The sequence below is a fragment of the Molothrus ater genome, chromosome 8 (assembly GCF_012460135.2).
Source record: "Molothrus ater isolate BHLD 08-10-18 breed brown headed cowbird chromosome 8, BPBGC_Mater_1.1, whole genome shotgun sequence".
NCBI classification, from domain to species: domain Eukaryota; kingdom Metazoa; phylum Chordata; class Aves; order Passeriformes; family Icteridae; genus Molothrus; species Molothrus ater.
Window position 1 is genome coordinate 32,671,879 of NC_050485.2, and position 144,179 is coordinate 32,816,057.

General features: G+C 45.3%; 2 protein-coding genes across 2 annotated transcripts; one reads left to right on the plus strand and one right to left on the minus strand.

Moving 5' to 3' along the window:
• The first annotated feature begins 714 nt into the window (after nucleotides 1-714).
• Nucleotides 715-42,238, plus strand: ZRANB1 (zinc finger RANBP2-type containing 1). The gene is made up of 11 exons (XM_036385203.2): nucleotides 715-938; nucleotides 12,659-12,756; nucleotides 13,459-14,309; nucleotides 24,749-24,936; nucleotides 26,446-26,599; nucleotides 28,972-29,043; nucleotides 30,281-30,479; nucleotides 34,567-34,687; nucleotides 35,524-35,653; nucleotides 39,366-39,595; nucleotides 40,724-42,238. The coding sequence occupies exons 3-11, from the start codon at nucleotides 13,496-13,498 to the stop codon at nucleotides 40,940-40,942; spliced, it is 2,127 nt and encodes a 708-aa protein (XP_036241096.1). The 5' UTR covers nucleotides 715-938; nucleotides 12,659-12,756; nucleotides 13,459-13,495; the 3' UTR covers nucleotides 40,943-42,238.
• Nucleotides 42,239-45,192: 2,954 nt separating this feature from the next.
• On the minus strand, nucleotides 45,193-85,074 carry CTBP2 (C-terminal binding protein 2). Its single transcript, XM_036385202.2, is given in 10 exon segments — nucleotides 45,193-46,728; nucleotides 48,242-48,359; nucleotides 48,950-49,077; nucleotides 49,937-50,067; nucleotides 50,464-50,678; nucleotides 51,239-51,445; nucleotides 54,140-54,284; nucleotides 55,893-56,047; nucleotides 83,390-84,761; nucleotides 84,763-85,074. Coding segments are annotated over 10 exon segments (2,964 nt in total). The 3' UTR covers nucleotides 45,193-46,547.
• Between the last annotated feature and the right edge of the window lie 59,105 nt (nucleotides 85,075-144,179).

The window sequence follows — 144,179 nt, forward strand, 5'->3', positions numbered from 1 at the left end:
ATAAGAAACAGAGGGCAGGGCCTTAAGCTGCAGCCAGGGGAGGTTCAGGTTGGACATTAGGAGGAATTTCTTCACAGAAGGGGTGGTTAGACGTTGAAGGGGCTGCCCAGGGAGGTTTGGAGTGCCCATCCCTGGAGGTGTGCAAGGAAGGGCTGGATGTGGCACTCAGGGCTCTGCGCTGGGGACAAGGCTGGACTGGATGTTCTGAGAGGGCTTTTCCAACCTCAGTGACTCAGTGATCCACAAACCGCTTCTGCCTGGCCATGTGCCATCACAAGGAGGTTTTTTTGAGGGATTACTCCCTCAGGAACCTGCGATGTCCACACACCCCGTACCACGGCGGAGAATACTCTCGTCTCCACAACGCTCTGCGCGTCACCTCCGGCAATCCAGGCGCATGTTTGGCTCGGGGAAGGTGGCGGGGTGCCGGGGGGGCCGGGAGCCGGGCAGGGACAGCCCGGAATAGCCGGGAACAGCCCGGAACAGCCCCGAGGGTCCCGAGGGTCCCGCCCTGAGGGGCCGGCACGGGAGGCGCCCCCTGGCGTCCGCCCTGCGCGCGGCACCCCGCGGCACCGATGACATCACCGCTCTGCGCAAAGAGCCGCCCGCCGATTGGCGGAAGGCAGGAGCGGGCCCAGCCAATGGGCGACGCGCTGGGCGGCAGGCCGCGCTGACGTGCTGCTCGGCCGTGCGGGGGTTTATTTTGCTTTGGGCCGCTCCGGCCGCCGCCATTAGAGGAGCGCGGGCAGAGCCTCCCCCCCCCCCCGCCGCGCCGAGTGGGAGCGCCCGCGGCCGCGGCAGCCCCGGCGCCTCGGGAGAGACCATGTCGTGAGCGGGGGGGGAGCGCGGGAGGGGGGGGGGGGCGGCGCGGGGCGCAGGCGGCTCCCAGTGCTCCGAGCGTGTTCCTGAGGGACTGAGGGACGGATCCCGGCGGAGAGGTAAAGCCCCTGTGCTCTCACTGCCCTCCTCGGGCAGCGCTGCAGGACGGGGGGGCGCGGGGGGAACGGGGGCGAGCTGAGCCGGAGCCGAGCGGGGACCCGCTGCGGGGTCGGGGGGGCTGTGAGGAGGCGCCTCTGGCGCGGCCCCGGATCCCGCTGCGGTCGGTGTCCCGCGTGGAACGGCTTGCTGAGGGCAGGCAGGCTGGCACAGCCTCCGTACAAAGGCAGGAAACTCGGATTTTTTTCTCCCGTGGCTGCTGCTCCGGACCCCGGGCTGTGGTGCCTTAGTGTGCCTGGTGAGATCATGCCTATGCTGCCTCCCTCTCACTTCTTCCCACCCTCCTGCTTTGATTCTGTTGGTGGTCGGATGTGCCTGTGTGGATCTGCACGCGGTGCTGGAGTAGGTGATGGGAGTGATGGGTCGTGTCTGCGGATTTTGGGTAGCAGAACTTCCATGGTATTGCCTATCCCATCCTTGGAAGTGTCCCAAGACCAGGCTGGACAGGGCTTGGAGCACCCTGGGATAGTGGAAGGTGTCCCTGCCCATGGCAGGGGGTTGGAACAAGATGATCTTTAAGGGTCCCTTCCAGCCCAAACCACTCCGTGATTCATTCTGTGATCACCTATTGTCGATGCTTTATCAGAAGTAAAGTACAGCGAGAGAAGTATTTCAGAATCGAGCTCGTTCTTTGGGAACCGAAGTCCAAACAAAAATTAGGAAAGTTGGATAAAGGAGTGAGGCAGACCTTGGTAATATCCACGCTGCCAGCGCCTCCCTGTCTGCCTTCACCGTCCCAGACTGCAGCAGCTTCCTGGCAGGATAAGATAAACTTGTCTGCGGAGGTCATGGATGTGTCTGTGAGTCCTTCGGATGTGTCTGTGAGTCCTTCCTTGGGAGTGACGGGATCAGCCTGTCCCCACGGCAGTCTCCGCTCCCTCGGGAGCAGCGGGTGGCAGAAATGATGGGGAAGATGGATCCGGGTGTCCTGCACGGCTGGCACAGCCCGGCTGCTGAGAACTTTCTGCTGCCACGGTGACTTTCAGCCATGGCAATAATGACAACTTTTTCTGGAATTCTTGGGGGTTGGTGTAGTAAACAAACGTTGTTTGACGGGCTTTGTGCTGTGCTTGAACAGTCTCTGCTCACCAGCTGCCTGCGGTGTCACAAGTGGTGGAGCTGGCATGTGAGTTTAGTGCTTTGATGCGTTTGTTGGGGAAAAAATTGAAAGGTGAGATGTCTTCTGTGTAGTAACTCCCTCTTTCTCTTCTTAGAGCTCGCTCTGTTGTGAGCAGAACCTTTTAACAGTAGTTCAGGAGAGATCTGTTGTAATCAGTTTTGTTTTTCCATCTGCTTATCGGTCTCACAGAAGAGGTTTGTGAGGCTTATTTATTTTTCCCCCCCTTTTTCAGTTGTTACTCAGGCAGGGGGAGACAGGTGAGGTGTTCAGGAGGTGAACAGCTCAGCAGGAGGTGTTCTGGAGCTCTTTTGCTGGCCTCCCTCCGAAGGCCAGGCTGAGTTGGTGTTTCAGCATGTGGAGGCTGGCATGTCATATGTGAAGGATCACCTCTGGTTTAAGTCTGTCACGGCGTTCAAAGAGAATAAAGCCTTGGGATGCGTTGCATTTCGTGGGCTTTGTGAAACTCTAATTATGTGCTGTAGTTCTTTTGAAGGAAAAAGAAATTGCTACCTTTACTTTCCTTCTGCAGCTTAAGCAAGGGCAGGCAGGTGGGGGTGACACTGTCATCTGTTCCTCAGGAGCTGTGTCTATTAGCATTCTCTCAGAAGTATAATTACAAATATTAATGTAATTGGAATGCTGAGTGGCACAAAAGCATCAACGGGGTTCATCACAGGAGCGTGACTTTAATTGGGGACTAATTCCAGCTCAGAATGGGTCAAGGGGACATTTTTACCTTTGTGTGTGGCCGTTCTCATTGTATGTTGTTTGACCTGTAAATTCCTCGGGGACAGGAGTTCCCACCCATCTTTGCTGCCCTTTGCAAGAAGGATCTGTAAATAAGCCAGAAGTGTAAGTAGGAAATACTTTACTGATTGAATGGGAGGTTATTTTTAATACAGTCAATCAAATAATCAAATGTTCTCTCAGGCTCTTTAAAGTGAGATTTACTGGCTCCTTCATGTGGCCTTAACTTGGGTGTTGATGTTTCTCTTTCCAGCTTCTCTTTGCCATATCAGTTCTAGCACAGATCAATACATACCTTGTCGTGATGTGCTCTGCTAATCACAGCAAAGCATTTAAACTGCTACTGCCAGTTCTCTTCATAATCTCATGCCCTTTCCTCCCCCCAAAATTTGAAGACTGGGTTATTTTGGGCTGTTCAAAATTGATGTCAACAAGTAATCCTCAGTTTAACTAGATGAATTATGATCCACAGTCTCCTGGTACTAAAATGGAACTAAACTTTAGTTTGGCAGCTGAAAATGGCTGGCTTAGCTGTAAGAGAGTTCTTAATTTTTTTTTAAAAATAGTACTGTGTGTGAGGAGGGAAACAAGGCAGAGTTGAAAAGATAATTTTTTTCAACACAGCTGATGGAGAGTTTGCCATTTCCCTTGTCAGATGGAATAGCTTGGTAAAATCAGTTTAGTAACATAGATAATTGTAACTTTGTCATGTCAGTTGAATGGAATTTATTACACCTTAAAACTTTTGTCTTCAAATTAAGATTTCAAGCATTTGGGATCCAGACACTTTGCTGGTACTTTTCATAGCATTTCTTGCATAGCTGTCATTGCTTCATCTTGCATGGGATTGTGACTGTGCTAATTTTTACATCATTGGTGGCTGGAGCACAGCTGCTCTGTGTAATTAATTTTTTTTGGAGCTTTCTTGATGTGCAAGATTAATAATTACCACTTTGGGGTCTACCAGTCAACATGCTTTAAAAGAACAACTGTCATACTAAGAGTGTGTTAATCTATAATAATATTTAGGATTTTGTATTTCCTTCTTTCGTGGCATAGGCAGGTGCTCAGGAGCTCTGTACTCAAACTGGAGTTGTGTCCACCTGGCATTTTTCAAAACAACTTTCTTTCCTCTGCTGATGTCCCATTGATGCAGGAACTCACTTTGGTGTAGACCAGGGAGAGGGGAGGTATGGAGCAGGGAATGAGGGCAGTGAAGTCTGAGGAGGGAACTGTCTTCAAGAGGGGCTGATATGGAGTCCCTGGTTCAAGAAAGCAGAAGGAAGAGTAGATTTTTTTACAAGGAACATGGGCAGGTAATACAGTGGAAGCATTGGTGGTGACTGCTATGTGCAGAGCATCTTGCCTAGGAAGCAGCCACATTTGCAGCCCTTTTGCATTTTCTACTGTACAGGAGATGTACTGAAGTTGGCATTTTTCCCTTTGGTTATTTGGGTTTGTCTTGATGTAATCTGTTCTGCTTGTTCTTAAGACAAGGATACTACTGCGTGGTTTGTTGTTGTTTTTTGTTTGTTTATTTTTTATTATGGTCTACTAAGTTGGATTTTTTTTTTCTGAGAATGGCTTGCAAATTTTAAATTAAGGACTGTTTTTACTACTAAGAAAAATACTGGAGATGACCCAGGATTTAAGATCTTTTCAGTTCAGAACTGAGCTGAAAATACCTGAAGTGCTGAGAACAAGGCGCAAAGCGAAAATGGACGTGTAACCTGCTGTGCAGGGAAAGTGGGGCTGGAAGGATGGACTTGTGTCTGCTTTGGCACGTGGAAACGGGGCTGTGTAAGTAGGACTTGTGTCTGGAGCTGGGACTGGTGAGCAAGGAGGCTGCAGCCTCCTCTTGGCCTCCCTCCTGCCGTGCCAGGAGCCAAGGCACGGTGCTGTTTTATTTGGGTTCTGTTTGCCCTGACTTTTAAGGTTTCAAAATCCTCCATGTGGTTCTTTGACTTCGGTTTGATTTAGCATCCGGTCCTGAGAAGCTGTTTTTAATAAAACACAGAAAGTTGGGGTTACTGAGGAGTTTGTGGGCATTAAGAAACTTTGGTAAGGTACGCTTGTTTTCTTGGGAACTTCTACATATTCAGGAGTTGGGGTTCCCGAGCTAAAGAAAACTGTTAGAGCCATGATTTCTGTGACTCTGGAAGGAAAAAGAAACTTGAGTGCTGTTTTTTGTTTGTTTGGGGTTTTTTTTTTGTGTGTGTGTGTGTAGGTTGTTTTCTGTTTTTCAGTGTATTAGAACTGTTTTGATCAGTAATCTTTTTGTGACTTTGAATTTACACACACTTTTATAGGTCCTCTCATTTAAAAACTCTGTGGTTCTTGGTGCAGTCAGTTGATTATCTGGAAAGAAAAATGTCTGCCATAAATCTCATAAATGTGTATAATTCCAGCAAAAATAGGAAGTTTGTTTGGTGATGGTTGGTTTATGAGAGGTTCTTTTTTTGTGGTTGTTGGGACTATAAGTGCACTGTGAGAGCTTGACTTGTGGCTAATGGGCTTGAAAGTATTCCTTGAGTCTCCAATCATCTTCCCAGTATCTGAGCAGGGATCTGTAGAGACAGCTGGCATGTTTATTCCTTGCTGTTATTTCAGTACTCCCCTGGAACAGCCTCAGTCTGCAGGTCCTGGGTTCAAGAAGTGTTGATGATCTACTTTTGGTTTTCCTGGTTCTCAGTGCCCTGGTAAGTCAGGAGTGTTCTGTCCTGGGCTTTGCTTGTCACTGACACCATCTGACAGATGGGCCAGTGGCTTCAGGTTTTACCTGCAGAGGCTTCCCCTTCCTGGGTGCCTGCTGAGCTCATTTTTGTCTTGCTGAAGGGCTCAGATGGGCTGCTGGACGAGGTACTTTTTTATTTTTGACCTCCCCATTACTGTTTAGCTGTGCAGGGATAGAAAGAAATGTCACCTCATGGCTTTTAAAAGGCTTATTTAAAGAAGGTTGTTCAGTGTTGCCTTTAGTAGAAACTTACTCCCACTCCAGAACCTGTTATTACTGTTTTAGAACTGCTACTCTGTGAAACTTTCAAGGAGTGCAGAGTACCCTGCAGTAATTAACTCAGAGATGTAAAACAGATTACTAATGTAATGTAATGTAAAACAGATTACTAATCATATGGTTAAAAAAAGGTGATTAAAAAAAACCAAACAGCTGATAATCAGTGTCTTTAGAAGGAGTTTGGGTTTGTTTTCCCTGTGGTTTTTAACACTAGTTCTTTGCATTGTGTTAAGCAGCAGCATCCACACCAGTGGACTTTGTGTGCTGTGATAATACCATTTTTGCTACTATTTTTTTCTTTTTCCCTCTTTCTGATACTTTGCTGCCTCGCCAGCATCTTAGGAAGAGCTGGATAAAATGAGTGTAGTTTGTTTGGCTCACTGGAGCTGGGACTTGCCTGAAGTGTATTCCAATAGCAAATGCTTTTAGCAAAGACAGTCCTTGGCTGTGTCTGCATGTGGCTGCCATTAATTAGGAGCCAAGTGCCCCTCGGTGGGTGCTGAGCGTGTGTTTCCATGTTTCCTTTGGAGGCAGGTGGTTTTCCTCCTCCCAATGCTGACTGCCTGTGTAGCCCTGCTGTAATTTATGGTCAGCCAGTAACGAGGAGGTCCAGGGGATAATTACAAGAAAATGTACAAGTCTTGGTGTAGTGTTCCTGCCGTTGGACAGGTTTATGTGTTTCAGGGTTTTGATGTCTGACTGCACAGTGTGTTTTCAGTCAGAGCGTGACATCTGCTTTTCCTTCTTGTGTGTGAGGATGGCTGAGAGCTAAACAAAAATGGGTCTGGTGTTTGAGGCACAGTCTAAACACAGATAAACTGTTTTTGTGTTTGACCTCACTTTTTATAAAGAAACATCTTGTTCAACTTCTGTACTTTGTCCAAGGCTAATGTCTTTTTAAAAAGAAATTTTAACGGTTCTGTTGTTTTGTTGTGTATGTTTGTGTGTTTTTTACTGTGGATCTTAAGTCAGTATTCATCTGTTGCTGTTCGTGGTCAAATTCATTAAACGCTGCTAGCTGTATTTATGCAAATCTTCTATCACAGCTCATTATTTTAAGTAATTTTGCTTGGGTTTTGATTAGTATTGTGTGGGAGATGCTGTGCATTATGTAACTGTTAAACTGCTTACCCTTGTTTGCCCAAATGGTGTTGGTTTCTAAGCAGTCGTATTTAGTCCATCCTAATGTGTAGTAACATCTCATCTGGACAGTCATTCACTTTTAATTGAGCTTAAAACAAAACAAAAGAACAACCCTGACAAAGAAAGAGAACTGAACTGCAAGCTGCTGCTACTGGATTTTTATAGGTTGTTTTCAGCAGCTAAGGCTTTCCTGGCTTTTAGTCACCAATGTAATAGAGCTAGATGGAGTTTGACCCATTTGAGATGAGTAATGACTAAAATACAAACTTGCACCATGCAAATTACACAAGAGGGTTAACTGTAGTGGCTAAGAGCACAGAAATGCTTCAAGAGATAAACATTAAAATAAAAATAAAGACAGCAGAAAGAGAAAATGTTTACTATTCTCAAATATCTGTTAATTCTGTAATGAGTTTCCAGCTTTTGCAGACATGTCCGTTTACATTAAGTTGTAGACCTAAAGTTCATTGTCAGTCTTGTATTTCAGATGTCTCCAAAGATCAGAAACTTCCCAGATGTTTTCATTCTTGGTGCATGGAGCATTAGCAAAATTGGACATCCTTTTGCATTAAAGCTGCATATAAATTCTTCTGCTTATGAAAAGTCAGCAGTTGGGTTGGAAGTGTGAATAGAATATTGAAAAGAAAGCTGAAGCAAAATCAGCGTAATTTTTCTGAATACCATAAATACCTAATAAAGTAGATTTAAGAAGCTTTGAAATGAGATATGAATCCATAAAGCAGAATGAAAACAATTTTTTATTAATTTTATGTAAATGAAACCCATCTGAATTCAGCCAATGAACAGACTTCTGAATGTGTTCAGAAGTTAATTCTTACTTTCTTGCTTTTTTTGGTTATGAGAACTGTGTTTCGTGCACTTTGTTTCTTTGTGAGTGCTGAAGTCTCCTGGATTTTAACTCATTCCTCACTTATAAAAGTTTTAGGTAGTGAGGCAGGTCATACCTAAAAATCTGCAGTAAAGGAGTATTTTTGGTGATCTGGACTATCAAAACTGAAGAAAATGTTAGAAGTCACTTAACATGCTAGATTGAAAATATTTTCATTGGAACCGTATGACTATTTACAGTTTTTTTTTCTCTCATGCACCATTACTGCTGTAGTTTATAAATTGAGTTGTGATGTGATTGGGTGTTCAATGGAATTCAGATTTGTGCCAGTCTGAGCTGGATGATGCTTCTCTTGAGACAGCAGCCTCACCCCTGCTGCTGCTGCTGCTGGGGTGAGCAGAGGGGATCCAGGTGTGTTTGGAGCAGCCCTGAGGACGGGAGGATGATGCAGGCAGAGCCTCCCTACCCTGCTTGTGTCTGTTTGATGAGAAGGGTTCTGGGTTTCTGCACTCTGGGTCCAGTTCCTGTTGTCGGCCCTGCACAGCCAGCTGCTGTTCTGTAAGGAAATCAACATTTCCTATGTAAAACCCCACCTCGTAGAGCAGCTTGCAGAAAATTATTCCAGTGCTCTTTTGCTGAGATGAGAGTGTGTTTTCTCCTTTTTGCTGCTCCCTTTGGGACTGAATCGTTGCCTTTTTAAAGAACTGTCCTAACAACCAAAGCAAACTGTGCTTGTTTGTTAAATTCCTTGCTTCAGTGTGTTTGGGCTAATGCAGAAAATGCTTCTGTGTTTGTGGCTTCACAATAATCTTTCCATTCTTTGTTATAATACATAGATACTACTGCAAAGCTTCCAGATTAAGTGCTGATCTGATCTGTTTGTTCCATTGACAGGGTCAGGGTTCTTAATTTTATTAAAATTAATTTGAGGAGATGACAATGGAGCTTATTGTTAGTTCCCATCAAACTACAGAAGCCCAGGTTCAAGCTTTCTGCTTTTAATATACTGATCTGTGGAGGGCTATACTGAGTTATTGAAAAGAAGAGCAAATAGGCTGAAGGTAGAGTAAGTTTGGGAAGGTAGGAGAAGAAAGTCAATAAATGTCCACCTTGGAACATAAGGCCAGGATTTGTGAAAGGTTTTACTTCTATACTCCTGAAGTGCTGAATAAATAGATTTAGCGATCCCTTTCTTTCAGAAAAAGGTTCTTCTGCTTATTGTATTCATCTGAAAAGTTGCTTTAGTGTTTTTAAAATAAAGAAACCAGCCTGCCTTTCTTTTTGGAGCAGCCTGTGAGAGGCAGCTGCAGGGGGGGAAGGAGGGTGGTTCTTGATTCGCCTTGCAAGTCTTGCTGAAGGCTGAAGCTGGCACCTTTGGGCTCCCTTTTTCCCTGGAAACACAAAGCAGTTTTATTTGAAAATCCATAGACATGAACCAAATGAGTTGGAGGTGGAAGCACTGATTTGATGGGTGTAATTATGTAAGGTTTCAGCCAGCACAGATGCCAGCACCATCCCAGCAAAAATCTGTGGTGTGGACTGGTCTAAATCAGCATCTGGCCTGTTTGCAGGGAGGGCTTGATGGTTTCATGAAGTGGAGCTCCATGATGTTCCTTGTTTGAGCCAAAGGAAAAACAACTTCTGGACACAGTGAATAATTAAATTGAGGGAGCATAATGTATCCTGTCATAAAAATGGTATTTGAGAACTTTGTTTCTTCTCAATTTGTGTGAGCTGTTTGGTGTTTTCCTGTGCACTCATAAAGAAGAATGTTCTTAAAAATTGAAGCAAAGCAAAAAAAAAAAAATCTGGTTATTCTAGGTCACCTTTTACAACTGACTTCATGTAGTAAAAGGGTGATCTGATAAGGTTTTGATTTGTTTTTCTGTTCTTTATACAGAACTTAATGTATTTTTCTCTTCAGTGTAGTGAGTTACTCTACAAGTATGTCCAGAAGATACTCAGCACACTGTCTAAACTGATCAACTGGAATTTATTTGAAGTTTTGTGGGTTTTAATTTCTTGTCTGCTCGTGCTTTTTGGACGTAAAGGCATGCACCTGCACTTCACAGTCACTGTGTTGCTATTTCTCTGTCAGAGGAGGCGCTCTGTGATTCAGCTTCTCCTCTGTGAGGAATCTAAAATAACAAGTTGACTTGAAAACAGAGTCAAAGAAGTAATTGGGGAAAAATGTAATAAGCTTCAAACTGCTGATGCTGTATCATCAGTAAATCACAGAGTGGTCTGAGTTGGATGGGACCTTAAAGCTCATCTTGTTCCAATCCCCTGCCATGGCTAGGGACACCTCCCACTATCCCTGTTGCTCCAATCCCCTTGGCCACTTTCAGGGATCCAGGGGCAGCCTGGATTCCACAGATTGCCAGGGCCTCCCCACCCTCACAGGGAACAAGTTATTCTTAATACCTAATCTAAACCTGCTCCCTTTCAACGTGGAGCCATTTCCCCTTGTCCTGTCACTGCAGTTCCTGATGTGAACAAATTGGATGGGTCTGGTGTCTGTGACCTCCAGCTCTGCTCCCACCAGACCCATCTATGGGAGCTACTGTGGTGGGTAGAATTGGAGGTCAGATCAAGTAAAAAGCAATAAAAAACCCCCAATGATGAATTTCCTCCCTGTACTTGGTGTTGGCAGAGCTGTCAAGGAGGAGAAATTGTGTTGCTCTATTGAGCCTTTTTATATTCTTTACTTCATAATAACCTGAGGCCTTGTGTTCAGAGGTGGTGAGCTCATATCTCAGAGGCTTTCAAAGCTGCACATACTCATCCTCTGGAAGAATTATGTCTGAGAGCACCTGCTTTTTAAGTGGCACAGAAGATAATTGCAGCTAAAAAGCTGATCTTGTGATATGTATGAAAGCTTTCCTGTAAGGTGGGATGTCCTGAGCTATTTTGTTTCCTGAGTAGTATCTCAGTACTTGTTTAGATTGTTTTTGCAGCCAGCTGCTTTCCAACTTGAGCTGCAATCTCCTTTCCCAGTCCCAATATCACTAAAACAGATGATGTCTTGTTTTCATGCCCCATCCCAAATGTGGGTTGAGATTTGTCTGCAGTGGGAGCTGCTTTGTTAAAGGCCTTACAAACCAGGGCAGGGAAAGAAACCATGCCCAGTTACACATACCCATCACAGACTGTTTATGGATTTGATGGGAAGCATCACCTACTCCAACCAAACCAACTTCTGCCCCAGTAGGAATTATTCTCAAGCACTGGAGTATTGGGACAGCCACTTTTGGTGGTCCTTGGTGGCACAGCCTGTTGGTGGCAGTGGGCAGGTGCCTGGGCAGTGTGCTCCTGCCTTCTCTGTTCTGAAAACCCTGTTCAACTCTCCTATGTTTCTAACTACAAAACATTAATTCCTAAAAAACCTCTACTGTTTCTAGAGAGAAGAAGCTTATTAAGAAAGTAATTAAAAACCTTATTTTGGGAATTGGGGGAAAAGCTTTCACCAAATGGAATAGATAAATCTAGTGTCTAGTGTACTCATATAGGAGGTGCTTTGGCAAAGTAGAGAAACTTTTTTTTTCCTTAAAATTCCCAAAAAGTCTTCCTTGCAAAGTCACCTTTAGTAAAATCAAATTAACTTTGTATTCTCCTGTATATATGCATTTTTCACTTCTTTGTCACAGATATGAGGCACCTGGTATGATCCAACTCCTTTTTTCCCCATTATAAATGGGCATGGACATCTGTCAGGAATGGTGGAGGGGAAGCAGCAGGAAATGTGATTGCCTTTTCAGCACATTCCTCAGTGTGACACAGTTTTATAATGTAGAGGTGGGAGTGAAGTGCTCTGCAGGCTGTTCAGTACTGTGGAACCCGAGCTTTGAGAGAGCTTTCTGTGTTCCTGATTGCTCCTGAGCTTCCATGCAGCATAAATATGGATTGCTCTGGAGAAGGATCGTGCTGCCCTCTCCTCTGTGCCAGCCATGCGATAGCCCCTCATTCATGCAGCCACCTGATCTGCTGAATAGATCACTTGAGCTCTTGGAAAAAAACCATGTTCAGTGCTGGAGTCCTCAGGAGCAGATAGTAGGAGGAAGGCTGGCAAATTTAAGTAGAAGTTTCAGCTATGCCTTGATAGAGCAAGGTGTGTCTGAAGGTATTCTAGTGGAGAATGTACTAACTCATAAAACACTGGCTAATTGGGGAACAGGTATTAACTAATTTTTGGGTTGATGTGTCTAGTTTTGAATTTAATCCTGTTGTGTAGCTTGTGAGTTTTAGTTTCCTGGGCTCTGAGTGGTTTTGTTAGCTGAGAGAGTAGCAATATGATAAATAAGAAGTGTCAGTCAAGTGATGTGACAAGTTTGTATTTATTCAGTTTTGCCTTGTTAAAAGCAGCACTTTGGTGAGTTTTACACACTGGGTAACTATTCTGGGGTAAGGGAGGAAATGCTGTGTACGTTTGTCTGTTTGTCCTTTATCTACCTGCCTCACCCTTTCCCTCTATTATGCTTTCTACACAAAGCTTTTTCTGCCTTCCCCATCCAAAGTTTCAGATTGCAGTGAGAGTGTTCATGGATGTTTTGGTGTGGACTTGTTGCTTGGATCTACTTCTTTTACTTCAGCAGATTGACCACTAGTGTGGCCACTGTTTTTTTATAAATATTGGTTTATTTTTACCAGTCTCTCGTGGCCTCAACAGGTCATGACTGGGTTTAACTGAGTAAATTGGGATTAGAATAGGTGTGGCATTTAATAATTAACTTTCTGGTTACTCAGGTCCAGTAGGAAACCTGTAATGAGTCTGTTTTCATTTTGTTTACAGGAATAGTTATCTGCTTAGTCTCATCCTTCAAATTCGGCAATCTGAAGAAAAGGTCTGAGCCAGCATGAAGACAGAATCCCCTCTTCATTAGAGAAAAAGTGAGTTGGAATGGGTTTGAAATCTGAATTTGTAGCATGAAAGTACGGTCTTAGCCTGCCAACACACACAGCTTGTGCTTGCTTTCAAGTGACATTTTCACCATGTAACCCTATTGATACGGGTGATGTCCAGTCAAGACCTAGTCTTGGTTAAGCACATTTCTAAACTTTTCACATTGAAAGTATTTTATGTAAATTCCACCACCCTCCTTTTCTGAGAGAACTGCTTACCCACTGTGTAACTGCCCACCTGATACACTCTGTCCTTCTGTGAGGTCTGTTACAGGACCTAGACTTTGTGTTCCTTTTCTTGTACTGCTGGATTCATACTGAGTTTTATTTTAATAATTTAATATTTATTACTTGCTTCTGTAGCTGTACTGGTCATTTCTCCAGTATTCTCAGTGCTTAATGGCTATTCTGAATTTGCTGGGAATTGCAAATTTGAAGAGTTTCAGAAATGTAGGACTCATTTTTGCACTAGTAAATTGTGAACTCTGCACGTAAAATGCCGGTAGGTCAAGTCTTACCCTTTTCATAGTGATTTTACTCCCCTTAGATGTTGTAATAATATCAAATAAAAAAGACTGCCTGTTAGGCCAGCCTGATTTTTACATCCACGGGGTTAAATCTCATTCATTTGTTGTTTTGAACAGCTCTTTTACTGGCTCTGTGTACTGATGGTGTGTTCTGACCCCTCAGCTTTCTGCTCGCCGCAGTTCATTTCAAGGAGTGCACGATGACAGAGCGTGGAATTAAATGGGCCTGTGAGTATTGTACATATGAGAATTGGCCTTCTGCAATCAAGTGCACCATGTGTCGTGCCCAGAGACCCAGTGGAACAATTATCACAGAAGATCCTTTCAAAAGTGGCTCCAGTGATATCGGGAGGGACTGGGATCCTACGAGCACTGAAGGAGGGAGCAGTCCTTTGATCTGCCCGGATTCCAGCGCAAGACCAAGGGTTAAATCGTCCTACAGTATGGAAAGTGCAAATAAATGGTCGTGCCACATGTGCACGTACTTGAACTGGCCAAGAGCTATAAGGTGCACCCAGTGCTTGTCTCAGCGCAGGACCAGGAGCCCCACGGAGTCCCCTCAGTCCTCGGGCTCCGGGTCCAGGCCGGTCCCTTTTTCCGTGGATCCGTGTGAGGAATACAATGACAGAAATAAACTGAACACAAGGGCTCAGCACTGGACTTGTTCTGTTTGTACATATGAAAACTGGGCCAAGGCCAGAAAATGTGTTGTGTGTGACCACCCCAGACCCAACAACATTGAAGCAATAGAACTGGCAGACACAGAAGAGGCTTCTTCCATCATAAACGAGCAAGACAGGGCTCGGTGGAGAGGCAGCTCCAGTAGTGGTAATAGCCAAAGAAGATCTCCACCAACAACCAAACGTGAATCTGATGTGAAAATGGACTTCCAAAGAATTGAATTGGCTGGAGCTGTTGGCAGCAAGGAGGAGCTTGAAGTTGACTTCAAAAAACTAAAGCAAATAAAAAATAGAATGAAAAAGACTGACTGGCTGTTCCTAAATGCTTGTGTGGGTAAGTTGTTTACTGCTACCTTCTGCTCTTGTGCTGGCGGTTAAATATTTTGGGAGAATGAAGAATTAAAACAGAAACTTGGCATTTGATTTCAAACCAGCTTTTTTTATCTCTGCATTTCCATTTTAAAAAGTAAGCCAAATGTAGAGGTTCCTGAAATAGCACCTGCTGAGAGAGGCTGTGAAGTTCATCCATAATCTGAACAGGGTTAGATGTGTCTCAAGTGTACTTGGACTTTTTTGACCTTTTGTAGAAATGGATATTCTTGTAACCAAATCCTGTTGTTCCATGTAATTGTCAAAAGGTGGAAAAATCATAAAGCCAATCTACAGAACACGAGTGCATATAGTACTGTAAAAAATGCCATTAATGGATAATTAAAATGACTTTTCTTTTTGCTATGGCAAGACATGCTCTGTAGAGTCAGCAGCTGCAGCTTGGGAGTATTTGTAAACAGTGTAGAGCTTGCAACAGTACAAGATGCTCTGTCAGATGTTAAAAATAACACCAAAATATGTAGCTCCAAGAAACTGCATGTGTAATACTGACCTTGAAAGTAATAATGTTGTATTAATACACATACTGTGTTGTAAATGTTTACAGGCTTTCTGAAAGTATTTTTGAAGTCAGCTGCTTCGAAAAACATTCAAATACCAATTTTGTTTTGTATTTTAGTGCTTTCCTAAGGAAATGCTGGATAATTCTCGCGGTGCTGTTAAAGAACAGAGCCATGTGAGAGCAGGGTTTTCTTCAGTTATTGACCTTGTGAGTTAACTCCTGTGCTGTAGCTTCCCAGAAGCAGATATCGCGTGCCCCAGCATACGAGCAGGTTCAACACTTGAAATATGCAACTATTTTTAGAGTAAAACACTTCATTTGAAACTCTGGCTCCACTAGTATGTCTCATGCTGTTCCTTAATGTTTCACAAAGTCACTTCATGGTTGTTGTAATCAAAAAGCTAATTAGTGGAGCTGCTTTGTTTAACATATTTGATCAGGTGTAAATGTTTTTGTGGGTATGCCGTGTTTGGTTTCTCTGAGCTAATAAATATTCTAGTTTATTTTTGTGTTGTGTGAGTAGTTAGACATGCACACTTCCTTTTGGAAGAGATGCCTCAGTATTTCCTGATACCTCCAGTTCCTTACGACCTTTTTTCCTTCTGAAATGAAGCAGCTGAAATTCTGCATGGTATTTTTTACGTTATTGAGTACCACAGGTCAATTGTTGGAGGTTGTTCCTGTGCCTTACAAGGGTATTTATCTTGGATCCTGATAACTATTGTATTAAATATTTGGCTATTTTTCCCTTTGGTTTTTCAAAAGTGATTTTTTTTTTGAGTATTCTAATGTTACTTGGAATATTTCACACCTTCTGATTTAACCTGTGTGGGAAGGGTTGTATTTATATTTAAGAACGTGGGTTTACAAGTATTTAATGTTGTTTGTGACTGTATAGTTGTACATAAAACCCAAAACCATGTTCATGGAAGTTTTGTAATGCAATAATGATTTGGTCTGAAGGGATCTTGGTGAGAAAAGCAGAATGCAGGTGGAGTTGTGTGCTGATTGTTACTGCTGCCTGCTGAAAGCTTTCATGGATTTCTCTCTCTAACTTAAACACCTCCTGTACTCCTGGGGGAGAGGGATGAGGGGGGCACAGGAACCAGCAAACAAAGCTGGTAATTATCTGTCCTTTAGCTCAGAATTTCATTTTATATATTGCAGATATAATTTATTTCCCCAAATACTCCATGTAATAGGAATAACCTTAGGAAGATTGATGAAAGTTGCATGGATTCTTTTGTGCTTGTCTCTGGTTGTTGTGTAGTGTATCTGTGCTACAAAAGTGCACCAGTTCAGCCAGTAATCATTAAAGCAATAAGCTGAATTTCTGCTTGTGATCTTCGTGTGGCATACTTAAACCAGTTTAACTGTCAATTGAATAATTTTGCCTAAAGCATCTGTTTTTACCATTGCAATCAAGTGGGTCACTGTTACTAAGTGAGTTCTGTTTGTTTGCCAGCTGGAACTCTTGGGAAGTTTTAGCTGAGCTGAACATTTGTCAGTCCTTAGCCAAGCAAAATTATAAAATAGGACAAGTTCATGTTAAATACCAAGTAAATTTGTGAACATTGATGACCAAGAATTTGTGTGTTAACCTGCTCCATCTGACAGATGGTGCCTAACAAGGTTTGGGGGCTTCAGACTGAAACCTCCAAGTTTAAGATCAGTCAGTTGTGGAGGGTCCATTTGCTTTGAATCCATCTTTTGTAGGAGAGATGTTAAAATGTTAACTTTTAAAGTTAGCCCTGAAGTTAAAAATAACGATTAAAGGAGTAGGAGGAATTCTTGGCAGAATGGTTATTTTCTTTTCTCTTAGAAGATATTATCTGTCAGAAGGTACCAAGGAAAATGTCTGATACTTCAGGACAGCTGTTTGGTTGAACTCCCTCTTCACATCTCTACTCCAGTACAAAATTCTTTTTACTAGATTTTAAATTTAATGTCAAATTTCATTAAAAAACACGTATCAGACTACTCTTTTCCACATCTGTTCTTTTTAGCTAAAACATGGAAAGATGTGTATAAAGCAGATTTAAGAAGAGGTGTGTGTTAGTATTTTTTTGTTTTGTTTTGTTGGAGGCATCCATTAATGCTTTTCCCACCTCAGTAAGTAAATGTGTCATCAAGGCTTCTGTTCCTTGCAAATCCAGGCTGGACAAAATGTGATGAGTGCAGCTCTTGCCTTTCAGCATGAATAGTTTCCTTGATGGAGGGTATTCCTTCCAAATCACAAGGATTAGTGGTATTCCCCCATTCAAACTCTGCCAGCAAATGTACTGAATGTTGCCTTTTTTTATTGACTTGTTTTTTTCAGAGTGAGTGTATCTGTTGGGTGATTCTCTCTCAGAAAAATGAGATTTTAAACTGATTCATGTGGTTGAAATGGATTAAAATCCTAGCAGAAACTGGAGTAAGTGTGTCTTGCTGGCTTCCTCCAAATGCCAATTTAAATTACAAATGGTTTCTGCAATGACACCAATGTTTGCTACCACAGTGGCCTAGAACAAGATTAATGTTGAGTCCAAGGTGACTCATTTCTTAGGGGAGGGAACTGATGTGCACTTAAATTAAACTTTATTACCTTTTCTATAACTTATGGTACCTGTGGCAGAGGTTGTCAGGCAGTCCTGGTGGCCTGTGGGAATGACAGAATGTGATGTACAGCCATCAGGAGTTCCTGTGGGGCCTGCTGAAGCTGCTTCCAGCTGGCTGTGGATTCAAGGAGTACAAATGGATGAGGATGGCTGTGCCTGTAAAGCCTCTCTGGCATCCAGAGTTTGCTTGGGTGTTACCCTGGAGCTTCCCATCTCCTGGCACTTCAGGGCTGGGTTGGACAGTGGTGCTGGCAGAGTGTGTTTGCTGCAGGGCACTGCTGGGGATTCTTGAGTTGTGAGTACACTCCTTAGCGTGAGCTGCTAGATTTAAAAGTAAACTGCATTTCTTCCCCTTTTCCTTTCTCCTCCCCTGCTTGTCACCTGCTGCAAGAGTGTGTTCTTCTCTTGGGTCAGGTCAGTAAGGTGGGTATTGCTGTCAGAGCTCCCTGTGGGGATGGTGCACACATTCTTCTCAGCTCTGTGAAAGAAACCACTAAGAGTGTGTTTCTTAAACAAATCCAAAGTATTTAGAGCAATCTGTGATGAATCTTGTTTTGCAGTACATCCTTAAAAGGACTGTAACTTCATTCCTAGTATTCCTATTTATGTCTGCTTAGTTTTTCCTTTGTCAACTGTTTTATCTCTCCATTAGATTTTTGAATTAGTGCCAGATATGTTACCCAGGCCTTCAGAAACCCTGTGGGCAAGGAGAGTCTCCCTGGCCAGACATTGGTATGGAGTTGGCTGGGCTGTGTCCCACGCTGCCCTGCAGCTCTGGGAGACACAGGGGCACCTCCTGCTCTGTGTCCTGCACAGCCTCTGGCTCTTCTCTGAGTGTTCTAAAGGCAGCCTGAAGGAGCTGACATGAACAAGGTGCTTTCAGCTGGCACTGCCCCCCAGAGTCATCCCAGGTGCCCCTTGCTGTCCTCCTGGCTATTTGAAAAGAAGCTGGATATAAGGGATGTTTTTGTGGGAGGTGTGGGGGTTTTGTTTCTCTTTGCTGGTGTAGTGAGTTCAGACTGACTTCCTCATCACATCCAGGGTACAGCTGAACCTTGATGCTTCTGTTCATGCTGTGCAGTGGGAGTGGGGAGTGCCTGGGTGGGAACAGGCTGGGCACCTGTCCTTGCTGCTGTCAGTCTGGGCTGGAACTGTTCAGGGAGGTGCAGCATGGATCACTCACTGCCAGGGTGTGCCTGGGGACTCAGCCAGTCCCTGGTGGGAGTGGTACAGCCCAGCCTCCTTCCCTGTTCCCCCAGGACAGGGGCAAGCATGACTTTGCTGCTGGGCCAGTGATGTAAGATCACAACTCTCACTGGGCTGGGAGAGCTCTGTGTAATGTCATCTGTGCCTTGGACAGCTGTCCTGTCACAAATGCTTTACATTTGTGTGTGTACATCTTTGAGACTGAGGAGAACTCTGCCTGCCTTACTCCCTGGCAGAAAATCATAACTCCTTTTACTTTGGTCTCTTGACTACTTGTCTTAAACACTGTGATATTTTATGCTACAAATAATTGAATAAATGATCAAGTTAAAACCACTTATTTCAATTTCCCTTAGAAGCACTGATGGTTAACTTTAATAATTAACTTTAATGATTTTCCACTGTCCAGCCTCCCTTTGGAGTACAACCCTGCAAGTAACAAGGGGTGTGGATGCCTCTGACAGATTGGAGAGGGATAAGGACATCTTTAAACAGTTGTTCTTACATCTGTGCTGCTTTGTCTTGTAATGATACATTCAAAATGTACTACATGGATTGTGAGTAGGGAGAAGAGCTGTTTGCCTGGAACAAAGAGTAACCAATATTCATGCTCTTCTGCATTGAATGGCTTCAGGATTTAGGTACATGTCTTCTTGGAACTATTTACTTCTTTTTTTAGCTAATGCAAGGTGCTGAGCTTGAAGAATCAAAAAAACCTTAATATACAGAAGTCTCTGTGTCATTACCTAGAGAGTGACCTGCTGTTGGTTGTGTACTCATACTGACAGGGGAGGCTCTGGAAATCCAAAAAGAGAAGGAACAGAAGGGTGTGTAAAAGGCCCATAAAGGTTTTTCAGACAACCCTTCTTTTTTATAAATTGATGTGTCACATTTGCTTACAAAGCAATCTGTCCTTCAGGACAAATTCTTCCTTGGATGAAATTGTGAGTCACTTACTATCAATAAAACTTCATTTATGGCCACCTGATGTGCCCCTGGTGGAGCTGGAAGAGCCTGAGGGCTGACTCAGCTCCAGAAAATGCCACAGGTCCTCAGCAGTCTGTGTTAGAGGAGAAGAGATTCTTAAGAGGTGTCAGAATTAGGTTTTAGTGGGTCAGTTGATCAGCCTCTCACTTGCTGGCACTTAAACCAATCTTAGGATTAGTCCTTAGATGAGTAAATGAGAGAGAGCATATATGTGACAGACCACTTGCAGTTGTATCTGTGGCAGAAGAGAAGCAGCACAGGGCTCTGTCTCTGATCTGTTTTATCTTACAGCAGGAGCTGTGTCCACTTCTGACTTCTAAAATGTAGAACTTGGTTGTTTGAGCAATTTGCCTTCTCTTGCCAGGCAGTTGAAGGCATTGTCCCACACGGGAGGCCCAGTGACCTCTTTAAGATGAAATGTTTCCTTTTGCAGTCTGCTCAGATGGAAGATGGTTATTGGAGGCATTGCTGCCTTCTTGAACCCCAGAAATCCCTAATCCCAGGTTGTTCTTTGGATACTCACAACTGCAGCAGTCTGCTGAAAGAATTTCATTACTGCATTTGCAGCTTGTGCCAGCCAGTGCCCCACAGCTATCAGAAAGGTACTGAAGTAAATAAAGGCTGTGCTGTGGTATTTTCCTTGGGGATTTTTCTATCTGGCTGTTCTGAAGCCACTGGAAAAGTGCTGTAAGGGAAAAGAGGACTTGGTTTTCTAGAAATGCTTGTAAGCCTATCTTGCATATTTTCCAAGTTTCTATAACTGCACTAAACCCAATAAATATTTACATGTTCTAAAGAACAAACTTAATAGCACCTTAAGCTGAAATAGTTTGGTTTTAGCAGCTAATTCTTATTTAATATGAGGATAATATTGACATCTAATAAAGAAGAGGTTGTAAAAGTTGTAGGAGGATCAAGATGATAAGAGTTATAATTGGGTGATTAATATATATTTAAATTTAGTCTTTTGAAATACCCTTCTTAATTTCTATCATCTAATATATACTAAGATTGCAAATGTCTGATCTGTGCTGTTTTTAAGAGGCAGAGCTTTGCTAGAAGAAGAAAAAAACCTTGGCTCCTGATGCTGTGCAAGTCTTCCAATAAGAGGAAATGCCTGAATTGCAAAACGGGAGCACAGTTCAATCTGTAAATGCAGAATTCTGACTTGCACTTGTATTTTCTCATGGCATTCTGTCTTCTCCCTTAGGATGTCAGACCATAGTCAGACATTTACATTGGGCCAAGCAGAATTTCAGGGGTACACACAAAGAGTGGTGCACTCAGGGGCAACAGCAAAGGGACATTTCTGGAGTCCCCTTTAAAGGAAAGCTGTGGTTGTGTGGATCAGGAGCAGGCACTGAGTCACTGGGATGTGTTTGCATTTGTGCTGCTCTTGAAGCCAATCAGGGCTGTGCCCTCACAAGGGTTTGAGCTCCTGGAGGCTCCTGGCTGTTCTGGGAACCATCTTAAGGCAAATGCCACTCTTCCTTTTGACATTTTACCAGTCTGGGGAATGCAGTGGGTGTCAGTGGGGAATAATCCAACTGGCACAGGACACAATTCAGGCTGCTTGTGTAAGTAATGAGGCACTTCTGTGTTGTGAAATGCTGGGAATTATAACATCAGTAAATATTTCTGTAGTATTTCTCATAAACAGTGGGGGTTTTGAGCTCTATTTAAATAGACTTAATGAATTGGAGGCTCTGGCTCATCCCACAGAAATCAAAGCCTTTGTAGGAATGTGCCTCCTATTGTCAATACAAGCATATTCAGGTCTCATTTTAGTATGGTGATACTGAATTTCAGAATTGCAGGCGTGGTACATGTAGACAAATTCACCTTATAGTTTTGGGGCAAGATTTGTGTTTTCTGGTTCATGTTTCTAACAGTCAGCCTATTATCAGTCACTGTTACATTTTGTGTTCACTGCTGCCTTGGGTTGTATGGACTGGCACTGTAAGCAGGGTGCCGTGTGATTTTGGTGCTGTCAGGAATTTTCCCCGTTCTTCTGAAGTGGCTACATGGAGTAGATATTTGGTAGAACAGGTAAAGAGAAATGTTAACTTCTTGCTGTGGCTCAGAGGGGCCAAGGAGGCTTGTAATGCCCAAGGAGTATCAGCCCTGTGAGTTGGACTAGACAAACAGAAACTTCCTGATGCTTCCCCCTGCTATAAAGAATAATTTAAACCTGTTTGGATTAAAAAACAGAGGATGACCAGATAGTATCCATGCCCACAGTCACATTGCCATCTCTCCATGAGCTGTAGCTGTGCTGGTTTGTATCATAAAGCACACCAATCCTATCCCTAAATACTACTAAAAATACATATCTTTATTTTTTTTTAATAAGGCCTAGAAAGCATACTCAGTTTGCCTGGTTTGGATGTATTACTTGATCTTGAGCTTAAGCTTCATCAGCAAAGTTTAGAAATGTACTTTTTAACTGACAGCTTATATAACAATTTTAGTAATTCTAGGACATGGGGCTTTGAGGAACGTCAAGCATTGCAAGACGTGGGAATAAACTTCCAGAACTGGCAGTGCTGCATGGAGCACATGTCACTGATCTGGATCCTTATTGCAGCTTGTAGTAGTTGGTGCTTGAAAAAGGCATTGCCAAACCTCATGTGACCACCCCAGCATCAGCCTTGGATCTCAGTTGTTGCTGAGGTTTGATGAAGAGTGGGATGATAATAAGCAGCTGAGGGTGGGGGACTGGAAGAACAATTAAAATGATGAATTTCCCAGTAGTAGGCTGTAGTAAAATGTACTGCTTTACTGCTTGACAGACTGGCTGGAATGTGATTTGGGTCTGATCATCTGTCACCAAAAGATCATTTTAGGGATATTTGTGTGAATTTTGAAATCAGTTGTGGGTATTTGGATTCTCAGAGTGGCCACCTGCCAGTCTTGGGTGGTCTTTGGTGTGTTTGTCTTGGGGAATGTGGTGGGAGGGCAGATGTGGTACCAGGAGTCTCCCCTGTGTAGTAGGAGTAGTTAAAATTCAAAAAGGGCTGATGTGCCTATTGGCCTTTAACAAGGTGCTTCTCCTAAATTAATGTAACAATAAAAAAATAAGGATATCATAAGATAGCAGAGAACTCGCTGTTCTATCAAGTTTCTTCTTTCCTCTGATTCTTGGGTTTGCCAGAGCTGTGGTATAACTTGTTTTAAGAGGGCAGGTCATGAGAAATTTGATTTGTTATCTGGATACACATACACATCTACACACACACACAAAATACCAGTTTGGAGTAGTTGCTTGGAATGATCATTGCAACAGCCATGAGGAATTGCCTTATCAGTGGCAGAAATGTTGCTTGCATGGAAATAAAGTTCTACACTTGGCACTTCTGACTCCTACAGAGCAAGAACTAAAATGGGACAGACAAAACTCATCTGGGGAGAACACACAGGCAGGCACTGAATGAGAGAGTAGTGCTGGGGAGGAACAGGAATGTCTTCTTTACAGGAGACAGACACATGCAGCACAAAACTAAAAAATACTGTCTGTGTGGTTTTCCTTCTGCCCTGGCCTGTTAGGACTTTGGAATGAGCGGGTAGATACTGTATGACTAAAATTTGCAGTTGAATTGTTGTTCTGGAACTTCTCTGCTTCAGACCACTGTTGAATAATCAAACTGTTATCTGTGGAAGCTTACACAGCTCAGCTGATAACTTTGTAGAGAAATGTCTTGCGCTGATAATCCATTTTCCTCGTGTTTCTTCTTCTTTATAATCTCAGCATTCAAAATGATAGTTTTTGGCTGAGCTAAGAATGCTTTTCTAAATCCTGGATTAACCAGCAAGCCAGTGGTTAGTGTGCTTCTCTGCTAGCAGCCATTTCAATTTGTTGTGTTGGAGTTTTTTTAATTTTGGTAGGGGATTTTTACTTGTTTGGGATGAGGGGGTGGGAAGTGTTGTGGTTTTTTCCTTTTTTTATTTTAATTTCATGTCCTGAGTGGGAGTGATTGTCCTGACTGGGTTTGATGACCTTTCCTGTTCATCAGCTTTTCTGTCTTGGTGAGCAAATGAAGTGAAGGATGGAGTTGGGTCTCAGTCTCCAGCCTCCACTCAGCTGCTGACTCTCAGGAGCTGGGAAGGAGGTTTAGCTGCAGAAAACAGGGCCAGGGTTTTCTCATTTGTCACCTGTGCTCTTCTCTGCTTGAGCTGCTGCAACAAGGGCTGCTTCTCAGGAGTGAGATTCTGTTTACTGCTCCAGTAAAGATGGCTTTAGGGACACTGTTCTGTTTCCTCAGTTCAGCACTGCACTGTTCTCTTGTGGACCACGTACCTAAAATAGAATATATTTGAAGGAATTTCTAAATTTAGGAAGTCTTATATTGGAACAGATCCTGTTAGCAGCTCCACATCTTACTGATGGTGTATTCTGATAATTGCAGCTAAAGAATACATTCAGCATCATTGGTCTTGATAGGAAGCATGGTACATAAATCAAGATTTCCAGGGACTTTAGAAGATGTTGGGTCATTTATTGTTCCTCTCATCTTGCTCTAGAAGGTACACACAGTGTATTTAATTTTTCTTTAATTCAGTTTTAATAGAGTATCCTGAGTGAAACTCTCAGGCTCCATTAGTAGCAGAGATGATGAGCTGAAGAGAAAAAATTATGCTTTGTACCGTTTGTACTGTTTGGAAAAAATAAAACTTTCAGTCCAAAAACCTTTTAATAGATCCTATTTCTATGATCTGGTAATTGGTGATAAAATAATCAAACTAATCTCTTCACTATGAAAAATTACTTTCTCTCTGGTCAAATGAAATGCTCATGTCTGTTACTGCTGGTGTTTCATCATGGATCCACTTCTGAGCTGCCTTTTGATCTCTTACATTTTGTACCTAGTGTGGGTAGTAGAAATGGTCTGAGAGATGAGGTAAGTGTAAATATTTTGTAGCCTTCTGCCTAAAATAATAAAAATTTGGCAAGTTTCTTGCTATGCAGCTGATGATCGTCTGTTTGGCCTATAACAGCACAGCTACAGGTGAGCTGTGAGATGAGGTGGCTTGTTCCAGAATGGCTCCCTGGTGTCTGAAATGGGCTGTGTGTTGTTTCTCTGCCCTCAGGAGTTGTGGAAGGTGATTTGGCTGCTGTGGAAGCCTACAAGTCATCCGGAGGGGACATTGCCCGGCAGCTGACGGCGGACGAGGTGCGGCTGCTGAACCGCCCGTCCGCCTTCGACGTGGGCTACACCCTCGTGCACCTGGCCATCCGCTTCCAGAGGCAGGACATGCTGGCCATCCTCCTCACTGAGGTGAGCTCCCCTGGCCCTGGCAGCCATGGAGCAGCACTGCAGGGAACTGCACCCCAGTGTGCAGCCAGTGGCACGCAGCTCTGCTTTGTGCTGGGGGTGGAATTCACGTGAATTGCCGCCTTGTGCCTTGGATTTCTCCTCAAGGAGTGAGTTTGCTTTAAGAGACTCCCTTGTGATGGTCCTGAGGATGTTCAGTTTTCTCATTAATGAACAGTCTTGGCACGTGTTGGGACTTTACTGGCAGTGGAAGTGAGCTATTGTGAGGCTTCCTGTGCTCTGGGTGAGGGAGAGGAAATGCTCTCAAAGCAAAGCTGCTGACATCAATGACAGTGCAGTTTAGTCTGAGTTTGTTAATGAGTAAGTCTACCTGGGCTGGCTTTCCTGGCTTTTGTGGCAGCTTCTCTTCCAGAGAGGCAAATTTCTTGCTTTGCAAAATTGCTGCATTTTTTTCTATTCCTTTCCCATTTCCAACCAGACTGACTAGTTCCTCTGTTTTGCTCTTCCATGTTCCATTGTGTCACCTCACTTCTGGTGACCTCTGCTGTTCTCCATCTTTGCCCTGTAAATAATTCTGTTACTTCTTTTGTCTGTTTCCCTAAACTCAGACTTTTGGTTCCTCACCTGATTAAGGCCAGATTTTTATTCTGCCTCCTTCCCTGATGCTTAGTGCAATTCTGAAAGCTGCTGTTTGCCTACAAAGCACATAAAGATGATGGAATGCTCAATGTTGAATAATTAAAAAGAGTAGATGAAGCAAGACAAATGTAGCCTAAGCCTTGAGTATATATTTATATATGACTAATATCAGCAGCTTTGTGCTGCTTACATAACTCTGTGTGGATGGAGTTACATGTTTTAAAACAAGTTAATTTACTGAAATACTGTCTTAGAGATTTTTGTGTTTGGTTTTGTTTCAGTGCCTAGGAATACTGACTCATCTTGTAATTTCTGGAAATGCTTAGTAGTGTTTGAGCCCCAGTGATAATTTCTAGGATATGAATGAGTGAAAATGCAGGTCTTAAAGGTGCTTTTTTTTATATGCATCTGGTGTCATCCCTGTGCCACTTATCCTTCATCATTGATTTGATTTCTGCTGCCAGTGATGACTAGAACTGGAGAAATTTAACTGTCTTAGCTTCATAGTTTTTGGGAATATTGTAGGAAACTGTCTTGTGCAGTGCTAATAAAGTTTTGTTGAATCTAGACTTGACTCATGCATGAGATTCGAGATTGTTATTATGAGCTCTTACCTATTGTTTTCCTCTTTTTCAGCTGGGAGTAGTCACCTTTTAATTCACTTCTTCAATTTAAAGATGTTTTTAACCAGATCCATGTTATCATTTCCATGACAAATGAGACATTTCATTAAGAGTCACTAAACTTCAGATTTTCCAGGGTGCCAGCTCTCTTGCATTCCTTGCTAACCATATACTCTCCTGGTGGTCATCCCTCCCAAATCTTCATATTGAATGGGATGATCCTGAGTGCAGAAACTATGTTGTTTTACAGGTGTCCCAGCATGCAGCCAAGTGCATTCCTGCCATGGTGTGTCCAGAGGTCACGGAGCAGATCCGCCGTGAAATTGCTGCATCTCTGCATCAGCGCAAGGGAGACTTTGCTTGCTATTTTCTGACTGACCTTGTGACGTTTACCTTGCCTGCAGGTAGCTACAAAACCCTTCTTCCTGCTGGAAGATTTTATTGCTTGGCCACTAGTTGAAAGTTAGGTATCTTGACTTTTTGGAGGTGATGTGTGTGTAGGTTTTATTCATTGAGAGCCTTATTAATTTATTTATTAAGAGTTTTATTTATTAAGACCTATTTTATTAGGTCAGATTTAGCAGTTGAATTTGGTTACTCAGTATTTGCACACTTCAGTCCATACATTGTTCCTGTGAACTGAGCATCTGTTGTCCTACTTAAGACATGAAGAAATAGAAGAAAAGTGGTGTGTTCTAAGAAAAAGCTGTGTTTAAAGTGAAGATTGGAGCCCAGACATTTCTGGTCCATGATGTGACTTTTCACATGGCTATTTTAGCTTCCAGTCCTTGCTGTTGAGGCCCAGAGCTATTCTTTTTACCTAGTTGTAGCAATAGCACTTTTTGAATACTTTTGAGGTGCTCTGAGATCAAGAGAATGTTTACCTATTAACAAGGAGCTATTAGAAGACTTTTAATCTTCAAAAGCTCTTTCCTTTAATAGAGGTGCTACCACTAGTCAGAAAACGTGCAGCTGCAAACTGTGCCAATCAGCAGGTCTGTTTGTCTTTTTTATAAAACATTGCAAGAATTCTATTTGGAACCCCTTTGCTTGGGTGTTACCTCATCTCCTCTACAAAATTCTGGATAATATTTACCGCTTGTGCACCTGACTGAGGTGCTGTATTCAGTTGCACTCTGTGGGTTGTGTGTGAGAGGCACATGAGGTGTCTGGGAGAGTAAAATTTCATTGATTTTTAGGGGAGAGAGGGGAAAGAGGCAACAAGGATTTCTTAACATGTGAGAAATGTTCTCTCCAGAGCTGAAGAATTTGTTTAGTATTTTCAAGAGAGACATCTTAAAGCACTGTGCAGATTTTTGACTCATGTAATAGCTGGTTAGTAATTAAAAAATAAAGCCGTTCAAAAGCTTTTATGCATCAAGATTTTCCACTTTCCTCACACTTTGCCAACTGCACATCTTTTGCAGTTTGGCTCCAGAGAGCATTTCCAAGCATAGAAATATAAATCACACAATCCTGCTCAGATATTACCTCAACAAGGTAGTTTAGGAATCAGTTTCCACTCGACCTTTTTTAGATAAACAGACTGGATCCTCCTGAAAAGCAAATGCTTGGATATTAGAGAGCCAAGCTTTTACATTGATTACTGGTCACTGCAAGCAGTTTTAGCTTAAAAAGCCCTAATCAATCATACAAAAAAAAAAAAAAAAAGACCACCCCACATCACCCTGCCTGCACCAGGCATTAATGTGCTTCAGTAGCAACTCATGTGCCTAAATGTGGGCTTAAAAGCCCTGGGGTTTGGACATCTGAGCAGGACTGGCAGCTCCCACACTGCAATTAAAAGAGATCTTTGTGTCCTTGAAATACCACTTGGGCCCCGGTCCTTATCCCCTAAAGCGCCTAAAGGGATGCTGGATGTTCCTGTTCCTATTTTATTACTCCCTTAACTTTCACGTGTTGAAGTTTCATGATTGTGCTGAAACCAGCGAAGTTTCTCTGGTTGCTGCTCTGCCTGGCAACCCTTTCCTGCTTATCCTCTGTTGGAATGCAGGCCAGGAGCAAATATTTACTGTGTGGCACATGCTGAGTTTTAGAATGTGTGACAGTGTTTGTTGCTTCAAATGATACAGCGGTCACAAAACAGTTCTGCCCATGGTACAGTTTTCCACCTTTTTTTTCCCCTTCTTCTTTTTTATGAGGCAGTTGCAAATTCTGTCTGTAATGCTCTTGGAGCAGTTGTCAGTACTGGCATTTTCTATGGCATAGCTCAATAGTTTTCCCATTTCTTGTTTTTTAACTTGCTGCAGACTGTTGGGGTTCTCAGAACTGTTTCATTGAAGCCTGAATGAGATCACAAAGGAGGGGAATGTTCTGGAGAAGAACACATCCCTTGGCAAACTGTACCTGTCCATTGGGATAGACTGCAGAGGAGAAGCCATTCCAGATGGGTGCAAAAGCATTGCTTAGGGTTGAAGCTGTGCTAACATATAATAGGGTTGAAAGTAAAAACACTATTTTGTTAAATTTCTCACCTCAAAGTAGTTCTCCTCTTTCTCCTTCAGAGAAATCCAGTCTTACCCTATGCCTGCTGTGATGATCCTTTCTGCATCAGAGGTGTGACAGTGAGGCTGAGATGCAAACCTGCCTCAGCAGCTCTGCAAAGCCTTGGGTCACACATGACAACAGCTTTCCAGAGGAGGTGTTAGTGCTGATAGGGCTAAAGCTGTTCTGTGAGCTCTCCTGAGCAGCAGCTGCTGATGCCTCTTTTACAGTAACATTTAGTGACTCTTGTATTTGCATTCTATTTTTTCAGATATTGAAGATTTACCGCCCACAGTCCAGGAAAAATTATTTGATGAAGTACTTGACAGAGATGTTCAGAAAGGTAAATGCTCTGAGAACAGCTGGGATCACTCCTGGCTTTTCATTAGAGAATGTGTGTCTTACTAAAAATAGACTACATATGTCTGTATATACGTGGCTCTGTCCATGAACATGTTTTAAATAGAGATTGGATGTTTTCAACTGGATCTGCACCCTGGAATTCATAAAGTCACAGAATGGTTTGGGCTGGAAGGGACCTTGAAGACCTTCTAGACCAGGTTGCTCCAAACCAGCAACTTCCAGAATGGGGCAGCCACAGCTTCTCTGGGCAGCCTGTGCCAGGGCTCACCACTCTCACAGGGAGCAATTTCTTCCCAACATCCCATGTAACCCTGCTCTGTGGTAGTGGGATGCCATCCCCCTTGTCCTGTTACTACATGCCCATGTAAAATTATTTTAATTTTAACATTTCCAGTCTATTTATGAGGCAGAGGGAGAATGGAGTCTGTAGAAATCATGTTTGTAGAGCTTTTAAAAAATCTTTAAAAGTCAGTTTTGAGTCACAAGCTTTTTAAGGAAAACTGAAAAAAATCTTTTCATTTCAGTAACAATTCTCAAACAAATGATGTGGGACCTGTGGTTTGGTTTTGGTTTATTTTATTGACAGTAGAAGAAATTTCCACAGCCAGTGCAGTTGACCTGTTCATGTTGATGCCTTGTGAAGGCTGCCCTAGAGCAGAGGCTGGACAGAATTCCAGAATAAAGCAGGGATTTATTCAAAGCATCTCCTCCATGGATCCACCTTGGGCAGCACCAGAGCCCAGCCAGGGCTGCACCCAAGATGAACCAAAATGGCCCCAAAATGCACGGCCGGGCACGGGCTCTGTCCCTGGGATCAGTTCTGCTCCATTTGCACCTTGCAGTTCATTGTCCCATTCCAGCTTTAGCCCCTGCAGGTCCCACCCTGCTTGTTTTTCTCTCTCCAGCCCACGGGGTTTGTGCTCCTGGGCTGAGATTTGTCCTTGGTGCCCAGCTGGAGCAGGAATTGTTTTGTCTCCCTGCTCTGGGCACAAAGCTCACCATCTCGTAATAGGAGGCTCAGAAGCACACTGAAGCAGCACAGAACCTGAAACATAGAAAAGCTAAACCTGAGGCATCAATTGTAGTATGAAGACAGAGTGTAAAACAGAGTTTTATTCATGCAAAGGGGGAGATCATTGAGACTATGCCATTATTGTGCTGTCTGAATTCCCTGAGATAAATAAGAGCTTGTTTAAGAGCTGGCTGTGCCGTTGCAGAGCTGGAGGAGGAGTCTCCCATCATCAACTGGTCCCTGGAGCTGGGGACACGCCTGGACAGCAGGCTGTACGCACTTTGGAACCGCACGGCCGGGGACTGCCTGCTGGACTCTGTGCTCCAGGCCACCTGGGGCATCTACGACAAGGACTCCGTGCTGCGCAAGGCTCTGCACGACAGTTTACACGACTGCTCCCACTGGTGAGTCTGGGCAGCTTCTGCACGTGCTGCAGCAGCACAACCCCACTGCCACCCCTAAACCAGCCTTGGTTTGAAGAGACAGGTGTCTGCTGAGGAAGGAAGGAGCCTCCCCTGAAATGGAAAATGCAAACCCCCTCCCTCTGAATTATTTTAATTTTGAAATTAAGGGGCTCTCAGGCAAAGATATTGGAATAGGAATAACAGTTCTTTATTAGGAAAATTAAAAATACAAATGCAAGAGTACAAAAAAAACCAACAAACCACCGAGAGAGTCAGACCATGCCCTGTCCCCCTGTGTGTCAGGGGGTGGCACAGCCCCATCCCATGGGGGCTCAGCCCTCCTGCAGTGCCAGCTGTGGCTCTGCTGGAGCAGGGATCCTGCACAAGGGGGGAGTTTTCCTCTGCAGCTCCAGGGCTGCTGGAGATGGGCCTGGGCTCCCTCTGGCCATGCAGGGCAGCAGAAGCTGCTCCTCTGGGAATGCACTGGGCAAAGGCTGCTGGGCTGTCCCAAACCTCAGATTGTACCCAGGCAGGAATGCTTGGCTCCTCCCCTGGGTGGAGCATCTCCCCATGGGATGATGGATTGGATCAGCCAGGCAGGGACACTCATGGATGGGACACTCACTGGCCATGGACAGAAGAGGGAGGATTGGTTGTGGAAGAGACAAAGAAAACTGCCCAATGAACAGAGATAACTGCCCCACCTCTAACAGATGGCAATAGAATACACACCCCCAGCCACATACTGCATTGCAGCCCAAGACACCTGTGGGTTGTGCTCCTCAAAGCTGTCCAGTCCCCATGGTCCCAGCTGGGATCTTCATCTCATGTTTTAAATAGGAGCACTGGAAATTTGGATGCTGTGAACTCAGGGATGGTGTGTGATGCTCAGCAAATGGCATTTCAAACACTAAAATGCTTTATACTTGTCAGGCATGCACTAACCACAGATACTGCAGCTGCAGTTTGTGTCCTGGCACTGTAAATCATGCACATGCCATGCCTTGCTGCTTGGTGGGAGCTGTGCAGAAGATTGTTAGTAGGAGATAGCCTTTTATTCTTTATAAACTTTTCAGTGTTTTCATTCCATCTGCTCAGTTACACCTTTACTCAGGATTGCACTTTTTATCCCTCTTCTGTCTTCTAAATAATGCCAGTAAAGCAGAGAGTGTTGACATTTAACTGGTTCTGTCATTTGGCCATAAAATTGATTTATCATTCTGTAAAACAACTTCTCTTGCTTTGCACTGACCTTCTTTAGTTGGATACTGTGGTTGTTTCCTTCTGCTAGAGGGACAATCTTAGTTGTTCTCCCAGTGATGTCCAGCAGCTCTCCAGGGTATCCTGGACTAAGGGATGAGCTGATAAAGACTCATAATCCAGTCACAGATGATCATTTCTTTGATGTTCTTGTAGTCAAGGACAGGAGAAACACTGTCAGCACATACTGCAGAAAGAGCCTGTCCGTGTCCTCTTGCTGTACAGGAGGTCAACAACAAGATGAATTTAGGGGTACCTGTAAGTAAATTCTGTGCTGTTGAGGGAGAACTCCCCAAATTAGCATCCAGAGCTGGGTTCCAGAAAGTTGTGCTCCAGAAGCAATTCTCCTAAGAACCAGTGTCTGAGAGGATCTGTCACTGCTTTGGAGTTGTTCAGCACGGAGTGTGCATCTCAACCATGCAGGAATGTCCCTGGCATCACAGGCAGCTCCCATGAGGCCAGAACAGAAATTTAGGATAGGCCAGGTTTTGTTCTTTATGGTAACAAAACTAAACATGGTATCTGAAAACATGCTGCAAAACTACTGAGATTTGGGCCAAATTTCCTAAAATGTTGGTGTTAATTGTGGTTGACTTACTGCTCTATCTAACATAACTCTCACTTAGAGGCTACTCAATCTTGTTAAGCTTTTTAGTTTATGTCTAGACAGAATTTTCATTTTACTCTGAATTTGTGTAATCCTTATCCTTATTAGAAGTACAATTTTTAACTGATTGATGTGCTTCTTCAAGGGAACAGGTCTTCAGACTAGAAAGAACAAGTCTTCAAGGAACAAGTCATGTTCTTGTTAGGAACAAGTCTTTAGAATAAGTCTTTTAGCCAGATTTTGTTGTGAATTGATCATTCTGTACATCCTATAAGTGCTGTATAGATTCCTTTTGAGAAGATACATTTATTTTTGTGGGCTAGGACATGTGGCTGATAGGAAGTGATGTCGTCACTGGAACAGGCTCTTAAATGCAATCCCTGCTTAAACTTTTATCTAGTGGAATTATTTTTCAAAGCCTCCACAAAGACACTTAAAAATGGGTATTTTTATAGTCAGACAGAAAACACTCATGTAACTCATTTGACCTCATTTTGTTGTGTTTGTTTAGATGCTGAACAATGAAAAATCTATTTACCAGAGACAGTCTTGTGTCTGGTACTCAGAAAAAGCTCCACAGTGAAGTTCCCAGAGGCTCTGGCCTGTGGAGTCTTTTCCACTCACCTTTCAATAACTCCACTTTTTTAGTTTACACAAAAGTGTGTTTTGAAGTGCTTGTTTTTGTATTCCACCATTAGCTTTTGCTAGAGAATAGGCACATGCCCTAAGTTGACTTTCAGAATTTTATTCTTTAATGGATGCATTCAGTTCTCTTGTGTTAACCTGAAAAGTTTGCTTTAAATGAGATCAAAATCTTGTCTGATCAACTCAGGGAAGAAACTTCTTTAGGAGAACACTTTCACAATCCAGCTTTTAGGGAGTAGTTTGGTGTTCTCCTTTTTTTCTTTTTTCCCTTGAATTTTCTGGGCTTTCTCTCTGATTCTGGTGGTGTGGGAGTTTTTGTTGTTCTTTGTTTTTTCTTCTCTTTCCCCCAGAATTGGATTAAATTTCTTTCAGGAGACCTGGGAATGAATTAATTTAATACAAAGTACTGTTAGAAATTTATGAGAGAAAACAGGCAAAATGTTTATCAGGTTCAAAGGTGGAATTGTTGATGTGTTTGGATAAAAAGTGGAATACAGATCCAGAAGATTCCCTGTAGATATTACTGTCAATTAGCTCAGACCTATCCAAATATCTTAATAATAGGAATTTAAACCATGCAAAGATTTTAGCTGGACTCAGGAAACCCAGCCAGGCTGGTGGCTGCTGTCCTACACATCAAGATTTTAGGGTGATTCCACCTTCACTGAAAGCATAGGAAAGATCTTATCCACACACACTCACTGCCTGCTGATATTCTCATGTTTTAATTAAATGAGTTCATTTCAGTGACATTTTTAATAAGCTGAAACTTCAGAATGGTTTCTTTGTCTTCACAGTAAAGGCCATTGTTTAAAAATTGGGCTTAGCACTGTTCCCTAAATCCTGGTTCCTAATACGAAGTTATGGCTTTCCCATAGTGTGGTGAGTTGGACAGAGTTAAAAATTTTAAAAAGCAAACACCTTCCTTTTAATGTGTCCTTTTTCTTGGTAAATGGTTAAATAAAATATCATGACTAAACTAAATCCCACTTTGCACATTTGATTCTTATCCACACTGCTTTACAACTCCATATAATGTAGAATTACCACCCCTTTGCTCCAAAATCTGGTATAAAACAGATTCTGCCTCTTAACCATGGGCTGTTGGAAATTGATATGCAAGCACTTTGAAGTTAATTGACTCATGATGTGGTTAAAAATAGAAAATACCTATTTTCTTTTTTTGTGTGAGAAGAATGAGAACTCCTCCTGTATGAAATGGAATGTCTTACTTATGCTCCCTGTATATCAACACTTAAATAAGCCTAAATAAGACTTAAAAAAAAACCACAAACCTGTTGCAAGAAGTATCAAACTAGGCAGGAGCCTGGTAGGAACTTGACTCATGTTTGCTGTAGGCATTGCCTTTTATTTTTAAGTGGTTCTTAAATGAAGATTGATAAATGGAGTCTCCTGAAGATAAAAAAAAACAAAACAAAATCCAGTTTTCCTGCTACTTTCTCTCTTTCTTCCCCCTTCTTGGGATGAAGGTTAAGTACTACTGTCAGGATTATGCTGGTTGAGTAAATATTTTTGCCTTTACCACTGTTTTTCTCTCTCTCTCTAACATTTTAGGTTCTACACACGCTGGAAAGAGTGGGAATCGTGGTATTCCCAAAGCTTCGGTTTACATTTCTCCTTGCGAGAGGAACAGTGGCAGGAAGATTGGGCATTCATTCTCTCTCTTGCAAGCCAGGTAACAAAACTCCTTTGTCAGAGGGCTTTTGGAAAAGATAGTTTGATATCTGGAAAGAAGTTGCAGAACTAGAAGAGTTTTTTGGGAATAAGAATATTCCTGTATGAAGGAAGAATATTCCTCTTAAGCCAATGATCTTAAAATCTTACTGGGTAAGCTCTGCTGCTGGTATGGAAAGGTTAATTTGAAATGATAATTTTTGAGCTTCCTGCTAAGCAGTGCAACACAAAAAAAGAATTGTGGTATTAGAGTGAAGTCTGTAGAACAAACTCATAGGCAATCATATGTTTAATATCCAGCTTCTGCTGCACTTTGACCTCCCAAACACACCTCCAAATCTGTCAGCTTACACTGCTCCAACTCCAGCAAGCTGAGATTTTATAACTCCCCTCCAAAATGAGATTTACATTCCTATAAGCTTCCAGCTATGGCAGTATTTTTAGCTCACTTTTAAAGTATAAACATGATTTTGGTGCTATTTTTTCAAGATTTGTTTTGTATGTGCCCTTTTCCTATCATCAAAAGGTATTTGCCTTAAAGTGCCCTCAGATGAAGGAATTATTTTTAGACCTAACATTATGTAGAGTTTCACTTCTAAGTGGGGAATGAAATCCATTACATTGAATCTGGGCAATAGGACAGAGAATTATTACTGACAGCTGACAGCTGAAATGTTTTTCCTTATTTCCAATAATTTTCCAGTCTTTTGTTTTTCCTGTCAAAGCTTTATCACTCTTAAAAGCATTTTCTCTCTCAATTTGAAAACTTTTTCAAATTTTAAAGTAGAGGATGGTAAGTTCTGTTTCAAGTGATGTTTTTCTTTGTGTTTGGTTCAGCCTGGAGCGAGTTTGGAGCAGACACACATTTTTGTACTTGCACATATTCTTAGAAGACCAATTATAGTTTATGGAGTAAAATATTACAAGAGTTTTCGGGGAGAAACATTAGGATATACCCGCTTCCAAGGTAAGCCTTTCATTTTTTAAATTCACTTTTCAACAGGGGTGGGCTGTAAATCACTAGGGACATGAAGTGACTGTCTGGAAAAGGAGGGAATTCTATTGTAGATAAATTTTCATTTGCTATTAAAAAGAACAAAATAATCCTCTCCAAACCTGAAGTTTTTCATTTTATAGTGTGCATGGTGCCTGTAAAAGTGAATTGCATGATACTTTAAATGGGAATTTAAAAAATTTATCTGTGTTTTAGTGATTCACACTTTACAGCAAGTGTGAATACTGACTAATTTCTCATGAATACTACAATTTTGCATAGGTTGATCAGGTTCTTTCTGAATTTTTTTTTCCTCCTTGGCTTCAGAACAGCCTGACTGTCCTTAAGATAAATATGAAGATGATTCAGTCTAGTTTTGCTTAGACTTAACATCTGTAGATTTCTAAAGATGCATTTTCTGCTTTGCAAGCCAAATCTGTGTTTGGGCAACTTTCCCCTCTGTGACATGCCAATACTTTATTATTCAAATAATAAAACATGAGAGGGAATTGGGAGCATCTGCACAAACTGAGCTGTAAACAGAACCATGGGAAGGAGCTGTGTGTGTTCCAGGGGGTTGGGACATTTGTTTTGCCCACAGTTCATGTTCCTGGCTTCAAGTACATCTGCTTGGTGATGACCTACTCCTTATTTATAGCTTAGCTGAGGACTTCCCAAAACATCTTTGTGTTTTGACAGAAAAAAATGTGGTGACTTTGGAAGGAGGCAAGGCCATGATCTGTATAAAACACTAAGGCCATGATGTGTAGAAAACACTAAATAATTTATAACTATTTAGAGTCTTGGCTTCTAAGTTTGGGGCAATAACAAAACTTCATGTAGGAAAATTGATTACCTTTTTGAAGAGTCTAAAAGTTTAGTAGTCATTGTAGTTAGATGTTAACTTTTGTTTTGTTTATGAAAGACTGGGAAGGAACAGTTACTTGTGTCACTTAAATCTGACACTCCAGCTTTCTGTTGCTTTTAACTCCCAAGGCTTAAGATTTGCAAAGGTTTTATTTCCTAGATTGGGCATCAAGGCAGACAAGTGTTACATGGCCTAAATGTACTGAAATTTTCTTGTTCTGTGAACCAGAAGGAAACTGGTTGCCTGGAACTCTCTTTTACTGCACACAGGTTGTCAGGAATTCAGGCAGCCAAGTAGTTACAGCTTGAGATTTGCTTGCCACAAGCCCCATCCATGCATGCATGGAAACAGCCCTGGGAACAGGTGAACTTGGAGTCCTGTGTCCCAGCAGCTGCAATTGCTCCTCTCCCTGGCCAGCCACATTTTTGTGGTCAATGTGTGCTCATCCAGTGCCATTGGCACAGCTGAGACCCAGCTGATGGCCTGGCATGGGGTGGGCTGCCAGGAGGAGTCTCCTGCCCTGGGCCTGGGTGTGGGCTCTGCTCAGCACCTGGAGCTCTGGGGAGTGCTGGGGTGTCCCTGCCTCTATTTAACATCACATCCACCAGAAAAGTCCCTGGAAGTGTCCAAGGCCAGGTTGGACCGGGCTTGGAACCACCTGGGAAGGTGAAGGTTGGGCAGGGGGTGGAACTGGATGGGCTTTAAGGTCCCTTCCAACCCAAACCACTCTGTAATGGAAATGGGGAATTGAATTTTTTTAATGCTTGTTCAACACGATGGTTCAGTTTGTAGCACCCTCTTAGCCACCCCTAAAATACTCTCCCTGACAGGAATTTTTTTTTCCCAGGGATTCTTTGTTCCAGCTTGTCATCTTTGCTGTAGCTGCTGTGAATCCCATAATTGCCAGCCTCCTTGTTCCCCAGATTCCAGCTGACTGTTAATTCTTTAAATCTTAAAGCTTCAGTGGTGGAAGATCTGTTTTCTCAAGCCCTAGCTATGACCCTCCTGGTCTAGCCACGTGTATTTAGTGGTACAAATGTACAGCTTTTAAAATTGAACAGGAAAAGCAATGATTGACTGAAGTGATCATCAGGTCAGGCTGCAGAAACTAAATCCTGTCTGGGTGGCTTCAGGATAGGTGTCAGCCCATACTCTTTATTTTCTGTGGCTTGTGTTCATGTCAACTGTTGTTACATGACCTTCTGGCTTTATATCAGAGTGACTTTTATAACTCTGAAGAGCACTAGATAGTCTCCCTGGCAATGTTTGAAATTCTTTTCTTGTGGAGCTCATCACGGTGTTGAGGAGGAATGGAAAGTGCAGTGCAGCCTTCTGTCTTGGGGAAATGATTAGTGTGGAATTTTCACCAGGATGAAACAATGGTGAAAGAAGATTTCCAAACACTTGCTGAATTTCAGTGTAGAGATGGAGGCAAACAGATGAGTTTCAGTCCTGAAAGGTGACAAAGCTGTGCTCCCAGGAATTGAGGGACTGTCTTCCTTACATTTGACTGGATGTCATTTCAGTGTAAATTTTAATTTTGAGTGGATGTTTGGTTCTTTCCCTTAATGCAGAGGTTTGAAACTTTCTGGTGAACACTTATCCTGTGTTCTTCACTTTTTGTGTTTAACATTGCTTTAGAGTGAGACTTAATAATGGGGGACAAGAGGGAGGGCTAAGAAGGTATTGAAAGGATCTGTCTTTAAATTGAGATGTTGTAAAAACTTGTATGACTCTTAACTTTAAACAAATGGCAAGACTTTCAGGTAGCTCTTGATTGCTAATTCAAAAACAAGGAGGGGAGAAAAAAAGGCACAATAATTTACTGGTAGCCCCCATTAATTTTTACTGCAGTACAAAAAGATGAGCTCAACACTTCAGCAGAGCCTCCAAAGCCAGCCCTGCCTCAGATTCCCATTTTAGCGTTGCCCTTCCCTCTCCATGGCTGTGGAAGAGCTGTTTACAGCAGCAGCTGTACTAGGAGGGGTTGCTATGCTACATGTGCACTTGAGTTTATGTGGGGCTATTTTTAACCTGTCACAAGGTGAGCTGTGCTTTTGCTTAAGTTGTCTTGCAGCAGTACACACCAAGAATTATGTTCCTGGAAGAAAGGAGTTCCAGTTTTATTTTGAGACCTCGAGCAAATTGCTGTCTTTATTGCTAAAAATGGTGATGAGAAAAAGTGCAGTTCTTCTCAGAATCTGTGACATCAGGTGTTAGTTGTAGCTGAGCAAAGTAGTATCAGCTTTTTGGTGCTTTTTCCTTTTTTTTTTTTTTTTAATTGATGTGTGTTAATTTAATCTGTGAGTACTGTATATGAGCAGTCCCATTCTCTGGGATGGATTACATCAGTGCTGAGTAACATTTTGTGCAGTGAGTTCTTTTAATGATAAGTTTTGTGAGCAGATGGTGGAATTTTTGCTCTGGTAAAAATAGACATCTGACTGTAACCTTTATTTCTGTCATGCAGAATCTTTTTTTTCTTCAGTTTTAAGAAGAATTATCAAACATGAAAGGCAGCTTTTCTAATCTTGTTTTTTGTTCATCACTGCACTATAGACCATAAATTTTAGGGCTGTGGTAATGTAGTGGTTGACTGTAATCTCCTATGTTTAAACTTGTATTGCAAAGATTGACTTGTGTTAATTAACAACAATTAGCTCTACTGCACAGTGTGGCCCGTGTCAGTGCAGACCAAACCATGCATGTTTTAAATGTGATGTGCTTCTCTTTGGCCCAAACCACAAGGTTTGTATCAAAATCCTTCCTTGTTGAGCAGCGGTTCTGAGCCTTCCCCTGTGCTTTCCTTGCCCACAGGTGTGTATTTGCCTTTGTTATGGGAACAGAGTTTTTGTTGGAAAAGTCCCATAGCTCTGGGCTACACGAGGGGCCATTTCTCCGCCCTGGTTGCCATGGAGAATGACGGCTATGGCAATCGAGGCGCTGGTGCTAATTTGAACACTGACGATGATGTTACTGTTACTTTTCTACCCTTGGTGGACAGCGAGAGGAAATTATTGCACATTCACTTCCTTTCTGCTCAAGAGGTAAGAAAGAAACACCTGGTGTGTGCTGGGGACTTTGTCACAGCTGCTCCCTGAAGCTCAGCAATATTTGTAGCCTCCTGAATTTTTAGTGTCCAAAGAATTCCTGGGACTGTGCTGTTCTGGTTAATTATTGCTGCTCCCTTCCCCATCATTGCAGGTGATTTTGGAAGGTATTTTCCCACAAATTTGATGCTTATTTACAGCTCAGTGGTCAATCAGCTGTAAATAACTGATTGACCATTGACAATGTAACTTCATTGACCATGTAAATCACAGAATCATAGAATCACAGGATGTCCTGAGCTGGAAGGGACCCACAAGGATCATTCAGTCCAACTCCTGGTGCTGCACAGGACACCCCAACAATCCCACCCTGTGCCTGAGACCACTGAATATCAGCATGCCTAGAAAAGGACACAAAAATAAGGGTTCTGTCACTAAGGCAAGACTGAAATCTGCCTTTTGGGGTTTTTTTTCCTAGAAGATGAAACACAAATATTGGCCTACAGTTGCAGCATTTTCCACCTTCTATTCTAATGAAACTCAACTCATTTTTGCTTTAATAACTATGATAAAAATGTGGAATTACTTCCCTGAAGGGTGTGCATGGGTGAGGGGAGGGCTGGAAAACTGAAGTAATTGCAGAAAGTGGGCATTCTGTAAATAAAAGGAGAAAAATACGAGCTTCATGTCTAGAAAGTGATGTTTCCTTAGCAAGCCATGATATTTGTTATATTTTACAAGAGAAAATATTTCATGTTGAGAACTTATAAAAATGTGTTTGTAAAGCCAGAAAGCTCTGTTAGGACTTCCCTCTTTATATATGGTGCCTACTGTAGATAAATAGCTGCTTAAAAATAACTGAAGGCCGTACTGGAAATAAACATGTGAAAAATGGAGAAAGAAAGAAAAATGGAGGAGAAGAGTTGGAGAGTACTTCCAGAGCCTTTGGTTAAAAATGCAGTGGGCATCAGTTTTCCTTTTGTGGGTGTGATGCTTTGGAGTGAGTGCCTAGAAGAGAGGCGAGATGGGGAGAATCCTAGACGAGATGAGAGGATGCAGTGGGGCGCGAGGGCCGGCGCTGGGCGTTCGGGAAGCCTCACTGCTGGTGTTTTGTGTGCCCCAAAGATAGGCAACGAGGAGCAGCAGGAGAAGCTGCTGCGGGAGTGGCTGGACTGCTGCGTGACCGAGGGAGGGGTCCTGGTGGCCATGCAGAAGAGCTCCCGCCGGCGCAACCACCCGCTGGTCACCCAGATGGTGGAGAAGTGGCTGGACCGCTACCGCCAGATCCGGCCCTGCACGTCCCTGTCCGACGGCGAGGAGGACGAGGATGACGACGATGAGTGAGGGGGAATAAAGTGCAAATGAGCAGCGCAGAGTGTGCGCCCCCGAGTGAGCGTTGTGCTGTAGCAGTTGGGTGTGGAGCGACCCAGGTCTAGGGGATACATGCTGGGAAGGATTCTCCGACGGCACGGGGAGAGGATGGAACGCTCATCCTGCTGCCCGCAGAGAGCCGAGTGGGCTGGACTGCAGTTTGTATAAAAACACGAAAAAGAAACAAAAAACAGCTAATTTTATTATCAAGATGGTAAAAAAAAAAACAAAACCAAACCAAACCGACCCCATTTTTCTTTCTGACTGTAAATCTGTCTATAAATGTACCGCATGTGGTTGTGTAAGAGGTTGTGTAATAGGAAACGTATACCAGCATCTTAATTATTGCAGAGAAATTCTTCAACTAAGGGCACTTCTGAAAGCACATGTGAGCTGGATGGATATCTCCTCCCTCTGAGATTCTTTTACAGTAAAACCTGGTCTTCTCCATCACCTTTTAGATACTCTGACACATTTCCCTGAAAGGCCTTTTCCTGTGAAATCTCACTAGTGCCCAGGTCAGATTGCGAGAGGTTTTTTTTGTTTGCACAGATATCCACAGCAAGTCATAAGCAAAAATGCGTTCATTATTTTACTAATATTTTAGTTATTGCTGTGCCCACATAATAAAGTCTAAACTCTACGGAACAAACTGGAAGAGAAGCTAAATTTACATTGAGTGAAATGATTTGTTTCCTGAAAAAGCTTTTTTGGGGTTTTTTTTGCCTTTTATTTTTTCTTCTAATAGTTAATAGATTCCTTTCAGTATACATAAGGATATTTATTCAGAGAAGTGACCTAAAAGATTTTATTCCTGTGAGCATACACTAAACAAAATTGTGTGAAATCTGAGAACTTGAACACAATTGAGAATTTAATCTTGTCAAAACTCAGTCTTGCTGTGTTACAAATTACATCATTTTTATCATTTATTCTTTGATCACTCAAACTTTGCTGCAAATGAAAAAACACCTTTTTAAAGGTTACTCCTCGGTCACTGAATCTAGTGAGAATCCACTTGGCAGTTCTAATTAAAAAGAAAGAATCTATGCTCAAGTTGTTTAAAAGCACTGTTATGTATTTCTCAGTATGTAAACCTGGGAATTTCTTGCATGTTGATTGATGTGGCCATACTTAAACTTATGTAAGTTCCTAAGACTGTAAGTTCAGAGTATATTCTCCAGTAGAAATTTTTATTATATTTGATAACTTTAGCCATGTAACCTGTAATGGATAAAGTTTATCTAAAAATCTCACTGAAACACTAAAGGTTAATGCCAGTTTTTACATATACAGTGCAATTCAGGTTGTCTTGAAAAGCACTTTTGTTGGTGTGGTGGTTAAATAAGAAATTTTGCAGTAGATGAAATTGTTTTAATTAGAATTTGGAAAGAAGCCCCATAGCACCTATTTTTATGTAGTTCAGAGCTATGGAAACCCTGAGGAAGTTGCTGCTTTTTCTTCCAAATGCTGCTTAGATGGTGTTGAAACGTGCACAACTCCTACAGAAACTTGGTGATGACACCAAAAGTAAAGAAATAATGAAGTACTGTATTAATTTTGCAATTCTCCCGTCCCAGATTCCACTGAGGTTTATTATGTCTTCACCTTTTTTGGCCATTAGATTTCCTCTGCTTGGTGCATGCCCAGATTTCCAGGTGAAGGATGAATGCTGCTCTGCCATGTGTGAGTGACCCAAATTCACCACCCAACCCCAGATACTACAGGGGTTCTTCATGAGCACACGGTCCTGCTTCAAGTTCCCTTTCTAAATTGGGTTTTTTTTTAACCTTACCTTGCAGTGAAATCCTTTTATACCTCGTCTAGCTGAGGATGTGAAGCTTTTCTGTCAGGGGAGCTGAATGCAGGGTAAGCTGGGATGAGGATTTCTGTGCCCTGAGCTGGTGTGCAGCCTGTGCTGCAGTGGTTTATGTGTCGTGCTGTGACCACGGGGGTCCTAACTCAGCCAGCTTGAGGAGCTCTCAGTGGCCAGACCTGTAACTTCAGATCCCAGCCTGCCCCTGAGCAGCTGCCCTGTGGACAGAAGGAAAAGCCCCTGATTCCATGGGCTGCTCAAGGATGCTGTGGAGTTTTCACCTCGCACCCACGTTCTTTTGGCAGTGCTGTTTGTTCGGGGAAGCAAAGCTTGTCCCAAGGGGAGAATTGCCAATGTGAAAGTCTACCTTGAGCCACAGTGGCCCAGCTGTCCTGCCCTGCTCTCCTGGTGCCCATGGGCAGCCTGCACTGTGCCCCTGTCCCCCAGCCCTCCCCAGGCAGTGGAGTCCCCGTGCTCAGTTCAGCTCTTCTCACACGCATGCACCGACGAATTCCTCACTGCTCCGGCAGGACAGTCCTGGTACTTTGGATCACTTGGATTCCTTGATCATTGTTGTTTTGTTCTGATGTGCTGTTCAATGGTCTGTTCAGGTTCACATGCTTCACAGGCCCTTTGGGAGCTTTTCCAGAATCTTTTCCAGAATCAGAGTAATCCAAACCTCCTGTACTGGTAGATTGAAGAGCTGCAACCCCCGGCTTTGTGCTCGCACTGCAGTCAGTGTATGTCAGTGGCTCCTCAGTCACACACCTGAAAGTTTACAGGCACTGAGGTTAATCTGCACACACTCCCTTGCAGCTTGTCAGCAAGTTCTGCACTTTCAGCCATGAAAATACATACAAAAAATTGGGTTTCTCAATGTTATTTTCCTCATATATTGCTTGCAGCAGCACATGCTTTCCTAGCACAGAACTTAGCTTTTCATTGCTACCTCCTTTACAGCTGGTCAAGATTTTTTTTTCTGGTTTTATTTATGACCTCCTCAGTGAAAATCCCTGTATTTCTTTTGTTTTTAATATATTAAAATTTAGTAATTCTGGATTCTTCCAAAGTTCTGCTGCATGGCTTATGGCAAATACCCCTGAGTTGCATTTCCTCCATTACCCAGGTTGGTTTGTGTGTGTGGAGACTTTAATTTCTGCTTTTCCTTTTTCCCCCTTTTATTCAGTAACTTCCCTAATAACTTTTTAAAAGGTTTTATTCAGTGTTTGTCACCTTGGAGCTGCTTGTTTTGACAGCTACTTTGACATCTCTGGAGTTCTCCCTAGAGAAAAAGATGATTATCCTAGGAGAGCCTTCCTGTCTGCTTTCCCTGAGTGGGACAACAGCAGCATGGCTCTGTCAGCCACAAACCTTCAGCAGCAACTGTTCATTTCCAATTTCTTTGCCCAGTAATTTTCCATTTGAGAGCTGCAGCTCCTGGTGCTTTGGCATCTCCCAGCTGTGATGATATCTTCCCCTTCCATGGCTCCAATCTTTGCATGTTTTTCTGGTGTTCTCCCTGCAGGCACTTGTAACCTTTGGGATGGCTTAACCTCTGCTCCTGTTGAGCTTGTGGCACTTCTGACCTTGGTTTTGGCTGAAAGGGAAGTTGGGTGTTGGATGCAAGCTCCAGCATTTTGTGAGCTCGGAGTCAGTGCTGGCACACGGATCCTGCGGCGCAGGGAGGGACCAGATTATCGAGAGACAAAGTACCAGGGCTCGTTTATTTTTAAAACAACTCTAAAGCCTTAACATCAATTCAGTGTTTTCCTCTTGGTTTTGATGGTCATTTTGGTGTCTCCCAAACGCTACCTGTATCTGACCTGTTTTATTTATCCCAGTTTCTCACAGAGGTCACGGATAATTCACTGCTGGGCTGTGCTGAGCACTGACAAGGAGCAATCATTCTGTAACAGGTGACCTCTTGTTTGGATGTTTGAAGCTGGTAACCAAGTTTTCAGTTTAAGCAAACAAAATACAGAGTTTTGTAACTTGGACACTTTGGTTTCAGCTTATTTTAGTCCCCATCTAACTCCATGTGTGTGGCACTTGGACACAGTGGTAAAGAAGGGTGGAAACAAGGACAGACAGGCCTTTTGCCCAGTGAGGCTCAAAGCCAGCAGCACCTCTTGAGCACTTTTTTGGCTTTATTTTCCAATGGTTTGATAATGCTTCAGCTCTTGAGAATGTACAGAAAATGTTGTTTGAGTTGTAGCTGCCTTTGTACTTAGTGGAAACCCACAGTGATCTCTTCATCACAGAATGGTCTGAGTTGGAAGGGACCTTCCCCTCCCACTGGACTGTAAACGTGCACCAAGTGTGACCAGAATTATGTTTCTGTACCTTATGGTTACCTCTCAGTGTCTCCAAGCCCCAGACTGCAGCGAGAGCTCTTGCCTTTCAGAAATTATAGAAATTTTATCACTTTTTATTGAAAACTGCACTGAACGCTAAATGTCCACCTTTACAATAAACAAATACAGTAACGGTAACACACTAAACCAAAACATACTGATAGCCATTGGTTTCTTTTTTGTCTGTTTGGGACAGCTCAAGATTTCTTTTTTTTTTTTTTTTTTTTTGTCACAGAAACAGGAATGTACCCATACAAAGGCTCAAAACAGGCCATCTTTAAAAACAAAAGGCGGTGATTCACAAAAGACTATGAATATAACATGTAACTAGTTGATACAAATCTAATAGGATTTGTTAAAATCAGTCACATCTAATAACACATCTTGAAGTGTTCTTGTATAAAATATCACGTGAAGAAAAGAGGACTTTTATCAATGTCTAAAAAAGTGGATTTTGTTCATAGACAGTCTGACAAGTTACCATAAAAAGTGTTTCCTGAGACATAAGGAAATGCAACATTATTCTTGAACCCTTTCCAGCTCAAGACTTTTTCCACTTGATAAAATAGCTGCAGATTTAAAACTGAGAAAATATATCTGAGTACAAATAGTGTGTGAAACTTAATACTTTCTTCTTTTTTTTTTCCTTTTTTTTTCTTTTTTTTTTCTTTTATTTTTTCTTGCATCATTGCAGGGCGTAGGTGGATGCACAGCTACTTTATTCAGTGTATTGGGGCAGAGAAGAGACTGGCAGTTTGGTTTTCCTTAGCCTGGGAGGGCAGTAGTCACTGCCAGGAGCCCTTCCTGCCCTTCCCATCCCACAGATCCCAGCTGGAATGGCTGGAACTTAGACCTGGCAGGAGAAATCCTGTTACACGGCACTGGCCACTGCAAAAAGGAGGAGGAGGAGCATTTTCTTTTTTTTTTCTTCCACTTCTAAGCCAGGACTGCTGCCCCCTGTTAGGAGAGGTCACCAGATGCAAGAGAAAGGAAAGGGCTGAAGCCACACAATGGTTTCTTGTTAGCTCTGTAAAGATGGCTTAATTCAGTGGCCTGGACACAGTGCAGGAGCCCTGTCCTTCCCAAGGAATTGAGGGGGGAAAAGAAATTCATTTTTATTCATGTGATTGATGCACAGATGAAGGAAACTCAACACACAATAACAGAAGTTGCTCATTAATGTATCACATCCTAGTTTTCAGCACTGCAGGGAGCAGGTGACTTCTCCAGGGCTTCTCCCCAGTCTTGGTTGCTGTCACTTTGTCGGGAACACTGGAACATCAATGATGCCTCTGTCCAAAATCAACATTACAAATTTCGTATCAAATTCTTCTCTTTTAGTTCATGTATAACTTCTTTTCCAATGTCTCTTGGTCCTAAGTTTATTGAATGGTTTTTAAATTATCTGCTATTGCTCGTTGGGGTGTTCCCTGTTGTCGCCGTGTTTCGTGGGCTGGTTGGGCGATGGAGCTTGGGAAGGATGTGCCACTGTGGGAAGGTTGTGGGTGACAGGGATGCCTCCGGGAATGATGCCCTCCATAGCTGCTGGGATTCCTCCTGGTGCCACACTGACCATCCCAGGGGGATACCTGGCACAGGGGACACAGAGAGGCAGGTTTGTCACAGCACAGCTCATCACACGCCCCTCAGCCCACCACCACTGCAGAAAACACAGCAGAGATCCCACCTCCCTCCTGCAGCCAGGTTTGCTTTTCCTTTGAAGTTACAAGGGAGAGCTCAGAGTTAAACATCAACTGCTGTGCCTTGGGTAAGTGTCCTCTGCTTCACCACCGGGCCTGCAGCTTGTTCTGTGCCTTCTCACAGCCTCCTGCACCATGGGGAAGCCCTTCTCCTTTGGAAATTTGGGTAAGGAACCCTCTGGAATGTTCTCTGAAAGCCCAGATGCTGGTGTGCTGTCCCCATCATCCCTGTGTGTGGATACCTTGAACACCTACACCTGGTTTGTAAGTTTTCTCTGGAGCTGCATCTTCCTTGTGGAACAGCACAGCTCAAAGATGGGCTCAGATCTAATCTAGCTTTTCCAACAGCAAGAGGAATTGCACACATTCCAAGAAGCAACAGTGAGTTTGAAAAAGGAGAGTAATATTTCTTCAGCTGTGATGTGGGGGCAATGAGGAAAAAACCATGTGGAGCTCTGTGGCCATGTGAGGCCTGAGATGGCTCCCACTTCCCTGCAGCTGCACTGCCTTGAGGCAAGGTGGATTGGGAAGCTGGGAGGGGAAGGGAATTCCACCTGCCTGTGAAGGTGGTGAGCTGAGCCAGCTCACAGGGGCTCCAGGGCTGCAGCTCCCTGCAGAGCCAGGTTAAGCTGGGGAGCCAAGGCCTGTCCTTGGGTGCTGGCACTGCCCACGTGTTTGGGAACAAGAGTGGCAACAGGGGAGGCTTTCTCCAGGTCAGAGGGAGCCTTCCCTGCCTGGGGCCTGCACGGCCCAGGAGCTGCCAGGAGCTGTCTTGGGGCTCTGCTGCTGGGTAACTCTGGCCTGGCTCTGCCTGACATGACCTGATGTGCCCTGCAGGGTATTTTGTAGCTCAGAGTATTTTTGGCAGTGGTGATACCCCGAATGAGCCCATGCTCCAGCTCCTTGAGCCTAATGTCTCCTACCAGCACACTTGGAGCCATCTAAACAGAGCAGTAAGTAGCCCTTAATCTCGGATTAAGTGGAAATTGGGTCACCTGACTACAGCCCTATCTTTGGAGCTTTTCCCCTGGCTCATTAACCTACCTGTGAGCTGGGCCTGGCTCACAGAGGTTGCTCATGGACAGGAGCACCGAGCTGCTGCTGCAGTTCAGAACTCACATCCAGCATCTGGGGGGGTCCTGCCACTTCCAGAGACGCTGCCCAGCGACTCCCAGCCCGCAGGGATGCAGCTCTGGGAAGGGAGGGATCACCCAGCCTTTGGGGTTGGCTCAACCCCCTCAGGAACCCCTGAGCTGTGAGTGCTGGTCCCCGGGGAGGGGGTGAAGCAGCCGGGGTACCCGGGTGCCCACCCTGGCTGTGCCACTGGCCGCGGGTGCTCCCGGCGTTCCCGGTGTCCCTGTGTGTTCCCGGTGTCCCTGTGTGTTCCCGTTCCCCCGCTCACCTGTACGTGGCACCATTGAGCTCGGGATGAATCGCCTGCTGGTCTATTACTGACCACGGGGCCGTCGTGACAAAGAATTCCTTATTCACGCAGTTCCTTAGGCTCTCCGGGATGCGCCCTGGAGTTGGAGAGAAAGGTGAGTCTGTGTCGGGCAGGGCCCGCCTTCATCACCCTCCAGCGAGCTGCAATGCTTGTAATTCCACTATGTCTGTCAGTGTCAAGGGTGGGAGGAAAAAATATCCACATTCCTTGTTTCAGGAGGGTGTTTGGGCTGTCCTGAGGGGCAGGGTTGGAGACCCACCCTCACTCCCAACACTTGACTTTCAGAGGAGCTGCTCCCTTGAGGATGACTTTTAGGGGAAGAGAAGCACTCTTCTGCTGGAGTGCTGTGCCCACCACCTTGGGATTTGGTTTTGGAATGCAGTGCTGTGTCTGTGGGTCAGCACCAGGAACAGGAGCAGCTTCCTTATCCTGTTCTCCCCAGTCACAGACACCAGTATCTGCCCATCCATTAAAAAAATAAAACTAACACAAAACCCATCACCCAGTCACAACAAAACAGGGAACTTTGGGTTCTCAGCTCTTTTCCTGGGAAGCAAACTGGGGTTAGATCCCTTTCCCCTGGGCAGGGTGAATCCTGTCTCTGCTCCTCCTGGCTCCTGTTCCAGGCACCCAGGGAGCCAAGCCCAGCATCCCCAGGGCTGGTACCTGTGATCGCACGTCGGATTTCGGTGGCAGCAGCTTCTCTCATCTCTAGGGACGCCTGCTCACTGTACCAGGCTGTGTGTGGGGTGCAGATCAGGTTGGGAGCATCTTTCAAGGGGCCTTGAGCAAAACTGGGAGCAGAGGAAACAAACAAACAGATTAATCAATGTTTGAACAAAGAATGAAAGATGAACAGCAAAAGGCTTGTGGCCTGCCCTCTGCATATACAACACTCTTTCCAAGGCCAGCCTGGATGGGGCTTGATGAACCTGCTCTAGTTGAAGATGTCCCTGCCCATGGCAAAGAATTGGAACTAGATGAGTTTTAGGGTGCCTTCCAGCCCAAATCATTCTGTGATTCCCTGGCCTTACAGTCCTGCCAGCCCAAAATGGCCACAGAAGTGCTGGGGAGGAAGCACAGCTTCTGTGCAGGGCTCAGAAAATGCAGCCTTCTGAAAATGCACGAAAAAAGGGCTGAAACACCAACCCATGTGGTGGTTGGGCTAAATGCTCCCATGGGAATAATGTTTGGGGGTGTCTGCAGCAGTGTGGGGATAAAGGGACAGGCTGTGGGTGATCCTAGGATGGGAGGGGTGGACACTGGGGTTCCCCTTGTGTAGGAGCAAACTTTTTGTTCTTTAAATATTTCTGTGGTGAGAAAAGCTGCACCCTCAGTTACAACCCAGCCCTTCCCAGGCTGCAGACAAAAATGCCCAGCACTGAGTGCAGTGAATTTGTACTCAAGGGCTAGTGAATGTTTTGGGGTTTTTGCTAAACACAGGCTAGGTTCTTATTCCAAACTCCCAGTGTCCCTTTGAGCACACACAGCCCCAGTGCTGGACTAAACTGATGGCTGCTGCAGGGTGACAGCAGCAGGACTGTCCCCTGGGGCTGGGCTGTGTGCCCAGGGGCTCTCAGTGGATGCTGGGTACCCCTGGCCGTGCCAGGACGCATGGTGACACCGATGGCACCCCGCGAGCCGCGGCGTTACCTGAACGGTTCCGACTCGTGCACGTCGAGCGCGGCCCCTCGTATCCGTCCCTCCTTCAGGGCTTGGGTTAAGGCCTTCTCATCCACCAGCCCCCCGCGGGCCGTGTTCACCAGGAATGCCCCCTGCCTCATCTGCCACGGCCCAGAGAGGGGTGGGGTCAGCTGGGTGCACCCACCCTCCTGTCCTCACCCCCACCCAGGGATGCTGCCCCAGCTGCAGCAGCATCCTGCTTTTCCTGCTCCAGCCCCAGAGCAACCCCACCCCGCTGCACATGGGTTTTCCATCTCTGGTTGGAGTTGGCAAACAAAACCCACCATTGCCATCACCTCTGCACCAGAGGGATGGGGATCACTTACCTGGCAGGACACTGCTCCCCCTAAGCACCGTGGGGAGACACACCTGGGTGCAAGCAGCTCTTCTGGAGCTGCTGGGGAAGCTGAGGGATCTGTGCCCAGCTCCTGCACTCAGGCCCTGCCACCCCCCAAGCTCTCCTCGGCCATGCACGCACGTGAGGGTGAATTAATTACCTGCTTAATCGTGAAGTCGTTGATCAGGTGGTGGTTGTGCTCGTTGAGGTTGCAGTGCAGGGAGACGCAGTCGCTCTGGTAGAGCAGGTCCTGCAGGGTGTAGACCCGCTGGACGCCCAGGGAGCGCTCGATGCCGTCCTGCAGGTACGGGTCATAGAAGATCACGTTGAAGCCAAAGGCCTTGGCTCGGACCGCCACCGCCTGTGCAGTGCGACCTGTGCCGAAGGGAAGGGACAGGGCGAGTTAACTGAGCCAAATCCCCTGTGTCCATGAGGCTGAGATCCCAGCAGGACCTGAGGATTGTCCCATGGGGGCTGCTGGGCTTCCCAGGCATTCCCTTGCCTCAGTTTCCCCATTTAAACAAGCTTTTGCATTTAATTAGCTGATCCCACCTCTAACGCTGAAACTCTCTACAGCTGTGGCTGAACTTAAGCTCTGTTTTACACAGCCCTGCCACTGTGCAGGCCAGAGTGGCTCAGAAGGCCAGGCTGGTGTAGCTCTGGCTCAGGGATGGGGTATTTTTGGGAGAGGACAGCAGCACTACCTCTGTGGTCCCTCTAAAACCCCACTGTGTTTCACCAGTGCTCCTCCAGGGACTCAACCAGAGCTCACAAACAGCTCCCTCCCCAAAAACCCACATGAGATATCCTCCCCATTTCACACCCTCCCACTGTGGTGGCTCTGGGTTTGGAAATGCTCCATTTGGGTCCTTCCCAGGGCTGTGCGGAGCCTCTGAGCCCCTCAGGAGCAGCTCGCCCCCGTGCGTGGCACGCACCGAAGCCGATGAGGCCGAGCGTCTCCCCGCGGATGCGCGCGGCCCCCGAGGCCACCTCGCGGATCTGCTCCACGCTCTGCACGCGCGTGCCCTCGCGCAGCGCCTGGTACAGCCACGTGTTCCGCCGGTACAGGTTCAGCACGTGGCACACCGTGGAGTCGGCCGTCTCCTCCACCGCCGCCGACGGGATGTTGCACACGGCGATCCCTGCGGAGGCCACGCACATCACAGATCACGGATCCCACATCACAGATCCCACATCACAGATCACGGATCCCACTCACAGATCCCACATCACAGATCACAGATCCCACTCACAGATCACAGATCCCGGATCCCACATCACAGATCACGGATCCCACATCACAGATCACGGATCCCACATCACAGATCCCACATCACAGATCACAGATCCCACTCACAGATCACGGATCCCACATCACAGATCACGGATCCCACATCACAGATCACGGATCCCACATCACAGATCACAGATCCCACTCACAGATCACAGATCCCAGATCCCACATCACAGATCACGGATCCCACATCACAGATCACGGATCCCACATCGCAGATCCCACATCGCAGATCCCACATCGCAGATCACAGATCCCACTCACAGATCACAGATCACGGATCCCACATCAGAGATCACAGATCCCACATACAAATCACAGATCACACATCACAGATCCCACACACCCCACATCACAGATCCCACATCACAGATCCCACATCATGGATCTCACAGATCCCACATCACAGATCACAGATCCCAAATCACAGATCCCACATCACACCCACACATCACAGATCCCACACACACATCACAGATCACAGCCCTGCCCGATGCCAGCCCTGCCAGCTCCTGTCCCCTGGCTAAGGGACCCATTTGTGGAATGGGGTGACTCCCAGCTGCCCTGCCCACAAGCTCCTTACACTGCTATTTACTCTGTGTCACCATGATATTTTCTGAAAAATCCTCTTTGCCCAGGATTTTCTCCTGGGAAGCTGAGAAGCCTCAGGCTCTTCAAATTGAGAAGCCTCAATTTGAATTCAATAACAATTCAAATTGAATTGTTATTGAAAACAATAACAAAATTATTGTTTTCAGGAATGAAAACAATAATTATCTGATTTGTTTCTCCTGTGTTTTGCTGCTTTGGAATGGGGCTTGGACATTGTTTACCAACAGGTGAATGTTTGATTGGTTCCATGTGAATTGTTTTTAATCAATGACCAATCACAGCCAGCTGTGTCAGACTCTGAGTCAGTCACGAGTTTTTATTATTCATTCTTGTTAAGCCTTCTGATGTACCTTTTTCTTTAGTATAGTTTTAGTATAGCGTAATATAATATAATATAATATAATGTAATGTAATAGTATAGTATATAATAGTATAATATATACAATATAATTTATATTATATTCAATATAAATAATATAATATAATATAATATAATATAATAATAAATCAGCCTTCTAAGAACATGGAATCAAATTCTCATCTCTCACCTTGTTCTGGGGACCTCACAAACACCACATTCTGTGCCCCTTAAACACCCATGAATGATGGTTCAACCCCATCATCCCAGTCTGGGAGTGCCTTTTAATGGGTCCAAACTGGTGCCCAGCCCAGCCCAGGCCAGGCACTGTTGTTTAGGCACTGGTCATTGATTGACTGCACAGTTTAAAGACCACCTTATGGAAAGCAATACCAATTAAACTTTATGCTACATTTGTGGGGAGTCATTACATTTTCTACTCGGAACCACATCATTTGGCCACCCAATTTGCCAAGTAAAAAAAGAAGGATTATGCTGCAGTATCCCATTACTTTATTCGTTATATCTTTCCTTTCCTGATGTTCAAAGCCTCAGAACGTTGTTATAATGCATAATAACAATAAGAGTTAAAAACATGAAGAAACCATTACACTGAGGAGACACTGTTCTGCTCTTGAAAAAAGAAAACAATTCACTGTATTGAGAATTGCTTTTTTTAGGAATGACTATTTGCGACTCTCTTATCGCAATTATCTCTGTAAAACAGCTCAGGTGGAATGGCTGTTATTCTTCACTTCCCCAGAGATAACCTTTAATACAACACATCCCAAACACCATTGCAGGGCTGCTCCACAGACTGAATCTTGGGATCAGATGAGTAAAGCCTGTTTTAACTCAGCTGCTGAAACCAGGGATACAACTAAGCTCCTGGAGCTGGGGGTGTGCAGCCAAAAGTCTCTGTGACCACCCAAACCAGTTTGGAAACTGGGTGGCCCCAGCACTGTCTTACAACATGACCCTCCCTATTTTTGGCAATCCACACTAAAAGCCCTTCTCAAGTTCCTGAGGCACCTTTGATGAGATGGCAAAGGAGGTGGCAACAACCCAACACACAATTCCTGCTCCACCATCCAACCCAGCGCCTCCCAGCGCAGCAGGCATGACTCAGAGAACCAGCTCAGATCAAGAGACTGATCTTGCTTTTCAAAACATAATAAAACACCCTTCCTCCAATTTTTCTAAAGCTGTATCAACTCTCCTGTGCCAAAAACAGAACAACCATACAAATATCCAGTGGTATGAGGGGTCACCTGGAACTCGGAACAGTGCAGGAATGAGGGATTCAGACAGAGCAAATTTAACATGATATGAACTCAAAAGCTGCCTTCTAAAACTGCACAGTTCTGTTCACTTCATGGTCATGTTTTCTTGTCATAATATTCTCCGTGTGCAAAAAATGTGAACTGCACTTGTAACTTTAGGGGCTGAATGGAGGTTCTGCCTGGAACTGTGCTGTGCCAGCATGGTCCCATGGAAGCAGCAGATCCCTGTGCTGATTTTAAAGGGTTGGAAGGGCAGGGGAAGGAGTCAGGGTGCAGAGCTGGGACCTACCGAGCTCCCCAGCAGCTTTGATGTCGATGTTGTCGTAGCCGCTGCCTATTCGGACAATGACCCGCAAGGCCTTGAACTTCTCCAGGTCCTCCCGGGTCAGGGTGATGGTGTGGTACATCATGGCCCCCACAGCTTCATTCAACACCTGCAACAGAACACAGCAGTCAGGGCAGGGAGATGGTGGGGTACATCATGGCCCCCACAGCTTCACTCAACACCTGCAACAGAACACAGCAGTCAGGAGCCACCAGCACACCTGGGAAGACACCTGCAGCTCAAGAATCAGGAACGTGACCCAGGGAGTTGGACATTTTCACTGCTGACCTGCTGTTTGAGCCAGGTGTCACCAAACCCTGCAGGGGTGTGACCCACCAACAGCTTTGGGAATGGACTTGGTGAATGTCTGAAAATTATGATGTTACATCTGAGCAGACCAGGCAGATGAAAACCACGTTTGTCTCTCACCTGGACCCTTTTCCAGGTGGTTATCTGCAAACCCCTCTGCTTCCAAGCAGCAGTAATTCTGCTTTTGGAAAGGAATGAGGTGTTGCAGCAGGGTCTGTTGGCTTGAACAGGACTGTGTGACACTCCTGATGCCTCCACCTCCTTGTGCCTGTGAAACCCTGGCCACACCAGTCCCACCCACCTTCCCTGGCTCTTCTCAAGGGGGCCTGAGAAGCTCTGCAGAGGCTGCACAGTCACACAGGGCTGGGGTTTGAATCCTTCAATGAAGATCCAGACCTTCATCTGTCCTCACCATAACTTACCTCAGAGCTCCAAAAACCCAAGACCCATCCAAACCCCCCAAGCCTGGCTCACCTATTAATGTCTCACCAAAAACTCCCATTCTCCTTCCCCCAAAATTAATATCTGCAAAGACCAGCACTGATGCTATTTGTACTCCTCTTTCCCAGATCTTGGAAGTGATTTCTGATCACTTCAAACCTCATTTGAGGTATCTAATATAATCTTTTAACTTTACTTTTAGGGGAAGTATTTACATGCAGTTGAGCTTCCAAGCAGAAACAGTCATGCACACTGCATGGATCTGCCTGAATGATTCCCAAACCTCCTCCACTCCCCCTGGAGAGGGAGGAGCTGCTGGAGGTGCACGAGCACCTGTGAAGTCCCACCAGCTGCAGCTGGGGTGGTGTCAGCAAAGCCACAGCAGCAGCACCACAGGCTTCAAAAAACATGAGAAACGTTAATAACATTGATGTGAAAAACCTGATGCAAAGAGATAACGAGACTTTTTTATTTCCAAAATAACATGTGGCTCCTGAAACAGCCTGAATGAATTTTAATCTGCAGTGGCTTCTGTTGATGTTATCTGCTGATTGACTCAAAGTGCAGCTTTGTACACTTTGTGCTCAAAAATCAAACAATCACAGACTGGTTTGGGTTGGAAGAGAGCTCATTTTTCCAAACCCTTGCTATGGGCAAGGACACCTTCTACTATCCCTGTCCAACCTGGCCTTGGGCACTTCCAGGGATGCAGGGGAAGCAACAGCTTTTCTCTGGGCACCCTGTGCCAGGGCCTGCCCACCCTGCCAGGGAACAATTCCTAATTCCCAATATCCCATCCGGCCCTGCCCTCTGGCAGTGGGAGCCATTCCCTGTGTGCTGTCTCTCCATCCCTTGTCCCATTCCCTCTGCAGCTCTCCTGGAGCCCCTTCAGGCCCTGGAAGGTGCTTCACAGACATGGAAGAGCCCAGCCCCCGGTGCCCCCAGCCCACCCCAGCTGTCCCAGTACCTTCTCGTGGATCTCCTGAGTTGATTGTGCGTCACAGAAGGCCACGGTGGCCAGGTCCTTGAGGATGGGCATCTCCACGGTGCAGTCCCTGCCGTCCAGCAGTGCCACCAGGGGCCGCGGGTGCATGGGGCCGTTCATGATCTGCGGGCGGATACCTGCGGGCACAGAGGCGTTTCAACCTCAGCAGGGGTGCTGCCAGGGACTGCAGGGGACCTGGTGACATCCTGGTGACACAGCAGGGGCACGGGTGACAGCAGCAGGGGCTGAGGCCTGGCCAAGGGACGGGAGCACTCCCTGGGAACGCAGCTGTGGGTTTGCCCCTGGTTTGTTAGGGAATGGCTTTACCATTCTGATCATCACCTCAGAAAAACAAGTCCAGAGAGAATCACTCAAAAAATAGGATTATTGGAAAATCACAGAAGAGCAGGACACTGAAGAGCTCTTTAGCACAGAAGGTTATACTCTGATGTATTACCAGCTACCAAAGGCTTCATGGGAACAGCAAAGTTCATCTTTGTAAACCCAACATTCTCCTCTGAGATGAGGAAGGAATTGATCACCAAGGGCCACAGAAGGCTGAATTTTATATCCTATTTATTGCTCTGTTGGAGATTAACTGGTTCATTTTGGGACAAGTTACTTAGAAATCTCTACACCTCCCTTTCAGTAAAGGTGTTTATTATATTAGGACACTATGAAATATCTCAGGTACCTTTCTCAGCTGCCCAGGCAGTTTCTGGGCAGAGCACAGGTGAGGGGACCAGGTGTCAGGGTACAATGTGATGCTTTATTTCTGCTGCACCATGAGGTGGCTGGAGCTGGAGGGTCTGGCTTTGAGTCCCCAAACCCTCACAGAAGCAGCCCCAGCAGAGCCTCTCCTTACCAAACCCCACATCTGCACAAGAACCTGCCAGGGCTACCAGCCAACACCTCTCTGGCCTTCAAATGTAGTGGTTGTGCTGCGCAGGGGAACAAGCCCAGGGCTTGGCTGAGGGAACTCCAGGGGCTGTTTTGGGGTATTTTGTGGGGGAATCTCCCCCAGCTGATGTGGGTGTTACAGACATGGGCACTGCTGGCCACAGTGATGAACCCCAGACCTGTGGGCACCAAGAGCATGGTCCCAGGGAGGGACCCTGCACTGCTGCCACACTCACACAGCTACACTCATTTTACATGGGAAAAAATAACTCCATGGAAACAGGCAGGTTAAATGGAGTGGGTTTAGTGGCTTTCCATTCCTTTTCTACTGAAATGTGCTTAAAGAAATGAAGAACCAACTAACCCAGCAGACCCGACTGAAGGTTTTCAGCATTACAGGTGGGCGCTTTTGGAACCTGTCCTTCCCTCCCCCTTCCCCACTAGGTCTCCATTAGTGGAAGTAATCCATTATGTTTGCCTGCATTTCATCCAGATGGGAGTGCAAGTGTGTCAGTAGGCAGGGTAGAGTGCCAAGACGATCTGGATAAGGGAAAGAAGCTTGTGATAAGCAGATAAGCAAGAATAAAAACATGGCCAAATCTCCGAGCGCTTACACAATCCCTCTGGGCAGCACTGCACCCCAGCTAGATTATTTTCTCAGGTTAACAAGCAAGTGAATTATAACACTGACTTAAATGCTTTCTAATGTGTATGATCTCCAAGGCTTAGAGCATCACCTGCCAGCCTCACACCACAACTGCAAACTAAAAGGAATCTGGTGCAGGGCCAAGGTGGCTGTGGCTGTCCCAGTGGCCACCAGCCCTGTGCCCAGCTTGGAGCCCAGTGCCCACCAGGGACCAGGACCATCCTCAAGGCAGAGCAGTGGGCACACAGAGGCTGAGTGGCTTCCTGTGAGCGTGGCAGGTGGAAGATGAAACCACAGGTTATCTGAAACTTTGACATTTAATCCAAGCCCCAAAATAACGGGTTTATTATGCTGCCCTTACATAAGCTTCTTTGAAAGTCAAACGAAACACAGCTTTTTTTTCTTCCTTTTTTTTTTTTTGAAGCAGCATCTGTGTCTTTGCTTGGGATTAGGGATGTAATTGTGCATGATGACACAGGCTTCTTAGGCACGTCACCCTTGCCCACACACTCAAGTGCAGTCACTGAGGATGAATGTGGCTGGAACCCGTGAGGTACTCACAGGAACTGCTCTTGTTTCTCCTACCTCAAGAATGAAATTTATTTCAGCGCGACAAGGAAAGTTCTGAAGCAACTCAGTACAGGATGAAGTGCATAATGTATGGAAATTACGTTTAAATGAAAACCATGGGCAGGTTTGTAGCTTAAACCCTGCTCTGTTTCCCTTGCCCACCTCTCCCACTGCCTTTCCACCACCCTGCATCCAGGAACCATCCTAGTTCCCACCTCTGCACAAACACATCCAAACCAACACATTTGGGCTGGCAAAACCAAACCACCCGGCTCATACAGCATGTTTGTTCTGCAGGCGACTGCTTCATTGAGAACGAGGTATGCCAGGGATCAGAAAGTAATTAAACAGCAGCCACTCCTCCCGAAATTGTGCTAAAACATCGCAGCCATTAACCCTTTCACTCTGCCAAACCGAGGGCACAATGCCGTGTAAACCACGAGCATCACCACCCCTGTGGAGCTGGGTACCAGCTCTCCTTGGGGCTGGGGTGGGATCAGCTCTGCCTCCCAGTTTCGGTGCCTCCCAATTTCGGTGCCTCCCAATTTTGGTGCCTCCCACGCCATCTGAAGCTGATTTTTGCTGAGAATCCCCCCAGCTGTTCCTGCAAAGTTGGGGCAAGTATTGTTCAATACGTTTTGGTTTTTTTAAGGCGTTTTCGGCAGCCTGCGGAGCCTGGCCAGCAGTGTGGGGAGAGCTTGGTAAGAAAGAGGGAGAGGAGGAATGGTTTACTGGGGGGGGAAAAAAAAAAAAGAAAAAGAAAAAAAAGAAGAGGCAAAAAAAGCAAGGTTTTTCAGCCACAGAGAACTCAAACTCCCCCCCGGCTCACAGGCAGCGCCGCTTGTTGCACGCAGCCCCGCGTATAAAGTGCTTTTGTTTCATTTTTAATACACAAAGCCTGCTTGTCCTTTCCTGCCGCTCCTCCCCTTTGCCACCCACTTGTATCCGATCCCAATGGCACCCCTGCCAAGAGAATTAGGGAGTGCTCCCTGCTAAATGGCAGCCTTTGTGTGACCGCAAGACGGCTGGTACTATCTCACCGAAACAAAAGCAGAAGCCATTTGCCTAATTCTTATTAATCTCAGTTGCCTGCGCCATGCAGCATTAAAATAAAAAAAAAAAAAAAAAAGGAAAACAGAAAAAAAGGCTTTAAACATGGTGCCCCTGTAGTATATAAAAGTGCATCAAGAAGCGATCCTGACACTCGCCTGAATTACCCGCTCACAACCAAGTAGCTACAGTTTTACAGTCAACTACACACTTTATTAAACAAACAGAAAAGAAAACAGGAAATTTCCCCTTGCCTGGAAAATGTTGCCTCCACATTCTTCTTCTTATTAAAAACCACACATGGCAGTGGAGGAGTAGGGAGGGAGGAGGAAGGGGGGACCCACACACGATAAAATACTACCACTTCTCAGTGCGTTGCCTCTCCTTTCGTCTACGAGGGGGTATCTTCAAACAAGCGATCCCGCGGCCCACAGCTGCAACATCTCAAGACAAATGTCTCTTTGAACACGCAGGGAAAAGAAAAGGCTTTTGTCCTGAGCCCCAGAAGAATGGTCTGAAATTGCAAGAGGAGTTTCAGTCACCTCTGCGCGGCTCCCAACTCTTCAGAGCACTCCCTCCAGACTTTGCCGAAGCTTTTAACTAATCATAGTTCTTTCCCAGCCCTTGAATAAAATCATGTGAGTGCCAGCCAAAAAATCTTATGCTATGCACACTAAAGGGTTTGTATATGTCACAGTTGCTTTTCCCCCTTCCACTCCCCTCCTCCTATTGACTTGCACATATGACGGGGTTTTTTTTCGAGTTGTCTCAAATGGATTTAATCTGTGCCACACTGCGTTTTATGTTTGTTTGGGTTTTTTTGTGTGCGTGGCTTTTTTTTTTTTTTCCCCAACTTAAAAATGAAACATGCCTTTCTTTCCATGCAGAGCGTGGCTCCAGAAAAAGGCTGATAGCCTTGAGCAGCAGCACCTCGAAAACAAACACAGAGCACTGAGGAAAGCAAGGGCTGTGCTGATCTCAGCTGCACCCAGAAACCAAGGGCCCAATTCTTTCTTGATGTGTGAATCAACCGAGTTTTCAGCATCAGAAATGACACTCGACTGCTGGCAGGATTCACATCTTCTTGGACATGTCCATCTCCTGGTCCTGCCCAGTTTGTCCCAAACAGGTAAAAGCATCCCCACGTCATTGTTTGAGGGAATGGCTGGAGTGTTGTGAGGGGCGCTTAGGTTGGATATCAGGAAAGGTTCTTCCCCCAGAGGGTGCCCAGGCTCCCCAGGGAATGGTGACAGCCCTGAGGCTGCCAGAGCTCCAGGAGTTTGGACAGCACTTCCAGGGATGCCCAGGGTGGGATTGCTGGGGTGTCTGTGCAGGGACAGGAGCTGGACTCAATGATCCCTCTGGGTCCCTTCCAGCTCAGGATATTTTATGACTTTATAATTGTCATCCCAATCCCCCACTCTGTCAGGAGTATGTGGGACACTGCTGCTGTGCACTGAGAATGAGGGCAGGCTGTCCCTGTGCAGTGCCCCATCTCCAGAGCATGGCTTGGAGCAGTTGTTGGAGCAGTTGTTTTTCCCTCCTTCCAGTTGCCACTGCCAGCGGCACCATCAGCTACAGACAGTCCCCGTCCAAGAAATAACAAAAATATCTGCACCTCAGTCCTTTTCCACACCATCAGCACTGCCTCTCTACAGTGTTACTGTGCCCCCATTTCATCACCATCCTGCTGGTTCCAGCAGCATCATCCTGAGCACACACAGCCTGCTGCAGATGGGTCCTTCCCACCCTGCAGGAGCTTTGGGACCCCCAGGGCAATCCTAGAACTGGAGGAGGGGCAGGAATAAGGAGAACAAAGGTTCATTACCTGGTACTGACAGTAACACTGACATCAAAAGACCTGTCAGTCTCCCTAAAATCCAGTCTCTGACTACAGGACAAGGGGATTTAGGTACAACTTTCTCTTGAGCATAAACCATTGCTAAAACACTTGAAGTTCCTAGAAGCTCTGCACATACAGCTGCAAGGACATGAACTGATGTTAATGCAATGAGAGAATAATAGAAGAGTAGTGCATGGCCTCTGCTGTATATCAAAATGTGGGTATTTGGGTTATTCCCACATTGCCAGGTTGGTAAATCCGTGTCTGTGAACACCAAACACCAAGGAGGGACTTCAAGAGGAGCTAAACAGCAACATCAAAATCCTAATGGTCACACAAGGGGATGGGAGACAAGGGGTGCCTGAGGGATGTGCTGGCCCAAGGGCCATGCAGAGACCCTGAGAGGAGGAGAATGCGTGAGCAGGGCATGGATGGAGGGGATGGCAAATCCAGGGAGGCCGTGGGAGCTGCCAGGGCACGGGAGAGGCAGAGCAGATGGGAGAGGCCATATGGGGTGGGGAGGGAGGGATGCTACCAAGAAAGCTAAAAGAAGCACCTGGGAGAGAAACTGCTTGCTCAGAGCAGCTCCGATTTCTGTATTCTTTTTCTTTGGGGTTTCTTTTTTCTTTTGTTTTCGTTTTTTGTGGGGGTTTTTGTTTTGTTTTTGGTTTGGTTTTTTTGGGTTTTTGGGTTTTTTGTAAGAGAGGGATGGGAGAAAGAGGAGAAAAGCTCAAGTTAGGGTTTGTTTGGTGGTTATGATTCAGACACCGTACGGACCCTCAAACTGTTCCACTGCCCAGGGCTGAGCTTTGCAGCTTATATTATAACAAAAGCCATGGAGAAAGTAGCAAAAAACCCCAATAAATTCTCCTTGAGTATGCTCCATTACTAAGCCCAGTGTGGGGAACAAATTGTACTCCTGGTGCTCAGTGGGCAGCTTTCCTGATATTATCCAGCACTTCCTCCTGTGCTGCACTTCAGCTGCAGGATAGATCCTTTATTGTTCAAGGGTGGGATGTTCACCTCTGAGCCACACATTCCAGCCATATGGAATGATGCACCAGGGACAACATCCCATTCCAGCTCTCCTCTGGGTCCTTCCCTGTCCTCTTTATCCATTTACCTTTCTCCCTTCCATCCAAACAGAAACAAACTACAGCAGTAAAAAAACCAATGAGCTGCTCCAGGAAACGGACAGCTTTCATTGTTTTGGTTTTTGGTTGGATTTTTAGTTTTTTGATTGAAAAGATAAAATAAATAAACCCAAGGAGGATGCTGTTGCCAGGGGAGAGCTGCTGATATCGGCCATCTGGGCAGGAGGCTGCTCAAACTTCACATTGCCCCGAGGGATTCAGAGGCTGTAAAGACGTTTTGGAATATGAGCTACTGAAATCAAGGCTAACTAAAGATGAGTCTGTCGACTTGCAGTGACAGCCCTGGCATGGGGACAGCCTGAATTCTGCTGCCTGAGACCCCCACCAGGGCAGCAGCCAGGCTGTCCACAACACACCAGCACTGAGGGGTGCAAACCTGCCTTCAGCACAGACTGACCACTGACAGCCCTATGGTTTAGACCAGAAATTCCCTCAAAATAAAGAAAATGTGAAGTATTAAAGCAAGCACTTGGATCCAGTTTTGGGAAGTGGAAAGGATTCAATCCCACCAGCTGTCTGTGTGCCAGCAGCACCTATGGAACTTGTATTTGCACATTGATAATGAGAGATTCTGAGTGGAAAACAAAGAAAAGGCAATACTGAGAGCTAGTTGTAGGAATTAAATGATGCTGCTAACCACTGACATCAGTCCTTCCTACTATGCTGGACAGAAAGTGCTCTTGATCTTTTAAGCAACAGGGCTTCCTCTGAGCATCTCTGCTTTGCTGCTGGAATTCCTGAGATCTGCTGGAGGTTTAGATCCCAGAAGAGGCTTGAGACAGCATGGTAGGAGTTTCTGTCTCTGGAGAGAAGGATGGAAGGATGCACCAGGGACAACATCTCCAGGCTCCCACCCCAACATATGCTGGGGTGGGAGCCTGGAGAGCCTTTTGGAAGATAAATCCTCATTTCCATGTCCACCTGTAGCTGTTGTCATCTCAAGTCACTCATTTACAGCCAGAAGGGACAACAACCCCCCAAGGATCCAGCCCAGGCTTTACCACGCACTTTTTCCATAAGGGCAAAGGGGGACCCTTCAGTGGGAGCCCAGCTTGACTTTAGGAGCCTCCCCAAAGCAATTTCTGGCCAAACCCAGAGTGCCAAGAACAGCTGCAGCTGCCTCAGCTCCTGCTGCACTGCTGTGGATGGGCCAGGGAGCACCTGGGGCAAGGGATGACTCCAACCCTTCAAGGGATGACTCCAACTCTTCAAGGGAAGAGTGCAAACCCCTCAAGGGATGAATGAAACCCCTCAAGAGATGAGTGCCACCCTTCAAGGGATGAGTGCAAACCCCTCAAGGGATGAGTGCCACCCTTCAAGGGATGAGTGCCACCCTTCAAATCCACCTGCACATCTCCAGCACTTTGCTCAAAGGGTTAAAAACCATGAGCAGGGAGTGCAGTGCCAGGTAGCCAGGGGCACAGAGGCTGTCCCTGTGCCCTGTGAGCCCCACCATGGGCACAGAGGCTGTCCCTGGGCCCTGTGTGCTCCCAGGGGCACATGGACTGTCCCTGGGCTGTCCCTGAGCCCTGTGAGCCCCATCATGGGCACAGAGGCTGTCCCTGGGCCCTGTGTGCTCCTCCACAGCTTGCTCCATGATGCCTGCTGGCCCCTGCAGGGAGAGCCCAGAGCTCACTGCAAAGCCACAGGTCCTGCCAAGGCCTTGTCCCTTCTAAGCCCTCCCAAAATAGCTGCTGGGCTCTGGCCAAGAGCGCAGGGCCAGCTGGAACCGTGTGTTCAGTGACCCTGCTGCAAGGTCACCCCCACAGCCAGGGCTCAGCCACAAGGGGAACGCTGCAGCTGAGGCCACTGGACCTTTGGCAACTTTCTCCTGTCTCACATCCCCACCCCTGTTCCATGGCAAAGAGCCAGTGGAGGAGCCCTCAGCACGGCCAGGAAGGCCAAGTATTGCCATGTTCCCACTGCTCCTGCTTTTTTCTGTCCCAGTTTCTTGCTTCGCTTTTTTTTTCCCATTTTTTTCCCCATCCCAGCCTGCACCCACAGCTCCTCTGTGCTCTCCTCTCTTTGAGGGGTTTGAGAGCAGCTCCTCCAAGTGCAGAAAGGATGGTGAAGTATGGAATAACCCTGGGAGGTGCTGAATGGCTGCAAATCCCACTCATTTCCCTGAGATAAACACCCTCACTTCCCTGCAGCACCGGATTACAACCAAGTGAGGAAAACCCCCTAAATACCAACATTCAAAAGCACTTAACTACAACCTACTTGCTGTTAAAGTTGATTTACTTTCACAACAAAAGCTTTATGGGTCTATCACAGGATTTTATCATGGTTGCACTTTAAAAAACAAACAGGGCACACTTTACATTCCTGTTGACACTTAAAGCAGCCCAGAACCATAAAAACAGAGCAAACAAAGCTGGGGCTCGGCAGTGACCACCAAACCCCAGCTGCTGTCCTTTGTATCCCCCAAGCAACAGGGTAAGGGGGAACCTGATCACCTTGTGGGGCTCAGAGCCACCTGGCCTGGCTGAAGGTGTCCTGCTCATGGCAGGGGATTGACGAAATGATCTTTTTAAAGGTCCCTTCCAGCCCAAACCATTCAGTGATTCATGAACTCCAGGATTTTCTGGTTCAACTAATATTGAAAATCTCTGGTTGCACCTCAGGCAGGACTTCCCAAGCATGAAGAAGACAGAGCTCTAAGTGTGATACCCTAGAAAAAAATATTGAAGAGAAAATCACTCCTGCTTCAACCCATGTTCCCTAACTAATATATTTGATTATTTTCAATATTGCTGTAAAGCTGCCTCCCGAGATCCATCAGGAAAATGATGAAGGATCCCACACTGTGCTTGCAGCCACCTTCCCAGAGCAGCATTTTCTGCTGGACAGTTTAACAGGAATGGGGTGACACAGGGTCCAGCAGCATCTCCTGGCCTGACATCTCCTCTCTGAGCCACCTGCAAGGCTGCTCACTCAGCTGGGGAAAAAAAAAACATCCCAAACCCCCCGAGAAACCTCAGTCTCTTTATCCAACTTCTCAGAAAAAAAGATTTTAGAGATGCCACACAATACAGCCCTTTTTAGCTATCTGTGCCCTCGAGCCATGCATTAATGCAGCTGAGGCTAAACTGGATTGAGGGAATTTTAAATTGGTCTGCTGGATGATGTAGAAGGCTATCAAAAATTAAAAAAAAAACAACAAAAAACCAACAAACCAAAAACCCACTCAAAAATGAAAAAAGAAAACAACACAAAACTGAATTGTAGGCTGGAGATTTCATGAGGTCAGGGTGAGCACACAAAACCTCTCGCTGGAAAGCTCATTAGTAATAATGTCTTATCTCTTGCAACAGAGAAATTACCTTAATTAATAACAATACACTGATTATTTACAAACTCAGGCATCTTAGAATATTATCATTTAATCAGTTTTTTAGACTGAGGACAAAGAAGTGCTATTCAGAGCAGGGAACTCTGTATATGAAACTCACCCTTCTGACTTTGCAGAGCCCCCCTCATCAATAACTCCTGTGCTGGGGGCACCCTCAAGGTGCCAAGGGCCTTGTGGCTATTTCAGGAAGAAATGAGAGTGTTACCAAGGGTATGGAGATTTTGCACAAAATGAGGTTAAATGCAGAAATTTTCTAGAATTTCATTGAATCATGGAGTCAATTAGGTTAGAAAAGACCCTGAAAATCATCGAGTCCAACATTTCCCAGAAATGCCAAGGCCACCACTAATCCATGTCCCCAAGTGCCACATCCACATGGCTCTTAAACCTCCCCAGGGCTGGGGACTCCACCACTGCCCTTTGGTACACAGATGTCATGTTCCTATGAGTAAAATTCAAGCCAGAAAAAAAAGTCTTTTGTAATTCAGGGCTATTAAATCTTTCTTGAAACGTTCAAATCAAATGAAACCAAATGAGATTTTTTGTTTTGTAAGTTGCTTTCAAATTCAGTTCTTTCAAATATCTGCTGAACCTGTTGAAAATTAAATTTATTTTATTTTTAATGCAATGTGCAGTTGTGGAGATCTGAGGAAAAGCATGTGATCCCAGAAGCACGTGGGGTTTTTCCTAACTACAGAAGTTGCTCTAATAAAGGATATTATCTCCCCCTGGAAAGCTTCAGTTTTCCAAGCTGAATAAAGATAACAAAAAGTTCAATGATTAACTTTCCCATTCACTACTTTCCCTCTTTATCAGCCTTTTCCTGGCCACTAGCATTCCTGCCTGGCTGCAAAACATGGGCTGCAGCTCTGGACAAGAGCCTGAGGACCCAAAAGGGCTGGAACCGGCCAAAACTCTCCCAAAAATTCTCAAATGGCATCTGGGATGTGATTTCTCTTGGTACAGTAAGGAGTAAGGACCCAGGAGGAAGCTGAGGTGCTTCTGCCACCCCACCTCACCTTCTCAGTGTTCCCAAAGTTTGGGAGGCTGAAGCAAACCCCTCCAGATCTGCCAGCCAGGCTGTCCTGGGATCTGCATGCACTGGCAATGGCTGAGAACATACCAAACATTTTTCCTTCTCCCTGACCCTAAAAGGTTCTGTGGATTAGTGATAATCCCCAGCCACACACTTCACATCTTAAATTAAAATGGGGGAACTTGGGCAATGCTGACTGAAAACGGTCACCAACGTTGTGACACCGAAGTGCCCCTTCACCCTGTGACCTTCCCTGTGGCAGCACAAGTGATGCTCACCCCACCAAGGGCTTTCCTCTGCACCCAGGGTGGGCTGGAGTCAAAGCAAGGTTAAACTCTCACCATTTTGTAAATCCTGCCCCTGAAGCTGCTCCATCTCCTCCTCTCCCAGCCCAGCCACAGGGCTCTCAGCCCGGTCAGCTGCACATCACTGCCTTCTGGTTTATGGAAAACCATGCTCAATGTCCAAATATTGCACAGATCCTTGAGTAATAGAGCTTATACCCTCCCTAATTTATCATCAGTGTTTAAAATAGCATCACTAATAAGTCATTGTAGTTGAAACATTTGTCTTAAACCAGAGCTATTTAAATGATGATAATCTAGAAAAATCTTTGCTAATCTGCTCCATCTTTGAGCAAAAGAAACACACACTCCCTGGCTTTCATACTAAAACAAAAATGAGCATTGGCAGAGCAAGCAAAATCATCTACAAACACAAATCAACCTTTTCTCCTTGTGAGCCAGAGTAGCCCAAGGGATAACGGCACGATCACGCTCCTGATGGATTTATACAGCACATTTCATCTTCATTAATCCAGATAACTCACTGGCACATTCTTATTTTTCAATTCCAAAGAATGATGAGCTACTCCTGTGCTACAGCAGCTCAACACCCACCTCTCCCCAAGCACTTGGGGCTGACCACCACCCTCCTGGAGCTCCAGGGGTGTCTCCTGCCCTCCCACTCCCTTGGGAAGTTTGTCCCAGCTCCAGGCTGTGGCCCAGGAGCCCTCAAAGCCCACCACGCTCCTCTAGGCACAGAAAGGGGCTTTAAGGACCTCCTGAAGCAGCCCTGCCCTTGTCCCCCATGGCTTTTCTCATGGGGGTAACCTCAGCAACGTATCAAGAGTCAAAGGAGACAGATCAGGATGCTCCACAAAGAATTCCTGCACAGATCAGTATTTTCTCTCTGTTTTTCATGAGCTGGTGTTTTGGCCGACAACATTCATATTTAAGGGGGCTGATTTTCTTGTGCATGCCAAGGATTGCTACAGTGCAGCTCCCACAGCTGCTGGGAGGCATTTCCTGCAGGCATCCTCAGCGCACTGAGAGACAAATAAAATCCAAACTGTAGAGAAACTGACTGCTCTTGAAACCACGTTAACTCTAATGGGCTGAAAATGTCTTCATTTTTATGTCTCTTCACTATCACAGTGCTGATGCAGGTAAGCACAGGATATAGGTTTATCTAATAATGTATACCCAAGACAGTGAAAAATATTTCACATTTGCCTACAGTTATAAAACTGTAAATCACACTGAACAATATCACTGCAGTAAGCTCTTTTCCTCCAACCATTTTCTATATTTTATTGATTCAATAAAACCCATCACCTATCAACCCAAGAGCTGTAGTTATTCACCGTATGGTGAGTCTCAATTAATTTATTCAGTCTTAAAACTGTGCCATGAACCCACCACAGTGAGGTATGGCAAAATGAACTGATCAGGTTTAATTTCTTTGTTGGGAATAAGATTGGGGAAGGTAGGGAAAGGGGTCTTGCACTGAAATTTCAAAAAGTTGACAAAATTTCCTGCCTTTCAGCAGAAGGCAGTTGGCAAAGAAGGATTCTGATGCATCCCACCCCTGTCTAGAAGTTTATACACTTGATTAGATCATACAGATTACAAAACAAACCAAATCAAACTGAGTGTGTTGAGAAAACTCCCGTGATCTTGAAACAAGAGGCTCCTGCAGCAACAACAATCCTGCATTGTGCCTCTGTGTGAGGGGGACCCAAAGCCCCCCCAAGGCTGCCACTGACACACAACCACCCTGCTGGCTGTAATCAACAGGTTCAGGAGACGTGGCAAAGAGGGGAAGTAAGACATGGTGCTCATCAAGACACCCAGCCAAATGAGCATTTTACAGTTTCACACAGTTTGCACCGTTCATTCCACAAATACCCAAGAGATAATTGTACAGCACTCAGTGTAATCTATTCCTCTAATTAATACCTTTGGTAATACAAAGAAAAAGCCAGTATTGTGAAAAAACCCCAGAGCACGTGGCCAGCTGACTTTCCCAAGCATACTTAGGAATACAGTGCTGGCCTTTTAATTACCATCAAACCTCTTTCTATTTGGTAGCATTACTTTTAGCAAGGGTTTTCCCACATCTCTCCCTGATTCTCAGCCCAACATGAGTCACCTTCCTTGACCTGCTGTCCTCTCTGCAAGCAGGTAACATTTGTCTGCCTGAAGCCCTCATCCTTTGGAAGGAAAAAGGAAGGGGATTCTTGTGCAGAAACTTACTAGAAGTTGCTCTCAACGTAAAATCAGGATTCTAGAATGGTTTAGGTTGGAAGGTCCATCCCCTTAAAGTCCATCTTCCACTGTCCCAGGGGGGCTCCAAGCCCCAACCTGGCCTTGGGCACTGCCAGGGATTCAGGGGCAGTGGATCTGCTCTGGGCACCTGTGCCAGGGCCTGCCCACCCTCACAGGGAACAATTTCTTCCCAATACCTAATCAAAACTGACTTCACTTCACTTTAAAAACCAACAGAGAGATCCCCCATAAAAAGAGACTTAGATTTGACACAGGGTGTGGAAATGACTCCCTGAGTTTACCAAAATAAGCTATTTTGCTGCTCCTCAGAAGCAGCAGACTTTGAGAGAGGTCCAGCTCCATCTCAGAGCCTTGCTCAAGGTCTTGCCAACTGACATTGAAGGGTTTCATGACTTCTTTTTTGTTTTGTATGTAATGTAAAGGCCGCAATCCTTGAAGAACTCCTCTTCCAGCTCTCACAGAATGAACAGGATGGATCAGCACCAAGTGCAGCCATGCTGTCCTCTCTGGGGCCCTGCAGGAGGTGTGGGTGAGGATGCAGCACAGACACCCAGGCAGCAACACATCTCACCCTCCTCTGCCTGATTTCAAGCAATCAACTTGTGGCTGTTCTGCTGTTTCTGCCCCTGTCAGGCACAAAAACAAAATCCCAGTTGCTGCTTCCTTGAGATTCACATGAGGAGTGCCTGGACTCAATGGGTTCAGTGTGGGGATCATTCAAACCAGCTGCAGCCACTAAAAGAATCCACTCTTCATTCCTGTGACCAGGCTTGCTAGAAAGTAGGGAGCAAATGTTCCACCCTAAATACTTTTGGTCTGAGCACAGAGAAGCTATTGGCAACAACAACATTGAGAGAAAGAATTTCTCAGCATCAGGTTCAGATGCCTTGCAAATGTATCTTGTATCCTCTACCCCAAACTGTATTTCTTTCTGCCTGTAACAGACTACAAGCTTTAATCAGCTCTGGCAGATTGCTGAGTGTCTTTATTTTGGCTAGTAGAGAGCTCCCTTCCATAAGGGACCTATCTGGGATGGAAAGCACACTGACTGGGATGGAGAGCCCAACCCCAGCTGAGCACCAGGCCACCGTGGCCTCCACTGTGAAGCCAAGTTGTGCAGGAGCCACAGAATCACAAAATGGCTTGGACTGGAAGGGACTTGATTGCTCATCCAGCTCCAACACCCCGAGGGACACCTTCCTCTAGCTCCAAGCCCTGTCCAGCCTGGCTTTGAACACTTACAAGGATGGAGCAGCCACAGCTTCCTCACCATCCTCACAGTAATGAATTTCTCCCCAATATTTAACCTAAACCCAGCATCTTTCAGTTCAGCAGTTCCCTCTGAGTTACCAACCAGGCCAGATCTGAGCATTTTCTCTGGGCTCACTGGAAAGAGCAGCCCTGACATGGTGCATATGTTCTGAATTTGATGCACTTCACAAACAAAATGAGAAAAGAAGTTATTGTGCTGCACTGTGAAATACCAAAAGCACTGAACTGTGCTGCATTAACGTGGCATTGTCTCCAGGACCCTTGTCCAACTCCAGGCTGACAGGAGGAGCTGGCACACAGACACTGAGAAGTGCCCAAATCCTCTCCTCACACCCCCAGGTAGTTTTGCACAGCACAAGAACACACAGGGATGTGTGCACATGAATCCTCTCCATCCAGTTATCAGCACAGCCTGAACAGGAGACAATGCTCATTAACAAAAGATACAAGGGAGGATAACAACTAGAAGATAAAGATTTGCATTTATTAATGTCACAATATAAAGGAAATGATAAACCCCTGCAAGCCAATTTTCTAATTTGGTCCTAATCCCACTGGGCGTGGCTGTGTCAGCCCTGGCTGCCTCTCTGTCTGTCCCACTCTCCTTTCCATCAGTCAGGACAAGCCTTTTCCCAAATCACAACAGCTGGCTGGAGCAACCCTCCACATCCTCCTTCTCACTACAACTTTCCCTTGGAGCATGATGACTTTTAAATCCTTTTAGGCTCAAAGCCCAGTAAGCAGTAAAGCCCAGCACAAAGTGATATTTATTTCTTGTAACTATGTTTTTATATATGAATCCAATAGAAAAATAACCCAGCAGAATTTGTCATAGTCAGAGGTGGATTTGAAGCTCTTATGAAGTGAACGTGCTGCCCATGAGGCGCTTGGTGCCTGGTTCTTACAGAGTTAAGGGGAGGAGCCTGCCCTGAGCCACAACTTCTGACCTCCTCCAGCTGTAGTAAGGAGTGACTTCAAATCTTTTGGGGAGCTGGAAACTTTGGTATGGACAAAGAACTCAAATGAACAGCGACAATGGCTGCAGAGTGATTTCCTTAATTAGAAAATTGGCTGTGGTCCTAAGGAGGAGGAAAACAATGCTACAGACTGCCAAGGCAAAGAGCAAGTAAAAACTGTAGCACATGTAGCTCTGGAGGAAACACAAACGGGCTCTATCAGCCCCCCAGATCCTCCAAAACCATTTGTATTTATTAGGCTGAAAATCAAGCACAGTCCTGCTTGAATCAGACCAACACAGGCTTGTGATTATCACTTGGTCTTAATTAATTCATTTTGACACGGCTCAAAACACTCTCCAGGCGATTTAAGACACTGTAAAAAATAAAGAACTGACAGTTTTTGACCTCAAGATGTCAAATACAGAACTGCTGTCTAGTTGTGACGAGCTGTCACTCTATCCCCTGGACATCCCCACTGTGGCTCTGCATTTCACAGGGTGGGCTGCAACCACCCAGCGTGGTCCATGAGAGGACTGGCACGTTCTGAGAGCATCAGGCAGCCCATCCTCAACAGCATCTGAGAATCCCTGTCAGCACAGCAGCAGTGCTGGGTGGTCTCCTCAGCCTCTGCCCTGCTTGGTGATGGAAAAAAATAACCAGGAAGGCTGTGTAGCTTTTTTAAACAGCAGACAAAGCACAACAAACTCTCTAAGAATAGACATTTCAGAGTGTGTGTGTCTCTCAAATCAGGGACAGAAAGACTGCAAAGAAAAGGCAAGAAAGCCACAGGTAGAGAAACTGCAGCTTTTCCCCGTGCTGGTCACATGTGATCTGTCAATCTGACCTGTGCACCTGACACCTGTGATCAGAAAGAAGCTGATACCTGTGGTGCTGAGACAACTGAACATCCCTCAATGGAAATTCCAATGCCTGGTGCCAAAGCAGCTCCCGGGGAAGAGGCAGCATCTGGGGAGACTGGGAAGGCAAAGGGAGAAGAAAAGACTCCTTGGCTGCAGCAGGAAACCACCATGCTGATGCCTCTCCTCAGCACAGGACTCTGGCTCAAGTGAGCGTGGGGGGTTTGGGTTTTCCTGCTCCAAACCAGCCACAGAATGAAACAAAACATGAGTGTCAGATGTGAGGAAGGCTGAGGAGCTGCAGAGAGGTGACCACAGAGCAATGGCTGCAGTAAGGATGAGTTTTCTGAGTATGGCTCCAAAAGGAAGCCTCAGCACACCCTCGCTGTGCACTTCCAGGCAGGAAATGAAAAAGAGTCATCCCAAACTTGACAGGAGACTGGATATCACTCCAGGAGAACTCCATAATTGCCTTACACTGACACCCAGGAGCTCCATGTGGCTTAATGCAAAGCATCAAAGCACAGGTCACACAGTGTTAACAAGAAAATGAATCTTAAAGCGAAATCTTGGAATCGAGAGGTTTTTAGAAAAGAATTTTTACTTGCTCGTTTGCCAAATTCTGATTAAAACTCTTTGCTCAGACCCCAAGGGCTCATGACCCACTTACCAAGCATGGCACTGCTGTATTTGGATGGACTTGAATCAGAGTATTTCTAACTCCACAAAGGGTAGGAGCTGGAGGCAAACAAACAAAGCATGTAACCGTGCCAGCTTGAGAGGGGAAGTGTACCAAAAACTTGGATCACAAACATTTTGTGACTGTTACCAGCACCATTCTTCCCAAGCATGGAATACTTTCCTAGAAACTGGCTACCTTTAGGGCACCCTCTGTCCTGCTGCAGTATTTTGGTTGGATTACTGTTGCTGATTCCAGTATTCTCCTCTTTGTTCTCCTCCCCTACCTTCTTCCTTCCCCTCCCACTTCTCCAGATGTGTTTGTGCTGGAGGAAAGCTGCTCCCCTTGACTCAGTGGGGCAGTTTCCAGCCCTGCCTACTCTCAGCACTGTGTGCAGCCTGGGTTTTCCAGCATCCCTCAGTATGTGCTTCTTCAAAGAGCAGTGGGGCTCCAAGTGCCTTATGAACACATTAAACAAATAGGTAAGAGACATACTAAGCCAGTGTACCTAAGAACTTCCCAGAGTGGAAGTAAAGGAAATGGTCCAGAGTAAGGCCAGGTTCTCCCAGGCAGCATCACATGGAGGAATCCTGTCCTCTTGGCACCTGGCATAGGAGATCAATGATCAAACCAAAACCACCAAAAGCTGGGTGGGAATTGCATTGCTAACTCTGGTCTTCTTGAGTCCAGCTCAGAGCAAAGCTCAGTTTCAGAGCTAAGCACAAGTTACAAGATGTATTTACCACCAACTTTGCAAACTTCCTCCTAGAAGGACAAAGCAGGGTCTGCCCTGGATTTCCCTTACAAACCCCCACAGCTGCAAATCCTTTACAAGGTGATTTTTACTCAGCAAAGCACCTGTTTTTCACCCTGAGCACTGTCTCCCCTCTGACAAATATTTCTGTTTACAGTCTGGAACTTTGTCATATTGAGCTGTGACCAATTTCATTATCTCCACACACTCCTGTTGTGTCAATATTACATGATTGCCATTTCTCTTTCTCCTCCTGAACTGCCACCATGATTAACACTGCTGTTTGTGTTCACAAGTGACCTCCTTTGCTTTACCGTGGCCCACAGCGTCACAAATCCTAAAATTATCCCAAAATACTGACAGACAGGCCAGTTCTGACATCTGCTAGCTCCAAGGATCTTCAAACCCCTCTGTCAAACATCCAGCTTTGCCCTTCCCACAGAACCCCTCTCCAGGGAAGCACCACTGGTCCCTTTCTGCTTTAATCACTTCCAACTCTGAAGCACTTTTGTGTTTCAGAGGCCCTGGGTACTCCTTCCATCCACCTTCCAGCTCTCTGCACACTTTCAGAGTTCCACATCAATGCTCCAGACTTTGTGTAGATCAATCAAGTTTGAAGTCTCACTTTTTGCTACCACTCAGCTGTGCCTGGTGAAGCACTTATGGCAACCATTTAGAATGGCTGAAAAGCCACAATAATTTATCAATTAATTTTGCACCCTCTCTACAGCAAAGCACAATGGGTCCATATCTATGAATAATTTTCATTTCCTGAGTTTGGTTTTTTTTTTTCTTGAGAGCATTGCACTGAGCTAGTTGGGTTAGATGATGAATAGGAGCAAAAGCCAGCCTGACACCAGAGTTTTAGGCTGAACAAACCAAAACTGGGGTAAGCTGCCTAATCAGAATGAGAACAGGGATATGATGGTTTTACATAAAAAATGTCAGAAATTAAGAAAAAACAAACATTCAACATACAAAATGTAGCCTCTTATAAATGGCAAATGGCCAAAGCAGAACAACAGTGGTTAACACACAGCCAGTACTGCACCTCAAAGGCCACACAAAAATAACCTAAAACTGAATAGCCAGCAGCAAACAAAATAGCCAGCATCAGTGATGACTGGTAACACATCCAAAAGCAATTTGAGCTTTAATAATTCAACACAATTTAATTTGCTGGTGGTAGGAAAGGTGGAATTTGCTTTTTTCCGAAGGATGACGTGGATGGATATCCTATCTCTGTAAGGTACACCCCAATTTGTGGTAAGTGCTGGGCATGAGGCCAAACACACAGAACACACACACAGAACACACAGAACACACACACAAAGCCTTGGTGTTCTCTGGATCAGGTCCACAAACCACAGAAACCAAGATCAAACACGAAATTCTCTGACAAATTTAACATTTGAAACCATGCAACATCACCTATATTTATTTTACCCAGAAGACCTGACTAGAATTTTGTTTCAGAAATCCTCAAACTTGCAAGAGTTTGGTGGAATTCCTTTTCATGCCTTGCTTCAGCCTGTTAGTATCAGTCCCAGTGCTAATGACTCAACTTGTGAATGTACAGAGGGAAAACAGAGCTTCATGAAATATTGATACACCCTTGGAAATTTGACAATTATCTCCAGAGCTCCTTGGTAAAACCTGAAAGCAAATAAATAGCAAACATTTCCTGCACTCATTAAAACACTGAAAAATAGAGGAAGAAACCTACTCATTATCCATTTGACAAATTTACCCTATTATTTTTAATAATGCACAGGCTTCCAATGCATGAAACCTACAGCTTCTCCTGCTTAAGAAACCATTGGGTTTGTAGATCTAATTTTAAGAAATGCAATAAAAGTCAGTGATGTAGAGCTGGCTCCTTTTGCAGGAGAGAGTAAAAATCCTTCTCCTATTGAAATGAATGACAAAATCACAATTTTTCAAGTGAACTTGACTCACTGCCCCGCTTTGGAAACTGCTCCTCCGGAAAGATATTGTACAAAAATTACAAATAATCACTTTGTTGGCATTTTTCATGCAAGCTTCAGGAACAGAAAACTGGAGTGAAAAAGAACTGATGAGCCAGAGCGTGGGGCTGCTGGTCCATGGGATGTACCTCTGTATCTTGCTTATCTCACAGCAGGGAGATGATCCCCTGGCTCTCCCTCTGGCCAGAGCATGGTATGGGAGATGCCACGCTGCTCCAAGGGAGCCTGGGCTTTTAGGGTGAGCAGCAAGTACAGAAAGCACCGTCCCTGCTGAATAAAGATGAGCTCCAAGGGGAAAAATTCCACTGCAGAACGTGACAGGTTGTTTGGCACTGCCATGATGTTATTAGTTATTGGTAATCCTGGGTTTGGGACCTTTTAGCCCTGACTGCAGATGAAACAAGATCACATTCTCTGCAGACAAGAACGAAATGGAAATTTAAGACTCTTAAGCCGAATGTTTCAGCTGGTAAGATAACAGCTCCCACTTTTATGCAGGTCTACTCAACACGAGGAAGAATTCAAAGATGTTCAAATAAGAGAGATTACAGGAACTGCTGGCCAGGTGGGATAACTAAAGTGACATTTAAGCATTCTTGATTATTTCAGTGTCCCAGCAGGATGGTCTAGATACTGAGAAGCTCTCTGCTGTCCACACTGAATCCTCTCTTTTATCCTTCACAATATTAATCAAGATTCCTTGCATTGACAAAACAAAATACATGCACCTGCATGAACTACTGTACTTTTTCAATATTCATTTAAACCTTTCTAACAAAACACTCAGAAGATGGCAGAGAACAAAACAAATGTGTGTGACATGTCCATTCCTGGGTATTTTCCCTCTGCATGTAACAGTGAGAGAATTCAATAAGAGACTGTGCCATCCTAAGAAAAGGCTGATAATCTATAGGGTCAGTAAGGGAATGTGTAGGAGGCAGCTCAGGGATTTGCAGTGTTTAGCACAAGTGTCAGGAAACGTGTTAAGGTTAAGAAGACCAGCAGGAAGTCAGGTGGGTATTGCCAGGTTCCTGCATCCCACCCCCTACTCCTCCTGATGCTCCCTGGGTGGAGGGAACCCACCTGGAGGTACCACCTTCACATCTGGGAAATACATGCCAAATGTTTCCATGACACCTCAGTTCTGATCCTCTTTTTCTGACTTTTTAGATGGAAAGTATATCCTAAATTATTTCTCTTCACTGTGTTTGCTGTCTAAACAAAGTCCTGTCTGCCTGTCTGCTTGCCAGCTAGGAAATAATAAATTGCTTGATAACCAAAACAAGACACTTCTGGCAAATAATGAAGACTGCAGAAGCACTGATTCAAATGGATAATGACTGAGACACTGATTATATTTTTGAGATTTTTTTTCTCCTCATTTCAATATCTATACATATCTCCATACATAAATAAAACATGAGAATGGCATCTTGGCTGTTCACACCAGTATTTACCAAGGATCTCCACCAGCAGATAAGCCCTGCTGGTTTCCTTCTTATTGTGACAAGCTGCTCATGTCTCAGATTGCAGAGCCTAAACCACCCTTTTCCCAGGGACAGTGATGCTTTTGGGAACTACAGGAAGAGCCCTGTGGTGTCACTTCTCCCAGCCTCTCCTTGCCTGACACTGCTTTCATTTACAAGATGAGGCAAGAGCCTGTGATCTCCCTTGGCCACACAAGATTTTTTGGATGAGATTCTGGGAGGGAATGCTGCAGGTGGGAAAGGACCAAAATCCTTCACTCCCAACCCCACTGCTGGAGTGGCTGTTCCATTGTGGAGCACAGCTCACGCACCTGGGGGCCATGCTGCAGACAATTAAAAAAAAAGATTTTATGCCTGGGAAATGAGTTTAGATAGGGCTTCCAAACTGCCAAAGAACTGGAGCCAGCAGGCTGGGGGATGAGAGGCAGCAGCCCCAGAGCTGAGGGGGTTCCCTGCTGAGGGCCAGGGCAGGGGCTGTGCCACACGACCCACGTTAAGCCGATTGCTGGCCGGACACCCCCTGCACCGGGGGAGGAAGGAGAGTTGGGCACTAATCTGCTCCATCTGCTCTGGGGCAGCTAATTGGATTGAGGGTGCAGAAGGCAAGACCCTGGCCACAGCACTGGGCACTCAGAGCCTCCTGTTTCCCTGAACAAAGCTGCTCCAGCACTGCTGCCCAGCACCTCTGCCCAAACCCTTCCTCAGGGCACGGCTGCTCCAACACCTCTGCCCAAACCCTTCCTCAGGGCATGGCTGCTCCAACACCTCTGCCCAACACCTCTGCCCAAACCCTTCCTCAGGGCTGCCCTGAGTGGGGCATGGCTGCTCCAACACCTCTGCCCAACACCTCTGCCCAAACCCTTCCTCAGGGCACGGCTGCTCCATCATGTCCCTACCAGAGGAGCAGAACCAGATATTGGAAACACAACCCATGTGAATCCCACTCTCAGAAGCAACTCTTCATCTTAAACAAAATCCTACCAACAGTAGACAAAAGAGATTAAAAATTAGGTTTTTTTACCAAAAGGCAGCAGAATGCTGTAAATATCAGGTTTTATTTAGGTGTAAAAGTCAAAAGCTCGCCTGCCACTTGCCATCTATAAACATTACTAATACCAGTCCTACGTCTGCAACATTTATTTTACATCAGGGGCTTAATGATGTTGGTCTTCTGCTTTTCAAGGATTCAGCTCAGCACCTACTTTGCTTTTAAAAATAACAGGCAATTCAGTTGTGCAGCATTTTCATTAAACTGGGCTGCAGTGTGATGATATGAGAATGACAAGGAGAAGAAATATAAAAAATGTTTAATACAATAATAATAAGAAACCTTTAAATTTTTTTTTCCCCTCTGTGAACACGAAGTTTGTAGCTATGGAAACTACTTATGAGAAGGCTAAAAAAATGTCAGCAAATATAGTCAGAGAATGATCTGGATATATGAAAGTCCTAACAATGCTGGAGAACCAGAGACACAGGGTGAAAGAAAAGTGTAAATTGAAGATGACAACACTTGTGCATCTGACAACACGTTCTCCTTCGACAGGCCAAATTCATTTTTATTGCCATGGCACTAAAGTCAATGAATTGCAACTGGAATGAGTTTGACACTTTATATTGCTTTTGATAAAACCATTATAAAAAGCGTATTTCAGCCTTTAAAGAAGTATTTTAAAAGCATACTCCCTGCCACCCATGAAGTGTATGTGCAGATTGGCCAAGACAGTCAGTATTATATCAAGATAGTCAGCAGCACATCTCCTGCACATTCTGTTCCTTAGCCATTCACCCTGCCCAAGGTTTTAAGATCCACACACTCATGTGCTCAGCAGAGGTTGGTGAGGGTCCTTCTGAGCCTTTCAAAGGCTTTCAGAAATTCACTGTGAGTTTTCCAGCTACTTCCCTTATCATTTTGCATATTAGTGTCTTGATGCTGTGACCATGGGGAGAGCAGACATGAGAAAGACCCACCTGCTTATTTCAACCTGTATTTTTGTATGGGAGTCATGATCCCAGTTAAAAACAGTACTCCATGTTTTTGTTAGTGAGGGCAGTGCAGGGTTTACCTGGACTAACACACCGGCTGGGAATGGCTCCAAGGACATGCTATGGTCTGTCAGGTCAATGTGCAAATGAAATCAGATTTATTCAGTGCACGGAGCTTCCCTTGGTGCTGTTTCAGTCCAGATTGTTAATTGAGAGACCTTACATGGATTCCATGCTGAGGTTTGTACAGAAAACACAAGGAAGAAAACCTGAAGTCGATTTCTGAGCTGTCCACTGTACTGGGCGAAGAATAAATCAGCAAATGCTCAGGAAATTTATATTCTGCAGGAAATATCCTGCTAAACTCTGCCCATAGAAAATGGTGGCAATTTAGCTTAAATTAATTAGGTTAAAAGAATTCATAGCTTACAAAAGTGGGCAAATGTCAGTCTTTTAATCATCTTTGATGCGCTGTTTTAACCATCCTTTACCAACCATCAAGGCTCTTGCTCCTCCTTGCTCCTCCCTATGTCCTTCCCTCTTTGGGGGTTGCCCATGTGCAGAGTTTCAGCCTACAACTATGTGTGGTTAACACAGTTTTTATCTGTCACAGGGGGGAAATACCAATAAAAGGCATCACAACGAGGTGTTAAAGAGTACAAGCAGAAGTGAGCTAATCACAGTGAAAGGCATTTCTAGCTGGGCTCTAAGCTGATAAAAGAGAGGATGAGTCCCCTTCACACTGGAGAGAACAACTTGTTCAAGGAGGGCAGCTGTCCTCAGCCTGGCTTTCCCTGCTCAGGAGAAGGTCAGGCTTTCAACCAAATCTTACAGCCAAGTAATTCTGCTCTTGCTCCCTGATGACACCCACCTGACTTTACAGGGCAGCCCTGCTCCTCATCCCTGTGGGAAGCATCTTCCCTTTTCTGATAATTCACTTTCACATCTTCATGTGCAAATGAGAGCTTGATAAACCACTCAAGACGCATATTTGCAATGAATCACCATTTCTCATTTAAACTCCCTAAGTCCAGCATCAGAAACAGAAATCTGGACTGGCCACTGAAATTCAGGCTAGCTACAAAAATACAAGACTTCTCATCTGCCAACTGCTTTACTACTAAAAAAATTGGGTTAAAAAAAAAGTAATCTAAGAAAAAATCCTAGCAAACATCATCAACTGAAGTTGCACAATTTGGAGGCGGAGCTGCAGCAATGTGATCAGTGACCGTGAGATATTGTTTGCCCTCACCAGCTTTGCTGACCTGGACTATTTATTTCCCTGCCCTCCCTCCCAGCTCAGCACGGGGCTGGCCACAAACCCTCTCTGGCTCAGCTCTCCTACTGACATGTGTCTGTCACCCAGACCTTGCAGGGCTCTCTTGCTGCTCACCACTGAGCTGCCTTGGTGTGCTCACTACTGCTGATCCTCTGATGGCCAGGCTGCAGGAGCACTCCCCCCAGCTATTCCTGACAAGGTCTCAGTGACATGGAGAGCAGCAGCTTTGCCAGAGGAGCTCCTGGCATGGGAAGCTGGCTCATCTCTGGAGACGTCACTCTACCACCACAGCAGAGGGTTCAAGGTGCTCATTCACCACCTCCTCTTCATACAACCCTCCAACTCCCAGGGAGGGCAATTTACCTAACTTATTCCTAATTATTTTAGGAAAAGCAAGCAGTTCCAGCCCTAAATCTCATTGCTCCTTTTCCCTTCTCTGACCACTCCAAAGCAAGAGGTGGCACGTGCCTGTATCCTTGCCCAGGACCCTGCCTCTAATACCAGGCAGGAGAAGACACCTCCCTCCGGCAAGCCCTCTGTCCAAACTCCAAAGTGAACAGTGCAGAATGCACTCAGAGTGTCAAACTCAACATAAAATGACAAATGGGGTATTTAGGAACAACTCATTGTAGAAAGACTACAATGCATAGTTCAACAAGACTTTAAAAAAGCTCAAAATGGTCTTGTTGAAGGTCTTATCCATAGAACAAGCTTCAAAACATGACTGGGCTGTAATGTGCACTTTATAACCCTCTGCTGGCTGGGCAGACATTAACTTACACTGACAGAAAATATTTGCAGCCATTTGGAGACAGAGTTTAATACTGAATTTCCTTTCACCTTCTAACTCGAATATCCACAGCCAAAGCTACAGCCAAGAGAAGGCTCATCACTCCTGAAAACACATCCTGGCTGGCAAATACAATTTTCCTGGATTTAGTCAAGTTTCTGCCATCCACTCAAAGCTTTACAACATCTTAACATATCTCTAACCTCAGCTTATCCCCTCGTGGGTAAGTGTGAACACTCCTGCTCAACACAGCTCAAACAACTACAAACCATCACACACTTCCCCATTTTTAATCTTTCCATGTGCCATGTGCCTTACCTTGGCTTCTACTTTTAAAATATAGTTTAACAGGAAGAAAACCTCTCAGGCTATATGGAAAGGAAAAAGGGGAAATAAATAAAAATGAAGACAATTTTACAGGTCCTACTTCAGCTAAACCTTTCAGGGCCTTCAATGAGAAGATAATCTTTCTGTGATTATGGCCAAACCCTCTCGTTGCTTGGCAACACATAATTAAGGAATATGTTTTCAGATCCGCTTTGCAAGCTGGCCATTATCAGATGAAATTACTGGAGCAACAAATGTCATCCTCATGCAAATGAGATGGTCGTGGGCAAAAGAAGAAAAAAAAAGAAAAAAAAAAAGAGGGTTGAGTAGCAAGAAAGAGCTCAACAGCACAGAAATGCTGCTGGCTTCCTCTTGCTGTGTACCAGTAATTCTGGTGAAGAGAAGGGATAATTTCAAGATTTTTAGAGAACGGGGTTTGCAGTTTATAAATGAGAGCCAGGGAAGGAGGGATCTGTTTCCCATGGTGGAGGAGATTGCTCCCAATCCCTGTGCTCTGAAGGTCCTTCAAGCCCAGAGCTGTCGCTGCGTCGGCATCGACCGCTCAATCAGACACAGTGCAAATAAATGAACATATTTGTGTTCCCCACATTATGCCAGTTCGTCTTCTTAGCTGCATTTATTTAAAAATACTGCCTGGATGTACTACTTTAGCATCTGATCCATGTCAACACAGAACATGTTGCCTAATATTGAAGCATTTTTTAGAAATCAATACATTACACCAACTACATAAAGGACTCATAAGCGTGAAAGGACCGGCATTTACTTCCTAGCTGTGTAATTACGGTATGGCAGGGAAAGGGGTGTGCCAAGTGTCTGCATTTTGACAACTTTATCATTTCCACTCACAAAATCATTCTTTATTTAGATTCCTGTGGAATGGCATCACCAGTTTGGCACTGTCTCGATGCCTATAAATGGTCTCCCTCTTATTAAGGCTTTGTGTGTGTGTGCTGGTACGGCAAATTGTTCGGGAATCGTTTGCATGGGAGTTCAGCTGCGCTGCCCAGGGAGGAAACTCCCTGCTCACAGAGTCATTACCAGCAAAAAAACATTACAAGGGGTGTCTTTCCACATTTTTTTTCAAACAGGTCAAGGCACAAATGAATGTATTTGATGAATTGCCTTGTATTTCTCCAGGTGATTTTGGGGGTTAGTTTCTATCAGGCTCTGAGTGCCACATCTCCAAAGTGGAGGAGCAGATCCTGCTAGGATTGTTCAGCTTTTCATCTGAGCAGCCAAGAGCCTGAGCATTTCTAGAAAAGGAAGGGAAGTCTAGGAGCCACCATTCATTTTTATTGTTCCAGTGCTTAATGACAGGCTTTTAGTTTTAAGCACAGCCCTATTACTTTAACAGCTCCATCGCTTCACTTAGAGGCATCTCGAGAAGGAAATCAAGGGGTTTATTTTGTATGCTTGATAAAACAGCAAATTAATAATAAGAAGCAAAGCCTTAGGTAATGACCAAAGGTAAGTCGATTCTCGAATAACACCATTAACTATCTGATGAATTTAGTCAAAACAATGCTAACCATTTCCTCACAGGGACACATTTGTGCCTGATAACAGCGGTAAAAAGTCAATCTGCAGCAAACCCTGTAGTCCTAATTGCTCAGCCAGCACAGTGTCTAATCTCCTGTTCTCGACAAACAACAGGAACGGCAAGATTAACCCTGGAAGCATTATTTGAGATGCCGCTCATGTTTAACTGAAGTTGGCTAAACAAATAAAATATTTGGAATTTAACCCACTGTGCAAGAATCAGCATCTTTAGCTCTGCACGGCCAGCACAGCCCTGCAAAGAAATCCCCTTCACCTCATTTTCTACGTAGGACAGTGTCTAATATTTAGGCATGAACCCCCATGACATTTGACTGTGGGTTTTTTGAGGGGTAAAACAAGCAACAACAAGGCGGTTCTAAACTACTCTATGGACTAAGCCCCTTCAGTAATTACTTGGTTCAGGCGACGCCATGGTGGAGACGATGACGGGGGGCCCCGTGCGCCTGCTGAGCTTCGGGTACGGGGAGAGCTGGGCAGGGAAGGTGGGTCCAGTGGGTGCCAGGCTGCTGTCCCCTGCTGTCCCCGGCCGGCGGAGGAGCTGGGGGCTGCTGTGGGGGCTGGGTGCCGGTGACGCCACCGCTGTCCGCTCCCTCTTCATCAGCTCCATGGGCACGGTGTAGGTGGTGGGATACGCCGTCTTGGGGCTGGCGTGCGGGTTGGCCGCCGTCATGGGCATGCCAACCGGAGCGGAGTAGGCAGAGGCAGGACGTGGGTGCGTGCTGCAAGGCAGGGGGGTGTTGTATCCTGAACCGGGGAGGAAGTGCGGCCCCTGAGGAGCCCCCGTTGGGGCTGGGTAGGTGGTGGTCTCCAGCAAGTGTTGGGTTGGAGCGCTGGATGGCCGGCGGTGTATCTCTACACCTCTTGGGGACAGCGGCTGCAGCGGTGGCGGGTGCTGCGAGGTGCCAGGGCCATCCACGGTGGGCACCCCGTATTCTGCCGGGAGCTCGCTGCGGTGGCTGAAGCTGTTGGAGCGGGTCCTGGGGCGCAGTGCCCCGCTCCTGCGCTCCTGTCTCTGCAGCTGCATCTCTGCCTTGTAGTTGTGGGCGATGCGGGACAGCACACGGGCCTGCCCCAGGTTGGGTGCCACCGACTTGATGTCGTTCTCCTCCATCATGGCCAGCAGGTTTGGGGAGTCGAAGCCCTGCTGCAGCAGGGCAGCAAAGGTGCTCTCCGAGACGCCCTCCGCACGCAGCAGTGCCACAAACTCGGGGTCAAAGCTCCTCTTGCCCTCTGGCCCAGGAAAGGCGGGGGGCACTGGCGGATGGGAAGGCGTCGCCACCGCCGCCTCGTAGCTGTCGTAGGGACCTTTGGCGCCGGTGCTCTCCCTGCCTGGCCCGTAGCTGCTGCCGGTGCTGGTGGTGGGATCCACCACCAGGCAGGTGGGGACGGCTTGCCTGGCCGCCACTGCCGCCTCAGGAGCCCTCTCTGCCCCGTCGCTGTAGCCTGGCCTGCTGGGGAATGCGGGTGGCTCTGCCGCGTACCGCGGGCCGGAGGGCTCCGTGCCGTACCACGCTGGGGACACATCTCTGCCACGCAGCCGCTGCCCATCCAGGGCGAGCTTGGGGTCTCTGTAGAGGCGGGTGGCATCGGGTGGGGCAGGTGGGCGCACGGCGCTCTGGTCCCAGGACAGCCGGCTGCCAGGCGCCCCATAGCTCGCCAGCGGCCTGCCCGCCACGTGCTCGCGGTAGCAGCGGGGGTCCTTGGGTGACCTCGCCGACAGCGACGGGTCGCTGTAGTAATCCTGGGGCGGCAGAGAGCCCCGGCCCTGCCATGGGCGCCGGCCGGTCGCAGTAGGTGAAGTCGGGGACAGAGCCCTTCCTCAGGGGCCCCGGCGCGAAGGTGGCATCCTGGTACGGGTACGCCTCTTGCTTCAGCTCCGCACCGCCCTGCAAGATGATATCATTTGCCCGCGATGGCTCGTACCAGCCGCCCTCACCGCCATAGGTCAGGGAGCTCCTCCGGCCCGGCGGCCTCTGGTACTCGAAGGCGTTCTCACTCTCCCAGTTCCCCTCATACCAGCCGGCAGCATCCCAGCTCTGCGAGCGGCCAATGTTGGGGTGCTTGCTGGGGATGGGCATCACCACGAGGCCGCTTGCTCCCGCAGGCACGGAGAAGAGGAGGTGCCTTCCTTCTCAGCGCTTCTCCAGCACGCATCCAAACCGGGCCGTGCTGCGCCAGAGCCCTCCTGGGCCTTCAGAAACCAGCGGCCGGTGGTTTTGCCTTTCCGAGTGTCACCTGAATTATTAATCCTGGGTAACCTTAGCAGGCAGAGCATGCGGCGGCCGGCGGAGGGGCTGCCCCTGGCCGTGCGCCGCAGCCACAGCGCGGGAGAGCGGCCGCGCTCAGCCCAGATGCTTTATCCTGTGCCGCTGGGGACGGCGAGAGCACATGGACAACTGGCCGAGCACTGTGTGGGGATTAGGAGCTAAATAAAACCACTAAAGCCCTCGCTCCATGTGACATCATTTTAGCCCGATGAAATCTCACGCACTGACCCAGCCAGCAACCTCAATGCAATTTTTCCCCCAGGGAATGATGATTTTTTTTTTTTTGCTTGTTTGTTTTTAACTTGTTTTTTTTTTTTAGCATGTGTTTCCTCTGTTTTGGTTGTCTCCCCCCTCACGTGCTGGGGGGAGGCTGTCCCAGCACCCAGCGGGGATGGGCAGCGGGATCACGGAACGTGCGCGGATCCGCTCGGCCCCACACAGGCGCATGTAAAAATAAAAAAGAAAGCTTCAGTGTCAGCTCAATCTTAATCCAACCTGATGAAATGCTAATCCACTGCACACAGCTAAGGACAAATCAAATGGGAGCCAGGCACACAGGCCTAAAAAAGGCCAGTGCAAGATACTTGGGAATACGAGAACGGTCAGAAATTAGGTATCAGTTTAGCACTTTATGAATATTATAATTTGCGTTGGAAATTACTTTTTTTTTTGGTAGTTTCAAATTAGCCATGCTAACTAGGCTCCAGAAAGATTTTTTATAATATTACCATAATACGCAAATCCTTTCATCATCCCAGGGCAGAAAATTGTGGAGGTGTAATCTGGAATGTATAATTTTAAGACCCTAGCACAGGTCATGGAGAAGGAGGGGAGGATGAAAGGATCTAAAGCCTGGTCTAACAAAGCAAAAAAGAATAGTAGAATTTTGCCCATTATCTCCAGCTTTGGAAAAAGTACATGTTTGTGAAATAGGAAAACACTCAGAAACATCACACAAAACTCAATTTGTAGTGAGCAGTATTTCAACATTCATGTGGATTAAGCTTTTTTTACACTTGGAGTAGGCAAAGGGATTTAGATGGAATCACAGCACAGAAAATTGTTATTTGGGAATGTAATAAAAATTTCCATATAGAGTCATTGTTTTCAGAGGAGATATTAAAATGGCTCCCCAAAACACATAACCCAGATTATGACAGGCTGCTCATGCTCAAATATTCCTTTTCAAAGAAGGAATAGCTCAACTGCTCCTTATTTTGCTGACCACTGCTACAGAGGCAACATTTTATTTTTTGAATTAGAAAACTCAGATGCAAACAATTTTGCTTTTCTCTGCTACAACAACAGATTTCTTCCCCTACAATACACCCCCTTCCAGGACAGACCCACTGAAAGGAGGAACAGTCACCTTCCCTGGCCTGTTTGCAAGACAGCTTGAGCATTTTTCCCGGCTAATCCACAATAAATGTTTCGTGCACAAGCCATCACATGATGGACTATTGTGCTATTATGATAGCTAAATCACTAATACAGTCTAATGCTTAAACTTGCCTATCATACTAATACCTCTGGGCTATATTTCTGACCCAAATACTGACAGGATCTTTGAGTAATCCCTAAATTTCTTTATTGCAGTAAATATTACAAATCCTCTTCAAACATTCTCTCCTCCAATTCCATCTTCAAGAATCACGATCTTGAAAATTATGCTGGATATTACACAGACATGTAAAACATGGGGGCTAAAATATTATTTATGCACTTCTCAGAGAATATCTGATTGGCATTATACTGAATTAACTAACAAACTTCAGACACATTGGAAAATTTCTTCTTTTGTGAGAATCAAGATGGGAAGACACATTTGTGGCTTACAAATAAAGCAGAGAGTATTTTAACCAACAAAAACATTTTATTACAACAACATTTTGCTAAAGAATAAAATGTATTCCCAACTGGATACAGTGAGATTGGTGCCATTTGTTTCGAAGCAGCAGAAGAAATCTACCAAAAATGTTTATGACAAAATAATGAAATCCTGGTCTATAGATCAAGGGCATCTCGCACCATTGTCTTCAAAGAAATTACTAACAAACAATCACCATGTTAAGCCCTGGTTGACAATGGAAAAAACCATGCCATAGAGAAATGAAATTTTGAAAATGCTGATTTTCAGCAACTGCAAGGGAAGCCAGGAGGGAGCTTGAAGCATTCACTACCTCTGAAAAAACCAAGGGCTTTAACAATAGAAACCTCACCCAAACCAACACATCTGTGACTGGTGGCCGTGCCCTGCCCAGGGCACGCATGGGTGAAAGCAGCACATGGAAAGCCACCTCCAAACCCCCTCCATCCCATGTACAGGAGCACACCTGGGCTCTGGAAGCCCCCCTGGCATCATCCTGCCCTCACAATCTTGGGCAGGAGATGTGCTCTTCTTCCAGCTCTTCACAGGGGCCAGGAAACCCAAACTGGGCCTTGCCACTGGAACACTCATGCATATGCATGGTTCACCCCGTAAGTGCTGACCTCAATGGAACAAACAGATCATTCCTGTGCTCCAAGCCTAGCAGAGGACCAGGGGCTGCAAGATTTGCACATTTCGCTGCAGCCAAGGGCCAGATGTCCTCTTTGGAGGGTTTTTGTTGACCAAGAGTTGCATTCAGTGGGGAAGATGTGGCCATGAGCTATGGAGCTGGGCTGCCTCCTGTGCCACCAGGGCAGCAAAGGAAATGTCACACCCCCCATGAACCAAGGAATGAATAAGAAATTATCAGAATTAAATATTTATGGATGGGCAGGAAGGGTCTTCTCTTTTCCTGTTTTTTGCAGTCTTAAAAACAGCCCCCTTGCAAATTCAAGCAGCATGGGCAGCAGGGCAAGTGAGGTGATTGTCCCCCTCCACTCCACTGGTGAGACCCCACTTGCAGAGCTGTGTCCAGCTCTGGGGACTGAAACATAAGAAGCACATGGAGCTGCTGGAGTGAGCTCAGAGGAGGCTACAAAGATGATTCGAGGGCTGAAGCATCTCTGCTATGGGGAAATGCTGAGAGAATTGGGCTTGTTCAGCCTGGAGAAGCTTTGGGATGATCTTATCACAGCCTCTCAGTACCTGAAGAGGTCCTCCAAGAGAGCTGGAGAGGGATTTTTTAGAAGGGCATGGACTGATAGGACATGGGGGAATGGCTTCCCACTGCCAGAGGACAGGGTTAGATGGATACTGGGAAGGAATTTTTCCCTGTAAGAGTGGTGAGACCCTGGCACAGGTCTCCCAGAGAGGCTGTGGCTTGCCATGTGTCCCTGGAAGTGTCCAGGCAGGTTGGATGGGGCTTGGAGCAGCCTGGGATAGTGGAAGGCGTCCCTGACCATGGCAGGGGGTGGAACTAAATGAGCTTTTAGGTCCCTCCCAACCCAAACAATTGTGTGAGTCTGTGAAATTCTATGAAATTATTCTGCTCCTATTTCTGCATCCAGACCCAAGCAGGATGGCCAGGAAGATCCAGAGGCCCTGGGGGCCAACCTGATGCAACTGATCCCATTGTGTTTCTCAGGAGTGCAGGAGGCACCAGCACCCACGTCCTCAGCATGAGGGGGAGACAAGGACTGTGGAACAGGCAGAAAATTTATTCTCCCTTTATCTTTTAATTCTAGAAGTATTTTGGGAAAGGAAAAAAAATCACACACAGAAGGAAAAAAAAAGCTGATCAAGAGATTAAATGCTCTGGTATTTCAGACCATGTGAAAAATGCAGTGTTTTGAATAATACCCTGATTTTCAGTTTAGCATTGATCTCATACATGGTCACAAATATTCAGTTACAATACAATTTGGCCACAATATTTGGTTACAATACAATGACCACAGAAGTCTGCTCTGAAAAAAAGTTGATGACAGAGCAGAAGAAAGGTGGGCCCATTGTTGAGACACTGCATTCAAAACCAACAGCAAGAAATCTGTGCCTGGAACCCTCTTGCAGTGGATGTGAAACAAGCACTGTTACGAAGTGGTGTTCTCTTCCCATGGGGAAAGTGTTTTACACCTAAAACCCAGGGTAGGAAATCAGCATGCTAAATCTGCAACACAACTGTGTAAACAACATTTTTTGGAACTCGTAGCACTGACTCAGAGAGGTTGGCTGCAAAATTTCATTCATATTGATATAAAACATTTCATTACCTATTCTGAAAGCAAGTTGCTGGAAAAATTATTCCGTGCAGCAAAATAAAACAGATTGGGATTAGTTTTGCTTCTTACTATTGTAAAATATATTTCAATTACAAATTTAAATCCTGTTTATATTAGGGAGAAAATATTTTTAATGTAGATTAAGATGTTGATGTTTTCTCCCCAGTTATTTTCTTCTGGGAGAGAGTGGAACAGAACAGCGTGCCAAATGTAATTTCTGGCAAAAACTATAAGATGCAGCAGTCTGGGAAAGGCTATTTCTCTTTCAAAGGCAAAGGAATCCTAGCCCTGGGAGTGAAAAATCCACTGGAGAACAAATACATCTCTTGTTAATGGAGAGAGCAGGTATTAGGACACCCAGCCTTTATACCTCGCTCTGCCACTGTCAGAGAGTAAATTGCTTAATTTCTTACTTGCTGATTCCCCTTCCATCAAGAGGGATATAATAATATACACCTCTCACACTCGGATGGTGTTAAGATTAATCAGTGTTTGTCATATGTTTTCAGGTGACAAGGTACAAAGCTACTGGGAGGATAAATGCTCCTGCCCTCCCTGCCTGGGCTTTCAAGGACTGCGTGTGATTGTGCCTAATGACCCCCAAAGCCCAGGAAGCCTCTCCTGAACATCCTCCTCCCATGTTCAGCTTGCAGGATGCCAGGGAAGCAGAAATGAGCTACTCTGTACTGTGGTGTACCATGGATGCTGTGGAGAAGAAAAGGAATGGGATGCAGTATGAGTAATGCACACACACACACACACACACATGCATGCACACCAATTGAAAAGAAACAAAATTAAAAAGAAAAATGAGAGAGGAAAAGCAGCAAGAAAATGTTCCAAATCCTTTGAAACTACACCATTTGCTAAAATTTGGCTCTGCAAAATCTCCCTCACAGTGGCAATAAGCACTCTGCCTAGATGGACTTTTTAACAGTCTCCTGAAATTAAGGGAGCACAAAGAGAAAATTAGCAGGATTGTGCTGGAATCATTTTCAATAATCAAAGGAGCAGCACAGCATCTGAAAGCACTCAGAGCTTGAAGCCCTGCCACATGCTTTTACCAATTTCCAAACCAAAAGCATCGATGCTTTGTAACTCCAACAAAACGCTCCCAAACACCAACTCGGTGCCGCACAACAAAACACTCTGAAGACCAGCCGGTTATTAAACAATCACTGCCTCATGAAATTCTGCATTTTGATGACTTTGAAGCAAAAAAACCCAAAAGCTTATGTCCGTTTCTACCCCTGCAGTGTTGGGATGGAATGTGCCATCAGCACTGGCGTGATGGGCTCCAGGAATGTGTGAGCACACACGAGCTGCCCCGAAATGTGACGCGCAAACCACGACTGGCTTTGGTCACCATCCCCAGCAGTGACACACAACTGGGCCCAGGCACATGAAAATAAAAGGTCAATATGGGACCCCAACAAATGCACAGCAAAGAACCTCTCATGCCAAAGCCAGCATAGGTCCTCTCCAAGCTGGTGACACCGTATTGCAGTGCCCTTCTGAGTCATTCCTCAAGAACTCCCCCAAAACCGCACAAGCCGAGGTGAGCAGAGAGGGTGTGAGGCCTTTTCCACTCCCACGAGCCAGAGTTGTGCTGAGAAAGAGCACTGCTTGAAAAGAAATGAGTGACCTTTCCCTTTATCCCTGTGGAGCTGCCCCTCCACTGCTGTTCTGTGCTAATCTCTGGAGGGAAGGGGTTGGATGTGGGAGATGTGCTCTTTCCCACCCTCATGACCAGCCAGCCATGCCTCCAATCACTGCCACACAACAACTCTCCATGGATATCCCGTTTCACAGATGGGTGCCTTACCCCAACTTTCCCTATGATAAGAGGGAATGTTGGGGATGTGTCACAGGAGGTTTAGGTTGGCTGTCAGGAAAAGGTTCTTTCCCAGAGGGTGGTAGGCACTGAACAGGGAAGGGTCACAGCCCCAAGGCTGCCAGAGCTCCAGGAGTGTTTGGACAATGCTCTCAGGGATGCCCAGGATGGGTTTGTTGGGATGTCTGTGCAGGGCCAGGAGCTGGACTCAATGATCCCTGTGGGTCCCTTCCAGCTCAGGACATTCTGTGAATTATCTTCTGTTTATTTCAGAATGAGGAATGTGCCAGAAGCACCCCAGTGGGCATGTGGTAACTCATCACCTCATGTTCTGCTCCCCTGGCAAAGCCTTGGAGGTTGCCCTGAGAAATTGTACATATCCCATCCCTGGAAATGGTCAAGGCCAGGTTGGATTGGGCTGGAGCAACCTGGGATTGTGGAAGGTGCCCAGGCCCATGGCGGGGGATGGAACTAAATGATCTTTAAGGTCCCTTCTAACCTAAAGCATTCCATGATTTGCCATCCAGGAAGAAAATCACCCTTCAGGTAACAAATGCAGGAAGGCAGCAATGATCTAAAACACACTTGCAGCTAAAAAAGAGAAGTGCAGCTGTGAAACACCCTTTGAGCCACTGGAATGAGCCTTACAAGCTCTTCAAACTTCAATCAGAAACCATTTTGCCTTCAAGTATGGGGAAACTCCAATAAAAGTTGGCAGAAACAGCACTGTCACATTCCTGCATCAACAAAGGGGTAATAAAAACATCAGATGTATCCCTACAGCACACAGCTACACAGTCTCAAGGACTGCAAAATAAAAATCAATCTGGATGCTGAAGGGCGGGTGAAAAGCAGCAGACAAGGTTCATTGGGCACATCCCTCAACCATTCCAAAGATCTAATCTATGAATGCTCTTAAAAATAATCCTCCAGAAATCACATCAAGCACCTTGTCTCCAAAACTGGGTATTAGACTTTGAGGTCAAATCTCATCATTTTTAATAAGAATTCAGGATCAAGATTTGAACAGCATGTGTAATGGAAAGAGTGGGAATTATATCTGTCCCAGAAAGCAGTAGAGAAATCCACTGTTAAATGAATATATATTGTAAATCTGAACTCTGCCATGCCTGCCTGGGCTTTGCATAGAAAATAATTAATTACTAGACTATAACATGGGCCTGGGGAGATAAACAGGCTGGGGTTCAGGGTGTCTCTGCCTTACTTCCCTGATGATGCCAAGAGCTTGAAACATGCATTTCCCTTCCACACCCATCACAGATAAAAACAAAAACTAAACAGGAGGAAATACTACTTCAGCTAAAAAAGCATTTATGCCTTGCTTTTTTAAAAGATTGGTCTTCTGTACTATTGTATTGCAACCATCAAAAGTGAGCTATATCTCACTGTGTTCCCTCCCCATCCTTGCTCATGTTCATTTGCTGAGTCAATCAAATATCTGTATCATCAGCAGCAGCAACAGAGTTTTTTCTCAAAAATGGGTGTCAATCTACACTAAGGATATTTTGTGAACTTATCTGTTTACTACTAAGTTTTGAGGTGCTAGATGGCAGCAGAGAGTGTTTTGTTTAAAATAAAAATTAAAAAGATAATCTAAAAAAAAAGAAGAAAAACCAAATTAATAGTGTTAAGCTAATGGGCTGTATAAAAGTGTCACTAAGAAATGATCAATGTCATTCAATTTCAAGAATTGCAAAACCAACTCAGAACTTGCTCTTTGAAGAAAGCTCTCTAATGAAAACCTTCACTGTTTTGGCACTTCGATGCATTACATCTGTTTGTGGAGACCAAAAAATATAAAAGAAAAGTTGTGTAATGTGTTTCCCTGCAGCTTTATTTTAGTACAGCCAGATGTCCTACTCCTGTCAAAATATTTACCAGCAAATATTCAGGAAATCAGGATAAATTTGAAAAGATTGGTCCAGATCCAAACACCATCCACCCCTGAAATAGTGTAATTTGGGAGTCAGATATAAGATTTTTTCCTGGTATTTTGAAGGAAACCCCATCCTGTTCTCATCTGTCCCTGAGGAGAGATCATTTCTCATCACATATTTGGAAGCAGACAACTTCCAACCCCTGGATGCTGGAGGCAGCTTCTGCAGCATTCCAGAGCTCAGGAAGAGGAGCCAGGGCTGCCCCAGGGCCCTGCTCCAACAACCCCTTCCCAGTGAATATTCTGGGAATAATATCACTTTTCTGAGTAATCTCAAAATGCAGGAGAAGGATTTAGAGTAAGGAAGAAAAAACAACAAAAAAAAAACCCAGATAGGGTGACAACATGTTAATCCCTAAACCAGTTAATTTAAATGGGAAATGTGGTAAGGATGGAAATTAGGTTGATGGTATTGAAGTCATCCGCTGTAATTGTTTCTTAATTAATGACACGAAGTTGTAAAGCGTGTTACATGGAACCTTGTCTGGAGGCTGGGGAAAATGGAAAAATACAAGGCAGAATTAAGAGTTAGACATGTATTAAGTTCCCATCAATGTGGGTTTAAACACAAGGAAAACACAAGAGAAGTGTTTTTTTCCTATTTTGGTGCATCCAGCCCTCAAGTCCAGGGAAAGGGGAGCTCCCCCTCCTCCAACAGCTAGAGCCACACATCCACTATGATGCACACCAAATTAATGGAATTTTTGTCTGTAACCTTATCTAAATGTGTCTCACTCTTGCCTGGATGCCTGGGGCATTTTGTCAGGCTGGCCTTGGATCTGGCTGGAGTCCTACATCTTGTCATGCACATTTCCCCCACGGAACATCACGGGAGGGAATGTGCAGGAAAAAACATCCACACAGGACTGGAAGCTACTGGAGCAGCCTGTGCATCCATGCAAGGACAACAGCACACCCCTGGATACGAGCTCCATCCCAAAGCACAAAAAGGACTCATACAAGCATACAGAGTTCTTGATTCAGCACAGCAAAAGGGTTGAAAAGCATGGAATAAGGTCAATAAGCTTGAATAATATCCGTAAACCCACTGAGGTTGCTTGAACTTTCTTCATCCACAGGATACTGTCTGATTGTTAAAAAATTCTTAAAATTTTAACCAAAACTATTAATGACAAGTAATTCCCAAATATGCCATGCTTCTATAAGAGAAGAGATAATTAAGAACATTACTTTGCACTGTTAAAAAGAGGTGTAAAATCCAGCTTTTGTATGAATTTGAAATGATTTTGTGAAACCTTCATAAAAGCCAAAGACTTAATTTTGGAAAAGCAAAACATCAGGAGCAGCCAGACAGATCTTCAGTTTGCATAAATCAGCACAGGGTGCAGTGGAAGAAGATCTGACAAGCTAATACTGCTTTTTCTCTAGGCTAAATGTGGTAAGCAACCCTTCCTTAAAAGCCTGATAGTTTATGTGCTTTGAGGTGGAAACTTAAAAAAAAGTATAAAAAGCTTTATTGTGGGGGGGAAATCCTTGTACTGTGTTTTATATTCATGGAACAAAGAAACTCAAATCCACTAGATAAAAAGGTCTACATTTATTCAAAATAAGTCACTTTTACTCAGGACAAGCAGTTTCTTCCGTGCTTGATATCATCTTTAACTCATTGTTTCTCATCAAATGTCTAGTGGTGATAAGGATTTCCTGAGATAATAAGATTCTATTTCTAAGCAGTAAAAATAAGTATTATCAGATGCTACTTGGTGTGCAAATTTGCAAGAATGGAAGAAAATTTCTCCACCCAAATATCAAATGCCCTCATTTTGGCTGCTGTTACATTATACAAAGCAGCAAGAATTGGAGGCAGCCACTTTCCAGAGCTGTGGTTTTAATGTGTATTTTCCCTTTTGGTTCCAGGAGCAAGGTTCCTCTCTTTTTTAGCATGAGTGGACTGTGGCTATTGAATGAGAACCTGTTCCATAGTCTGCTGTTAGTGGTGTGTGAGCCCAGACCTCAGGGACACATTGTTCAAATACTCCTGAAAAGCCAGAAATATCACAGGTCTTCAGGGGCACTTTTGTTGAGAGTTAGCGTGTTTTGTTTTTTTTTTAACAACAAGAAAGTGTACAATAAGCAACAATTATCATTGAGATTATTAAGTCCACTTCTGTGGAGGATAATCTGAAATAAAGAAGTAAAAAGCACCGCTGCCACAGACCCAGGCAGGTACCAGAGTACCTACCATTACATAGTATGTTTATTCAAATATCACTGGACACAGTCTGCACTGACTTCTGCCACAGGGGGAAGAGTGGAATTCAAAATTTCTGTCTACCCTTGAGAAGAATTAACCAGCCTAATGCAGCCACAGCAGAGATAACTTCAGTGGTGTTGAAAGCATCAATTCCTACCCCAAATTCCTTCCTCCATTTCATAGCATCACTGAGGCTGGAAAAGACCTCTGAGACCATAAATCCAAGCTGTGACCAATCCCCAGGATGGGGACTCCCAACCTCCCTGGGCAGCCCCTTCACCCACCCTATAATCCCATCATCCCAGCTGGACACTGTGTCATGGGAAGGTGCCTATTCAAGGTTTCCAAGAAAAATTATTGCATCAAGGACTCAGACTCACCCAAGAGGCTTCAGCAACCATGGTGGGGTCACATTCCCACAGGGAAACAAGGATTTGAGGAGAGTCACGGCCACACGCAGATACTACAGTGGCTGGAAGGTAAATCCATGAGGAATTCCCACAGGAACTATCACCACAGAAGCCTCAGCTGAAGAGGACACCAGGGTGCCACTCAGAATGTAAGGCAGTAAGTCAAAAAGCCAGAGACTGGTGCATTAAGCACTGAAAAGCATTATGTGACTGTGCTGGCATTTATCAGCCATCAGACATATCAAAGGATCTGAAAGAAAACAAAGAATATGGATGGCTTGTCTGCCCTGCAAACAGCTCTATTTTGCAAAGTACAGACAACTTTGGTGGCACAAACTGACACATAAGGACATGATTTCCCACTGGATAATGGCAAATCCTGGAGCAAAAACTGTCAGAAAATGTCTGGCTCTGCTTGGCCTTGCTATTATTTTTTCACTTTGCTTCTTGCTCATCTCAGGGCTGCCACTTTTGGGGCACGTGTTGAAGGCTGAACTGACTCGTATATGCTAGTGCAAGCTCTGACCTCTAAAGCCAGGCTCTCCCATTCCATGGTGTTGAAGACAGGCTAGCAGAGCTGCAATGGTCTGGGGCAGAGGCAGCACTTGGGATCATCACTCAGTGGTGTTGGGAAAGCCATGTTCTACACACAGACAAGATACTGCCATCCTGCATCCAGGATGTGCCCCCACTGCTGCCTTTTGACACTCAGCAAGGAAATGACACAGTGCCAGAGCACCTTCTCCCCTGCCTGCTCCCAGAGACACAACCAGCAGCTGTGCATGGGCTGCTCTCACTCCCTGCTTACCTCCTGGTGATGTTTAGTATTTGTTTAACCATATTGACAGAAGCACAGGATAAAGATCAGCTGAGCAAGCAGCAAAAATGATGCTGCAAGTTATTTCCTTGCCCAGGAATGCTGTGTGTGAGCAGTGGAGTCCCATGGGAGGGATGGATGCCATGCACCAGGAGTGCCATGGTCTTCTGAGTGTGGGGTTTCTTGGAGGCACTGTCAGACACCTTGTTCTGCCACAGGTAGCAAAGAAAACATTGCATCTAATCTCTCTGTTGTTGTTTCCTAAATGAAAGGCAGGTGAGCTTCTGCCCTGAGGGCTTCTGCTGCCATTTCTCTGAAAGGCTGGAAACTGCACCAGGTTTGGGAAGGAGCCCACTCCTACACACAGCAACTTGGCTGCAAAATTCAGGCCCTTTTATCCCAGGCAGAGCAGGCAGGTCTGGCAGCTGCACATCCATGGCTGCAGGACTGTGCCTCAGCTTTGTTTCACACACAGCAAAGCCAACATCCCTCCCTCTCCATCTCCCACCCCGACACGGCTCCACAGTTTTTACTGGAACTCTTTTTTTTTTCCTTCATTCACCCTGAGGTAAAAACCAGTCATGGAAAGAAAATTTCAGCTCAAACAAATGTTAAATGTGGCAAAATCACAAGCTCATGGGAACAGGACCCAAAAGAGGGGCTGCTGGACAAGTCTGACTGCTGACAGCACCAGCAGCTCCACCTCTAAAGCATACTTTGACCCACTATGGAATAAGACACAATTCCACAAACAGGAATTATGTAAACCACTCTGCATATATTATTTGCAAAAGCCCCAGCCATTCAATGGGTCCATCCCACCACCCATATGGATCCAATTACAGAAGAGGCACCCAAAGTCTCTGGGACAAGCAGAAGAGAAAGAAATGGGTAAGCCAAGACCACTGTGAGCACAGTCCAACTTCACTTCATTCGGGTGGGCATCAGCAACCCACTTAATTGCTGACAGACTATTCAAAACATCTTTGCTGCAGGCTGCTGCCCTGAAATTCCTTTATGCCCCTAGGTCTGGACTTTTATCCCACCCATATGCCTCTACAGATCAAAATCTGTGACCTGGTCAAAAAGCTCACATCTTCAAACCAGCCTGCTCAGAGCAAAAAGTCATGCTGTCACACAAAGATGTCATAAATAAATATTTAAAAAACCAAAACCAGAGGAGCTGGTGAAGCTGAGCCACGCGCTGAGACTGCACAGCTCCTCTCTTTGGAAGACTCATAAACCTGCCTGTAAAGGCTGTGAACTGGCTTTTTAAACTATACCACCTCCTTGTATGGCTTGGATTATTTTTCCACGCCAGATGTACGTTTAACAGAGTAATACAAACACTGCAACTCCTTAATAAACTCTTTTAATGCCCCGACAGTTTGTAAGGCATTTCCCTCAACATGTGTCTGGTTATGGTTTCAGCAAGCCTGCAGGAAGAAGAAGAATCTGTCTGGCAGTTTGGACAGTGATTACAACATGTAGCCCGAGGATATTTCACCTCCAGACCTGCCACCATCCTGCTGCATGGAATAAAGTCCATTCCCAGCAAACTCTGCAAGGCTTTGTGTGGGGAATAGTAAAAGGGATGGTATATGCAACCTCAGGAAAAGCACAGAAATCCACCTCTGTGCTGCCAGACATTTAGTCTTTCATCAGGTAAATGCAGCTTTGTATGCCATTCACATTTAAAGGGAAAAGCTTCTTAAGTGCTTCCACAGAACAGGAAATCGTTAAAAGCAGCTATTTTGGACCACATTGCCCTAAGCTCGATGGAGCAATAGATTCTTCTCATTGAACACAATTCTGTTTGCAAAGACTCCTCCATCTGCTGAACTAGTTCCCTAATTTCTCATCATCTTTCACTGATTATTCAATATACCTTTCCAGAAAAATGATAATTTTTTTTCAAAGTGTGTTTTTACAGCAGCTGGGATGGCCCCTTTCAGTGCTTTTCTATGCTATAATCCAAGATTAGGAGCCTATAGTAAAAATAGCCATCAGAGAGGCCAGTAGAGTATTCAGCTGTCCTACAAATCTAGTATTTTGGCAAATCCAAAGCTTTTTGCATTTCTCAAGGTAATTTTTACAATGCTTCTCACACTCAGTCCTTGTCTGTTGCTTCCAAATACAACACAGCAGTGTCTCCCATCATTTCCATCAAATTACAAACCCGGTGGCAAATGACAAAGTATACTTAAAGAAGTTATGTCTCCTGCACATTTACAGATTAGAAAATAATATCTTTTGACCAAGAAAGAAGGAAAAAAGCTCATATATCAGAGAAAAATAATCTAAACTTCAATCACATCTAAAGCTCCGTTAGCGGGTTTGTCGTACGATCCTTTTGAATTTCTTGTACACTCAGCAACTAGATCTGATGGTAAACATCAAACCAGAAAGGCAGCTTTTGAAAATCCAGGCTCAGCTGATAGAACTCTTTTAAGTCAAGTTCAAAGTAAGTTTTGAAGATGAGATAGTGTGCTACACCTGAGCGTTTATGACATTCAGTAGGAGAAAGAGGCAACTCCACACTGCAGCATACCTGGATACTCCCTCCTAACTCCTCTGCTCTGCTTTGCCTCCCCTTTTCCAAAATCAGCAGAGCAAAATTAAAAGAGATAAGTAATGATGAGTTTAAAACAGCAGCAGTGTAGAGTAAGCAATAACACAGAAAAGTCAAGGCAAAATCTACCCTCGTCCTGCTGGTCAGCATTTCACACTGAAACTCCACAAAGCCCCACACGTTTTGCTCAAACGGGTGCAGCACAACTCCCCTGTGAGCTCTGTGCTTTCTTCCACCACTAAATCTCGTTGGCATTCAAGTTATACTGCAAATTGTTACCCTGCAGGCCACAATCCATCTCCTTAAGAGCAGCTGAACACTGGAACTCCTGAAGAGATGTGAGATACTCCTCCTAAAATAACACTCTGCTCTGCACTTCTTGCTGATGGCAGAACTTGCATGAGCGTTGGAGAATTATTGGAGTGTACACCAAAAAGTCAGAGCTTCTTTGCCACCACTTGATTTCTGTCATAAGTAACTTAACAGCATGTGAGCTGCAATAGCAAATGTTTCCTAAAAACTTTTTCTGCTGGAAAATTACTCTTGAAGGTAAAAGTCACCTGTGCTGAGACACTCTAAGACACTATGAATGAAGAATTGCAGCAAACCTGCCTGACCCCCACACACTGACCAAATAAAAGCTGCTACAACGATGTGCTCAAAACCATAAGAACAACAACTCCAACATTTTCCATCATTTTCTTACAGGATGACAGTAAATATATTTTAAATTGGGACTGACCAAATTGTTTTAGTAGAAATTAGGATAAGAGGAGGTGACTTGGTAATTAAGCAAAAATCTTATTCACAGGACTACACATGACTTCCAAGGGAGTAACCAGAGAACTGTGAATGTATTTCGAACCTACAGAGAAGACAGGGAATCCAGCCCTGGATTTGGATCGCTTCATGCCTAAGTACTGAAAGAAACAAGGAAAAATTAGATATCCTATCCTAATCATATATCAAAAAAATGAAAGCACACTCTTACCTTCACAAATTCTGTCCAGTCGCTGCCGCTTGACTTTGTGTTTATCCACAAGTGCCATTCTTGATGGGATTTTGCAACTTTCTGACTCAAACAGCACAGCAGTCCCCCAGGAGCTTAGGAGAACTCACAGGAATCGGCATGCATACCGCCACCGTGGATCTGCAGAGAAAGGAGAGCATTCGTAAGGTTTGCTCCCTTCCCATCCCTGGAAGTGCTCAAGGCCTGGGAGGATGGATCTCAAAACCTGGGATAGTGGAGGGTGTCCCTGCCCTCTGCATGGGATGGAACAAATGGGCTTTAAGGCCCCTTCCAGCCCAAACCAATGCCAGATTTCCAGCACACCAGGTGAGATCTGCCTGTGCCCAACAGCAGAGCGGGTTTTGGAAAGGACAGCTCTGAGCTTGCCCCCCACAAGTCACACAGCTGGCACCACAAATCAGTCTCTTTGTCCTCCCTGATATTCAGAAAACCAGCCTCGCACACAAGAACTGCCAAAGCACTGCATGGGCTTCCCAGTTTTATTTCTGACTGAAAAATCTATTCCTAGTGGATACAATCCATGAGGTTATTTTGTAGCCTCACAGATGCTGAAAGATTCTTAGAGAGTATATAAAACAGGGGAAGTAGTTCTTGCTCTGCCAGAACTGTCATACACAAAACACTTTCATGTTTAAACCTTGCCCTGTAAAAGTCATCAATGGACCTTGAATTTACAAGAAGACCTTGATATATATTCCAGCTGTCACCACAGCCTGTCCTTGCCCTCATACTTGAAGGGCCAGCCTTAAACTTCGGGTACTGTTTCTAGTGCACACATTTTCAATGCCAGGGAGATAAAATCATCCATGAAGCCACGTGTGGGGCTGATTGACAAGAAATTGTCTCCAAAGAGACAGCAGCTAAAGGTTTTCTGCATTCAGGTGGCAGAGAGGATGACCCTTAATGGATACTCTGAGGTCTGACACGTTTTGCTCCTACAGAGAGCCAAAGGTTTGTTTAATCCCTGAACACTGACCTGATTCAGCTGTGGCCTCTGAATGTGCTGTTGAGGTACTTCTACCAGGTTGGATTTTTTGATGTAAAACCCAGGTGAGAGTTTTTCAAAGCAAGTTCCACAACAGCACTCATGAATCAAGACACGGAAGAAGAGACCTCATGCTGACAACTGGATTCCAACAATCCAACATAACACACACTAATATTTTATGCAACTGCTGACTCAAAATCCTCTTTTGTATTTCAAGGTGAAGACAGATGACCCTGGTAGCAGCTACAAACCTTCCCAAGGAGGGATCCTGCTCAAGAAAACGGCCTTTGCCCCTCCCCAGCCATCCACCACTCACTGCAAGGCACCAAAAGAACAGAATTAGTGTAAATCTGTGATTTCTAGAGGCAAAGCAAAGCATCACCAATTTTCAGAAGCTTTGCATGGAGAGGAGAGGAAGAGGAAGTTAGAAATGAGTGCAAGAACAGCAAGAAACCCTCTCCTGAGTGGCCATCTGTATCACCCTGTAGAGTCCCAACCTCTCTGCCTGCATACAGTACAGTGGTTTAAAAAAATTGAAACAAATTCTGAAAAGCCAGCAGTAACCACAAACTTGGCACCATTCATTCAAACTGAGCCCCAAACAGCTCCTCTCCAGCAGGTGAATTTTCACACTTCAGCATCTGCAAACAAAATTTTTGTGACAAACCAAAAAAAGGTCTGGTTCACGAAATGCAGGACACAAGAGAAGACACCACAGCAGAAAATCCAGGTTGATGTCCAGAAGTTGACCTTGGGCAGTGTTTGTAACCTGGAGTTTTGCTTCCCCTTGTGTAAGAAGCAACACTTAACTCATCCTCTGGAGCACCCTGGCAGGTTCACATAGCCCAGTCAGGCATTTCTACTTTGCACTTTATTCTCCTGCACCAGCACTGGCTCTCCCAAAAACACTCCAGTAACTTCACAGAAAACCCAGTTAACCAGTGCAGTAGGCTGAGGATGAGAGGGGTAAAGGCTCTAACAAAGCTGCTGCACTCTGGGATGACAATTTCATGGAGATTATTGTTATTATCATAAATGGTTATCAATTATGCATCACATTGATAGTTAATTTCCAAAAGGAAAGGCCTCGTGTCGGTACAGCTGAATTCCAACTAAGGATGATCGGCGATTTCCTGGTAGTTAATGGCCAATTTCCCAGCAGCACAACTGCAGCATAATCACTGAGATTTATAGCAATAATTAATTGATTTTTTTAAAACATAGGGATGCTAAAGAGCACGATTCCCACTCATATTAAAAATTAATGCAACATTCTAGGAGATGCAGAAAACTTCCATTCCGGAGGCAGAAGCTTGGTACAGTCAAAATATTTCATGCAACAAAAATTAAGCTGTTAGTGTAGCTAAAGCCCAAGTTGCTAGTGGCATTTCCATGATCAACATTTACAGGCACACACATGATTTTTTTAACCTCTATTACATCCCATTCCACATTCAGGGAGAAATACCAGGTTATAAAAAAAAAAAAAAACACATCAGAAGAGAAAGTTTCCATTTTGTTCTGAAAATACTCAAATGGTTCATTGTGTTGGGGCTGCAACTCTTTCCCCTTTTACTTCCCCAAACAAAACCAATTTGCAAAGTGTACTTAATTCTGACAGAGTGCATTTTCTGATGGACAAATGCATCCATTAAAGTTTTTTTTTTCCCCAGCCATCTCAATTCCCTGCATTACTCCCTGGAGGAAAACTTCCTACAAAAGAAACTAATAACAATCAGAGAAATTACTGCTCATCAGAGTCCTACACAGCTTAATGTAATGCCCATGAATGAGCTCCTTCCTAATGACATGAACTGCCCCATCTTTGTCTGACAGGTGTCCTTGGTGGTACCAACCAGCAATAAAAGCCCAGCTCAGAAGACTTATTGAAAATGTGGCAGGAGCTGCTGAGCAGATTTGGCAGGGATGGATAAAATGGAGAAAAGCAGATGTGTGGGGCACAGAAACAAGAGGATATTCCCCAGCCTTTTCATGAGGCTGTAATTAAGAAAGCAGTTCTTCTATTTGTGGGATGGAAGATGCAATTAGTTGTGCACCCAACTTCAATCTATCCCCAATGGATTCCACAGCCAGCCCAATCTCAAAACAATCCCAGGGCTAAATGTCCCCCACCATAAAATAAACACAATCAGACTTGGCAGAACAAAAATCGTGGTCAGCAATTAAAAGACAAGAAAACCTCATTGTCTAAGGAAATTTGAGAGGAAGAGGCACGCGCACAAAAATTGTACTTCATCCTCAGCAAGATTAGGAAACAAGTGAAGTGATTTACATATAGTAATTGCATGGCCTGTGTTAGCCTCCAACAGTGTCTTTCAAAATGTAAATTTTCTTGAAAACCCTTGGACACGATGATAGCCCATAGCTATTTATTTATTTAAGGCAGGAATTTACTTAAATACAACACTTTAGGAAAAACCTCAATCCTGAAGTAACACATTTAAATAACTTCTAAATACTGCCTGTTAAAGAGCACAATCCACAAGCCAGAAAATAAGAGCAGAGAAAGCTGTATTAGGGCTTTTTTTATCCTGACTTTTGATGGAAAATGGAAAGAAATAAAGGTGATCTTCCAAAATAAGATGCACAATTAGATAAAAGTAAGAGAAAGTGATCTCATGAAGAACATTCTGTCTTCTAAGCTCTTTCTCAACTTACTCTTTTGTATCATCTTTTTACGGCACATGAGGTAGGAGAGGAGCATAAATATCAATCACAGAAGGGTTTGGGTTGGAAGAGACCTTAAAGATGAATCAGTGCCACCCCCTGCCATGGGCAGGGACACCTCCCACTAACCCAGGCTGTCCAACCTGGCCTTGGACACTTCCAGGGACGGAGCATCCACAGCTACTCTGGGCAACCTGTGCCAGGGGGCAACATCTCTTTGAGGGCATCCATCACAGGCCCTGCCACCAAACCACCCAGCACCTGGCAGGGGGTTGAGATAAGCCCTTTCCAGTGCTCCAGACACAACATCTCACACGTTCCCTGTCTGTGCACAGCCTTGGGAAAGCAGGATGGTGTTCCCTACACCCTGTTCTGTGACAAACCAACTGACTACATTTTCTACCCTCTATGAAATAAGCAGCAACAAAATGGAGAGTCTCTACTACAGAAAGCTACCAGCTCCACAAACTGCAAAAGGTCCCATTTCCAAACAGCAAAGGACAAATTCCATCCTTCTTTCCTCACATCTACACTGGGTTTTTACATGTACAATTCCTTACCTCAACAAGTCCAAATGTTTTGATGGTACTGCAGGGTATTTCCTGAGCTCTCAAGAAAAGAGAAGTTTCTGGAGAAGGTTTTGTACTCATGATTACTGCAGAACATCAGTCCTCTCAGCTGGAAGCAGAGCAGGGTGCCCAAGCAGAATTGTTGAAGTCAGTATCTGCTGATACCAGGGGCAGCTCTCCCTGTATCCTCCTCTGTGTAAGGCCCAGTTTTTCACAGCTCAATCACACTTGAATTGAGATCTGAAGGCAAGAACAGCCCTCAGAGGTGTGAACTGCCCCAGCCCTGCCTCAGCATCCCTGGGTATTCACTATCCTGAGCTCTGGCCATTCCCACTGCTCAGTGTGTCAGCTGCCTGGGGAGGCCAGGAGGGGCTGGGAACCAGAGTTCAGTGTAAGAAAGGCAAGGCAGGGAAAAGAAAGCAGGAGCCACGCAGAGATAATGACAGGGGAGGGAAGGGACAAAGGAGATGGCACAATGCAGGAGGAGCACTTGGAGAACATTCTGTCATCCCTCCTCCCAGCCAGCCCTCAGTGCAATGCCCTGCTCAGCCCCCATCACCTGCCTCTCCCTCCCAGACTGCAGGGGAGGAGGGACGCACGGAAGGGAAGGGACAGACAGACAGCACGGTCCTTCTGGGGATGGGTTTTTTGGGATATTGTCTCTTAAAGCACAACGAGACAACTCGGGAAGCTCACAGTGTTAAGACACCATTAAACCAAATAGCCCAGTAGGAACCAAAAACAGATTAAACATTTATACAAATAGTGAGAACAAACACGGAATTTCAGTACCCAAAATAGGTTGGGTTTTTTTTTTTAATAATGCCTCAGAGATATAAACTCACTCACTTGGGAAGAGGAATCACAGAGTTTCTATGGGGCCAGGGTTTGACTTCTCCCATTCCACTAAACACTCAGCCATCATATGTGAAATAGGATGCTAGGGGAAAGAAAAAAAAAGGCTTTTTCTCATTTTTTGGAGAACTACCCTGGCTGTAAATCACACCTTGGGTTTCACTGGGGTAGAGTTAATTTTCTTTGTGGTCCCTGGTGTGGGGTGCTGGTTTGGCTTTGCACTGGAAACAGGGTTCATAATCCAGGGATGTTTTGGTTATTGCTGAGCAGGGCTTACACAGAGTCAAGGCCTCTGCTTCTTGTACTGCCCTACCAGTGAGGGGGCTGGGGGGACACAAGGAGTTGGGAAGGGACTCAGCCAGGACAGCTGATGCCAGCTGACCCAGGGATATCCCAGACCATGAGGTGCCATGCTCAGCATGTAGAGTGGGGAAGAGGAAGGAAGAGGGGGGGATGTCTGGAGTGTTGGTGCTTGTTTTCCCAAGTCACGACTATGCATGATGCAGCCCTGCTATCCTGGGCATGACTGAACACCTGCCTGCCCATGGCAAGTGGGGAGTGAATTCCCTTTTTTGCTTTGCTTGCATGCAGGGCTTTTGCTTTCCCTATTAAAGTGCCTTTATCACAACCCACGAGTTTTCTCACTCTTATGCTTCCGATTCTCTCTCCCATCCCTCGGGAGGGAGTGAGTGACTGCATGGGACTGAGCTGTCAGCTAGGACTAAACCTCAACACCCTCCCAGAAGTCTGCAACCCCCCCAGACCATCATCACCCTCAAAACAGTGAGGGCAGGACTCCTGCTATGAAGCCATTATTAATTAGGTTTAATGTTTTTAGCAGTTATTATGATTTTGCTGCCATGGAACATTGGGTGATGTTCTGCGTTAAGGCTTCTCCGTGGGAATGCCTGGATGCTGCTGGGGGTGGCAGGAAGAATTATTTGTCCAGCTTGTCCTCCAGTTCAGAAACCTAACAACCAAAACCTCACCCTTCAACTGCCTGCCTGGTGCCTTCCCCCAAAACCTGCTGGGGAAGGTGCACTCCCTGGATGCAGGGAAAACAGGGAGGCAGCAGGTTAAACGTGTTCATATAGAGCCAGCACTCCCACGTGAGCACCTGCTGGTGGCACACAAAGGACTCTTCCACTCCTCATCACACAGAAAAGGTGAATAACACCCTGTACGAGTCTTGTGCTGAAGAAGTGGTAACAATTTTGAGGAACCTGCAATTATATGAGTGAACAAAATGTACCATAATGGCATATGAGCCTGCACATCTGCTGCTAAATTAAACATGCTACATAATGATGCAGACCACATCTTAAAACACTATGCAGCGAGATAGAGACTCTGCCAAAATAATGAGGCTTCAAAGATGACACAGAGAGCCTGATCCTGCAGCCCTTACAGACCCTGAAAGTCACAGTGATTATTCCTCAGCTGTTCTACTCCATCAAAGTTACCTGTTGACTCAGGAGAAGAAGAATCACAATTATATACAGGTGCCCTTCAAAGGGAAAAAAGACATATGGGTTTGTAGCATTTTTCTTCCTCTCCATCTTAATGATGCGTAAAGCACAGGAAAGGTTTTTGTTTGGAACTGGATTTTTAGAAAAGTTTCTGTAAGAATCATGTGTCAGGCTACAAATTCCTCTCCAGACTGGGTTCTCAGCAGCCAGACAGATATTATGAAGATCAATTGAAATGACAGTATTCAAGTTGCCTCAATAGCCATGGTACAAATATAAGGGAGTGAGACATCCCTTTTATTTTCAACTTCTTTTACCTATTTCAATTTTCAACATTAGTGATTTGCTCTTGACTTCGAGAAAAGAAGATCCAGACAATGCTCCCTTGTCAAGTAGTAACAGCCCTCCACAGATCCTCTGTGAGCTTTCAAGCAAAACTAGGAAATACCAGAACTGGCACTCCTTTCATTCCTAAAGCTGAAATACAAACAAGCAACCCCAACAGACAGCAAGAAAATTGCTTTAAAGAAAATAACTGTCATCTCTCTTTCTGGCACCAGAAGTGAAGCAGGTCGATGCTCTGCTTACCCTGCACCAACAGCCTTCAGAGGCTGGTGGTGGGCAAAACAATAAACAGGAGCTGAACCCCAATTATCCACTTAGCTTTGAGAGTGCCTAATCTATTTGCTAATTAATCATGGGCCTCCTTCAACCTCTCTTATCTTGTTTTTCTAAGTATCTGATGCTGATAACATGCACACCGATCTTGCTGAAGCATGAAAAGGCTGGAAAAGTACCCCTAAGTTTTCAAATGAAACAAGAGGAAAAGATACATAAATAATTTTACATTCTCCAGGGATCCCTGTCATACTGGAAAATAAAATCTCACTCTACTTTTTACCAAAATTCCTTAAATTACAAATTACTGACTTGCACTAATCACAAAGATCAACGCTGGAGAAAGGCGAATCTTCACTGTTTGCACATCTGGATAAGCAAAAGCTTTTCTCTACTCAAGCCATTAATTGTTCCTGTACCAAAAGCAGCACAGCAGGTTAGAAATCCTGAGAAAAATGAGTATTTGCTGGTTTGTGGGATGAGTTATGCAGTTACTTGTCCATTAGAGGGCATTTTATACTGCGGAGTGAAGTGCCGGCAGCTTGGGAACAGCATCACTAACCCCATCTGGAGCTGCTGGAGAACAGTTTCTGTCGACTCTCATTTAGTAATTGCCACTTTTCAACCTTTCCATATGCTGCATATAGATGAGCAAGCAAGAGCAAGGACAAGAAGAAAATAAGATGAAACAGCTATGAAAAAAGTCCTGCTTAAAAAAACCCTTTGGTGTGCAGCTATTGTTGCTTCCAAGGTTTGGTTTTGTTCAGCTCACTTCTTCCCCCCCGCCACCCCAGCTACAACACAGCAAACTTCATCTTTTCCCTCTCACAAATAGCACTTTATATTTTAAATTGTGAACATGATTAACAGAGAACAACTGCAAACTGTGCCGTGGCATCATTACCCATCACTGGAGCTAGATGGGAGAGCTCATCCATCTCTGGAGCTGAACAAAGGCAAATCCAGCTTCCTCAGTGCCAAGAGGCAGGACATGGCCACTTACCTTCAGATGTCTCCTTCTGGTGACTACTTATACTGCTAAACGTGAACTGTAAATTGCTTTCAGCTTCTGCTGGCTAGGGAACCACACAAAGCCACCCACTCCCCCACTCCAGTGGTTTTCCTCTCCCCATACAAATGCAAATCAAATTAGGAAAGAGGCAGATATCTCACTATACATCTCCAAATATACGTATGTTTGTAATCAGGGTGGCCAAACTTCCTGAGTATGAGCTGCATACCAAAGTCTCCATGGGGCCAAGAGCCACATGTACCAAGAGCCAGCTTCTGTACCCCTTCCTGCCACACACATCCCATGCCCCTGTGAATCCCTGTGTTTCTCCCATCCCCATGACTCTATGCTGCTGATCCCCCAAGCCCACCTCCCTCTGTGATCTTGGGGTTTGCAGAGGCACCTGAGCAGCACCCAGAGCTCCTGCCTTGCAGGATGTGACTGAACATCTGCATGTAGCAAACACTCCTGCAATACTCACAAGTTACTCCTGAATTCCTCCTCAGTAGAAAGTTCAAAGCAGCAACAAAAATCTGAACCACTCCAGGATCAGCACATTCCCTTGGGAGCCCAAGCCAAAGTACCAAGACTACAGCCAGGACCATTTCTCTTTGAGACTCTTGCAAGTCCTTGGCTCTGTATCGCTACTCCTAATTAAAAGAAATAATAAAATAAGGATGAGGATATCCTTACAGGCAAAGCCATGGCATACTCAGTGTCCTGAGTTGTAACCAGGTGCTGCTGCATTGCATTACCTGACAAGGACATGATGGCACCCACATCCCAGCCCTACAGATGTACAGGACGCTCAACTGGAGTGTCTCCAAGTCTGGAATTCTAGCCTTCACTCCTAATTTCTTAATTCTTCCACAATCAGGAGCAGACAATTAAATATTACATGGACACCCACACTGGGAAAAGATCACACCAGCCCCCTTCTTCAAATCGCAGTTGAGGCCCAGAGGAGGAACCTTCAGCCCTGCAGGAGATTTCACCATTCACCCAAAGGAAGAGCAAAAATGAAGCCCCTCCTGCCCCAGCAAACCAGGAGACTCAGCTTTCCTCCAGCACACTGAACTCCACCACACATGGCACAAATTCAATCACTTGGAATCTTTGTCCTGGGATCTCTGCCTGGACTGGGAATAGTGAAAGGCATCAGTGACACTCTTCTGTCTCCAGGAAATCTTTGGAGTTATAGTTTGCCCTTATCTTAGCGCTTATATTTACAAGCCACTCTTACATAAAAAGCACTCATCTGCATTGACTTATTTAGCAACATGAAATAAAATAGCCTGAAGCTATTCATGTTGCTTAACGTACTTATTTTTTTAATGTAGACGATGCTCTGTGTAAAGGAATATTCAAAGGGGAAAACTGTGGTTTGTTTGTAACACTTATTACTATCACTGAAGAAAATATGTTCTAACAAGTCTCAGAAGGGGGAAACACGTGTAATACCTTTAACAGCTAAGCTAATTCATCTTCTGCTGCCCAACTGCTGGCAAAATCTCAAATGGAAACTCTCAGAATGGAAACATGGAAAAACCCCTTTCTCATGGTCTGAGACCTGTTCCCACTATACAATCTCTTTCCACCGGAGTGAGTCCTGTTTGTTTTCAGCACACAGCAGCTTTACTCGACAAAAAAAAAAAAAGAGAGTTCAAGAGTTCAAGGCTACGTCTCCATTCAGGCGTACACCCACAATGAGAACCGGGCTCTCCGGCCGGCGCTGGAGGCATTCCTCTCCCTCCACCTACCCACAAAAGGGCCTTGTCTGAGGGAAATGAGGAAGGAAGGAAGGGGCAGGATGCAAAGAACAGCAGAGAGGAGAAGAGCCCAACCAGGTGTTGGGGCATCAAGCACCAAGGAGGGCTTGGATCATGAAATGGGTCAGCAATGAGGATGGAGGATGGCTTTTGGAGTAACCAAGGGTCTGGGGAGCCCCCAAGGATCTGCCATGCTCCAGACAATTCTGAGCTCCACGGGGTCAGGCATAGGCACAGGCAGGATGGTAATGTGTGAGTGTTTCCATGAAGTCCCGTGGGAAAGAGCCTGTCGGGATGTGGGGTGGCTGCAGGAAGGCTCAACTGAGGAACGCTGCCTCCTCCTGTCCCTCCCATCCCATCCCATCCCTCCATCCCTGCCTCTCCCTGCTGCTTCCAGCATCACTCACACGGAGAACAAGGAGAGGAGGGAGGGAGCCAAGTGAGTGGACAGGTTTAGATAACAGCAATAAATAAGATGAAATAATTCTCCCACCACCAACTTTTAGCCAAGAGTACCCTCTGCAACCACCAGGTTTGCATCATCTACAGATTTTATTCCAAGCCTTGCCAGCTCCCTGTAGCAGGGCAATTTTGGGATTTAACAACACTCAGGTTACTGACCTAAATTCGGCCAGGCTCATCTGGAGCCGTAACGGTCCATTGTGTGCCCAGGCCCGCTCAGGACTCCTCAATACACAGATTATTGATGCAATGAACTGTGACGGCTCCTATAGAGCTGTTAGGGTTTATTGTAGCAACACCTACTCGGGGTCCCTTTAATGCGCGGATCGGTGACACAATAGACAGAAACAGCCACGACTTGGGGATGCATTATCCCACGGATCACTGGCGTGACAGCCATGGCTCCAGCCTCCTGCCTCAGAGCAGCCAGCAGCAAACACGCCCAAACCTCACGTTCCCAAATCCTGGGGAAGATGGGGAGGATGGCAGAGAGGTGCAGGACCTGGCCTTCCTACCTACAGTGCCCCACTACCCACTCGAACCTCTGAGAGGTGGCATTTGCAGACAGCAATTTGCTACTGAAAATAAGGATTTATAATGAAAGCCCTGGTGGGATCAAACTTTTAGCAAGAACAGCCACAGGCCTGCATTATAGATCAAGGCTAAAAATCCCGTCTGAGAAATACATGGAAATTAGCCAGAAAAAAATCAGCATCCAATTTTCAGCATTAAAAAAAAAAAAAAAAAAATTATGTTCCAAGAGAATGCGACGAAAGCAGGCGCAAAAGAAAAGTGCTCAAATATCTGTATTTCTCTCTTCTTTGCTTCTTAAAGAACAAAAATAACCTTATGAGGCTGAGAACTAAGTACTGTTTAAAGAAAGTCACTGGCACAGGGAGACCTGGGGCTGAGGAAAGGAAAATGAAGACATCACCATGAATCAAGTGTTTGCAGCCTCCTCACAAACATCAGCAAACAGTTCAAAAAGCTGCAGCTGGCTTTGCACTATTGCCTGCATCTTCCCCACCATTTACCAGGAGCTTTTTTTAATGTCGGTGACACTTCACATTCAAAACTGCAGTTAAAAATAGACCATTGGTCCTCCCCTTTTAGCCCTGCAAATTCCCTCCCCTCCTCTCTGCCTCCCCACACACTCACTGGTCCCTCCTTCCCCTCCTGCCCTGTTGTCAGCCACGGGGTGATGGAGGGGTGAGGGGGGCCCTGCCCAGCTGCAAGTCCCAGAATCATGGAATCACAGAACAGTTTGGGTTGGAAGGGACCTTACACACTGGTAACTCCAAACGCCTTCCACTAGACCAGCTTGCTCCAAACCCCATCCAACCTGCCTTTGAACACTTTCAGGGTCCTCCCACTGCTGCCCAGGACCTCATCTGACCCTGGGAGCATCCCTTTCTCATTTCATCCCAGAGCTCGTAGCTTTATTTACAGGAATGAAGGCAATGGCTCTATTCTTGGTTTCCCCTCCCACCTGCTTGTGCAGAAGATGTGAGTCTAAGGCTGTAAAAAACAAAGCACCCAACACAATGTTTTCTCCCTGGCCTTAAACCCTGCAATCAGCAGATCAAATGTGAGTGTAGAGAAAGAAATTCCTTTGTTATCCCCAACTACTCAAACACTGAACCTTCAGAACCTCCTCAGGAAACAGGCCTGGGGAATGGCTGCTGCTACTACAAGGAGCCCAGCACAAGAGAGACTAGAAAATCAATATCCTTCACCCAACTTATCAAATTTACCGAGGACACTTATACAGTGTAATTAAATAGAAAAGAGATACAAATACAAAAGAGTATTTGCACGGCACTGAATGGCAATTGCATTATCTCTGGGACAGAGGACACTTTGACAAAAAGGAAGGAAAACACCATATATCAACTGAAGAAGCTGCAAGGAGCACGGGGAAGGTCTCTGCTCTCATAGCTCACAGGGAATGTACAGCACTTAAGTAGAGACAGCCACAAAATATACATCAGCACGTACACCTAAGGCATTTCTGCAGGTCCTGCTCAGTCAGCCAAAACGATGCTGTCAGAATTACACTGGTGATGGATATGGTCCAGTTGCCTCTCAGACTCGTGTAGGGTCTCCAGCACATGTTGGGGCACTTCCCCCTTACTGCCGTGGAAGCAAAGCAGACGCTATTATGTTGCTTTTCAGCATATGAATGTACCAAGTAAAATCAATTTTGCCCAGTAATCCACTTGGTAAGTCAGGGATGCTTTCCACAACCAGCAGCCACCTCTGCAGCCTGGCAAGATAAAATCTCTGCACGGTTAAACCTGGGAAAGGCTGACTGCCAGTGCAGGGCAGACTAAAACACTGTGGAAAAGGCAAACTAGATTATCTGGCTATTTGTTAAACAATTCTTCTCACAAGGCTTGTATTACAGGCTTTTTGTGAGTGCTCCTCGCTTTCAGGTAGAGCCAGCTCTGGCTCCTCACTCCAGGTCCCTCCAGGAAGCACACTGCTGTGGATGGGACATCACTTTTGCCATGGTGACCCTAAAATTCAGAATAGCCCAGTGTGGTGCTGGACACACGCTCAGTGCTGGGGAACAAAAGGCAGGTGTTTTTGTAATTGCAGATCTGCTTCGGCCTCAGCCTCAAAGGTGTCATCTTCAGGTCTGCCTTCAACAATTAGGCATTGCCTAATTACACTGACCAATAAAACCCAACAAACAAGATGGGCAGGATCCCTGCACGCTGCTCCCACAACACCAGGTGCCATGAGGAGAATCCCAACCATCCCCTCCCTAATATCCTCATGGGGATGAGTGAGCATCAGGTTAAAGGCTGCTTTGCTGCCTCTCTTGGGTCTTCATTCTTTAATGTGAATCACACTCCACTCTATTTTGAGCAATCCTTTATTAAAAGTGCCTGTGAGTCATTTTCTCTAAACTTGAAACTCTAAAAATGGTAATGTTTGGGTAGTAGTTAGGAATTTTTAAGAATTTGCATTCTTCTCTTTTTGATTTAACAGGAAAAGGAGGGTAACCTGACTCACAGAGGGTTTGTTTCCCCTTGTCCTGCACAGAAATGCTGCTCTTGGATAGAATCACAACTCATGAAATAAAACTTCTGAACATCTTTCACTAAGTACAAACAAAGAGTAATGAAAAAACAAATAAAAAACAAAATATCTCTTTAGAGAAAGACAAAAAAAACCAGCAAGTGACAACCTGGGAGTATCTACCAACTTCTGTTCAGTATGCTATTAAAAAAGAATCTACACAGGTAAATCTGTGAACTTTGGATTAACATACATCCCTTTCCAGATACATAACACAATAACTGAAAATCATACTGCTAATTATTCATACCTCCAATGTCCCCCACAGGAAAGGTAAAGGCGACCAAAAGGATTATGAGGAATTTTTCCCTGAGAGGGTGGTGAGGCCCTGGCACAGGGTGCCCAGAGAAGCTGTAGCTGCCCTTAGATCCCTGGAAGTGTTCAAGGTTATACAGGGCTTGGAGCAGCCTGGGACAGTGGAAGGGGTTGGACTGGATGGGGTTTAAGTTCCCTTCCAAACCAATGCAGCATTCTGGGATTTTCTCTCTGAACTCAGGACAAGTTTTGCACTGCACAGCACAGCAAATAAACTGGCCCACAAGCACCACATGGAGCTTTTTTCATCACAGAGACACCTCATCCTGCTTGATGATATCCCATGAGACACTACTGCCACGTCAGCTTTGGAAACAGGCTCTTCACCAACATGGAAAGGTCTGCAAAGAATGGATGGCACACAAACCAGTCAGCCTCCACATTTCTCTCCTCCATTACCTCACTGCAGAGCTTGGTCCCGTGCTCTCCAGGCAGGACTGGCAGAAGAACACAGGCTCTGGCCAGGAAATCCACCAGAGAAATCATGTTTAAATGTCTCCTGGATGAGCTAGGCATCTCTGATGTTCCTGGGCACACAAGTCATGGCCAGACTTGCATGTTCTTTGGCCCGTGTCAGGAATGAGAGCTTAACTGCTCTTCCCACCACAGTTGCATTCCAAATTGCTTCAGCTCCTGCAGAGATCCCCACCCATCACCATCCACAGGTGGTGTGGGAGAGAGGAAGACATCATGGTAAAAAAGCAACACCAATGTGATCTCCAAGCAGAGCAGACCGGGATGGAGCTGAAATCCTCTTGATTCCCTTGGGCAGGACCAAGACCCATGGGGAAGAGAGGAGAAGGCACCAGCAGGTCCTGGGATGGCTCCGCACAGATGAAAGACCAAGCTCCAGCACTGCTATTCTTTTACTTTTTGAGCTTGGAGGTGATTCCAAGATCCCATTCATTCTGCTTAACCACCACAAACAGGGCTAAGGGTGATGGAGTTACTGCTCCAGCCACGGGGTTTCAAATCCAACCTGTGCAAGGAATGCTAGGGAAAATATTATAAAGGGAAACTCACTTCCCCCAGCTGCCTGATAGAGCCCATCACAGGAAACATCTGCCATCCTCCAGTGAGGACAAAAATCAGGAGGAAGTGCTTGGTCCATCCAGAGAAAAGAAAGTCAGAAATACTAAATTTCTAATTAGAAGCACACAGGTCCTGCCCAAGGTAGGAGATCCACTTCTGCAGGCAGGTCTCAACAAAACAGTTTAAATAAGGAGTTTTATAGACTGCCGAGCATGAAAACGGCAGCAGCCCACTTGATGAGGTCAGGGACTGAAGTGGCCTACGGTACTTGTAAGAGAAAACATCTGTTGGTGTTAAAAGGTCAGCAGGAAATGAACACTATTTACTTTGTCCTTACTGGTTGGGCCACTGCTCCTCGAAAGAGAAGCACACATGGCTCAGCTTAGCATTGTCCCCTCGACAGCCACCCCACAGCTGCCCACCTTCCAGTCCCCCTGGTGCACCAGGAGCCCCCTGAGCAGCCCCTGTGAGGGGGATGAGGCTGTCCTTCCCCCTGGCAGACCTCAGGGAGCCTCCCTCCCTCCTCATGGGAGGGAAAAGTCCTTCACACCGGCTCAGGAACAAGCCGTTAAAATAAATCCGTCAACATAAAAGCGAAAAAACAAGAAGTTTCTTCTGAAAAACAGGAAGCGTGAGGTACATAGCGGCTTAAAATAGCGCCCGCTCGATTTGTTGACAAAACACGAGTCCCAAGGGGTCGTGACTTTCTGTAGGTTTTTATTTTTCCTGCGGGCTGCCAGGAGCACCTCCGTGGCTGCCCGGGGCTCTGCTGCCCTCGGCCAGGGCCTGGCATGGCTCCCTGTGCCCGCCCGGGAGGCCAATGGCCACGGGCCCGGCCGCGCTTCCTGTGCGCGGCTCGGGGCTCCCACAGGAAACCCCGACGGAAAACGGCCCCGCTGCGAACGAGGGCTCGCTCCAACAGGCAGAGACAGTGTTCAAGGCTGGCACACCCCCGATAAAGCTCAGTCTGAAGGTCTAAGGGTGTAGGACTAGTGCTGGTTTCAGACTTTCCCTCGCTTGCTCTTTACACGTAGAAGAGTGCAAGGCCGGCCAGGCAGGACGAGCTGCTGGCACCTCAGGCCAAGCTTAAAATGATAATGGTCTGATCCTGAGTCCTAGAGCCAACAAAATTCCTAAATCAGGAATTTCAGGATGCAATCTTCTGCAGAACAGAGGGAGGAAATCTTATGCTTCAGCATTCCTCCAAGGTTGTGTGATACTCTCCCATTCCTCAGTAACTCCCCAGTTGGGCTTCTGCCTCTCCTTCCCCACAATCACAAAACTATAGAGGGGTTTGGTTTGAAAGGTCCTTAAAAATAATGCAGTTCCACCCTTCCACACCTTCCGCTATCCCAGGTTGCTTTGAACCCTGTCCAACCTGGCCTAGGACACCTCCAGGGATGGGGCAGACACAGCTTCTCTGGGCACCCTGTGCCAAGGCCTCAGCACCCTCACAGGGAACAATTCCTTCCCAGTATCTAACCTACATCTCCCCTTTTTAGTTTAATACCATTCCCCTTTGTCCTATCCTGATTCAGTCTGCAGAGGTGGAAAGCCAGCACCATAGTTTTGGTCTTAATTAAAATAAAACCTCAACCATATTAAAGCAAGAATAACCCTCTCAGATGATCTAGTGTAGACTAAAAAGACTGTACTGAAAAGCAGGATGAGATACCACCCCTTTCCACATCCCCTGGCCTACAGACCAAGGCTGCCTGTGAGCCCTGCCTGCCTTCTCCTCACACACCACACCAGACACGAAGGGGCCCCAGTCGTGAATAGCTAATTATTGGCCCACATTAAATTATTTCTCAAATTAAGATTTGTGGGTTTTCCCCTCGCCTGACAATACGCCTTTGAGAGCAGCATTGCAAACACACTGGAGCAGGAGCAGCAGTGTAGCTCCATGTGCAATTAGGCCAGCATGTGGATCTTATTGCTCCTAAGGACTCTCATTTGATTTCCCGCACCACCAACTGGTGAGAAGTTTTCAAGTCTATATAGAGAGGAATTAGATCACTCTTTGGGGTGGTCACATCTGGGGTTGGAAAACCAGATGGAGCGCGTTTTCCCGAGCCCTTTGTAATTGAACCAGCACACCAAGTTGCTAGGGAGCAGGAGAACACAATCCCTGCTCTGGGGCAGCCCGCAGCAACGCCGCTGCTGCGGCTGCCAACACTCGTAGGCACTGTCTGAAGTGCCAGCAGGTAAAACAGTCACACAGGCTGGGGTTTGTACAATATCAATGTGAACATGGACCTACTGCAGGCAGGGAGGAGCTCTGGAACATAAACATCTGCACCCACGGTCATGGTGTCACCAAAGGAACACAGGAGATTAATTTCTTCAGCTCCCCAAAAATGCAAAGTTCTCAAGAGTAGGCTCAAGAGAAGCTGGGGAATGAAGAGGAGTGTGCAGGAAGGAGCAATATGAAAGCTTCAGCATTTCAAGAGCTGTGTGGGACTTATGAGCCATGAACACTGCCCTTCCTGAGGACCAGGAAGGTGCATCTGATAGAGAACAGGATGGACATAAGACTTTCCTAATTAAAACATGTTTTATTGACCAAAGTGAGAGACAGATGAAGTGGTTTTATCCAAACCTTGACCAGCAGCAATGCACACACACACAGAGCTGCAGCCTAACCACAGACTGGTTTGAGCTGGAAGGGACCTCAAAGCTCATGTCATTCCCACCCCCTGCCATGGGCAGGGACACCTTTCACTATCCCAGGTTGCTCCAAGCCCTGTCCAGTGTGGCCTTGAACACTTCTAGGGATGAAGCAGCTACAGCTCCTCTGGGCTTCAAATGTCTCATCATTCTCACAGGGAAGAATTTCTTACTAATACCTGATCTTATCCTGCCCTCTGTCAGTTTGAAGCCATTGCCCCTTGTCCTGTCATTCTGGGCCCTCACCCAAATCCTCTCTCCAGCTCTCTTGGGAGCACTTTTAGGTACTGGAAGGGACTCCAAGGTCTCCTCAGAGTCTTCTTCTCTTTAAGTTGAACAACACCAGCTCTCTCAGCCTGTCTCCAGAGCAGAGGTGTCCCAAATGGCACAGTCTTTGCCAGGGGATGACTATTTTAGAGACAAAAAAAGCATCTATTTTTCCCAGTGCTTACCCATGTGCCACACTTTAAAACCTGTGAGTTTAAAACCTCCTTATCAGCAGCTAACACGGAGCACGAGTCCCCAACATGCAGGAAGCATAAGGAAACCCTACTCTCCTTTCCTTTCCTGCTATTTATTTTCCTCCCTGGAACTCAGAACATGCAACAACAAAGTCACGAGTCAAACCATAAAAATGAGGCAGAATTTCTCCTTCAAATGCTGAGTCTGCAGCTGGAGGAGCAGGAGCTACCTACAGCTTCCCACGTGGCATCCCTGGGGCAGGGATGGTGAGGGAGGGCTGCTCTTCCTCCCTCCGCCAAATATCCCCAAAGCACAGTGATTTAAAGATGAATTAGCAATTCCAGCCTAAGCAGAACACCTTTCAATGTTTGTTTGGGATTTTTTCAGAAGGGAGCAACAAATACAAAAACAAATATATGTCCAGAGTCAGCACTGCACGACTCAAAAGCTACACAGATGACTCATTTCTCATGAACATGGCCTGCATATAAACATTCACCTTGAAAAATAATCCTGCAACACTGAACCAGGAGAGCAGGAGGGTGGTGGGGACATGACAGAGCTCATGGCAGAAAAAAGAGGGAATGGGTGATGGGGAAGCTGTCAGGAAGAGGGGCCCAACAGAGAAATCCCCCTTGGAAAGCATATGTAAGCATCTGGACAGAAAAATCCCCTTGAAAAGCACTTTCAAGCACCTGGCTCAGCTATTTTATCAGATTTTTGCTTTCCACACAGCCCACAGGTTTTGTGCAAGAAAATAAAGATTTTCCTTTCTGCAAATTATCGGCATTTTGAGTTGGTGTTTGAGGAGGACTCAGCTTTTTAAAGATTATTATTTCATAGGTGTTTTCATCTTAGAAAAAGTAAGATAATATTTTCCTTTGAAGACACTAAGCTGACACCTTTGGTTTTGCATTTTTCACATCCAATTCCACACTGGTTAGACTTTTCCTTCTCAAACCAGTATTATTCTGGCCTTCTTTTCTGTATCCACCTTTCTCCTGTCTAAACATGTGGGAATTTAACACAAGCTACACCAGACCTTTCCAACTGTGACTACAATGAACTCCTCCATGGCCCTGGAGCATCTGGAGCCACTGGGATTTCTGAAATAACACGATGAAATATCTGGGTGACTACACAGCCAACTTTGGGCAGCCAATTTTAAATTTCTGGTTGGTGGTGCACCAAGGGAGTGCAAGGTTCAAGTGCTGGCCATCACACAAAGTGTTTCACAATGAATTCCCACTGTTTTCTAACCCAGCTGCCTTGTTTAAAAACAAGTGCAACTCTCTGAGGTACACAAATAATTAATTTCAACCCAAGCTCTAAAGCAACAGCTCCCAAACTTTCTTTCCTGGCTGCGACCTCATTTTACAGACCAGTAGCTCTGTGCAACCCCAAGCAGCAGAATAAATATGGAACAAAATGAAATTTCCATCAGGCTCACGACCTTGTTCATAACTTCCCCAAACCTCATTCTGGAGCCATCACTCCACTCTGGGAACTGCTGTAACACAAATTATGTTGGAAATCCACACCCAGACATGGACAAACCCCTGGTGGCACCCACAGAGCCACCAACGACTCCACAGTCATGGAGGGGAGACCAACACTTGTGGTTCTAGGATAAAACCTTTATTTACCCCATGGTGTCTGTCTGGTTTTTCCCAGAAATGCCCCCAAATCTCTCCAGCCTGTTTCACAAACAGCAAAAGCCCAAAATGTGGATGTTACTTAAAAGCATCCTAAATAAATCCCTTTCAAATTACCTCCCGTGGCATTTTTTATTGCCTAAAGACAGATTTTAGCTTTAGGGAACTCCTGTGCTTGGTGCATACTGCTGAGGATGCAGTCAGGGTCACACACATAAATTATCAAGTCAAATGACTTGCTCCACTATGTACCTCTGGTGGCAGGAGCTGAGATTGGAATTAAGGCTTTCCTGGTTCCCAGATCAGGTCCTACACAATTACAGTTTTGCAGCCAACTGTACAAACGAGATGTTTCCAGGCTGGATATCAGAGACCAGCAAAGCGAAAACAAACAACGGGAATCACTTCAGAAAAACTTGATGTCTTCCTCTCTGACTCCATGATTTTGGCATCATCCCTGATGGTGGTGACTTAAACAATAAAAAAGGCAAACAGCAAGTTCATGCAGTAGAGAGGGGGAAGAGCAACAGAGATTCTGGGAAGGGATTTTTTGGCCATCTGCCCTCTTCCTAACATATTTTAAGAGATGAGAAATCCCCAAAATGGTTTATCCTGAGGGTTGGACCATGAACTGGAGCAGCGTGGCCATAATGGCTCTAAAGTGCCATTCCCTGCACACACACACACACACACACTGTATCCCAGGGCACCAACCTGAACAGTAAACATGAGGATATTCCCCTACATGTGCAGAAAACCAAGGATAAAAATTCAGTCCTTCGGCTCCCTACTGCCGTTAAAATTAATTGCCACATAAAATTGCTGATTCCTACCAAATGAAGCTACACAATTTATCAACTCAAGGATAGAGCAAACTCACTCGTGGTTTAAATACTTTATCTGAGTTATTACAGGATTCTGCACCAGTGACAGTTTTATGGATAATGTAGGTTTTGTAAATTCATTAGTACAGGACGAACTTTCAAAGCAAACAAAGGCATTAAACAAACACCATAATACTGTATTTACACACGAATTAGATTTCCCTTCTCTTTCCAAAGCCATGCTGGGATACTTGAAGGAAAAATAGGAAAGAAGGTCTGCTGTAACACTACATGAAGGGAAAACAGGGCAGTTCATTAGCACCTGAATCAGTGGGGGCTGAACTCAGACCTGTTTCCTGACCTAATACATGAGCAGGTCACTTGTTGGCTTCTGATCAGCCCCTCCAAGCTCTTAAATTGTTGAAGAAGCATTTCTATACCACAAAAGGAGACTGGACCTGCTCCAGAGCCCGTTGCAGTCCGTGGCATCTTTCCACTGATTTCAGCAGGCTTTAAAACAAGGGCACCATGTCCCTTAATTAAAGGGACCACATCATCTGGAATCTACTCTGTTTCAACCAAAGTTAAAACCAGTTTCAAACCTATTCCTGCGTGAATCCCCCTGCCCTTTTCCCGTTGATTAAATGCTTCTCCTCCCAGCTGAGATAGGAAATAGCTGCCAAGATGACACAGGACATGGGAGAAAGAGAAAAATTGCATCTCTATGACTTGCTGTCAAACCAAAGGACACACCGAAAATAAGAGGAAAAACATTTTTTGGACTTTCTTACAACAAGAGACATGAAAAACAATTTCAGAAGGAAGCACAAATTTTCAGCTGATACTGCTTCTCCTGCAAGAAATCTCATGATGGAAACTGTTTTAACCTGTACTTGCTGGAAGGAATGACTAACATTGCTATAAAAAAAAAAAGAGATTGTAGAAAAAAAGCACTGTTTTTCTCCACTTTTCCATTCTGTTTACTCTGTGCATTTATCACCAGCATGTGTAGAAGCAGCCTCACTCTTTCCCCTGTGCAGGCAGTGAGTTAGTCACACTTTCCCCTGTTGTGTAGCTCCTTTAGTCAGCAGCAGGGAAGTGATAAAGATGAAAAAAACTAAACAAAACCAGGAAAACGCAATTGTGAAAAACACAGAAGTTAGCAGGAGGTCCTTGTAGGCAAATGTAATATTCAAATCGATTTGGCTTGCTTTAATTTAGGAGACTGCAATCTGGAAAGGAGCTCCTGCCTCCTCCTCTGAAGGAAGTGCACGAAGGGTACAGGAGAGGGAGGGCAGGGACACAGGAGAGGCAGCAGAGCTGCAGGAAACCCTGGCGCCAAGTCCAGGCAAGAACATTTCAGCAACTGAGAAACTGCTGCTAGAGAATAGATGTGTACCCCAGAGTCAGTGCCGGCTTCCAAGCCCAGCAGGGCTCTCACTTTTTGCTCACCAGGTGTTAAATAACCCACTCACAGTGGGAACAGCCCAAGTTTTGTGGCCAGGGTAATGTAATTATGCACCACTGCTTCATTCTTGGGGGGCTGCTTATTAAAAATGCATTAAAGAAATAAATCACTGCTGACTGTGTCGTCCCCCTTCCCTTTTTTGCTGGGCTAAGAGTGACTCGTGGTTTAAATAAACCCAGCAAAAGCAGTAACAATAGGAAACTCCCAAACTTTATTTCCAGACTCACAGCAATCGCTCGTTTTCCATTAAATTATTTGCTACAGTAAGGACATGAAGTAGCAAAGACACCAAATCACCCTAATAAACCTATACAAAATTATCACCCTAAACCATCTGGAATCACAGTGTTCTGGTGGGCAGCTTTCCAGTCTTGGGACTTATTCTTGATTATAAAAACCATGGATTGGTCACAGGCAGAGCAGGGGGAGGCTGAGACTTTATATTTATTAGGCACAAATCTGCACCAGCCTGCTTTAACACAATGTAAAGGCCAGGTAGGATCCTGCTTCCAAGACTCTGAGGTCCAAATCCCACAGACACCTGGTGTGCATGACCAGACCTGGCTCTACCCCTGCAGAGAGGGGCGTGGGATGGACACCAGTCGGATCCACCAAAACCCAGGGAAGAAAGGCTCATTTCCAAGTGCCATCAGTGAACCCATTGGTGCTGCCACAGTTTCATCAGCAGGTGTGGGTGTGTCTCGGCATGATGGGGTTGATGCTTCAAGGTATCCAGGAGATGGGGAAGGACAAGGGGATGAACCTGTTCTGCCTTCCCTGCACTGCAATTTTGGGGAGCAGCCAGGGTGCAAATCCCATCACTCTAACCCATGTTGCCCACACCATTCTTTCATCTCCCAGTTCAAAACATCCTCCTGGCTCTGTAAGGGCAAAGATTTGGCTTAAACCAGTACCAAAGAGTAGCACACCTCCACTTAAAATCAGCCCCAAATCTGAGATATTCCCAATGCAGAACCCAGTCAGCAGGGATTTGGGAATGGTCCAGCTCACACAACTGTCCCATCTCAACACTTCCCTGACCTGCAGGCTGGTCCAGCCTGGTTTCCTGGCCGTGGCAGGGGGTAGGAACTAGATGGGCTTTAAGGTTCCCTCCAACACAAACCAATCTGACTCTATGATCCCATGATATCCTTCTAGGAAAGCCCCAAGTCACCAGCAAGACAACCTGGAATAAAACCACCTACAAGCTTGTACAGAAAAACACTTCCCAAATAGTTTTTCCCCCCCTCTCTTGTGTTAGTCATCAACCTTCCCAAATATAAAAACGGCTGAATTTAGCCTGGCCAGGCACTTCTGTCAAATATTTAAAGAAAAAATGGCCAGCAAGAGGCTGTGCAATCTCATGTGAACATTTCTGTCCCTGAAACAGATCTTAATTCTCTAAGGATCATCTCACATGCCAATGGGAAGCTCAGTAAGGGATGAGATATTTAATCTAATCTGCTTTCAAAATAATTTTGTTGGCATTGATTGTGCTGAATTATATCTATGGGAAAGAATTTAAAGTAAGAGCAAATACAGACATATATGAGCCAGACAAGTAAGTCTCTGTTACCATTACTGTTGGCTGATAATTACAAAGAACAACAATCTAAATATGAATGTAAGGTAAAACCACCTGGTTTAAGCACCCAGCACACAGCTGTGTTTTTAAAAATTATTCTAACATATGCAATATTATAAAAAATCCTCAAAAATGGTCTGCTATTAAATTCTTTTGCTTGACTCTTCCCTGGTTCCCCCAGAAAACCACCCCTAAAATCTGAGCTGTGTGTAAGCCCAGCTGTTTCCTGGCTTTTCTATGCAAATTGTTCTCCCTGGATTTTATTGTGTGCATGTAGATGTCTCTCAGAACGCACTCAAGTTTGAATTAGGGGCCCTACTTCCATCAAAGGGCATTCTTGTAAAATAAGCTTCACTCTCCCAGTATCTGACACGGAATTATTATCCCATAACTCACGGGTGTCCTAGCAGTTCTGTATTAAACACAGCTCTGGAAAAGCCCCAGAGGGAAAAGCACATGAAGGGACATGGAGAGTCACTCAGATGTAAACCTGTAAAGCCAGGAAATCCATATTTCCCTGCCAACCCACAGAGCTCACACCATGTGCTGGGTGAGGATGTGCCTCCTGCCTTGCTGCTGAATTTTTACCTTTCATGATTAACTAAACACCGATTGCATTATTGTGTAATTAGGTTAAATTAAAACTTAGCTTAAAGCAGGAAACACTTCCTTTTCAATTCCAATCAAAAGCATTTACTTCATTTTCAGTTTGATATTGGCATCTCCCTCTAGCATGACAAATTTAAAATTATTACTGTATGACAGCAGGAAAATCAGAAAGTAAAAGTTACTGTGGTGGCTGGTCTGAAAGCTCACAATTACCAGAAAATGAGGAGATTTCTGCTGCTGCTTTTCACACTTATTCCCTCCCCAGTTTCCCACTGACTTTCTGGCTTTGTTGCAAAAAAGAAACTCAAATGGTAAAAAGTTGCCCAAGTTATTTCCCCCTGACCAGGATTTTTTAACTCACTGCACCTATTACTCACCTTATAAATCAGCATTTCCTATCCACCCCTTTTTGGACAGCCAAGGCTGTAGTGTGTTTCAAAATATACATCAAAAGTGTATCAGCACTGGAAAGGTCCAATTCATCTTATTTATCAAATTCCAGCCTTAGACCAAGGTTTTTTTTATGGTCAACCCCAAAATACCATTAGACTGATAACAACTGCTACCCTCACATCCACCAGTACAGTGCCAGCCTGGAGAGTTTTCTTGTGTGGCTCTGGAATATTTTAGAGGCAGACTTTGCAGGGTGTGCCCCAAATTCTGTCCTCAACCCTGGATATTCACAGAGTCACAAATGCGGGGACACAATCCAAGAGCAGAGTCTGTCCCACGCTTTAGGAACCAAATGATACTGTGTGGTGATAAAATATTCATTATGCTCTACAACGCTGCAACTGACTGGCTGTACTTCCTCCCCTCTCCATCAGAGAACACTGGAGCCCTCTGCAACTTCTGCTCAAGACTTCTCAGGTTACATATCTTTATTTTTCTTACAGCTTTTCCTATAGGATTGTGTCTCTGCAAGGAGCCATTTGGCATTAAGGCAGTTTACCCAGAAACCCAGAGTGCTGTTTGGCTTTTCTCTCCTTGTTGCCTCCATTTCTCTGGAATGACACCCCTGGCAGAGTGTCCAGAATCAATTTCCTAAACACAACCATAAGCCCACAAAATGCACTGAATGGAGCAAAAAGCCACACCATACTTTGTTAACCAGCACTGTACCAGTCCTCAAAGGAATCCATCATGCACCAGGAGAAGAAAATAATAAAGCCCTGTGTTAAGATTGCTTAATCCTGCTCGCAGTACAGACCCTGACATGTGATGGTGGGAAGAAATTCTTTACACAGAGGGTGGGAGGCCCTGGCACAGGTGCCCAGAGCAGCTGGGGCTGCCCCTGGATCCCTGGCAGTGCCCAAGGCCAGGCTGGATGGGGCCTTGGAGCAGCCTGGGACAGTGGGAGGTGTCCCTGCCATGGCAGGGGTGGCACTGGATGGGCTTTAAGGTCCTTTCCAACCCAAACCATTCTGGGGTTCCACAATACCTCCCACCTTCCCCCCACCATGCCACAGTGGCATTCCCACTTCACTGCTCTCAGAAACAGCTCAATAAACTGGGAACCCACCTACAACAGCTGCAATTCCTGCTGCCACCAACAAGGCAATGAAGACACAGCACCAGGGAGATCCTTAATTTGGATTCCCCAAGGGATGTGCATCCAAGAGCTCGCTGTCCCTGCAGAAAACCCTCATCCAGAGGGTGGATGGGGCAGCTTGGGGGGTACAGGGTCTCACCCTGCCTTCCCTCACTGGCCATGTTGCTGTTGGCACCAAAACAGAGAGACCTGCAGGGGATGTAAGGAACTGAAATGGAAAAACCAGGAAATAAAATGTAAAAAGTGTATTGTGAGCAAGTGATTGAAGGAAGTAGCAGAGCCCTTAACAAATTGGTTATTTGTCTGGTTAGCTGATGCAGAAGTGGAACAGGAAATTAATTCAATATGCCCCAGACTTACATTCCGCTATTATTTTCAGAGTTTTCTCTTCTTTTTCTTTTTTTTTATATACATATATAAGCCCAAAAGTAAGGTATTTCCAGGCAAGCCAGCATTTGATGCTGATGAGACTTCAATTAAAAAGATCTAATCATTTTCTGAGCTAGACTACAGACTGGCTTGGAAATGAAAGAATAAAACAAGACCAATTCAGAAGGAAAGACCCCATTCAGAACCCACCTGGCTACCAGCAGGTCTTGATTTGTTGAAAAATATCCCAAACCAGTAGGTAATAGTCACACTCACACTAAACCTTTATGAACAAGTTCCCACTCTCTGTGCCTCACACGATATGGCAGCCTGCCAGTAATTCTGCTTTAAACATGAAAATGGATATCAAATCCAGCTTTTTAGATAAAATAATGGCACAGGAGATTGATGGGCACTGCTACACTGCACAATGACCATTTAAAACGCTTTTGGCTGCAGTTACAAGGCTCCAGTGACCTCCAGAACTAGAGAAACTCCACGCAGCATTAAGAGAAAATAAAATTAGTGATTCACAATGAAGAAATAAAGTGATTCAGTGCTTTTCCAAGAGGTACTGGCTGCAGTTAGCACTTCTGCAATGACACCAGTACTCAGGGTCGTGCCTAGAGAAGGAACAAACACTCTGAATTTCCATAAATGAAATGTCTGCTGCTGAGATGGCACTAAAAATGGTACTGGGGGGTGCCAGGGAACTGAAGTGGAATGGAAATAGGTTTTTCATTATCATTGTGGGGAACATCACTCGCCCACCACGTGGTCATGGCACAGGAGTGGGCAGTAAGAGAATGGCAAAAGGCAGAAAAGAGAGACAAAAGGGAATGAAGCTGGAGCACGAATACAGGGGAGAAACGAGGAGCTGAGACTAAAGCTGAAGGCAGAGTGGATGGAGCAAGAAATGCCAGAGGAAGACAAAGCAGAGGAGGCACCCCCATCACACCTACAGCTGACTCACATTTCGGGTTACTTCCATTATTTCTTTGTATTCCGGCAGCATCTGGCATCTGCTGCTGAGATCAGAGCTGTGTTGTGCCAAGTGTGAATCAAGACCTTTCTGCTCATCAGCTGAAAATCCAAACAGACAAAAGGGAAAACTGAGCAAGGAACAAAATCATCCTGCCTGGAGTGACCAGGAGCTGCAGCAGCAACAGAACCCACGCAAACACCACTTTGGTCATCCTGGAAGTACACAGAGAACATAATTTATTTTTTTTTTCTATGCCAAGAGCTGATTCTTTCAAGTGGTTTTTAAAGCTCTCAGGATCCATCTGCCCCTCAGTAAGGGTGGGTAAAACGTTTGAGAGAGTCAGGCACTGTCTGCATTTGCTGCTGTAAGCAGCTACAACCCTGCTGTGCTGCCATCAGGAACCAAGTGGGCTCTTCCAAGCATCCAGTACAGTCCACAGACAACATTTACAGCTCATCTGACACCCATCAGGCTCCAACAATCCTGGGTCTGAAGCTCCCAGGCTCACCCTTGGACTGCCTTGCACCCTCCAGGCTCAGTAGTCTCATTTAACATGTGGAGTAAAAAGTTAGGAGAGCATTCCTCTTGTATTGCGCCAGGGAGCTGTGCAGAATTAATTATTGTGCAAATAGAGCCCTAAATCATTAACAAAAAAAATGATTATAGCATCTGCCATCATTACTTGGCCCATTACTTAAAAAGCTGGATGCAATAAATAGGATGGGGAATGGCTGGTATTACACTGACAGAGCTCAAGAATCCGGGATATCAGAAAATGAGCCCTGCCTGGAACAGTTACACTTGGGCTCTGTCAGTACTTTGTAGTCAGACCAATACAGTAAAGTCCTTCATCCCCAAGCACTTAAAAAACCCAGCAGATAATCATTAAAAGAATGAAAACACTGTGGTATTCCTCCCAGGCCTTTTGTCTTTTCTTCCTGTTCTTTGGAACTTTCAATAAACTTACATTTTTACATTTCCCCATTAGATTTCTTAGATAAATATTTTAACTAAGTCAAAATACCACAGCTTGAAATGAGGATGGCCTTTCTTTATTTGCTTTCTTCCATGCTGGCTGCCAGATCTGAGAGATGTTCCATCCACCAGTGGCTGCTCTGGTGAGGGTGCAAGTGCTCTCCCCTCCGGCAGGCACAGCTGAGTCCCACCACCCCTCAGTCTCCAGAAGAGGCATTTTCAGCAGGATCCCATTTGCCCCATGGCCTTCTCCATGCCAGCTGGGGATGCCTCATCCCAGACAGTGCCCAAGGCCAGGTTGGACAGGGCTTGGAGCAACCTGGCATGGTGGAAGGTGTCCCTGCCCGTGGCTGGGATGGCACTGGGTGCCCTTTAAGGTCCCAAACTTTTCTGTGCCTCTGGAATCTCCAGTGGCACTTGTAGAGTGCAAAGTCAAGCTTGGAAGGCATCTTCCAAAGAGAACCTCTTTGTGTTGCCCACACAATGACCAAGCAGAGCATCCTGCAGCAGTTTTATTGTTATCAGAACTGAGCACTCGGAAGTTTTATCATCCATCCTGGAAACACGTGCATGTCTCAGGCTTTGGCAGAACTCTGATCTGAAGCCTCTCTGGAATGGCCATGTGCTGGAGCAAGTGGCCATCAGGAGCTGTCCCCCTTGCTGGCAGAGGATGACACGGGCAGCTCATCCCTGGCCACTGCTGCAGGACCAGGGGCTGGCTCTGCAGCACACACATATGAGCTCCACCAGGTCCAGCAGGATAATCCAGAGCTCCAGCACACACACTCTGAGTTTACAGCTGAAATATGACAAAGGACCCACTCACCCAAGGCAAATTCCCAATAGCAACCCAGGGCTGGAAGGACTTCACTGACTGACACCTTTGGGCCATGAAGTTTGAGAAATTTTTCTCTTTAAATAAAATACACTTTCTTTTACATTCAGCCTAAATTTCTCAGTGTCATGGTTAGCAGTACAGGCAGCATCCCCAGCAGGGTCTACCAGATGCTCCGCAGAGGCATTCTTAACACCTCTCTCTGCCAATTCCCACCTGACACACACAACTTTTCTTCATGACTAACTAACCAACACCCTTTTATTAAACATTTCTTGTTTGAATCCCCTCTTCAATTAGCTCTTCCTCTCAGAGCTTTTCTCCAGCCCCATGCCCTCGCTGTGGCCACGTTATCCTTTCCCTTCTTGCCTGATCAGAGGTTCTGTGCTGGCTCCTCTCCAACTCTGCTCTTCAATGCAATCATTTCACTTAAGAGCCTGGCAAGCTGGTATGTTTTTTTTTCCCCCCATGTCTGTTTTACACAATTTCAAAGCAATGGAAAAAAAAAAAGAGAAGGCATATTTTCCAGTATGATGAATAACAATCTTACACTGTAGCAGCTCAGCTCACCCATGAATAGGGCACTTTTTAAAAATAATGAACAGCATAGTAAAACAGTGCACAGAGGAGGTCTGTGGAAAGGAGAGAGAATGAAGTGCAACTTCCTCACCTGTCTCTTAAGAAAGGTGCCAAAGGAGTCAAAACGGATCAGAAAGAACGAACTTCTCTTAAAGTCTCTTTGATTTTGATACAGAAGCACAAATAAATTAAACCTCCTATCTCTTTTTCTAAACCTTTATCTTCACTATAGGGAAAAAAAAGGGAAAACTAAGGGTAAATGCAGTATAACATCCAAACAGGAGCAGGCAGTGCACTGTTAGCCTGCACTACTGGATACACTGGTCACCTCCAGGGATGCATCCTCAAAACCAACAAAAATAAGGACTAACAGAGGTCACCTTTGTGCTGATTAAACTGTTTTACAGAAAATGACCAGACCCCTCTGCAATTGCAAAGCTCAGAGAGACTCATTGCTGAGGTACCACTGGTACAACAAGGGCCATGCCCACGGGTGCCATCAGGTCCCTGTGACCAAGCTGGGCACGGCCACCCCCTGCCCAGTGCCACCAGTCCTGAGCTGTGAGTCAGCTCCCCCAGCAGCACTCCTCTTCCTACCGCTGGCAGAGCCATTAAAAAGGTTTTTTCCTGCGGTTAGTTTATATGCTGCAGCTCATTAACATCTCCTAATACCAGAACTTGAGGCTAATTAGGCATGGCAATCCTGAGGAACATATTCTCTGTTCATCTTCCCAAAGCAGGATGCTCCTTGGCGGCCCAGCTGTAGCTCCACATGCTACCATGAGGGTATCACCCTGGAAATAAAAATACTCCAGGATCCCACACATTACACAGCAGGGATCCCATACTTGTTAGTTGATGGCACAATTTACAGGCTGTTTTGCTTAAAAATTGGAAGCATCTCTGTCATCAAGGCAGATTCCTGCTCAGCAGCCTCAGGGAATTTCCCCAATAGTTATCAATACGCCATGGCTTTCACAATAAAAACTACTGACTCGAAAACAAAGAGACAAAGTGATTAGAAAACTTAGGAGACTTAAACAAAGAGCACTTGACAGAACAACGCCTAGCGGGAATTTTCTCCCTATGGCTACAAACACACAGGAACAAACAGGCTGAGGGCTCTGAGACAGGCTTCATGCACATGGAAAACTCCTAGGAGCAGGCTGTCCATGTACACATCACCTAGGAGTAACACCCACTGCAGCAACACGTACCCAAAGGACACCAACAGATGTGCAACGGGAGCTATGCTCAACACCAAGCCCTTCTTTGACCACAGGAGCTCCTGAAACCTGGCTTCCTACATGCCTTCTGGACCACAAAAATGCTGACCAAAGCCTGTCCACAACTGGGACATTTTAAAGCTTCCTTTGCCCACTGGATGTTCATGTTGTAGTTTTTTCTTCAGTGCAAGCTGGGGTTGCTTCTTCTGCCTGTTTTCAAAGATCATCCCTTCCAATGCCTTAGGTCTACTAAAAATTACTCTGAGGGTTTACTAGCTGTGAACAAAGAAGGCACTGGCTAAACCTGTCTGGTCTCTAAATTCCCACAGATTTCCTTTCAGCATCTGCATTTTATACCTAAAACCTGCAAAACTGAAAAAGCAACCTTTGAATAACTAAAGCAAAAGATCCACATAGTTACTGTATTTTCCTCCTCAAGGACCCCACGATTGCTCACAGAACCCTTCCCGTGGCCCATCACTGGAGAATGGGAGCCTCTGAGGAATAAAAATGCAACTACAGACAGCAGGAAGGATGGTTTCATGCCTTTCTGCTCTTGTAAAAACATCGAAGCATTTTTACAGATGATGAGAAGAGCCAAGGGAGGAGCTGTGTCCATGGGCAAGGATACAGCGTGCCACCGAGAGAGCAGAGCAAGAGTGATGGAACAGCAGCATCCCCGTCTGAATCACCTGCAGCAATTCCTCTGTTGTGGGGTTTTTTCCTTCTCCTTTTAAAATCCTTCTTCTGGGAACTGAGTGGGAACACTGGAAGCGTGAGCCAAATTCACTGCCCGAGGCAGCAGAGACCTGCCTTCAGCTGCCCTCTTATTTGCATTTTTCGAATGGATTAATTTCGAAAAGCTTTTACAAACCTGGCCCACAGATTACAAGTTGGAAACAGGAAAAAATCCTGGACAGAGATGAAGAGACCACCTAAACCCTAATTTAAAGGCTGTCTACGTGCAAACTTTCCCTCATTAGACACCTCAATATAAAAACGTTTATCTACTCTTCCTCTGGAATCATTTCACATCACCAACGTGCCACTCCAGCCAGCTACAGAGTTTCATGTGGGGACAATGTGCCCAAAACTCCAGGAGGAAAAAGAAAGCAAGGATTTTCATTTTGGGCCAGCTCAATCCAAACTGGAATTTTGTTTGCTTTGAGCTGTCCAAGCCATTGACGTGTCGGAGTCCAGCGAAGCATTAACCCGTTTCACTAAGCAAGCACCACATCCACCCTCTGGGCACAAAAGCTTTGGGTTTGGCACCAAGATGAGGGCTGCAGCTCCAGAGCCTGGCTCTGCACACAGCCCAGGAGCTATGGAGTGGGTCCCCACAGCTCCACAGGCTGGCCAGCCTGCTCCCAAGGAGAACCAGTGCTTCCAAAGGAGCAGAAAAAGCAAGGCAGGCTGGCACTGCAGAGGTGCCAGGGTTTTGTTTGCCTGCGAGCAAACCTGGCAGCGCGGGCCAAGCTCACTCCTGCGCTCCGTGTTGGGGCGGCTGATCCTTGGCAAGGAGGTGTGCCTGCAGCGTAAGCCACGGAAAACAGAGCGGGAATTTCACGGCGATCCAGGGCTCATATCGATTCCCTGTGCCCAAGGAGGAGCCGTGCGAGCGGCGCTGTTTTGTTCCCGTGCTCTCACAGGGGATTAGCTCTTGGCAGAGCGGTGCTGCCGGCAGGAGACTCCACCATCCGAGCTGTTCCTGGCACCGAGCTGGCTTGGCTGGAGCTGCTCCTGACTCCTAGCAGAAGTAGGGTTTCTAAAATCATTTCTGAATCCTTTTAATGGTCTCAGCAACGGCCAGCAGCGCTCGTGTCCCACCATCTTCCCTGCCAGGCACAAAGCCCAGAGCAGTGTCCTGCTCCGTGGTGAGGGCTCGTTAACATGCAATTAGTGCCCAGCAGGATGGGGGCCTTCCTTTGTCTCTTCTGGCCAGATGTGCACTCACTAGCCCAGGACACAGGGAAGAGCTGTGGCCATGAGATGTGACCCACCTGGGACAGCACTCACTCTTATTCCACCACCAGTGTCCCAAACAAAGCCCATCAGAGAGCTCTGCTTTCACAGATTTTAAACAGATTAGATGATTAATCCCTTAGGGTTGAGTCCCCATCCTTGGACATGTTCAAAGCCAGGTTGGATGGGGCTCTGAGTAACCTGGTCTAGTGGAAGGTGTCTCTGCCAGCAGGGGGTTGAAACTGGATGGTCCTTAAGGTTCCTTCCAACCCAAACCATTCTGTGATTCTAACACAGAGCCACTGAAGCTGTCCCTGCAGAGACAGCCACCTTCGAGGGACACACCCCAGGGACAGGGCTGCTCGCTGCCATCTGCAAGCTCACATTTGGGGCAGCACTGCCAGGGCTTTAACTGAGCAGGCATTCCTCTCCATCTCCACTTTGAACAATATTGTGCTGTTCCAGTATTGTACCAGTGAACTCACAGTGACCCTGTCAAATAAATATTTTTCCCGAGTAACACTGTTTTAAATATATTCATTTAGTATCCTTATTTGAAAACACTGGACAAATTAAACGACTGTAAAATTTGACTTTCCAGTATTTTGTGTTCAGATAAACTCCTACAGCACCCTCATCCATGGCAGCCAGCCCATATTTCCAAGTAACTACAGTTTTAAAAAGCCAACTATGTTTTTCAGTATCTATGCATTAATCATCCCTGCCAGTTCAAGAATTATTCTTGAGTTCAAAGGAAAAAGTATGAGAAAGAGGAATGTGTGTGGAGCTCCCCTCCACAAAATCTGCAGCCAAACCATCCTGTATCCCAGCCCTTACCACGTACCCCATCCCCAGCCAGGGACCCCCCACAGGATCTATGAGTTTCCCTATTGCTTCCATCAAGACTGGAGTGTAAGAAGCATTTCTGTCTGACAAAGGCAACGCTGAGGCTGCTGAAAACACCGCTGAGAGAAGTCCTGTGCTCCCAAAGAAGTCACGTTAATTGAATGTGGCTTCAAAATATTTCAGATTCTCAGCAAGGATTTGGTAGCAGAGGAGAACACGCTGTGACCGACCGTATTTCTAACGCAGTATGAAAAGCAGTTTCAGTACACGCTGCCAAAAAGTGCCAAACAGGCTAAAATATGCTTGTCCACAGAGAAGGGGAAACTTCCAAAGGCAGGAGGAAACAGGTCAGGCTGAGGGGCAGTGTGGGGCTGCCCAACATTCCCAGTGTTTCAGCAGGCACTGGGGGGAAACATCAATTGCAGAGTGCCCAGTGCACGCCCCTGGTTTTATTGGATTTTCCTTTGCTCTCGTATTTTGAGAAAGGTTAAATATGTCAAACATTAGTCTACAAAACCTCTCACACAAATCCTCTTACTCACATGATCTTTCTAAACAGCCCCAATCTCTTCAACTACGCAGACATGGCTACAAGCTGTGACTATTGACAGGACAAGGGTGAATGGCTTTGAGCTCAAAGAGAGGAGGTTTAGATGGGATATTGGGAAGAAATTCTTCCCTGTGAGGGGGGTGAGGCCCTGGCACAGATTGCCCAGAAAAGCTGTGGCTGCCCCATCCCTGGAAGTGATCAAGGCCAAGGTGGACAGGGTTTGGAGCAATCTAGTCTAGTGGAAGGAGGGGTGGAAATGGTCGCTAAGGTCCCTTCCAACCCAACCATTCTATAATTGTGTGATTCTATTCCAGCCATCACCTCCCAAGAACCACCTGAGCTTCAGAGTGAGGGGTACCCTCCCCAGCACACACTCACTGGGACACTCTGAGCACCCTCATTACAGCATTATCATATTTTCTGTATCTTCTCATCCATTCTTCCCATGGTCTCACACCTTGCTTGCTCTTTTGTGACTGGCTGCACACTGAGATGTCTTCATCAAGCTGTCTGCAGCGACCCTTAGGTCTTTTTCCCCAGTGGTTCCAGTTCATTGAAAGCACAGCAATGTGTGTGAGGAGCTGGGAATGCTCCTTCCTGGACACCAAGCCTTGGGTTTGGTAGTGCTGGCTTTCATCTGACTGTGTGATCCTCCTTAATTTCAGCTCTGCCTCCTTCTGCACAGGGCTGTCTCCCACCAGAATCCCTCATGGAATCCCTTATGGCCTCAGTGCCACCAAGTCCCTGTCCACCCCTTTTTTCCACATTATTGATTTATATACTCAGACACACAGTCATGATGCAAATACTTAGAGCAGTCCAGTATTCACCTATTCCCTGACAAAAAGCTGATGCTTTACTTGTTTTCTGTTCTCATCCAAGCAAGACACTTGCTTTAACAGAGGCTCTTTGAAAATCACAAAGCCTGGTTCTCAGAGATCTACCACTTCGCTGGTTTGTGGTTTTTGTTTTTTTATCTGATCTTTATCATGTACCTATCTTTAACTGTGCTTTTTTGGTGTAGTACTCAGATGAGGCACACAACTGTTCTCCATTCCTTTTTCCTTAAAAAGAACTCCAAGCAGGTGAATCTTGTGTACAGAGCCAGGCAGGCAAGACCCTGGTTAACTGCATGTACTGAAGACAGAAAATCCAAGAAAAGGAGGTGTCATAGAATCAAGGAATTGTCTGGCTTAAAAAGGGAGCTTGAAGATGATCTAGTTCCAGCCCCCAAATCAGCATGACCCTGAAACTCAGCAGAGCAAAGTGGATTCTCCAACAGAGCTCCTGCACATCCACGTGTGTGTGTCCAGACGACGACCCACATGGGTGGCAAAGGACAGAGAGAGCCACATCAGCAGCACCCTGAGAGCAACTGCCAAGGCCACAAAATGCAGAAAAACTAAAGATCTCTTACTTTTTAAAACTGCAGTCCATTATTTTAAAGATTTAGCACATCTCTGCACGTGTTTCTAGAGAAGGTTTATGAACGTGCCACGGTCTCCAGAAGTTTCTGTGGCCCAGGAGCAGGACACCAGCACCTCAGCAGGGAACATGCTGAGCCATGGAGCTGCCATGCTCCCCTGTACCTGTCACTGCTCATCACTGCCCACGTCCCACTCGCTCCTCTCCAGCACGGCCATCAGGAAGCAGCTGAGCTGGGTGCTTACTGGCTGGGGAAAACGCTGGCACAGAACCTGCACGTCCTGTCTCCTCTGTCTCCAGCCTCACTCTGTTAACCCCAGAGTTCATCCAGCACACAGACTTCCCACAAACTCTCTTCCACCACATCCTCATCCTTCCCATTTCACTGCAGGTTTTACCAGCCCACCTCCTGCCTCCACAGTTTCCATTTTCTGGAGATCAATACCTTTGGTTTCACCAATTTTCAGCAGCTGTTTTACCTGCCCATGAGCAGTGCCAACCTGCTCTCCCTGGCACCTCCCAACCCATCCCATCACGGCCAGCAAAGCAACACCAAAGATGAGAAAGAGCTGGAAACGCCCTGGTGCTAAGATCCACTTAATAAGTTGTCAGCCAGGTCCTGTGTATCTATTCTTGCGGGCATAAAGATCTCTGTCAGCAGTCAAAACACGGATTTACACCCCCAGCACAATTCCGAGCAGCATTTAAAGATTTTTAACGACCATCCCTTTGTCCCAGGGAGTTAAGCGCTGATCGAATGTCACAACGTGACACATGAATGCACAACAAGACGGAGCTTTGACAGGCAGCAACATTGTAATATGATAATTCCTCTTTGTCCCTTAATCGCCTCTGTTTTTTGCAGACTTGATTCACTTACCAACATGTGATCAATCACTGCCTTTTTCAGTGAGATAATTTTTTGCCCTCTATCTAAATGGCTCCTGTCAAAGGGAATCCAGTGCTAAATTAAAGCTGATATGCCTGTCTCTGCCCTTTTGTTTGTAGACTTCTTCTCGCACACAATTGATTTTAAATAGATTTTTTTAATGGGTTCCAACACTGTTTGAGTGTATGTATTTTTAAAAGTCCGTCTCCTTGAAATTAACACATTTAAAAATGGTCTGAGAATATAATTTAATGGAGAGGAATAAATACCAGAGTACGTGATGGCACGTGTAACAACTTCCCACTAGAGTAAGTTGCCTATTTAGATCTTCCCACATGCTCTATTTAAAATGGGAAGAAGAACAATCTCAAGATTTGTGACAATAACAAGAAAGAGGATGGTGTCATTTAAGATGAAAGGAAGCAATGCCGAGATCACCACTTGTTCTGAGTCTCGAAGAACTGCCTCCTTCGCTGAAGGCCACTGCAGAGCTCCTCAGACATCTCTCACTGGTGTTTGCAAACCCAGATGAGCATCTCCCTAACAGCAGGTAAGAGGTCTCTAGTGGCACAAGCACCAAGGAGAAGAGAATCTACCCTTGGGTATAAAGCAGAGGGGTATTTCTGCAGCTCTCAGGTGACCATCACATGTGCCCCAGAGAACTCTGCACCACCTCCAGGCCAGAGGCAAAGTGGCTGCATCTCCCCAGGTCCCTCCAATCAGAGCCACTTACACACCAACCACCCAAACCCTCTGCCCTGCTGTCTGCTCTTCCCTCAGCTTCCTCAAGCACATCCATGCCACATTCGAAACACCCAAATTTCACATTCTGTCCCTTCCCTCCAGCTCCTCTTTCCCACATGGCCTCTTCCAAGTTGGGTCTTCCACACTTTGCCCCGAATCACCACCTCAGCCTGGCCCTCCAGAAGCCAAGAGCACATCATCTGTGGATCCAACAAAAGCAGGAATCTGCTCTCTGGTTGTGGCTTCTCCACCCCATCTGGCAAGGAATCTTCAGGAATCCCCAGGTGCATCCTCACCCTCCCAGCCCAGTCTGTGCAGCACCTCCCAGCTGCTGCCCTTCCTCATCACTGTAAATGAAATCTGCAATAATGAAATGGGTGATTTCAAAGCTTGGTAAGATGACGCTTATTTAATTCACTGATTGAATGACAGTAAATTTTTGGCTGTGACGTTCATTATAAATTATTCTACACAGTTTCACCACTTGTCCTGGTTATGCACATAAGGCACTAAAGATTTTGCCAAGATATCTAATAGACACATCATAATTAGCCCCATAAAAAAAAATCACCTCCTTTGATGCACATTTTTTCTTCTATTTTTGAGATAAGCACCTCAACAAAATGCTGAATTCACAGCTCTTTCAAAGATGGGACAGAAGGAAAAAAACCACAAATTAATGTTTTCATCTTACGGTTCTATCAGGTTTTTCCTTCCTTTTCCTATGCATAGGAAAAAGTGAAATAAAACAGCTCTGCAATGGAGGCATCACCCCTGGGCAAGCAGCATTCCAGCGAGGACACATCCATCCACAAAGAGCAGTGGGAGCCAAGGCATAAATGAGTCTGGGGGAGGACTAGTTCCAGAAAAAAAAAAAAAAAAACAATAACAAAAAAAGCTCATTTTTCAAAACACGCTATTATGTCCCAAAACATATTTTAAGGTATTTTCAGCAAGGCACCGAATCCCCCCAGTATCCGCTTTGTGCCTCTTGGCAGCTCAAGAATGCCAGGGTGCCCCGTCCTCGGAGTGCCAGAACCAATCTGTTGCCAAGAGACACAAAACTGATATCACTGGTGAGTAAAGCTGTCTTTGGGAACGTAGGAAACAGCCATCGACCTCATGTTCGGGGTTTGACTTAGTCAGCAAGACGTCAAGGAAGAAAAATTAACCTTTTGTTATAAGGTCTAAAGCTGACCGTTCGTATCCACCTCCGAGGGAGACTCAGCCTGCCTGAGGCAGAGGCACACTCGTGTCTGCTGCTGCTCTGCATTCAAACTACGTGGTTTGGGGAGTTTAATGGTTATTTTTGTTTTGTGAGGAAAAACATGGAAAAATCCTGAGAGCTGGGGTGCTTGGGGAGGCTCTGGCTTGGGGCATCTGGGCAGGTGAAGCGTCTTCTGAGGAAACCCAAATGCTGGAGCTGGACCTCCCCACGAGCACTCAGAGAATTCCAGAATGGTTTGGTTGGAAGGGACCTGAAAGCTCACCTAATTCCACCCCCTGCCATGGGCAGGGACACCTTCCACTACACCAGGTTCCTTCAAGCCCCATCTATGCTCATCTTAGACACTTCCAGGTGTTAAATGTGTGCGTACACACTGATGTGACCCAGCTGAGAGGAATTTTGAGACTCCAACTGCAAACATCCTAAAGGTTTTCACATTTAAAAATCCAGCCACCAGCAAGCTCTTCAAATACTTATTACTCAACTGATGAGTAACCTGAATATTTCTCTGCATTTGGTTCTTGCACCTCTCTCTCCCTCTCCAACCTGCTACACGGATGCAAACCCTTTCAAAAAGGAGTAATTTTCCCCTCAGAATTTTTCTGCCACAAGTATAAACACAGATCGCTGCCCTTCCCATTATGGCAATAAAATTCAGTGCCTTCAGGATTTCTTCAAAATACAAAAATACAAAAACAACACGACTGCTTTCAGCTCTTCAGACTACTTCTCTCAGGCTCTCTCTGGACTGCTGCTTTTCCATTTGTTTCACTGAAGTTAAATAGTTGGAAATTAAGAATCTAATTAAGAAATACAGTAATTAACTGTAATTAAGAGTTACAGCAAGATTTGGAGGGTTTTTTTCCCCTAATCTGGAGCATAAATTTTTGCATGTTAAATTAAAAACTCCATTTAGGAATCAAAATGTTAGAAGGTGGTGAAGCAACTAGATATCAGTTTGATTTTATCCAGGAAAGGTCAAATTTAAATTATAGGACATGTTTAAAACATTAAGTTGTTGGTGTAGCTTGCAGCTTTTGCATTTCAACTAATATACAGATATAAGAGCATATAGATATATAGAGGTATACATATCACAGGTGTTCCCTACCAAACTACCTTCAGAGATGGAAAATTCAGCATTCCACACTAAATAATTAGGATTTCCAGGTGCTTTTTGTCCCAAGGACTCAGAAGCACAACAAGCCTTCACCAGGATTGAAGAGCAAGGATTCCTGATAGATGGAAGCCTTAGTGCAAACAACCAAAAGTCGGTTGATGGAAACAGGTTGTGTGTTTTGGGAGGGATTTGTTTAGACTAGAAAATAAAATGTCTTGATATTATGACAAGAGAAAATATCCCCCAGTTGTGGGAAGGGAGCTGAGCTGTGCCAGACCAGCATGTGGGCAGAGAGACACAGGGGGGTTGGGAGGGGGTGAGGAGAGTTAAAATTCCTACCACAAAACAGAAAATGAGATTAAAGGAGACATTTTGGCCACGAGGCCTTCTTTCGGCTGGAGAAGGCCTCAAAGCCAAAGTGTCTCTTCTAATCCTATTTTCTATTTCGAGAGTGCATTTTAATAACCCCTTTGTATATGGTACAATGACTTTAGCAAGTCCTATTTTGAGCAGATTTTCCACACTAGAAGGCGAAATGGGTTAAAATAATTGCCCCGTACACCTCGCACGCGTGACACTTTGTTTAATCCCATGTTGGACACCGGGGATGCACAATGCAGAACAAGGTCCATGGATAAAAGTGCCTTTCAGGATCAACGGCCCCAGGCATGCAATGGGGGAACCAGGCCGAGAAACACGGCTCTCTCCCATCCATGTCTCACCTTCCCACCTGAATAGGGACTTGGCTGATGTTACTACACCCCAAAATTCCTCCCTCTTTGGGTAGCAGGAGGCACTGGCCATGTTCTACCGGGTGGGAAGTTGGTGTGAGCACTGGGCCTCAAAGCAGAGCCCATCCACAGCTCCATTGTGGTGTCCCCCAAAGGAGAAACCATCCACAGCTCCACTGTGGTGTCCCCAAAGGAGAAACCATCCACAGCTCCACTGTGGTGTCCCCAAAGGAGAAACCATCCACAGCTCCACTGTGGTGTCCCCCAAAGGAGAGATCACCCACAGCTCCACTGTGGTGTCCCCAAAGGAGAAACCATCCACAGCTCCACTGTGGTGTCCCCACAGCCACCGTCTCACTGGCCAAGCTCACCTCTGTCTTGCTAAATTTGCAAAACCTGCACCTGGGTGATGTTTCCTTCTTCACCACACCCACAAAACCCCACGAAATTGGGCATCTAGAGCGCGAGGTTAGAAGTTTCTCTTGTTTGCAACAAAACTCAGGCTTTTTTGAACAGATCAGGTGAAATCCTGTTCCTCAGAAGCACAACAGCCCAAGGGAGTGCCACCTGTGCTGGGCAGCCCATGCCTTCACCTCCCTGCCCTAGGTCATGTTGTGGGAGCTGGATCTCCCCCATCAGTGACTCTTGGCTCTCCATCCCCCTGCCCTTTTACAGTCCAAGTGGTGGAGTCATCATCCCTGGAAACATTAAAAAACTGTCTGGGGGAGGCACTTGAGGACATGGTTTAGAGGTGAAGGGGCAGGAGGCACCTCCATCAGGGGAATGTGTTCTGCAATCCCACGAAAAAGGGAATTTCCATGCCTAGCAGAACCCGAGTAGGACCCTTGGCTTCTACTAAGGGAGGCTGTATGATGAAGTCTCCATGTGAAGATCATGGAATCATAGAATTGTGTAAGTTGGAAAAGCCCTCTAAGATCATAAGTCCAACAGTTAATCCAACACTACCAATTCACCATTAAACCATATTCCTAAGTGCCCCATCTTGACCTTTTTTGAACACTTCCAGGGATGGTGACTCCAGCACTGCCATGGGCAGATGTTGCAAAATACCAGAAATATCAAACTACACACATGAAACTGCAAATATCAAAGTGACAGAAGGGGAATGGACATGCAAGAGTGAGTGGGATGGCAGCAAACAGGGGAAAGGCAAGGCTGATGGGAGAACTACCCATCTCTGATGATGAAAATTGGGCTGGAACAACAGAAACAAATCCAAGTTAGCAGAGAAACTCCTGAAACAAGGAATATGCAAAAGAAAAAAACCCAATTTTGTCCTCTCTACACAGCATCAACCAGCAGTACCCAACCTCTAGGCAGCACACAGAAGACCAGCAGTCACACTGAATTAAGGAGGAGGTTCAGCTATGCCTGGATGGCACAGGCAGCAGAGAGCTTCAACCCCTCACCAGATGGATCAGCTGGGAAATACAGGAGAAAGCACCAACAGGCCTAAACATCACTGGGTGAGTTGCAGAAAAAAAAAATTAATTATCCTAAGGACAGGTTAAGTACAACTGAAATTTTTCTGCATCCCAGCAGTGCTTTGCACTAGCCAATGCTCAGGGCCAATGGAATAAAACAAAGCAGGTGAGAAATACAAAAATCTATGTAGCATGAAATATCTCTAAGAGACTTGTTTAGTGAAATTAACTAGTAGTTTAATAGAAAAAAAGCTTGATGTATGAGAGTGCTCCAATTTCTTCATAGAAATTAACATTTCAATCCTGTTTTTATCTAGAAGTCATTAAACTGTGCAACATGAATTATTGGAACTGTAGCAGAGAATTAACTCTATTCATCAAGTAAGTCCAAACAGTTTAGAGTGCATCTGTAATGAAAAAATAGCTCCACATTTCTATCTCTTCTCATTAAAGTAAACCAGTTTTCCCTCTCTCAGTATATAAAACTGTCTTCTCCTCATGTAATTTATATTACCATAAGCCAGCTCACATTCTAAACTATTACACGCCTCCAATTAATTTTTGCAGCTTTTGCCTGAAAATTTAATGAGATAGTAGTGTATGAACCTGCTGACTCCAGATTACATGTGTGCTTCCAATATTAATGTTGGCATAAAATAATCTGATACATACTTGATGAGAGCTTTCCACTATTGTGAGAGTAGTTAAGGCAATATGTAAACCAATTCCACTGATTTTCCTTCTCCTCCCACCACGTCTGCCATAAAAAATACCCCCAAAACCAGCTAAAATTATCAGTCTGAAATTGCAGAGCCTTGATTAAGCACTCACAGGACAGGTAACATAACCAGTGCTTCCCTGGATGTTTTAAATTTATTTCTCACCTATTAAGTGTAGTCTTAAATAAATGTTATTTCTAAATGCTTTTATTTTTGAACGCTGAAGGAGGAGAGGGACACCAAGGCCACACTGGCTGGGGTTTGGAGCAACCTGGTCTAGTGGAAGGTGTCCCTGCCCATGGCAGAGGCTGAGTGGAACAAGATGAGCTTCAAGGTCTCTTTCAGCCCAAACCATTCTGTGATTCTGTGGTGGGATTTATTTCTCCCCCAAAAGAAGGGCATATTTTAAATCTCCCTCAATGCCACCCTAACACTCACAATGCTTGAAAAATCAAGAGTTTGCACTGGTGCTGGAAAACCAAGGGGGATTTGCTTCCCAGGAGTTTCCTTGGTTGCTTTCTCTTTGCAGCTCATTTTATGGGGATAACTCTTAGTTAATTTTATGAACTGTTCTCCAGCATATTAGACAAATAACCTTTTCTTCAGAAGGACACATTCTTTGAGACTAACATTAAAGGGGAAAAATTGTAATATTCCTTTCCACTGCGACTTCAATTTACAACCACATATTGGGCATAATATGATTTTAATATCTACGTGCCCAAGAGAAAAATTGGCAAATGCGATGCCCTGCGAGATCAAATACTTTTATATATAGACTTAAAAACACTCATTTGGCACTCTTTGGTACAGCCCTGAATTTATATTTACAGGAAACTATAAACTGCTCGTGGTGAGTCACAGAGTCCCTGAAAACATGGATTTTGCACCGAACTGGCAGGAGCAGGGAAGCTGTGCCCAAGGAGCTGGCACAGCCTGGAAGTGGGAGCCCAGTGGCTTTTACACTCAGCCCCACTGCAGTCCAGTACCTATCCCAATTAAACCATCCCCTTGCACCATTAACACCAGCATTATCTCCGTGTTTCAAGCACAGCAGAGAAGCTGCTGGATGCAGGGAAGAATTATGGCTCTAGGAGATGACGTTTTGGGGCACAGCCACAGCAAAGCCAGAATGTTCCAGCACTTGTCAGGAGAAGAAGCCTCACACCCTCTATGTGATGCACAGAGCCCCAAAACTCAGGTTTCTCTGAGACAGGAGGAACAAACCAGTCAGATAAAGATTGGGAGAAGGGATGGACGGAAGTGGACGGCAGGAGAAACAATATTCAGCAAGCGTGGAGGCCAACGACTGCACACTTTTAACAGCTCCCAGTGGCTTCAAATCAATTTACATTTAAAATAAATGAATTAAATCTGATAATCTCTGATACCACTCAACCTATTTGCTCCAGGGCACTGAAATTCAAATATTCTCCAGTTCTGAAAATAGGAGACACCCACACGACAGACAAATGAAGACAAAGAGTCCTCAGCCCAAAACACCACCTCCCTGGTTTTCACACCATCAAATGGCAAAATTCATGGTGTTCCATAGTGTTCAAGGCATTTTACTACTATGCCTTTTGCCCCTTGCAGTCCATCTCCTGCATTTCTAAGG

What these genes read in the sequence shown, in the direction of transcription:
- ZRANB1 (XM_036385203.2), top strand. Translation starts at nt 13,496, where the DNA reads ATGACAGAGCGTGGAATTAAATGGGCCTGTGAGTATTGTACATATGAG. An exon ending in GACGTTTACCTTGCCTGCAG is followed by an intron (nt 26,600 to 28,971) that starts GTAGCTACAAAA and finishes CTATTTTTTCAG; the next exon opens with ATATTGAAGATTTACCGCCC. An exon ending in ACTTCCTTTCTGCTCAAGAG is followed by an intron (nt 39,596 to 40,723) that starts GTAAGAAAGAAA and finishes TGTGCCCCAAAG; the next exon opens with ATAGGCAACGAGGAGCAGCA.